The sequence below is a fragment of the Periplaneta americana genome, chromosome 9 (genome assembly GCF_040183065.1).
Source record: "Periplaneta americana isolate PAMFEO1 chromosome 9, P.americana_PAMFEO1_priV1, whole genome shotgun sequence".
Classification (NCBI taxonomy): domain Eukaryota; kingdom Metazoa; phylum Arthropoda; class Insecta; order Blattodea; family Blattidae; genus Periplaneta; species Periplaneta americana.
Genome location: NC_091125.1, coordinates 112,326,033 through 112,470,211, shown reverse-complemented (window position 1 = coordinate 112,470,211; position 144,179 = coordinate 112,326,033). Strand labels below are relative to the sequence as shown.

Here is a 144,179-nt window from a genome sequence, read left to right as displayed (position 1 = left end):
ACATTCGCATTACTCACAGGCAATGAATGTCTCAATAAACATCTACACAGGACTGGTATAGCAGAATTTCCTACATGCGATTTTTGGAGACTTAGTGGAGATGTGGATTAGAATAATCTTCTTCACTGTTTAACTTTAATAAATTTTAGAGTTTGCTGGATATTGGAGTGCAAAAATCATTGTAGTATATACCTTATATATTCGTATTATTATCGCTTTTCGATTGCAAAGAATATGACACAAAAATAAAAATAGTTGTCACAAAGCTACTCGTCAACTTAATAAAATATGTATAGTTTTTATGTTGTGTTATCTAGTACCGTAAACTGGGGTTAATTTGAACACAGAGAAAACTTTGAACATTTTTTTTCAGGAAATCATGTTTAGGTTTCTATATGCTGCACTTGTTATAGATGGAGGTAAATTTCATATGAGAATGATTTTTATGATAATTTACCTCCATCTATAACACGTGCAGCATGTAGAAACCTAAATATGACTTTCTGAAAAAATGTTCGAAGTTTTCTCTGTGTTCAAAGTAACCCCAGTTTACGGTACCCACATTTCAAGCCATTTTTCTTACATTTTTAACATTTCAGCTGATCATTGTAAATGAAACGCACTAGTAATTTACTTTACATAATAACAGTGCACTCTCGATGACTTCTTAATTTTTTAATCCAATACAATTTTTATCGACATGAATATTCCGTTACAACTGACATAGTTTTGTATTACTCCATTATGACGTCGACACAGCATACCGAAGATTCAAGTCTAAATCCTGGAATTTCTGGTGTTTAACAAAGAGCATTTTGGAAATGGTTCTTGTCGGTTGCAAGCGTTTTTCCTGTTGTCAGTTCACCAATTCCCCGTTAATCACATCATCATAGTTATCATCATGTTTGAATAAAAGAACACTTCGATGCGTTACTCTTGAAAGATAAATCATAATAAAACATATTGTCTTTTCACTTACAAATCACATGCAAAAATATGAAAAAAGAAAGTAATTATATTTTCCTCAGAACAGCAATTAAAAACAAAAAAAATGTCATTAAAATGAGGTATACAGCAGAACAGCTGAGTAATTAACCGAAGAATGAATATGTGTTTCTAATCTGACTAACCTAACCAGTGACTTAACTTTCTACCAATCTCTTCACAGGAGTTCACCACGATGCATACGGGTATCCTCATGATCCTCGAGGTAATGAAGGACAAACATTGCTCATGTAGTAATTTTTTGTTTGTAACACTGGCTGATTGATATGATATCATTAGCATTTGACATTATTTTTTATATAATTTTAGTATGGATTTCCACTCACATGAAGATCTATACTTGGAATAAAAGTAGAGTTTATTCCAGAAGCTTCAACGAGAGAAAAATTGTTTCAGAAGTGTTGTATAATTACAAACGTTGCAATATTACCATTTTGAAACAGAACTGTAGTAGCCTATATGTTACAGTGTAAGTTATTAATCTGTCTTTTATAAACTCGTCGGCGACGAAAAAAAAACTGGTGAATGTAATGAAACTGAAATTTAGTACGTTCAGTGGTGACTTTATAAAATTTAAGTTTTTAAATTGGGGAAGTAAACAACCGTAGGTCTTTATTTATTTCTGACACTTAACAGATTAAGGGAAGGTTCAGATAATAGCTTATTGACAGTTTCCTCGTTAGCTTTAGCTAATTTTATATCAGTATTCAGCATCGCATATTGAAATATAAACTTTATTAAACCTCTAGGTAGACACCAGACCATTTAAGTTTCTCTTTAAAGTGACTGTATTTTTTCAACAGTACATTGGTAAGCATTTACAGATGAAATAATTGCTATATATCCAGTAAATCAGAATCATCCCGATTTTTTAGCTTTAGAAAATATTTAGTGAGGAATTAAAAAATTGTAAAAATTCTAATTGTGAAGAAATTAATCAAAGTTAAGTTTTGTTGAGACAAATACAGTTTTTCTCTATTCACGAAATGAACAGTATGAATATACACGATGCGTTTGTTTTGATTTTTTATTATTATGTATTTAGAACGGATAAGTTATTAGATTTAATCACCAGTAATATGAAATATAATTAATATATACCACTCTGAATATTACGATATTATAAAAATATTTCAAGTTAAACTTAGCCTATATATTACCAAATATAAATTGCTTGGGGATTTTGAAATTTAAAATACTTTATATTTGAATGCAGCCAAGTTTAGGACGCTATCTACAGTAATCTCACTAGAGGTTTCGATTTATTTAGAGAAAATCAAAACTCGAATAGAATTTAATTGACTATTACACGATTAGAAGAAAGTATATAAAGATTAGAAGAAATAAAGTATTGTAATACAATAAAATATTAATTGACTTACTAAAATATCAAACTGTCTTGAAAATGTATTATTGTACCATCTCATCATTAAAAATATTCCCACACCGTATACTGTATATTCAAGATTTCCTTGGTGACAGTCATTCCTTATGTCATTATCTTCGTATATTTTTATTTGTCAAATCGCCACGATGTACGCAGACTTTTACGTTGGCGTGGAGAATATTGTTCTAGCTTCATAGATGTCTGTCCATTGTCTGCCATTGTGACGTCCTATGCTTAGATGTACAATAGGTGCTAACCCTACGTCTCAGACGTCCCACCATGTGTGTGAAATTGAAAGTGCGTTAAACTATAGAAAGGCTAAGAAGGGAGAAAGTGGCAAAATAATGTCATTAGGTCTACATGTGTCTTAAAAATTAAGTTATTGAATATAAGTTAAATGTACGGCATTAACTCCTTTCTATCAAATGATCGTTTAGTAACATTTTAATTTTTTTCGCCTTAAAATGTGTTCCTCTAATGGTTAGACTAACTTCTGAAGTGTGTTTTCCCATACTGAATTGAGACAAATGTTCATATAAACATGTTTCTACAAATGCTTCGTTTTAGAGCTAAAGCTTACTAAAGTTTTAGGTGTTTTTGAAATACGTCCATCAACTTAGAAAATGAAACTTTCATATGAATATAAGAAAAGTTTGCAAGTATATGTACGGAAATGGCAAATAGAGGAGGATCATCACATACATGGCCCCCACGGTTGCCCGACCTCTGTCATTTTTTTTTTATCTATGCCTATAGAACATTTAAATTCTTTAGTGTATTTCGTTCCAATTCACAAAAATAATATATGCTCTTCACCAATGTATTTTCATATTTTATGACACCGTCCCTGATTCTTTCATATTGTGCAAAAATCCTTCATGCATTCATTTATTCAGATGGAGGGAATTTTGAACATATACTACGAATGCAGGAATAAAAGTTTATTTAAATGAAAATGAATATTGATATAGTTTGTTAGCTGACTTTTTTGTTTGATCTGAAAAACTTAATGTAATTTGTAATTTATTAACTCAGAACTTTAATTTAATTTTTCAGGCTGTTTTTATTTGAAGGTCTCAGTCTTGAAGTCATCCGTATTTTAGAAACACCCAAATCTTCAGTAGACTCAAAAACTAAACGTTTTAAAACACGTGTTTATATTAACTCTTTTTTCCTTTATTGTTGTGGGGAACATACTCCTGAAGTTTATTCAGAAATTACGAAAATACTGAATTAATATGATTTAACGAGAATTTTTCGAATCAATATTTCTCTCCTTCAAGTTTCAAGAAATAAATCTGCAGATGCTCTCTGCGAACTGAAGTAGTGCATTATAATGTAGAGTTAGTTACGCAGAATAAAATGTTTTTAACTAGGTTAACTAGGATTAGTGAGTTACAAGGACCCATTCACTATAATGGCACAGATGCAAGGCAAAAGTATAGGATGATATAGTTTAAATTGTAAGAAAATTAAGAATATCTCATGTATTGTGAAAGTTGCGAATTTCCGTTAAGAGAGAGAATTAATGACAGATATAGTTCGTGCCTATCTTACATCTGACCGTCATCGTGAAAGGGCTCTTACGTCTACATTGTTTTGCACCACTGTTATAATAAAGATTAGCGTGTGATGGGAACCCATTTTAGCTGAAGTTATTATGCTCAACGTGGCACAAAACGCATTGCAGCTTGCATCGTGATTATTTCTTTTATTTACAGTTTGATTATAGCACATATACAACCATGGGCATCGCTAGAAACTTGAACGATAAAGATGGGGTGAATTCTAGTCACTCTGTTTCACACTGTTTGGTTTCTGTTTTGTTTATGTTTTCATGTGCAGAAGGAATTACTGATATTGATAATATTGAATAAATATCGTTACAAGCTAAGCTATCGTAACTGTTTCCGTTGCCTACGAGATCCACAAGGCTAGGAAATGAAATAATAATAATAATAATAATAATAATAATAATAATAATAATAATAATAATAATATAGGCTACTAATTTTAGTCGAAAATCGTCGTATCACTCCCGAATTTGTCATATCGTCACCAAAGCTATGATATGATAAAGTTGTAATGAGAATTAGCTTAACATAGCAAATAAAAGTTCTTTTATTGTATTTATGCAAATAATTGTTTTAAACAATGTTTACACAAATTGAAAACTGTGATGTATTGTGTGCCATATCGTAAATCAGATTCTACGAGAAAGAAACATAATGCTAGTTTATTAAGTATTATAATATGTACTAACCGCTGGAGCGATGTTTTGCTTTTCGGCGGCTGGACATGTCACAGCCGGCCGCACCCGTCCTTTAACCCCCTTACTTAAAACGTGTATAAAATCTTACCTTATAGAAGATGCTAGAAATTTCGTCCTCCCTCGGCTAAACAGGCGTTGTATCGGGAAAACACATTTCGATAGACACGATTAAGTTCGACTAATGTAATATTTCTGATTTAATTTGTTTTATCAGTATGTAATCTCACAATAATTAAAATGTTCAATTTAAGAACAATGAAGAATAGACGAAGTGTGTTGTTTTTTCATCAGCGACTGAAGGTTTATTCGACCCACAGCTCGTGTTTTTTTTTTTAAGATGAGGCGTAGTTCCACCTGACTGGTCGTGTAAATAATTAAAACACTCGCTATTGGTGTTCTGAAAACCAAATCGTTAACAAGAAATTCCTCTCATGATAGAAAGTTGGAGTTTGGTGTGCTGTTAGTGATTTTTTACGAGTAGAATATACTTTGTCTACTCTACATCGTTCTTAAATTGAGCACTTTAATTATTGTGTGGTTAAATATCGTCAGGCAGAACAAATGAAATCAGGAACATTACAATGGTCGAAAGAGCAATAACTGCTAAGAACAAGGAGAGCTAAGAGAGACGAGATCTGGGAGGAGTTTTATGTAACTGATGCCATGGTTAATCGAAACTGAACAGAGCCTAATCAGAAATTAAGAAGCGCGATCACTCGACTAGCAGCACATAGCTACTAGGCTACCATAGATTCTGCAAAAATAAATATTTCCACAATCCAAGTGAAAGTTGTGTGTGAACTATGTGGGAAACTATGTGCATGGTATCACTATGATAAGAGCTTAAAATGTAAAAAGACTTTTAAGTCAATACAGCAAGGAAAAGTGTTAAACTATTATACTATCTTCATGCACATTCGTTCGCTTTACCTCCTATATTACAATGGTCGAACTTAATCTTGTCAATCAGAATGTTTTTTCTCGATATAACACCTGTTTAGCTGAGAGAGGACATTTCCAGCATATTTTATAAGGTATGATTTCATACACGTTTTAAGTAGCGGGGTTAACGTACGAGTGCGGTCGGCTGCGACATGCCCAGCCGCCGAGAAGCAAAACACCGCGCCAGCGGTCAGTATTTATAATACAAGTCTTGTATTTTAAATGCATATTTACTGTTTGAAGCCAGATTGAGAAGTCAGGCTCTCTTCGCTTATCTAACAAACCATCTAGAGCTTGTTTTATACTTTAAATAGATGGATTTAATTACAATCACAACATAACTAGAACTCCTCCCAAACAGAGATCCTGATTAAGATGAAAGACCCGGAAGCACTATGTTACCTATTAATTTTCCCATCTTGGAGATATTTCAAATTTTAAGTACTATACGTTAAATTATATAGATAATAATTTATCCAGTTGTATATATTTCGAAGCTTTACGCGCTGTGACTTAATCAAAATGTGTTTGTACCCAAATTTATTAATGTTGCTGTTTTGATAAATTAATGGTAAAATATTTAAATAAACATATACATTTACTTACTAATAAATAATATGTAAATTACACTTACTTAACTATATCAATTAAAATGCTTATTGTTTTTTTTTTATATTTACTCCCTTCATTACAAAATATGGTATAGTAACAAACAAAACTAGTTTGATTATTGCAAATGCGCGCACGAAATGTTTCGAGGTGTGGTATTCTGTTCAGTAGTGAAGCGACTATCAGACAGTGCAGTTGTGAATGTTTGTGGTCTTCTGTAGTGCATCAAACCAAAATATTTAAATAGTTCATTATGGACAGAAATCAAATGGGCACCTATTTTGGTGTTCCTGTGCATAAAATGGAATACCAACCCAGTCAATTTTGAATAGAACATCTAAGACACAACAGTAGTAAAAAAACGAGTTGTAATTTATTGAAGTTTTTATGTTAATTTGCCTCTCTCAAAACAATGTTTGTTTTTTCTTTCATTAATTTGAAATCACACAGAATGAAATGTACTTCATTTATTTGTTTTTCTTACGTTAATTTATCGAATAAATAGATATCTTAGAAGATGTATTAAAGTTACATTATATTACTGAGAATTTTAACAAATGTATACCATATTTTGGAAAGGAATAAATGACATCTTTCTATATCATATTTTGGAACAGAGAGAGTAGTACTTATTTAAAAAGAATGAAGTTATTTTCATAATTATATTGGTCACGAATAGCATAGTGTTGAGGTCTCTTCAGGAATTGGACTCTTTCGACCAGCTACATAATTTCCATTTCCGACCATGTGTATCTCACCAGCAACGACGTTACTCAGAACTGCAATTACGATTCCATAAAATCATTTCCGATTTATGAAGTGTTTGATATGTTCTTACTGTTGACAAACATCACAAAATATTATGATGATACATAAACTTATAAAAGTTAGATTAGATTCCATAGGTATAAGGGTTATCTTTTATTCCAGTAAATTAATACGATATTTCCAATATTGTAACAAGAATACCATGCTTTGATAATGGAATGATAATTTAAACAATAAATGTTCATTTGTAATAAAAAATGGTACTGATTCAAATGAGTTCAAAGTAAAATGTTCTTTATTTTAAAAGTACAGTGGAAGCTCTTAAGTTCGACAGAAATCAAGTTCGACATCCTATAGTTCGACTGCTTAGGTAGGAGAATTAGACACGCCCCTATACGGGCACTAAGAAATGAGTTTGCCATTTGAATGGGAATTGTTCTGTGTCTTGTAGTGATACTTTTGTTAAAGAAAAACAGAATACTTTATTATTAGGACATCCATATTGATCACTGATTTTAAATTAATGAAATCTTCTCTTCCTATTTGAGAATTGTGCCGTTTGTGAGACGGAATTGTGGAAACCCACTGTGACACTAGAAGCGCATACACAAGTCTCGGGGCGGGCAGGAAATGAAAGTACAGTACTGTATTCGTTGATGGATAACCAATAAGAATTTGTATTCCTTTCATCTGCCACACCCACTACCCTTATTGGACTGAACTTTCAATTCTGTTTTGTCGAACTTAGGAAAGTCCACTATATGTACTACGAGTTGAGAAATTTTCTGATGAAAATCTAATCCAAATTATTGCTAACTTCAAGTTTTATAATGTTTTAAATGTTAGGGCATTCTATTGGCATTGATATAGCCTATGTAGAATTATTAGAAAATGTAGCATTTACTCAAATTTAAGATCGTAAAATTAAATTAGCTGCAGTCATATTTCACTTTCCTCATACGATCTCTGTTGTAAATGTGAAACAAATCTTTGTGTTACAGTTCTAACTAAATTAATTTTTATGTTGACCATGTGTTTCATGATTTTCGCATGTTTTCAGTTTCTGGAAGAAAGCCTACATTCATTTTAACACAAACTTAGATATCATGCAAATTAAATAATGAAAATAACGTTGTCATATCCAGTATGGAAGAGATAAATGTTGGTCTACAATAGAAGTCTGTACGAATATTTTACTATGATCAGTTACTCCTTCTGCACTCTATAATTATTACGTTCGTTTCAGCTATTCATTTAACCAGTTTCTTTGCAGGATGCAATTTATTAGCTATATGTTGCTTTATAATGTTAATATTTTGATTTACAAATGCTTAAGTTACAAGTTAAAATTTTAAAATGTTAATTTAATCTTTAAAATATAACATTTCGATTTTTTTGCAAGGGAAGTAAAATTATTTTCAATATAAGTGCATGACTGCTCAGAAAATAGCGCTTATTAGCTATATTCTTTAATTTCTTTGAGTTTCCTGTTAACCATTCTTGTCTCTTTTCACGTCTTCTCTTTGTTTTTGTTGCAATCTTATGTTCTTCTTCTCTTCTCGCGGCGTGCCCTTATGCACTGTAGAGTCCATAGTACCATCTACTGGCGTTGTGAGAGAGACTTCGACAGTAGAAATCATTTAAATACTGGCCACGTGCACCCTCCACAACCAAGCTGGCCTTTAAAAATCTGATTTGTTTGAATTCCGGAAGAGTTTAAGGGGTCGTATACGTTTGTCTGTAAGTATATTCTTTCAGAGATGGGCATGCAGAACAACCAATTCCCCTTTTCCTCACATTACTAAGAGTGATTATGACTTTTGTGGAATATCTGTTAATGGTATCCTATATGTTAAAAGGAATTTTTTACAACCTATGAAAACCGTTCGAAAACGGGAATTAGCACCAAGGTTGTCGAAATGTTACAAGCTTTTACTCCTTTTTTCCTCCATTTTCTGTGCTACTGATTAATATCCTACTGCTGAACTGCTTTTATCCTTGTGTTAACCAGTGAAGTTTAGATGATTCATTTTGCTTAGCATTTTGGTATTTACAGTTTTATTTTAGAATAATCAGCATTAATAGGGAGTTTAGAGTTACATGGTGCGAAATCGCCCGATGTTTGATCTTTGCTTAATATCCAATACAGTGATAGTAAATGAATAATTGTTAATGTATTTTTAAGAGTTAATTTGCATACTTTCTCTGCTTGAAGTCTTGTGTTTTGTCATGTATATCAATGGAGTATCATTGCGCTATGTCTGGGTTGATTATATGATCCAAAGATTTATATAAATTGTTTTACTTTGTCACAATGAGTTTTGTAATTTATCCATTTCCTGATCCAACGTTACTTCAGACACATTCCCTAATGCTCTCATTCAGTTAAATGTATTTCACTTTCCGCGTTTATGTACCAAAATACGATGGATCCAAAGAATCTCTCGTAAATTATTATTAATGATTTTTTTATGTTTAGTGACACAGGAATTTTTAATTAAGGTCTTTCGCGCATGCGCGCATGTATAGTTTAAAAATTGCTTCCACAGATGGCAGAAGCAGTGTGTGACTGATGAGAGGAGTGACATCTGTCGGACGTCGCTCACATAATCTGTTCACAAATAATGGCGCGAGGGAAGGTAACAATAAGCTCGAACGTTGCAAACATACTGTAAACAGAGCATCCGGCTTTTGTCGCAAAATTATATTTATATATTATCATTATTATATAACTCGCATTCACAATTTTTCTGCTTTCCTTTTTTCATTCTTTCTTTCTTATCTTCTTTTTGTTTATGTCTTCTTCATCATGACATTCACATACACACAAACACACTAAATTGGCGCTCTTTTCCAACGGCTTCTGTGTGCGGTTGGTTGTCACAAATTTTATTCTCAGATGTTCGCATGTCGTGAATACAGTCCAAGAAAATATTCACATCCCTTCGATGTAAACACATTTCAACTTTAACCCCTGTCCCTATGATTGGTTTGTGTTTCTTGTTAATTGTGCTTCAAGACTGTTTGTTTCTTTCCTTCAAGCGTAAAACTTCATGTTAGAAGACAGAAGCTTCATTTCCTCAACAGTACATTTTGTTCTGTGACGTCACAGCGGTGTTACATGTTGCTTTATATTACTCTGTGTATTTTTGTATGATCCACTTTTCTTGGTGTCTTATTTTTGTAGCATTTAGTTTGTGTGTCCAGTGTATCTCTGGTTAGTTTCTCCAGTTTTTTTTGTAGAAAATAATATCGATGTAGACGGAGACGCGTGTCATGTATTTAAATAACTAATCACTGCCACACGGCGTCGAAGTACGTCAGTTGAAAGTAGATTTGCAAAGATGCCAACGTGGCGGAGACCGTGGTGCAATTTAACTGTCAATTAAAAATAGTGAAATTAGTCCCAAGCTTGAAAATTTCACTGCCTTATTCCGTCCAGTCAGTTCACTTAGATGTAATACTTGCCTAGACCGTGCACTTTAACATGGCTGAATGTGTGTTGTTGGTTGCAGCCGGCCCTGTGTATCACCAGCACCCTCGAGGAAGGTCGAGACTCGAGCGCGATAGAGGAGAGTACGACGAATACAACGCGGGTCCAACGCGAGACGGCATGAGCATGTATCACCACCACCCCCACCTCCATCAGCAACAGCATACTCACCCATCCTCGCACCATTCATCCCACTATGCCGCGTCGCAACACCACCGCGGCATCCCCGGCGGCAGCGAAGAGAGGTACCATCATTCCCAGCATCGCAGCGCCATGCGAGAAACAGATGATTACCACTCTCCGCACAGAGCGTCATCGCGTCGCGCCCTCAACGCCATCTAGTATCGAACTCCCGAGTGAAATTCGACTTGGTACTGACCAATTAAAATAATCTGATCTATGAACCATCTGCTTCGATCTACGAACGTGTCTCGAACGGATCTACCTGTTTCACTATTGGTCAAATGGCAATGGAATTCATAGTAAATGTCAACGTGATAAATTTCAGGTGATAGTTACGACAGTAGATCTGTCAAAATCGTCGCTCAAATAACTTGGCGAAGTAGAGAACAGGGCAGGATAATCGCCGAGTTTTGGTTTTTTGCAGTTGTTAGTTGTGAAGATAAGGACTTCATGAGAACCTTTCGCTTCGTATATCGATATCTAACACCCAGAATCCACCCACTTAAAACACTCGTTCACAATATTGAAAGATATCGAAAAAATATATAAACATTGAAATCTGTAAATTGTTTCTCACGTATCACATCCTAAATAATGGGACAACCTATATGATGAATTAATTATTACAAATTTTCATAATAATTAAATATTGTTACAGTAATTAATGCTTATATTTCAGCAGTTTTGGGCCTTAGCTCATGACGATTGTGGCCACCGTCCTTTCAACTCCGCCATCTTCTTGCTGATATGCCGTTTGCCCTCCTTAAATAATTAATTCTTCTGAAGGTACCCATTCATAAACCACACATACTGAATCGTTGTCCTCTCTGCCCAAAGACTGAATTAGCTCTTGAGTTATCCTAGATCCGTCATATTCCAAAACATTTTAAAACTAAAGAAAAAGTTCCCATCTTTTTTTAGTAACTTATAACATTTTCTTGAAACGACAGTATTATAAAATACTTTGCACTATTAGATGAGTAACCCCGAATCATAAGCTGCATTCAGAGTAGGACATGCTTTCTTAAATTCTGAGATCAAATTCAGCGATTATAGCAGTTGATATGAAAATGCTACAGATTCTTTGATATCTACTGCAAATTCGAATCTTTCACAAGAGGGAGAGAGTATGCTGAAAGCTTATACCTTGATTAACTTTTAATCGTGATACCAGTTACCGGTTTAAACTCGATTACCATGAGCAAGAAATTATTTTATTTGGATACCTATAGAATGACGAACTGTAGAGATCTGCGTGCTCGTGGTAGTTCCCTTTTTTTCTCTCTCATACAGTTCAAAATAGACGTTAACATGTGCGGGAGGAATATGAAGATGTGTACGTCAAGATTGTTTGCCTTATTTAGTGAAAGTATAAGTAAAGGCTGCTGTTGATATTTACAAAAAGAATATAAAGAGTATTGTATATACACATTATATCACTATACTATTAAGTACAGTACTTCTTTGATACGGACAGTCGTCAAGAATACGAGCTGTACATAATACGTAAAACATTAAAATATATCTACTTTGTTTGCTTTTGAACGTCCAAACATTTTCACTTCAGAATATGCTGCATGCAGCTATTTGTTTACGTTTCTTTCTTATGTAAGTAAACAGTACCATTAGGTCCTTGATTGTTTTCTGCTGGCTGATACAGAGCTACACTTCCATTTCCTCCATCTCGGTGCTCTTTATTTGACACGTTTTTAGAGATAAGTCCCGGTGTAGTGTTCAAGATTGGCCACGAAAGTGTTACGGTAAGAGGAACGATGTGTGAGTGTGAAATGTACCGTTTGTTTAGTACATTGTTTCCATGCAAATTGAATTTCATGTCTAAATACATATTATACTATGAAGAGTTATTCTGATGTCATATCCTCTAATTCAAGTTGGATTCAATCATATTTTTAAAAGAAAGCTGCATCAGCGTTAAGATAAGAAAATTTTCATTATACCAAATAGTTATAAATATTCTATTGCGTCACTATTTTGAAAGGGACGAGGAAAGTTTTGAGCAGTGGGTTCACACTTGTGTGGTAATAGTTGAATGGGTATATCAACTACATAGTGTTATCACATACAGTACCTATATCGAAGTTCCAGATTCACAAAGCAAGTAGTTTGAAGTGCCGTTGACTCCAGTACAATATTTCTTGTTAGTTCGAGCATTTAACATTAATGCTTTCTTCTGTTGTATTGAAGCATAGTGGGAGCTTATTCTTAATTAGTTCCTGCCAAGAGTACCTACGTAGTTAAAATACAAAACAATAGCAGTATGAAAGACCAAGCTGACAAGTATATTAGACGTGGACCAAGATGCAAGCTTACCTACCTGGCATCTAAACGGAAACTTAAACTTCTGCAAGGCAAAATGAAAAGGATACCAGACACAAGGGGAATTATATTATATTTCCTTGTTTTAAAAAATTGTGTCGATAGTACGATGACTAACATTAGTGAGAGTTTTGAAATGTTTACGATTTTTTTACATAATTTTAGAAGCTCAATATTTATTACGGAAAGTACTTTTATTGTTCCACCTTTTAGTGCACTCTTCTTTAACAGAACAGACAAAAGCAGTTTTAATAATAAAATATGTACGAAAATATACCAACAATTTATTAAAAGTTTACAATAATCCTGTAGTACTCCCTTACTGCTGATAAATAAACGCACAGTGGAATTCGTTATTTTCTTTTCTAACAGTACGTTCATTTGTAACTAAATGATTAGTCACGTCATATGCTAATAACTATTCATAACATCGAATTCAATTAACACTCGTGAAGGCTATTACATTGAAAAGAAATTTTCGTAGTTAATTAACACGCTAAATTAGTGCACTGTTATTCCTATGGAGAAAGTTCGTAATTATTATTATTATTATTATTATTATTATTATTATTATTATTATTATTATTATTATATTCACCACGGGATTTAACCTATGAATGTAATTACAGATTAATCAAAAGTAAAAATATAATAATTTTGTGATAAGCTTGTTTTTTTTTAATATTTGAAATACTAATTGCATCGGAATATGTATTATAAATGTCTTTCTCGTGTTAAGTTTTACCGTACGTTGTTGACATGTTTCAGCCTGCTATTGGCCTTCTTCAGAACTGGTTGTTGCTGGTCTTGGCGCCTTTTGTTTTGTTTCCTGTCGACAACAAACACACATTCAAAGTCTACAGAAAACCCACAACAAAAACACACATACACAACACATCCAACCACCCAACACAACACAAACAAGCTGCATTCCGAACAGTGGTACACAGACTACTCAACATACCAATGAACCAACATGATTACAAAGAAGAGCTAAACACAATGAAATACATAGCACAAGAAAACGGATACAACCCCAACATAATACGAAAGACAAAACATAATCACAAAAAACATAAGAATACAACACAGACACAAAAACATAAAAAAATGCATCACACTAACATACGAAAAGAAAAACACACACAAAATTGCAACCTCATTCAAGAAATTAGATTACAACATCGCATACAGAACAAATAACACTCTACAAAAACGTCTCAACACACAAACAAACAAATACAACCACACAGGCGTATACAAGCTCAAATGCAACAACTTCTACATAGGACAGACAGGCAGATCATTTCAAACACGTTACAAAGAACACATCACAGCCATAACAAAATTACAAAACACTTCCACATATGCAGAACACATCACAAATACTAACCATACCTACAGAGACATCAACACAGACATGGAAATTCTACACATCCGACCAAAAAGCCAGAAACTAAACACACTAGAACAATACGAAATATACAGACACACAAAAACCCATCCAAATGAAATTCTCAACACACAACTCAATTTCAGAACACACACACATCTTTGACTCCACATTACACTACACAAACACACCCCTACAGGAAACAAAAGAAAAGGCGCCAAGACCAGCAACAACTAGTTCTGAAGAAGAGCAATAGCAGGTCGAAACATGTCAACCAGGTACGGTAAAATTTAACACGAAAAAGACATAATACATATTCCGAAGTGATATAGTGTTAAAAGTTGTCTAATCAAGATGCACTAATTGCATATCCTTGCAAGTTTATTTTGGAAATATCCCACTTCCATTAATTGCCATTTACCTCATTATTTACATGTGTAGAACTCAACAAGTAATTGCCATCTAACACGGTACTTTAAAGTATGTAAAGAAAGTGCACTGAAGGGATTTTGGAAATCGCGATTAAATTTTGGATGATGCTCATTTAAATCTTTGCATTAGTTTAGTTTTCCAGGTAACGAGATCTAGTTTTTGCTCTAGAAAAATTAAAAAATTGTTTGTTTTCTAGAAGGCAGTGACTATGTAGTTGCTAATCCCATTACCAGCCTTTTATACTAAAAAATACGATTTGGAAAGTTGTACCAAATGCAAGACTCTGCATGTTTGAGATACGCATTGAATGTGGTGTGGATAGTGTGTCACTGTTATTGTTGATGAGTGTTCATATAGTTTGTTCTGTTGTTGATAATGAAAGATGTAAACATGGGGCTATTTTTTCACTATGGAAATACAGTTTAGTTTACTGCAACGAAATAAAGTGAAATCATATAAGTTATATTATATAAAATATATAGACCAGAAGTCATGTAAAGTCCATGCACTTTCTAGCACCTCCATTCACCTTTCCCAGATGTTCAATAAGATATACGTAGAAGCTTTAGTAGAAAGAATTTTTTATATAGATGTACTTTTATTTTACGTACAGTTTTTAGGATCTTACAGTAAAGGGTAATAATTATTATAGCCCAGATTTATATAATGCATATATCGCTTGCGGTGCAGTGATGCATACAGAAGTTTATTTTTTTTTCTAATACACTTGATGTCTTAGTTTTAAGTAGACATTCCTTCTGTTGCGACAGGATAGTAGCAAAAGTGGAAAACTGAAATAATGTCATTTTTAATACTACAATTGAGCGTATTATTTTATCTACTCCATCGCTCTGAGAATTCTAGAATTTTTGTACTTATGTTGTAATTAAACTTAGTATTTATCTTTATGTATTGTAATATAAAAATAATTTGTAATTATCGCCTTTTTTCATAACACCATTAAATGTCCCAGTTAGTGTAGCTATTCTAAGTAGTTATAAGACACTTTCCTGATTGCGGTAGTTTTTCGTATATAGAATTTTCATAAAATTAACGCAATTACACATATCAATACAAAAGACTTTTTACATAAATCACTAATACAGCCTTTTATAAATTAGCTTAAGTCAAACTAATCTTGAGATAGTTTTGTAGATTTTCATAAGTGCTCATCTTAGTTTCCAAATTGTTTATAATAATAATTATTATTATTATATTACGTTTTCGCTATATTAGCATATTATGGGCAGGTTGCCAAATTACATACAAAAATATGTAAACAAGGCAAACTTTTAATTGAATATATTTAAATCTTTTATATTTAGACAAGATAAAGTTTTAAGCCATTCTATGGACACATGCCTTTCAGTAATCAATTAACAGAAAAGTTATTTATAAAAATTCAGTAAAGGATTTCCATAAAAATAGTTTAGATACAGAGCTATTATTATCATACGTCCCAGAAAAGAGCGCCCTGCGTGGTTTCCGCCGAGTGCATAACCCTTTCTCCGGCGCTTCTCCAATATATAACAGTACTAACAATAAATGTTCAATAATTTGGACTTACCATGCTCACAGTCGTTGCTGAAAATGGCCCCCGTTTGCCGCCATACACAACTGACATCTTCTGATAAACGAATGAACAACACTCTGAACTTCCACATCATTGATAGCTTGGATTTCTTCTCGTATATAGTATTTTAGTTCATCTACAGAATGAGAATTTTTCCTATAAACCCTACCTTTTAGCGTTTCCCATAAATAAAAGTCACAAGGTGTTATGTCTGGGCTTCTTGGAGGCCACAAATTATTACTGATTACTCTCATACCAAAAATACACCTCAATTCCCTCATTGATACGGCAGCTGTATGAGCAGTGGCGGAATCTTGTTGGAAATAAATTGACAATCGTTCCGCGTAAGAACACTACGTTTTCTGTTTGATTTTCGATTCTTCACTGAGCCTCTTTCTTTCAGTCTTTTAGCGAGTCGTCTAATTGTTTTGACAGAAGGCACAGGTCTCTTTGGAAACTTTATTCGAAATTTTCGTCTTGTTTTCGCACACGACCTGCCTTTTATGTACGTATTGTATATATACACACGTTCACACAGTGAGAATTTGTTGCAAGGCATTACCTAAATACACAATAATCACCAAACTTTATACATTAACGTTGTACACTTGAAGAATCGAGAGTTTCATTACACGACTTCTAAGCACATTGAATGCCATATGGCTACTCGAGCTCGATTGCGCGGGAGAAACGGTTAGCGCGCGGCGGAAACCACGCAGGGGGTGGCCGACCGGCCGGCCGCTCTTTTCTGGGACGTATGATAATAACAGCTCTGTATAATGTAAATAATATTAATTTAGTCAATCCCTGACAAACACAAAAGGGCACGTTTATTTTAAGTCATTTATGAAACAAAATCGTACTAACAGACATTGGTTTATTACATAGTGTGCAGTACTTTTTACATGTTTACTTTACCATTTATTATCCTTTTTTAACCATTGCAACTGTAGTCTAATAGTATAAAATGGTGGGTTGTTGGAAACTAGGAAAGACTTCAATTAGTTACTTTATCAGCATTTTTAAGAAAGTACTATATATTTTAAATGCATTCATATATTAAATTTAAAATGAACGGAGGTGACAAAAAATCTTCGTGTGGTTGAAATATCATATATTTCCTTGCAAAGAATTGCATTTTCATAGTGTAAAAGTGGTCTTAAAAATCAGCTAAATTACAGTTTGATTGGAGTATATGTTGCTATATGACTGGTAAAGGTTTGAGTGAAAATTCTGAGAGGTTTATGACTTTTTTCAAACATGAAAATATATTTGCTTTATGAAGCTTGTTGCATCCCAAAACCAAGAGCATTAACCGCTTTGATTTGTTTGTGCTCCCTCCTCCATATGTTTGCTGCGGGGTGGAGACTGGATTAATCTTTTATTGACGACCACACCGCATAAGGACGGGTCAGGGATGAGGGAGCAAAAGAGTGTTATTTGCAAGTTCTTCTTCGTCACCAGATCTCCAGAAATTGTTGGAACCATTTGTAAATAAAGAAAATACTTTTTATCAATCACTTAATCCATGGCTATGTTATTTCAAATCCTTATTCAGTTAATACTTTAGAATATAACATGAAGTGCGTACAGTTTAAGGAATAAGTTTATTGCTTCTTGGTGCAGATACTCCAAAAAAGACATCTCAGTAGTGAAAAGAGTTAGAAAATGTCGGCGAAATAGTGCTTGTCTAGTGTCAGATGCATATATTAGGTTGGTGCATAATTTCGTACCGATTTTTCATAAGTTTATTAAACACATCAGATACACATAAGAGAGAAGTTAATCATCAACAATATATTCTCCTATACTATTTACAACAGTCTGCCAACGCTGGAGTAGTTTTTAGATTCCACCCCTGTAGAAATCGCGTGGTTTTGAGTTAAGAAAGTCGTCAAATCATGTTAGGAGCACATGTTCATCCGGAAAGGAAGTTCCTTGAAGATTGTTCGATGGAGAGCGGAAAAGGTGAAATTCTGAGAGCGCAAGATCAGGTGAATAAAGTTGGTGCGGAATGACTTCCAACCCAACTCTTGGATAGTGTTTTGTGTCAGGTTAGCAGAATGCGTACGAGCGTTATCGAGGAGTATCATCACTTCGTTGGTCGTTTTTCTTGGCTTGCATGTGCAAGACGTCTCAGTTGGTGGCAATAATGTCGCACGATGGTGGAATGGTCACAGTTTATCACATTTGCCAGACAATAGAAAAACCTTTTTTATTTGAAAACCATTTTCTTGCCGTGCTTTCTCGATAGCATCGTCCCGATACACGGCGCAAATGTTTCTGACCGTCTCCGCTGGTTTCGCCCCTCTATTGAACTAAAAAAGTAGAATATGTTGGAAATGATCCACTTCCTCCACTTGACACTTCATTTTCTAGCGTCCACGGCTCCACACAATATCTGCAAAAATGAAAACTTCAATATTTAAACTCAAGCACAATAATTGAACTTCAAATAAAAAATGACAATCGATAAATAAACCCATAGCAACCGGAGTACCAACACGCGAAACAAAAATGCTACGAACTTATGCACCAACCCGCTATTATCAGGACACAATGTCAAATACGTTGGTAACTCTAGCTCTAATCCCCATGTGTCCAAATGGATTTTGTGATGGGAAAAACATTGCTTGATTGTTGGTTTTCGCGGGGCACTCCCATATCCCCCATAGGCATTCCCCGATTTTATTGCTTTATTAATAAGCATCATCATACCCGGTGATACGTGCTTTATCTCCCATTGTGTATCATGGGCAACGTTAGGGCGATTAAAATACAAAGCATACATTTTCTCTTTCCACGCTTGCATGTGTGCAGCTGCACTTTGAATTAACTCATCCGCTCTACATTCGCGAGCGGGGAAGGATAAAATGTATACTATATCTACAGTTACAACGCATTACTCGTAGAGGGGGACGCCTGTGTGAATAATGTAAAGCCAAATACCCGCCATCGAATTAAAATATTTATCACGACTGTGAAAAGACATTCTGGCCTTGCAGTTAAAGTAATTCACTCTAATAAAAATACAGTCCCAGTTAATAGAGAAGAAGGGGCGGATTTTGGTGGCATAAAAGTTAAAAGTGACACAGTGATAGCTGTGTCAAAGAATATGTAAGATAATCGTGTGGTTTACACTGCTTTGAAGTTTAAAGAATCTTTGCTAAAGACATGGTATTTTTTTAATTGGTTATTTAGCGTCGATTGGATTGGTGATAGCGAAATGGTAGGCCTATTTGGTGAGATGAGGCCGAGGAAAATTTTTAAATCATGGTTTATTTAACGACGCTCGCAACTGCAGAGGTTATATCAGCGTCGCCGGTGTACCGGAATTTTGTCCCGCAGGAGATCTTTTGCATACCAGTAAATCTACTAACATGAGCCTGTCGCATTTAAACACACTTAAATGCCATCGACCTGGGCCGGGATCGAACCCGCAACCTCGAGCATAGAAGGCCAGGAGGCCGAGGATTAGACATAGATTACCTGACATTCGCCTTACGGTTGGGGAAAACCTCAGAAAAAACACAATCAGGCAATCAGTCCAAGCGGGAATCGAATCCACGCCCGAGCGCAAGTCCGGATCGACAGGCAAGCGCCTAAGCCGACTGAGTTACGCCGATGACTCACATGGTATTTAAAATGGAGCGCCACAGGTTTTGTTACCTGCCTGAGATAGTAGAAATATTTGCTGATCTTGAATTATACTATGTTGCAATATTACGTTTTACGTCATCAAAATCCGCCCCTATGTAACATTGCTGTCTACACCTGTGGAGTAACGGTCAGCGCGTCTAGCCGCGAAACCAGGTCGGGGTTCGAATCCCGGTCGGGGCAAGTTATCTCATTGATTTTTTTTCCGGGGTTTTCCCTCAACCCAATACGAGCAAATGCTGGGTGACTTTCGGTGTTGGACCCCGGACTCATTTCACTGGCCTTATCACCTTCATATCATTCAGACACTAAATAACTAGATGTTGATATAGCGTCGTAAAATAACCCAATAAAATAAATAAAAAATATGTAACATTGCTAATGGGTGATAAAATCTACTGTGAATATGTTGGTTATAGTGATTAATTGGCACTTGAGCAGCTGGCTGTGGAGCTCTACAACCTCCATCGAGTTAACGTAGGTGAACCTGACCTGCGAGCACACTCCCCGGCTGCCTTCCAGGTGTGACACCGGCAGCGTCTCTGTCTTGCCGGCGATGTGCCTCAGGTACGAAGCGCCGGGTCCTCAGAAGTCTGGAGTAAGAGCTTTTGCTAAATTAAACCGATTACTTTCATGTTGTTCTGGTTAGTAAACAAAGCACCGTACCCAATAGCTATACAATAACAGATTATACACAATCACAAATGCACAGCTCCAAACAGTGAGTGCGACGGAGGCGACATATACCTTCACATGCGCATCACGCGTTTTGAAACAATTCAGTTCCTTCATCATACTGCTAGCGATATTACCGGTTATGGTTTGTCACTTACTATTCAACTCGTTTAATATGAACCCAAGTAAGAAGATGAACTTTCCTTTACTGGACTGCATTCTCAAAACTCATTCTCTTTATTCTCAAATTAAGACATATCATCTCTTTCTTAAATGTTAAAGTTTAAGTAGATACAAGGTGCAATGAATATATGCCTATTTGTATTTCCGAACTGCACTTGTATTTATTGTACCGTTAAACATACGTATATGTGGTGTCACTGATGATAATTGCTTCCATGTCTGTTGAGTCAGTCTTTTTTTTCCAGGCCAGAGGCCGTTTACCGAAGTTATCTTTGTTTTCCTGTTTTCTTTTCATTTGTTTCCTTTTACTTAAACTAATACAAACACAACACCCATGCCCGCGGCGGGACTCGAACCCACAGCCCTTCGGAGCAAGCGGTAGAGACAGTCCGTGCCTCTAGCGCTTTCGCCATCCAGGCCGGCATCTATCAAACAGCGTCAGATTGTCTTTACGAACTGAGCTTCTACACGTGATTTTGTGCAAAGATGTCACGGACCTATTGCGATTTTTCTTGGAATCTCTCGATAGACGCCTTATAGCTAGTCTTCTTCTTTGCCTTTCTAGTGATGCATTTAGTATAGATTCCAGGCGTTTCCCTACACACAAAATTGTCCCATTTTCTTCCAATACTTCGACATCCCCGTCTACCACGCGTATACTACTGTACTCATAGCGACAGTGTGTCTATGCTGCCCGCAACACACAGTAATGTAGTTACAAATTGGAACAAACAAGAATTTTTTGCACGATAGTGTTTTCTTTTTTCTTATCGCTATTTTTGATAGCCCTTGTAAGTTGAATTTACAACACGCGGAATTGCTTTTAAGGAAACGGATTACAATATTGTTACAACTCATAAGTGTACCAATTAATTACAGAATTTTTTCCATAACTCTTCAATATTTATGTCGACGGACATTTCAGAATCATTGCTTTCAATAATCTTAGCTAGTATGAAATATCGGATGTATTATAACTAGGACTTGATATTTTATGATGCAGCATATATTTTTGGTAAGACTGATATGCTCATATATATATATATATATATATATATATATATATATATATATATATATATATATATATTATATATATATAAATGCTTGTTATGAAAAACTCATTGATTCAAAGTACTTTGTTAAGTCATATTTATGCATATTTGACCATTTCTATGTAATAAAGCATATTTTTAGTAATTAAAGGTCATATTCGGTATATTTTCACTCTAGCAAGAAGTAAAGAACTTTTCTCATATAATTTCCTTCTTCCATGTTCATTTGAGAATTACATATCGCATTTCGTTTCCTGTAAAATGGTGAAATGTATCGTCTTCCCTGTTTCGTTTAAATTCACAATATGGACTTTACTGTTACGTACCAGTGAACAAATATTTGTGTAGGCCTATTGTTTCGCGACAAGCAGGTAGCTACTGGAGGCTGTCTTTATAATCTGGGTACCAGACTGCAGACAAGGGTCTCATTGAGTTATTGAATCTTGTTGAAGTCAGAAGTGTGTGTATTATAGTTCAGGAAAAATGCCAAAAGCGAAGCAAAGTATTCAAATAAAATTAAACCAGTTAGTGTCTCGATATGGTGAGAAAGTGTTTTCGAATGATGGGAATATACTGTATTGTAAACTGTACGACATAAGAGTAACCGCGGAGTAAACATTTAACGTTGAGCAGCATGTGAGAACAGAAAAACACAAACGTGGTGTGCAACGAATTGAAAATGGAATCCCACCATTATTATTCACCATTCTGTGAAGAACTTTATACAGCCTTCCTTTGTGCTGACATTTCCCTAAGTAATCTGGATCATCCAAAACTTCGTGAATTCTTATAAAAACACGCAGGCAAATCTCTTCCCGTTTCTTCCACGATAAGAAAGAACTACAGCAGCCGAAGCTACGAAAAAACTATGAAACAGATCAGACAACGGGTTGCAAATAAAAAAATAAGGGTTTCAATTGATGAAATCACAGACTCTATGGAAAGATACATTACAAATGTTATTGTGGAAACTTGGGAAGAAAATGGTCCACGTGAAAATTGTCTAATAAACTGTGAACATTTAGAAAAAAAACAATGTTTCCACCATTAGTAAACTGTTCGATAGGTCTATGGGTGTCATATGGCCCGAAGACGTTCAGCATGACAATGTGTAGCTTTATATGGTGAAAGCTGCAAATTCACTCAAAGCATTATATAGTAAAATGGTGCATGTGATTTGTTACACAGAGTTGCAGAAGAGATTCGTATTCAATTCAGTGAAGTTGATAAGTTAATTGGGTGTGTCAAAAAGGTCTTCTTGAAAGCCCCGTCACGTGTTATATCATTTAAGTTGGTAGCTCCAGACATTTCCTTGCCGCCTTCTCCTATTTTGACAAGATGGAGGTCTTGGATTGATGCCTGCAACTATTACTGCCAGAACTTCAAAGTTGTGAAAAACATCATTGATTCGTTTGACAGCAAGAAGCCGCTTCAATTAGACTATCCCAAGAATTAATGTCTAATTCCGACATTTTAGGCAACTTTCATATATCAAATCCAATTTTGGGTTTCTTCCTGCTGCTATAACTGCTTTTGAGCAATCAGAAGTGCCACTAATGAAGCAGATAAAACTAGTGAAAAAGAACTGTGAATAACTTTGATGTTGTTTGTGGTACAGTGGGGCAGGAAATGTCAAAGAAAATGGAAAAGGTGTTAGAAAAAGCTAAGGGTATCATACGTTGTGTTCAATTTCAGAGATTTTGACGGGTGAAAATTTTTCTCTTAATGACTCAGAATTAGATTCAAATAATATTGCCCATTTTAAATATGCTTCTCTTGCGTCAGCTGAAGTAGAAAGAAGTGTTTCGAAGTACTGTGTTATTTAATGTGAAGAGAATTTTACATGTTAACATAATCTGTTCGCGTCAACATTTCAAGTTTAGAATGGAAGCCATTTTGAGGTTTAATAAAAAAGAATTTATATTGTGATTTCAATTTAGCACATCTACCTTCTTTAATTTTAGACAAAAAATTTACCATACCACACCTATGAAATTAGTGTACGTACAATTGTGTTACTTCATCTCTTAAGTAGTAGATAAATACAATAATTCAGTACTCGTGGCTACTTCCGTCATTCACTTCTAGCAGAATGTGGTGCCCACAAGTGGCGTAGTAACACGTTAAAGTACGGAGTGTCCAACATGCCCGACTGTCCAACAGACCCTAGTTTACCCTAATGTATGATTGCGAATTTAGGAATATAAGTTAAATATAGTAAACATAACCTATAATTTTCATATGAATGGCAAGGCATTGGAGATCACTAAATTTAGACAGAAAGGGGCAACTGGTACAGTAAACATAACCTATAATTTCAACATATCTAAATATCCGTGCGGTGCAATTGAAAATTATTGAATCGTGCATAAATGAATGTACAAGAATTTCGCAATATTTAATCGAAATAAAGGCAGGTATTACACATATGAACAACGTAATTTTCACACCATAAATAATATTACATCTCAACTCGCAAGTAAATTATGTCTGAAGTGTGTCATAATCATTGTTTTAAATTTTATTAATGATTACACTACATTTTAGAGACACATTCCAACTAATTTATACGGTTCAAACGCCGCCCTTCGTGATCGGGTTAAGCGAGTTACATGGTCTGCCTTACGGCCTGTATTAGATCACGATGGCTGTAGCACAGTCTATTGTTCCTACAGAGTCCGTGGGTATCCAGAGTACCGTAATCGTTTGCGCCGGCAAATGCCGACAAATCCGCCATTGTTAGTCCAGCGCGCGCTATGCAGTATACAGTTGTATGGGGAAAGAATGTAATGTAAGTGCGAAAAAAAATGCAGTGCTGCTATGTTCAGAACTGTTCACAGAGAACTGAAATAAGCGCACATTTGTTTTCTCTGTGACAAGGTTAAAGAAATAAGGAAAAAGGAAAGAAGTGACTACAAATATATAAAGAAACGATCTACTACCTAAGCGAGCATACATTGTGAGATTAATGAATGACTGTATTTTGATATTTATTTTTTCAAAATTTGGGCCCCAAAATATTTTTCTAAAACTAATCTAGAATTTAAGTTGTTTCAGCAATGATATTTCTACATAAAAAAAAATGAAAATCCCTCCCAATTAGGATCAGTGTCAAATTTTTACCATCTTCTCCCTTTCAAACCAAGCATTTCTGAATTTAATCCTAATTGCTATTTGCAAGAATGACATAATATATTAAATTTGTGAAAGTTCTAAATTCATTCTTGAGACAAGATTGTAGTCTAATGTTTGGCTCGATTGGAAAATACAAAGACCGTAGAAACTAGAAACCGTATTAAGGTGAGACTGATGTGAAATTTCAATTTTCTAAACTATTCTAGGTAGATCTCTGAAATTTTGTACTTTTAATTTGTAATTTAGGTTTTCAAAAATTGCTACTATTTTGTCCAGAATTTTTGTCTACATACGTGTCAGACCTTCAGAAACAAAACTTACTATACAATTTTCCTTTTTATTTTACTAAAAAAATAATTTAAAATATTTGATCCACTAAGAGTGTAAAAACAGAAAAAAAATTCAACTCGAGCGTAAAAAAATTAGTATTAAAATACCTCTTATTCATATTCTGGCTGATATGTAAATATATTATCAGGCAGTATATCTCACTTGACGATATGTGACAGAGGAAGAACAATTGTTTGTATGCATCTGAAGTCCGATTAGTGGAATATGTAGCTAACCGGCGAAGTATGCATTGGAGGGGGGAAAGGAACTGGCCACCCTACCCCATTATCTCCTGGCCTAGTTGTTTCATGAGTGATGCCTTATTGGTGTTACTTATGAGGTTCAAACCTATCTTCGGACAGTTGACTAAGCAACAACAACAAAAAATATGAGTGTTAGGTATAATCCTGATAGTAAGTTTTGTTAAGAACATATTCAAAAACCTCTGCAAAAAATCAAGCATGTAGTACAAAACCTGTAGAAAGAGTAGCATTTTTAGCAATGCAAAATTTACAGAAAATTGAAGTGGAGAAAATTGACTTCAAAGTTTCAAAGTTTGGGATGATGATAATAATTAACCAGGTCTCTGTCTTTTTTATTTTCCAGGCAATTTGAAACATATAGACCTAGCATATAATATATGCAGAACTTACCTTTATATACACTACCACGTTGTGCACACCTAACCTACACTAGTAAATAAAGATGACTGAAAAAAACTATGTAAACTTGTGAAAACACTATATTATTTACAAATCACTATAGACTGTCGACAGTTTTGTAACAATAACAATAAAACTGTTAGAAACTTACAAATATTTCTTGTATCACAAAAAAAAAAACAAGCATGGAAAACACGTTGTTATGGCTACTAGCAACAAGTGGAATTTTCCTTTAGACAAGAGTTGTGCTCTCCTTTGTAACTGAATATATTTCAAAGGAAAGCAGCCTTTGAAGTAGGCCTAACATCTGTTGGATTCTATAAAGAAATATTTCGAGAAGTCGAGAAGCTACTCTGGCTCAATCGGAAATCTAATATAATAAAAAATGTATGAAATACAGCGTAATTTCCAAAATGGTCGCAGAATTCAGAGTGGAGGGCGTGGACGGAGCATTTAAATTAACAGTCAGAGTGCGCATCCTTTTAAGAATATGACCCTAAACAGCTGATGACCGGTCGTATGTCATGAAAATTGGCAGAGGGCATCTTTAGACCATAAACAAATTTTTAAAGATAAAAACAAAGAAACAGTTTTTTTTAACAAAAATGACAAAATCTCACATCAGTGTATCCTAGGGGACATTATACTGAAATTACTAATTTCCATAGTTTTAAAGCTAAATTCACAAAATGTTTATCACTAGTATATCTGGTTAATAATAACACATGTACAAAATGTTGTCCCTCTATGATAAGTGGTTTGCATTTTATTAATAACTTAATAAAATATTGTATTGCTTTATACAAAAAGTCCCTTGCGCCGCAATTTACATTATTTTTAATTGATATTCACTTATATGATTCTTTATATACATTGGAACAAACATTACTATTGGAATTTTCTGTAAAGTGAATGGGTAAATTACTAGGAATTTTTGTGACTATTAATTTCTTTATTTTTTATTTTATAATAAAAAATTCTAGTAATTTACTGATTAATTTTATAACAAAACCCTATAGTAGTAAGCTTTGATTCCACGTATGTATTGATCCATATAAGTGAATATCACTTAAGTATATTGTCAATTGTTGTGCAAACGACTTTTTATATAAAGCGGTTCAATATTTTAATAAATTATTAATAAAATGCAAATCACTTATCACAGGCGGATGAAATTTTATACATTTGTCACTATTAAGCAGATATGCCAGTGATCAAAATTTGGTGAATCTAGCTTCGTAATTGTGGTAGTTATTGATTTCGCTATTGTGAACTCTTAAAACTAATTTCAGTATAGTGTACCCTTATATGCGGAAGTCGGAGAGTTTGCACGAGGAATACAGTTGGAAATGTTTAGATTTATTGTTTTCTTTATTTGCGACATTATTATTTTCGTTTGTTACTTGTAATTTATTAAGTTCATGTTGCTGTAATACCTATAACTGTGACATTTATGAAGGAGTGTATTGAACATTTAATTGTGTATTTATGCTGTAATAATTATTAAATTAAGTTTTTATAGATTGGTAAGTCGACTGACAATAATGTTCTAAAATGTAAGACGATCCTTTAGAAGTTTTTGCCCTTCAAATTAAAAATATCTGAGTTTTCCTTTAAATATTCCTATTCCACGCGTGTTGAAAAGGAATAACAATGGCGGCCCATTCAGTGAATGCGCTACTCTGGTATATCCACGGACTCTGTGTTAGGCCATAGTCTTACTAAATAACCGCGGTGTTAGGCTAGCAACTATCGCGAGATTTGCAAAAAATCACCCCAAGCTTCGTGACTGTATATAGTAGACTGTGCTTATATCACATTAATTTCCTGTGGTGGTATGCTCCGGAAAATGAAAATTAGATCGAAAATAGGTTCTCACGTCTATGATTGGCATGTTCAGTTTCAATTTTAGGGGTTGGCGATACAATATACCGTATTTCATTTGTATAGATTGGCAGTGCGGCGTAAAATTTCACGTAAGACTGAACCAGTGATCTCAACATTATAAACTGGATACCCAACTTCTGTAGAGAATTGCTGAAAAAAAAAAAAAAAAACGTGACGTGTAATTTCCGTGCAATTGGCACACCTGAGGCGTATCTTTCTCTCTTTCTAACGCACATGGGAAATGGTTGTTTTGTTGAAAGAAGTACAGTATATATATATATTAATTATATTTCTTTAATTTTGCCGTTATGATGGTGAAATAATGTGCAACATACGGCTGTACCGTACGTAAGACAGAGTAAACAAAGAAATGACATATAGGACTGGTATAGAGCTCAATGGACTGAATTGAAGACTACTCGTTGCTGAAGACCAACGAGCATAGCCAGAGCTATCTAAACTTTTAGGCCTGACTTCTAGTGGTGAAACTGTGAACTATGTTCAGTTTGCCATTTTGAGGCCCGATCTGAAACATTGTCTTAATCTTTTCTATAATTCTGAATAATGAATTTTTCATATCACATATAACAAGGAACCAATGAATATCTAGTGAGTGTGACGTCAAGATTCATTTTCAGTCACTTATGGAAAAAATGAAAGCAAGTCAAATATGGGCAAATGTGATTTTCTTGCAGATTTTATAGATTCCATATTTAATTAATTAAATATACTACCGTTTTATGCAATATTGGAACTTTGCTTTGTTTTGATATATGTAAAATTGCCGGGATTGTATGTGATGTTGGTTGTACATGTATTGGGTATAGTTTTTGTTTGACAGGATGCCTTCAGGGTAGAGATGAACATGCTTTGATAACCTTGGCATTAACGAATTCCCGTAATTATATTAGCTTTAGATGCTTTGCGTACAGTGGTGTTAAAATTTTATAGGTATTTCCAAAAAGAGTGTGGGTCAGACCTGTGAGTGGTTGGGTTAAATAAACTTGCTGAACTTGTGTATTTTGTAATACAGTTCGTTTCATATTCCTATGTTTTATTTCAGATTATTCTTCTGACTGTTGCTATCTACAGACAATCTTCTCAAATCAGATATTGGAAATGCATTTAGAGTACAAGTGGAATTGGAGTGTAGAATCAATGTTTATACCAACTCAGTTATGTAGTTAAGTGGTAGAAATAAATTCTTGGCACAATGGGGCCAGGAGTAAGAAAGAAGTCAAAACCTGGACAGACATTTTACTTATTGGCATTGTCATGCATTTTATGGTTGTGTTTAGTTACTGAAATAAGTGGGACTCTCCAGCCAACAGTATGCACCAAGTCTCGCAAAGTGTTCAATAGCTCTTGGGGCATTATAACAGATGGACCATCAGGGTCAAATTATACTCAGGATTCCCACTGTGAATGGTTGATTAGAGGTAATGTTACTACATTTTTTCAGAATATCTATATTTGCATATAATACTGTGCCTTTATTCTGTGTGCAGTTCTTGTATTTTATTTTGCCTAGTCTATTAGTTGATAATATTTGTAATTATTTTTCCTAATGGAACAGTGGTACTGCAGTTTCTAAGATTTCATTAGCTGCCTTTTGTTTTGAATATGCATACACTCATAATGATTTGTCTAACAGTGACCTATTTTCGAAAGTAATTAGTGTATTATACTTCAATTAGGCTAGTGGAATTAATTCATATTTGGAATATTTTCCCAAAGAAAGCAAATTTCTCAATCTATAAAAACTGACATGCAATTGACGTTAGGTTAGTAACTTCGCTAAAACTCAATATCTGTTGCTGTTGCCAGCTCGTGTATTGTTGCTCACTAGTAATGTGCATTAGACAACTCTTAAAATGACATAAACAGCAGATATTAAGTTTTTCCTTAGTAACTTATTTTGATATACTAATGCACACGGACTTATCCACTTTTTTACGTTATTGTTCATTTGAGAGGGGAGTGAGGTCTTCCATATGGGCCGTGGGAATTGAACAGTGGTAGAATTAGATTAGCCACTGGCATAGCTCAGGCAGTAGCACGTTTGCCTGCTGCTCTGGAGTTGTGCTTGGATGTGGGTTCGATTTCCACTTGGGCTGATTACCTGGTTGGGTTTTTTCCGAAGTTTTCACCAACCTTAAGGCGAATGTCGAGTAATCTATGGAGAATCCTCGTCCTCATCTCGCTATCACCAATTCCATCGACGCTAAATAACCCAGTAGTTGATACAGCGTCGTTAAATAACCAAGAAAAAAATAATTATATTATGTATTTTTAAAACTTCTGGACCAAAAATACAACACAACTGGAGTAAATTTTAACGTCCTTGATAGAGCCTGCTGTGAAAGATCAAATGAGCACAGGAATGCCATTTCGTAGTACTTTGTAAAATGACTCGAATAACCTGGAAAATGAAAGAAAACAGCCTCAGTGAGCTCCGTTTTGTAATTTTTTTTCAAGTCCACGGAAAATGCTATTAAAAAAGATTGTTTTCGTAAATGTCAAATGAAAAACTATTATAAAAACATTGTTTTCGGAAATGTCAAATGAAGAGCATTTTCTCTAGACCAAAAATACAATACATAAGTTGTGGTAAAACGGTTTAAGTATACACATTACAGTGGCCCACTGGATCTGTTCTTTTTCATTTTCTATCATAGTGATTTTAGAAGATGCTACGAAATTGCGTTCCTGTGTTTGTCATATGAAAGTACAGTGCTTTTCTTATGGTTTTCTGTTGTTGGTAGGCCTATAATTCTCATATATTTACGTATCAGAAAATTCAGAAGTCCATTTGTGCTGCCTGTATCCTCATTTCCTTTTGCTAAAATGTATAAAATGGAATTAAAATAATGTTGTGTGTTGTATATTCAAGGCTAAAGAATATGGGCTTGCATAATAAATAGAATATAATTGTGATAATCAGTAGACCTAATTAAAAAAAATACTGTTTCTTGAATGTCACTGTCTTCTTCTCTTTGCTTATGAACATTACAGTACATTCTGTGGGGTGAAATAGGTCTATTTGAGTATACCCTAGAATGATGTCATTGTTGTTATCCATATGGCAAGTAAGCCTATGTAATAGTCATATAGGCCTATACTTCGATCAGGCATATGGGTCATTCCATTGTAACGGGTGTTACATCCACAAAGCTAAAAAGAGAACACTTTCAATGCAGCCTTAATAGAATCAAAATTTATTTATTAAAACTATTTCCCCTACATTTTCTGAACATTTTGATATAATATAATCCTAAGTTTATTTTAACGAAATTGAATAACAAGTAAAAAAGATGGTGTAACGGGTGTTACAGGATTTAGACATGAACTTTTACATAGTTATTGAAAGGTGTAAAATTCTGTGAGTTTAATGCATACAAATTAACATCCTTTTATAAGGATATATATTAAACATTGACAAAATCAAATATGTTCTCAGTTTTCCTTTCTGCTTAAAATATTTAATTTTTTTCAAGAAAAGCTTCTGTAACGGGTGTTACATGACTTGTAACGGGTGTTACACTGTGCAAATATTTCTACTTTACTGAAATGATTAATGACACTCTTCGTGTTTTCATTAAAACAATACTATTTAAATTTAATATAACGAAATTCCTGTGTAATAGCAATTCTATTTTATGTAAATAATTAAATTATCTTTTTTAAAATTCTCAGAGCACAATCTATTTATTAAATAGCCTAGATTGGAATAAATAGATTAATTATTGAGGAACATTCAAATTATGGTTGTTTTACAGATATTTCAGTGCATGTGTAATTAATTTTTAACATTTTTTTTTTCATTTACACTGTCACTGAATTCATAATACAGTCTGTTTTCTTAACACTTAACATCAGGTGACCAGTTGACTAAATTTTACAAAATAAATATCATTTTCATCAGCTTTGAAGATTTTTTGCTGTGCCCAGAAACTTTCAGGAACATAATTTTAACGTCCTCTTCATTGTCAGCTTGGTTCTGGTATATTCCAATGTATTGGAACTTTTATTCACCCTTTGATGATCCGGGTTTCTTGTTTTCACTTAAAAACCCTACCAAAACAAACATGCCAGACTTAATTTCAGATATATCAATACTGTACACTGACATGGGAATCACTTGTGTTTCACTTGTCAGTATCCCATCTTCAGAATCCCCAAAACTTGTGGAATCATCATCTTATGGTGCTAAAGAAAGTCCAGACTGGATACTTGTTCAGTGATAAATCACTACTTATTATGGCATAGGATTTCACTGTATCATTAGAACCCAAATGCAACCTGTTTTTTTCATGCGATTGTTTACAGGAGCCATTTCTGGAAATAAGCACATTCAAATGCATTAGATCGCGGTAGAGCAAACAAATATTTTATACAGAATGGACTCTAACTACTTAAACTACTTAAGAGAGAGTTAAAAGCTATTTTTTATTGTAATAGGTTACAGCACTCAAGTACAACATTTTGTAACTGGTATTACATGAATACTGTAACACCCGTTACTTAAAGAGTTGTAACACCCGTTACACCGTTTCTGGATAAAATAAATTAAATATTAATTTAAAAATGTTATGGTCTCAACAAGCAACCTTATAATCTCACTTTCACTACAGGATATTGTGAACAAATATTTCATAAGATCATAATTAAAACTTATTGCATATTTTGTGTAACGGGTGTTACATGCTACAGGAATTTTTATTGTGCTATAATTAATTACTGAATTTGATCTTACCTTGAATTGTAATATATGCTTGAACTTGGAAAGCTTCATACATTTCCCTCCAAAAGTGCAAGATCAACAACATGGTGTTTTATGACAACAGCAGGATCTTAAACTTAAGCGTGCGAAATAACATATTTACTATTCAAAGAACCTACCAACAAACATATTAAAAACTGCAAAAATATTCCATACAAGACAAATTTTCTTTAAGGGCAGTGTAATTCATACTTTTAACAGTTGATATATCAAAGCACCATACACTTTATTAATAAATGAAAAAATCACTCAGAGGCTCAGTTGGCATGGAATGACCCATATTATGTTATTCAAAGCATATTTCTTATTTACCACAAAATTAAACAAGACTTTGGGAATGAGTGCACAATACCAGAACTGTCAGCTTTTCACATAGTATGCCAATTGTGCATTGACTCAAGTGTTTTACGGGATTGTGGAACTGAAGGGATGGGAAATAAAAACTCTTGTCCATTTTCTTTTACTTACTCTTTTCCTCCTTCTTTTCTGACTTTCTACTACTGATACCTTCATTGCACTTTTACATCAACACATAAATATATTCATTTTATTTACTATATTGGAATTCCTAGGAATTGATTCAGAAACATTCATCGTAACCATTACACCACAAAATCGTTGAAATTTTTGACATTTAAATTCTTTACAAGACATACTTTCGATATTATAACTTATATTTCAACTGTCGATAAAAATTTATCAGTTCAAGTAATACAGAAATGATTTGAATTTAAATTTTACAAACTAACTTATCCTCTTGAGTCCTGAGACTATAGTGTACTATACCATAATTCATACATGATTATTCTCTTGAGTCCTGAGAGTATAGTATACTATACCATAATTCATACATGATTATGGTATAAGATGTATGTGCAGACCCCCGTTATAATAGGCCTATACCTGCATTTGTGCCCTAACTGTAATCTGCAGAATTTTTCCAGCATTTTTCTTCATGTTAGTGACTTTTTTTTTAAGTGTAGTATTATTATATTGAACTTTAAAAATAAAGCAACAAATGTCTTAGGATTCAGGAGAGTATATGCTTATGGGTTTGTTTTTTCAAAACTTCACATTGACAATTCAGCAATACGAATGATAAAAGGTTAGTACTAAAATGACATTATGTATATATTTGTGTATTAACCCTCTTAGTGCCAATACCGTTAGCATAGTATTATGTGAAAAATGCCAAGTAAATATACACAAAAATGTATCACTTGATAAAATGTGTTATAAAACGAGAACCAATGTTCATAGAGACTTGAGTTTAAGGAAGCATTATCACATTATTCAAAGGTATACGAACTAATGTTGCATAAAACCAACCAACCCATTTATTATTCAAAATAAACTGAATTTATTCTGTACTGTAAAATCTTGTTTTATTCACTTAAGAGGTTGCAAAAGTATAAAATCACAATGTAATCGTGATTGGCACTTAAAGGATTAATACTTTCTCTACTTGCAAAGACGACATCCATTACATACGTGGTACCTCCTATTATACCTTCACCATAATCGTTTATTGTGCCTAAATTGTCAAAAACCGACATAATGCATAACAAACATAGATACGAGTATCATTGTTAACAGTAATGCTTATGAGATGTAAGAGTAGTCCAAAAGTGGCATATGCAAACAGCTGACGACTTTACACAATTACCATACACCCACTCCAGTATTGTGCACTTAAGCCCAAGACTGTAATGAGAGGTTCAGATTTTTATTCTATTGTATGTTGATGTAAATATATAATAATCTTACTACACTCTTGTTTATCTTCATATTTTGATAATTGAGACTCTTGGTTAATTTAGTCGAAACTTTGTTAAAGAATAGGTTGTAGGTTTTCAGGTTCTTGCTACGTTGTCATTGTTTCTAGAAGCTGACATTTCGATCAACATACTGTGGTCATCTTATTTATTATTTTAGTATTTATTTATTTAACCTGGTAGAGATAAGGCCATCAGGCCTTCTCTTGCCCTCTACCAAGGGTTACAACTACAATACGAAGAAGTCCACACCTGTGGAGTAACGGTCAGTGCGTCTGGCCGCGAAACCAGGTGGCCCAGGTTCGAATCCCGGTCGGAGCAAGTTACCTGGTTGAGGTTTTTTCCGGGGTTTTCCCTCAACCCAATATGAGCAAATGCTGGGTAGCATTCGGTGCTGGACACCGGACTCATTTCACCGGCATTATCACCTTCATATCATTCAGATGCTAAATAACTTAGATGTTGATACAGCGTTGTAAAATAACCCAATAAAAATAAACAATACGAAGAATACAATTACAGTACTGCAATGACTTTTTGACCGCTGGTGTGATGTTTTATAGCTGCTTCTGTGTTCCTGTCGATCGCTGGTTGGTTGTTGGTTTTCCTCTGTTAATGATCTGATGGTCGTCCAATAATAGAGCATATTCCGCAGTGTTGTAGGAAATGGGAGGTGACATTGACTGCTGGTGTTCTGCTTTGGCTCTTCATAAGGGCCGTATGACCTTGACTGCTAATGTTCTGCTAAGGTTCAGATGTAGCAACGACCTCTAACCTCACATTCCTGTATCGCGTTAGAGGCGAATACGCCCCACATGAAAGACCACAGCAGAACATCAGCAGTCAAGGTCATACGGCTCTTATGAAGGGCCAGAGCAGAACATTAGCAGTCAATGTCACCTCCATTTCCTACAACATTGCAGAATATGCTCAATTATTGGACGATCATTGGATCAATAACAGGAGGAAAACCAACAACCAACCAGCGATTGACAAGAACACAGAAACAGCTATAAAACATCACGCCAGCGGTCAAAACGTCACTGCAGCTCTGAAGATGGGCACAATATGTTGGTCGAAACGTCAGCTTCTAGAAACAATGACAATGTGGCAAGAACCCAAAAACCTACAACGCATAAACAGCAGCCACGGAAGCCTAAGTCAACATTTGTTAAAGAATGTTTATCAACATTTATAGGACATTATTAGGTCTATTTCGTCGCATGGCCAGCATAAAATGGAAAAGGGAATAGATGTTCATAATAATTAAAGATTGAGAGAAAAATAAAAAGTTGGAGGAAGCATAATTTATTATTAGCCTACCAGTATATGTTTAATTTTTCATTCATAAATAAATCAGTTTTTTTTTTTAAATTTTGCTAGGCCTACTGTTTCTGGCATGTTCAGTTAGCTTTCTTCTTCTTCTTCTTCTTCTTCTTATTCTTCTTCTTACAAGATATTTATGTAAAACTCATTTCTGAGTAGAGCACACTATTAATTTATACCCCATTTCAAATTTATGATTACAAATTACAAAAAACGTTGTTAAAGCTGGGAATGTGTCTGAACTTAGCTGTCAAATTTGACTAGCGTGAATATATTTTTTTAGTACATCCATGGGTGATATTGTGTTTGAGTTGCTGGGATTATAAAGTCTTATTTCGTAACAATGTGTAGGTATAACATTAATTTATTATGTTTAATGTTCCGTCATTTTATTATTTCCAATTTCTCAAAAAAGTGGCCAAAATAATACTAAATCAGTGTTGATAATCACAATGCAAAAAATTTTGTATTCCATATATTACTTCTCTATCTTAGAAGTTTTTCATAAATATTAGACTGCTCTTCAAATTTAGGCCGGGAACAATTGAATCGGTCGGAGCTAAAAGGAATTAAGTCACTTTTGACAACCTTTCAGGAGAAGCAAAAAATATTCCTCTAATAACACGAATATTATATTTTTATGTTATAGAAGACAAAAGAATATTTAAAAGTCTTAGTTCCTTCTTCTACTGTTCGATGTGCATGACATCAGTTGTTCAAATTGTTGCAAAACCCAAAACATCATATTTTGACTTAATTCCTTTTAGCTCCAACCGATTCAATTGGATACATAGATGTCACAGTTATTTCATTATTCTACTTCTGGAAGTAAAAGTTAATGGAAAATACTTCATTCATGCATTACTTTATATGGTTTTAAGTAAATGACTAAAATCCTGACACCAGTATTATTTTTGGCTAATCATTGAAAGAAATATACAAGAAATTGTAATCAGATAGCTGCATGTTTAGTGACAGTATAGTTGTATTTTGATTCTGTAGATATTTATTATGAACTAATGATAATTGTTTGATTTGATTGCTGAATTTATGGATTTTTGCACTCTGTCGTAGATGCAAAAACATTCAATGTTTCGGCTCCTCTTGGGCTTACAAAGAAAGTCTGTTAATCTCCTTAAAACTTAGTTTTGAGATATTTTAATTTAAAGAATCTGTCAGTTATGAACTTAGAATATTTGACTATCTTCATAAGTAGGAACTGGTTAGAAATATCATTAAGCGAGTTCTCCCAGGTTATAGATATATTATGAACTATTTTTAAGTTGAGTTAACGGATATTCCTTGTAAGCCCACATTTTCATCATGTAATGCAAGGAGAAGAGAAATGTACTTGTAGGATCCGTTAGTCGTGAGTGAGATTTCAATAGAGTAGGACAGGTATGTTGTGCAGTTGTGAGTGAGATATCTTTAGAGGGTACAGTACTGTTCTGCAATGGTGAGATATTCACTGTTTTGTCGTGTGTCCATCTTGAAAATAAAGAAAAGCAAATACGTCATGACTGTAATCCTCAAAAATCTCCCTTCTGTGCTAGATGTACATCTTCAAGAAGAATATATGACGACTCAGTGAATATTTCACCATGTTGCACAACACTACTGCACTGAATAACTTATGATATCTTTACTGTGTTAACTTTTGCAATTTACCTGACTGACTAGTTTCGAAGTGGTATCCTTCATTGTCCGAAGCCTACTGTACTGCCTAATGAAATCTCACTCATGACTGCATACACAACTGTCCTACTCTGATGAAATCTCATTCATGATTGCACAACACAGCTGTCCTACTCTGATGAAATCTCACTCACAACTGCACAACACAACTGTCCTACTTTGATGAAATCTCACTCACAACTGCACAACACAACTGTCCTACTCTGGTGAAATCTCACTCACAACTGCACAACACAACTGTCCTACTCTGATGAAATCTCACTCACAACTGCACAACACAACTGTCCTACTCTGGTGAAATCTCACTCACAACTGCACTACACAACTGTCCTACTCTGATGAAATCTTACTCACAACTGCACAACAAAACTGTCCTACTCTGATGAAATATCACTCACAACTGCACAACACAACTGTCCTACTCTGATGAAATCTCACTCACAACTGCACAACACAGCTGTCCTAGTCTGATGAAATATCACTCACAACTACACAACACAACTGTCCTACTCTGATGAAATCTCACTCACAACTGCACAACACAACTGTCCTACTCTGATGAAATCTCACTCACAACTGCACAACACAACTGTCCTACTCTGATGAAATCTCACGTACGACTGACTGCAGGCAGGAAGTGGAAAAGCTCTTGATGCTTCAATGGTGGAGAACGCCAACATTTGCATACAGTTCAGGCTGCTGATTAACCAAGCAATGCTTCGGGACTTTTAAAGTGCCCACTCTGTATTACTGTATGTTCAAATGCACTTACAATTTTGATTATCTTTTTCGAAGTCGTTTGGACTATGGAATTAAAACAGACAAAATTCATGACACACATTAATTTCCTTTCATTTTTCATTCACACATTTTTGACACTTGTATATGATAATTGTTAAAACTTGTTAAATTAACAACTTTTTAATAATATACTGTGTTAACTATTGAAATTTTAAAAGCTATTATACTTTTGTGACATCACGTCAAAAGTAGCTACAAAGGTACAGTATAATAATTATTTTCATAAGTTTCAGCAGTTAACACAGTACATTATTAAAAGTTGTTAATTAACAAGTTTTAACGTGTTATCATTAGCAACTTTCTTTCTTTGCAATAAATAAATTTAATGTTGTTCCGTCAATGACTTAACATGTTATACATAAGGTATAAAACCTTTATACTTTTTGTATAACATGTTAAGTCATTGACAGAACAACATTAAATGTATTTATTGTATTTCAAATTCAAAGACTTATCTGAAAAACTTCTTCAAAATGAATTGCAAAATTTCTTTCTATGATTTTCAGTTTCTTGTATCGCTTTCACTTTTTCTTCAATACTAAATACCGTTTGTAACTTTGTTGTTTGTTTACAAGTCTGTTGTACTTTTGTAACTGAACTGTACAGGTACAGTATGTCACTGCAAAATTACGTTTAAAATTAAGAATTGCAATGATACTATATGCAAGGTAGATGCATTTGCGTGCTATGTTGTATTAAGCAAGATATAAAAGCAAGTGTCTTATGAGGAAGTAATTGATATCACAGAAATTTGATGCTTTTGACGAGATGTTTCATAAACCCATGTCATTATAACGAAGTTCAACTATAGTATCATCAGTTCACTGATGGCTTTATACCACAGGAGACTGGAATTCCATTGTGGGAGCCGAGATCATAATGAACAAAGAGGCTTTGAAGTAGGTTTTCTCTGAATAATTTCATTTTCTCGTTATTTTCATTTTATCATTTCTCAATAATAGTTATATAATCAGTTAACGGATTCTGAGGAGCCTCTTGAGTTGAAATGACTCTCTAAATAAAAACTGTCCTACTTATCATTGTTTCAATTTGTGCATTTCTGAATATTTTATTATAAGTAATGTTACAAAACTTTTTATTCAGTGACGAAAATTCAAGGAACAGGCTGTTTTAATTCTCAGATCTGCAATGTAATACAATGATTCTTGCATAATAATCAGTGCAGTTCGTAATTATTATATTTTCATATATTTATTGGATGAATACAGGAGTAACACCTATCCTAATTTAAAATAGACAGAGTTCTTACTGGTACTTATTAATCCTTGCAGAGTCCGCTTATTTATCAATTTATGTATATTTTTTATCTTTTATTCTTTCTTATTTAACTCTTCTTTCAACCACAGTTAATTTTCACCCTCTTTTTCATTCTTTTTAGCATTTTTGTATTCTATTTCTCTTTCTTTCTTGGTTTCTCTCTTTTTTTTTGTTTAATTTTTACCTATCCATTTCTTCCTTTTTTCCACAATTTTTACTTACATGTTTGCTTGTCTCTTTTTTATATTAATTTGATTACTCGTACATACAGAGACATTTGATTGTCTATAGGAACAGACAATGTGCCTGTGTTCACATGTACTTTTTTATTTCAGCTCAGAATAGCAGTCAAGTAATTACATTGAAATTCCATACAATGAGCACAGAGTGCTCTTATGACTATGTATTCGTGTATGATGGTGAATCATTTGAATCACCATTGATTGGCAGCTTTAGTGGCAAGTCGCAACCACAGCAAATTACTGCAACTTCTGGTGCTGTGAGTTACAATTTAATTTAAAATTCTTAATTAGTTAAGAAAGTTGGACACTTTACATTATTTCACTATCTTTGAAAGCATGTTCTAACCTTCACAGTCTGTCTGAAGAAGTGCTTTCTGAAAGAAACAGATTTCAAAAGTTGATTTATTGCTATAGAAGTCGGAGGAATCCGTTTCAAACAGCATTTATTCTGTGAATGGACTGAGCTCCTTTTGATTCAACGCTCATCATCTATGCTGTTGAGTAGTGTTTGGAGAATGTGTAGACAGAGTAATGAATGAATAATGCGGTAACAAAGAGATTTTTTTGTATTATGTGCGTTTGAGTTTCTGGCTGATATGTACTCTATTATCAGGCAGTACATCTCACTTGGTGATGTGTGTCAGAGGAAGAACAATTGTAGCCACCGGCGTAGCTCAGTCAATTAAGGCACTTGCCTGCCGATCCAGAGTTGCATTCGGGCACGGGTTCGATTTCCGCTTGGATTGATTACCTGGTTCGGTTTTTTTCTGAGGTTTTGTCCAACTATAAGGCAAATGTCAGGTAATCTATGGCGAATCCTCGGCCTCATCTCGCCAAATATCATCTCGCTATCAGTCCCATTGTAGTTGATACAGCGTCGTTAAATAACCAAGTAAAATAAAAAAAAAGAACATTTGTTTGTATGCATCTGAAGTCTGATTAGTGTAATATGTAGCTAATTGTCGATGTATGCAATGGAGGGGGAAAGAAACTGGTCACCCTACCCCATTATCTCCTGGCCTAGTTGCCATCTTGGTTTCACTTGTGAGGTTCAGACCTGTCTTCGGAGAGTTGACTAAACAACAAACAACATAACGAATTTTGTCGTTGTCTTTTCATCATTCTGATTTAAAATTAAATATTTCGCCTGTTGAACTGCAACAATAAAGTCTGACTATACTATGCTATAGTCGCGACGCTGTTATTCCCGGCGTGACTCTCCCTCTTTGCTTACGTCTTAGGAAGTGAAGGCTCTATAAATTCTAGGTAGGTAGTATCGTTCGCCATTTTTGTTCTTTCGTTTCCGAACTACCAGATGAGGGATCTATTTGCCACACCGTTAAACATTATCATGTCGTAGCTCCTATGATAATAAATCAAACGCACTGTAATTGAGCAAATAATTGAGCGGCAAATAACGTCCTCGTGTGCTTTCTGCGAACCCAACGAAAGAGCCAAAATGGCGGGCGATTATATTAAGTATTTATTGAGCCTTAGGAAATGCATCAGCGAATCACAAGACGTACACGTTTAAATGTAGCCGACCGGCAACATGATTGGCTGCCGGAAATTAGAGCGACGGGACTATAGTACCCTAAGTTTATCAAGGATGAAAGTGTAGAGGTAAACATTATGGAAAAAAGGGAGTGGCAAATTTTTTACTGCCAATGGGAGGTAGAATTCAAATTTACCACTGTGCACATAAATTAAGTCAAATTTTTGCAATTCGTATTTATAAAGAATACCTTTTGTCTTACTTGGATACATACAAAAGGATTTAATTTTTTTGCATATTTTTATAATAGTTTGAGCAAATAAATCATGAACTCAATTCGCATCATGATGGAATCTGTTGTTGTTGTTTTCTAATGCCAGGCGTTTGACAATAAAGTCATTTGACCTCTTGCACTCCAATATTTTTCAAAGATATTATCATAACCAACCAATGAAGCACAGATTTTAAGGTGTTCCGAATCCATTTCTTGGTTTGAGTTGCACAATGGGTAGATAGGGGACTGATATATTCCAATTCTATGCAGGTGTTTAGCCAAACAATCATGGCCTGTTGCCAATCTAAATGCAGCTACAGACGATTTTCGTGGTAAATCGGGAATTAACTGTGGATTTTGATGCAGAGAGTTCCATTTTTTCCCTTGGGATTGTGTTATCAAATTTTGTTTGTTGAAGTCTAAGTATGTAGATTTAATAAATCTCTTCACAGAGTAATACGTAGATTTAGTAACAGGTCTGTAAGTAGCAGTGCTGATGGAATCTAAGTTGACACAAAATGCATAAAATGTATAATTAGAAAGTATATGTGCAATGTTCGTGGTATTGATTTTTATAATACATTTCGAGTCTTTGTACATAATTTTACAAAGTGCACTGAAATTAGTAGAAATGTTGAGAGTGAAGATGAAATAAAATATTGCTATTTATGTAATTACTTTGATTTTTAGATGCTGATATTGTTGTATAGTGATACAAACTATGTGCTGGATGGTTTCCGAGCTGAGTTCTTTGTTACCAACTGCCCAAACAACTGCTCAGATCATGGGATGTGCTCACTTCATAAGTGTTACTGTCAAGGGACGTGGGGAGGTCGAGACTGTGGCCTAGAATTATGTCCTGAAGGCTGTGGTAAGGATTCTCATAGAGGAGAGTGCAAAATGAACAGATGTCATTGTGCAGCTGGTTACTCTGGTCAAGCCTGCAGTCTACACAGAGCTGATCAGACTGGAAATAAGTGAGTCACACTTTATTTTATGGAATAATATTGTTCACTCATACTTTGAAGTAAGTTAAAACTATGTTGGTTCTGATCAGTAGTCGATTGAAGTTACACAGTTAATCTCCTGTCCCTCCTTGAGTTTCTTTTCAATTAATCAACTTATAGAATATGTAGGCGCTTATCTTTTTTGGACAAAAATTCCGTCATTGTTTTTGGTTTTTGTGTTTGTAAATTACTGTATAATTTCAGTTCTGAAATGAAATTGTCAGTAATGATTTCTTAATAATTCTATAATACTGCTTCTTCATGAAAAAGAACAAATATTTTAGTTAAAGAAGCATGTATGGAGTAGGTTGTTGTATTTTTGCATTTGTAAAGAAGAATGATTCATATAACCAAACATAGCCACCGGTGTAGCTCGGTCAGTTGAGATGCCTGCCAATCCGGAGTTGCGCTCGGGCGTGGATTCGATTTCTGCTTGGGCTAATTACCTAGTTGGGTTTTTTCTGAGGTTTTCCCCAACTGTAAGACGAATGTCAAGTAATCATGGCGAATCCTCGACCTTATCTTGCCAAATACCATCTCGCTATCACTAATTCTATTGATGGTAAATAACCGAGTGGTTGATAAAACATCATTATATAACCAACTAAAAGAAATAACCAAATATTATGCCCCAAAGTCTGTTGTGCATCCCATTGAGTAGGTTAAATATACTGAAAGTAAAAGCCTTTGTATATCAATAGTGGAAGTAAATATACAGTAAAACCCCGATAAGACGCTGTTCAAGGGACCATGTGTAAACTGCGTATTAGGCAGGTATACTAATTTTGACCTATATACAGTATCTACACTCTATTAGCATTTTTTTTTTAATTTATACATGATTCATGAAAGGTAATACAATGCAGTATTATTCCATTATGTAGACTAATTACTGTACTGTATGTCAAAGACATTTACAATATGTACTGTACTTAATTATTTCGAAAAAATCATTTATAGTTGTTTACCATGTTTGTGTTCTCCAAGTCCTCATGTTTACCACACTTCACTTTCCTGCGTTTATATCCTCTCAATGTCGCAGCTGCAGTGATTGAATCGCGATTTTTTTTTATCGTCCTTAATGTCGATTATGAGATTCCTAATGAATCAGAGTTGTTAAGAGTACTGTTTTCATCGTACCTTCGTAAGATTTTCAATTTTTCCGACACAGAAAGCACTTTTCATGTAACACTCATCGTAACACACTCACAGACACTTCAATATACGAGGGGGATCCAGGAAATAACGACCGTTTTGTTGTAATAATTAAAAAAATATATATTTATTTGAAAAAACAAAGTCTGTTACATAACTGAAGCTTCCTTTACTTCTCTACATAATCACCACCTATATTTAAACATTTGTCGTATCTGTTCACTAGCTTTAGAATTCCCGTGTTATACTCCTCTGCCAGCAGTTCATTAAGCCAGGTGTTCACTGTCTTCTTCAACTCTTCATCACTTCCAAAACGCGTACCACCCAGAAAGTCTTTCAGCTTAGTGAAAAGGTGAAAATCGCTAGGAGCAAGATCTGGACTATAGGGCGGATGATCAAAGATTTCCCAACCGAATTGATCCAGCAATTCTCGAGTTGAAGCAGCAGTGTGCGGGCGGGCACAGATTTTGTGGTAGCCAAGATGTTGCGACACAGTTTCACCAAGCAAAGAACGAGAAATGTCAGGAAAGGCAATATGCAATTCGTCGAGTGATGTGCGCCTGTCTTGCAAGATTCTGTCTTCACTTTAGTCTTCAGGTCTTCTGTGATGAGTGATGGGCGTCCGGGTCGAGTTTCATCGTGGACATTTGTTCGCCCATTGTTGAACATTTCGCACCATTTTCTCACATTTCTCTCATTCATTACAGTATCACCATACACTTCTTTCAATTGCTGGTAAATTTCTGCAGGTTTCAAATGTCGGGCATTCAAAAATCGAATCACACTCCTCACCTCACAGTCGGCGGGATTATCAATCACATCGTTCATTTTGAAGTAACACAAAATGCACAATGGCGACTTGTTGCAACCAGTACTCACAACATTATGAGAACACATGTTAAGGAAGCCAGTTGACCTTCAAACAAGGAAGGGGAGTCAGCTGCACGGCGGGTATGCGCGAATGGTCGTTATTTCCTGCATCCCCCTCGTACTAATGGACAACAACCTGACCAGCAAAAATTTCCAAAATTTTATTGCAACTGAGTGAGGAATGTTGCTTGAGAGAGAGGGTTAGCAAGAGGGTGGGGTATTGTACAATATAAAGTGCGCAGGTAAAGGGTCGAATACGGATACTTTTCAGGTTAATGGCACCAGTGAGTTCAATGGCCAAAATGTTTCATTGCTGTTACAGGACATTGCTGAAAATTACATCGAAAATATTCCACAAAAATAGTGTATTATGCGGGACTGAGCGCAAAAACAGAGTATTTTATAAAGGCGTTATATATGAAATGTGCAGGGACCAGACAAAAAAAGCTTATTACACAGAATGGCATAATAAACGGGTGCATCTTATTGAGGTTTTACTGTAATCATATATTACTATATTGGAACCCCTATGGCTTATACAATTCTTGATACTTTTGAATATGGTACCTTGCACTCTGCTGCCAGTCATTGGTCAGTCAAGTGGGTTTAGCTGTTTTTAACTTCCCAACGAGCAGAGTGTCCTTCTCACCCCTCTTCTCGAAGATAAAGGTAAAACTGATCTTTGAAAAGTTAGGAAATCTTGTTCATTTCCAGCAGTGGAGAAGTCCAACCTATTCCTCTTTAGAATAATTCACCATTGCTTTCTCTCTTATTTAGAACGACCTTATGAATGACCAGTACAATAGTCTTATTGGTGGCATTTGTGTGAAAAAAAATATTATATTTTCTGTGACAAACAGTATATTATTTTTATTTTAAAATTTTACTTAATATCATAAGCTAGAGAAAAAGTCTCTTGTACCTTACTGAAATATAATTTATGTTACTGAATTCAGAACTTTTAATAAATACTTATAATGATGCATGAAGAATACAATACGTTTATTATGAATATCCTGCTGCATTGTGAAAAGTAGCTATTGAGTAATTAACGTGAAATAGCTGTCTAGCAGTACCCTCAATACTCTTAACTTACGGTGACTAATTACATACTGGCTACTCAACAAAAGTTTTTTAGGCAACATTGTGATTTCCTCATTATTGCTGGTAAGAAATTTTAAGAATATGTTCCGTGAACAAATTTTCAAACATAATTGTTCTATTAAAAAAAGAAACTGAATTTATCGGAAAACAGAAATAAAATTATTTGCGATGACTTTCAGAAATCCTTGAACATTGTTACATATTTTTTTCAAACACATATAAGAGCATAGTTTCCGTTTTCTATTTATTTAAAGAAATATTTTGAACTGTAGAAGAAAAGAGTTCAGTTCAGAGTTTTTGATGTGCCCTGATCTACCTGTTAAAATCATCCTTTCATTTCACATTCATATTGTTTTCATATGAGTTTTTTCTTCTACATTGTTGAATAATTGTATTGTTGTTGGCAGGTGGCACTGGTTATCTCACTCTGAAGGAGGCCTAACACCTCGTGCAGCTCATACAGCCATCTACCACAAAGAGACAGATTCCCTTTTCGTGTTTGGTGGCTATAATTTGAATACTGTTTTAAGTGAACTCGAAATATATCACTTTGCAACAAACAAGTGGGAAGATGAAAATGGAAATGAACTGGGTATGTTGACAAGTATGAGCAAATCCTGAGTAACTTTCGGTGCTGGACCCTGAACTCATTTCACCTACATTATCACCTTCATCTCATTCAGACGCTAAATAACCTAAGATGTTGGTAAAGCATTGCAAAATAACCTACTTAAAAAAATGTTCACAAGTATTCAATAGCAAGTTGAACTGAACTATATTTCTTTATTAAAATATTTTCATGATTAAGTCGTACATTGTGTTGCTTCTTTTAGTAAGACAAGACTAATTATTATAAGAGAATACTGAAATAAGAGTACAAAATACACTCTACTTAGAGTAATTTTGTCAGAGCAGTGGCAATAGTACAAGTGAAATGAGTTTTCATTTCTTTTTTCTTTGGTCAGTTCAGTTGTGTTTCAGTTATTTAACTTATGGTTTCTCACCGAGGAAGACCTGTGTTAGATTCCAAAGAAATTCTTTGAGATGTACTATAGTGAAAGTACATGTGAGTCTGGTCTTTACCAAGTACAGTACTTTGATTTTTGTTGCTGTTCTCATTCTACTATTGCCATGTCATTATCTCATTGTACCTGAATAATCTGTGTAGTTGAAAAGGGTGTTAAATAAAGAATTGCTGTTGCCTAGAGTTTAGTCTATGAAAAAAGGGTATATTTACTAGTACAAAAAGTTTAAAAGAAAAACTAGGACATTTTCAATAAAAAAAGATTCTTTAACAAAATCCAAAAATTGACAAAAATTTGAAAAAATAATAGTGAATATTTATCTTTGCATTGCGCATTCAAATTACTTTTTTTTTGTCCACTTATTTTGCAGAGTTAGATACTTCTGTTTTATGTGCAAAGGTATTTGGTTAAGAAGTTTAATTTAAAGAAGTTCAAATTTAGTCGTAAAATTGAACATGTGGATACCTCATTAAAGTGAGGTTTATATATATATATATATATATATATATATATATATATATATATATATATATATATATATAAGCAAGGTCTTCATAACTTCAGCTTCAATTATCTTAGGACATTTGTGGACCTTCCATCAAAATATTGGGAAGCAAGAAGGATGATGACTTCATTGTTAAATCCAGAGCATTAGATACACACACACACACACACACACACACCTTTTTTAAAATCAAGATTTTACTAAGGAAAAAAACGTTGCACAGTAGCATTTAGATTCAGATCGACAACTGTAAAATGTATCTGTGCTACCAACTATCAACAAATAACAGTAAAAGAAAAAGATTATGAACCAAACTGTTCTTTGTGGTTGTACAAGTGGTGCTTCCTAGCATAATTGCACAGAAAGCTACAAAGTAACATTACATAGTATAAAATACATTGGCAAAGTATAATTAAAAAAAGAGACATTTGAGCATCATCCAAAAAACTTTCGGGACAGTGAGACGTTTTGCCAAAAAAAAAATTCTCCCAGGAAGAATAGGATGAATGGGCACCCATTACTTCCAAACCTCAAAATTAGAACAAATGAGATGTGGAGCTACGACTGTCCTTAGTATTTTAGTGGTTTCTGTATTAGTCTCTGGACTCGAGTATCATTGGTTCAGATCTTGTTGATACTGATAACATTTTTTTTTGGGACAAAAATCCCGAAATATGGTTTTGTGTGGGTTTAAATCTGGGGATTCTATAACACATTAAGTTTATATTATATAAAATAATTTTGAATGGATGGTTTAAAAGAGGAGGGTGGAACAAATCTACGCTCATTTGGGCCACTTATGGATGCAGGTGCTACCTGCTACCATCAGAATTGAATTTTGATATGGGCAAGAAAATAACTGGTGAATTTTGCGTGGAGTCCTTTCATTCAGGGATGAGATTCTTTTACATGCCATAAATCTACCAACCATCTTTAATTCCCTTCTGAAGAAAGTCATGCTTGACAGTTTTATGACCTTTAAAAAGTCATTTCCCTAGTCAGGTTCGAACCCACAAGCTTCAGATCCAATAGATATAAAATAAACTTGCAACATTCGAGCAATTAATATCTGGTATCAGTTTTTATAACTACCACCTACGTTTTCTACCTTCAATTTCAGATGGCAATGCCATCTAAAACCTGATAGTATCATCTTGTATCTAAAAATAGAAACAATGTAAAAATTCCAGCAGATGTTGTGACATCTATGTTTCACAGCATTTTGTGTGACTATCATGTAAAGGTAAGTGTTCACTACATCGTATCTCACTCCTCGTACGAATCTCACGCAACAGATATTTTAAGTGCAGTGCGTTCACTGTAACGGCTTCACCTCATCGCCTCATTGGATTCCCCTATCAGCTGTTTAAAACATGACGTCATACGATATTGACATTGTTGAAAACAGAGGAGTTGAGGTTAGGTCTATTAATTACGTCTGTTAGCGAATAAGAATTTGTAAATGCTTCATACATCTTAATTGAAGAGGAAGAAACGAAAGAAATATTGGTTACATAATATATTTGCAAGAAACGACTTGATTACTGTAATGGGAACGCCTCAAATTATATAATTCTTCGCAATTTTCTACACGCGAAATAAGTTTTCTGTCTGCCATTTTGGCGCGACACTGAACATGGCACAACATAATAGTAACAGTTGACCAATTAAAATTGATTTATTAAAGAAGGCCATGATCACATGCATTGGAAAAGTTGCCCATCTGAGAAATGTGGATGGATTTGCCGAGAGGCGATGCTTCCGATACGATGTAGTGAACATGGTTACATAACAATTACAGCAAAGATAGTCTTTTTCCGATCCGTCCGATGCGTGCGATACGATGTAGTGAACGCTTACCTTAATAGATTACAGTATTAATAATTGAATGTACATACTAAGAAAACTAAAACTTATGTAAGTTATGTATCTTTTTCAGTTGGGGCAGATGGTTTGGAACACACAGATCATCAGATAATAGCTGCTGTATTAGGACAAGAAGAGCGCTGGGGTGTGCCAACAACAAGATCCTTTTTTAGGAACCTTTTATTTTCCATTGCGGATAATTCAACTTTAAGTATTCGTCATCGAGTACAGAATGAAGGTTCAGGGCATCTTCAGCGATTGGGAAGAGATGTAAAGATGGGAGAACGGGAAACAGAAGATCACTTACACAAAGATGTGGAAGAGAGTGAAGAACAAGGTCGGACTTGGGACTTGGAAGGTGATAATATTGCGGTTACTGAAGAACCGAGGCACTCAGAGGAAATGGAGGAGCTTGTTCATAAACCAAATTCTTTTGTGGAGGTTAATGATCAATTTGAATTTGTTGAAGAGAAGGCAAATACACCAGTAAGACCAGCAGCACGCTATGGTCATGCGGCCTGCATGTAAGAATCTTTTTGTTGCAGTTAGTGACTTCTGAATTATATATAGATAAACTTAATGTAATGTATTTAAGAGGCATATTGGTCCGACAAGTTAGCATATAAATGAAATAAGTATAATAATCCTTCAATAACTGTCTTATTCACCTAAGAATAATACAAAAATTACATTAGGTCATTGCACAATCAAACGTGACAAGCGCTTTCGCCAATTGATGGCAATATTTTACCCATTTTAACCATGTTATTTTTATGCATCCATGCTGCACACATGTTCTTCTAGTCTGCCATTTAATGTATGGTTTTTGCATTTTAATGTTTGGACTCTAAACTTATATGATGATTTATCATTACAACCGCTAAGCTTTTAAGTGATTATTATTCCATTGCTTTTGTGATTGTACAGTTATTCATGTAATACTGTTTTCAATTCATCTTTTCCACTTTCACATCATGCAACTTTTCGTATTTATTTTTGCCATTCTACTTATGTCTTTATGCTCATAGTATCACTATATGCTTCTAGACCTGAAGATGCTATCGATTGGCGAAAGCGCTCGTCACGTTTGATTGTGTAATGACCTAATGTAATTTTTGTATTATTTCTTAGGTTAATAAGACAGTTATTGAAGGATTATTATACTTATTTCATTTAATGTAATGCAATTTATGAACAAATTTATGGGTAAAGTTTTTCTTCCTTACAAAATGTAATTTACTATTAGGTATTTCTTTCGTGAAGGACTTTCATCTTGTAAAGTCAATCCATGCCCTTTTGATAGCTCACTTGGGAGAACAGACTTATGATGACTGCAAATGTAGGTTTGAATCCCGGCAAAGGTGTAGCCTTATTTGTGGTGGTTAAAACCCAAGATTCCTTACAGTTTTTCTTGGGGTTTTCCCATTTCCTAATATGCTTTTGGGGGATGGAGGAGACACTAGTGGAACTTCATCGGAACCTTAAGACATATAAATTGAATCAACCGATGGCACCTCACAGTTGAGTCATGCAGAGTCCATGGATATCCAGAGTACCACAATCCTTTGCGCTGGAAATGCCGACAAATCAGACATTGTTATTCCAGTGCGCGCTATTTGATGTATAGAGTTGTAAGGGAATGAATGTAGCTTATGTAGCCTAAATCAGAATAAGATATTTTTAATTTTAAGGGTCATGGACACTGGCCTAAATTGAGTTTTACTTTAAATGTTCCTATCCCAAGCAGTTGAACTGGAATAACAATGGCGGCCGATTGCGCTACTTTGGGTATTCATGGACTCTGGAGTCATGGTATTTGTAAAGTCATGACTGTTCAGACTTAAAAAATCATTCCCAGCATATAAGCAGTAAGGCACAAGAAGCCACTTGAGACTGTACTGCTAACCTTTGGACCTTCTCCACACCAAAAAAAGTATCTTCACACCCAACAATTGCAGTCTGATTCTTCATCATGAAGCCATCTGAGCTGTGGTCTGTTATTTTCACACTCACATACACAAAGACACGGGCACGAGAAAAATATCATATATGAATATTTTGATGTCCTCTCATTTACATTTTGAAGTTCGGTAATTTAAAATAAATGAAATTGTTGCAGATATTATGGTGGCTTTGTTATCTATGGAGGGAAGCTGGCTGATGGAAGTTTCTCAGATGAGTTGTGGTATTATAACGTGACTGGGAAGACATGGTCATTGCGAGCAGTCTCATCTCCTTTAAGACCTCCTAGACTCACCAGACACACACTTACACTGTCTGGTGGAGATGAGGGTTGGCTCTACTTGTTTGGTGGCAGCACTGTTGGAGGGGAATTCTCGTCTAAACTCTTTCGCATTAGACTCAGTCTTGGTAAGAAGAAAGATCAACTATTGTGATGATACACTCATTTTCAGCATTCTTGGTACTGAAAAAATGGTTTTTGGGCATACTGTATGTCTGTGTACAGCATAACTATTGGATTTATGGATTTTCTCAATATTTAGTATCTGTGAGTCAGTTTAGCTGAGAATGATCTACATCAAACATAATTTTTAGTCAAATACCAGTTGGTCTTTATTTAAAAAAACAATGACACTCCACTTCAAGAATCGGTGATTCTTCATCATTTTGTGTATTATTTAAAATAAACTGATAAATGAGATGGTGAAGCTTGCAAGGGAAATTAATGTATAATTACTTTTAATTGTCATTCCGAATTTTGTAAGTTCCAAAAATTCTTTTAGGCATGACCAGCAGTGATGTAACCAGGAATTTAAAATGGTGAGGAAGGGATACCAAGTTTTGGGAACAACACTTGGCAAATTTGCCCATAACATACATGTAACGTATTTGAAAGACAATATGTTTTAATACTGTGAAGTTTAAAATCAGTTCAGACTCACCAAAAAGTTGTTATAATGTAAAATATATTCCCTATCCCTATTCCCTATCATAAATTGAGGGAAAGAAGACAGAGGATGGACACTGGAAAGTTTTCTTTCCTGAATCTTTATATCAGGAACTGGAATGCTTTACCTGCAGACTTACTAAAGGCTTTACCAATAACCAAAAATGTATTTAAAATAGACTTAAAGACTTTACCAATAGACGGTAGTACATTATGCACACTATTTAAAGGATGTAATTGATGTTTTGTTACTTGAACTGTTGTATCAATGGAGAAGTGTGTTGTGTCAGTGAAGTGTGTATGTGTCAGTGGCGTTTTATAGTTTATAGTGGCAGTGCAAAGTATTTGAACAGTGAAATGTTTTTGAAGTGTTAGTGAAATCAGGATAGCATCAGTGAAATGTGTCGTAGTTCCAGTGCAGTGAGTGAGTTGACAGCGAAATGAGTTTAGTGCTGAAAGGTACTTGTGCATGTGTGAACATATCATACTCGTGGGTTTTAGTTCGAATTTATGGTTAAGATACAAATTAGATTTACTGTAAATGTTATTTTAAGTGATCATGCTTCATTTAATTTAGGATGCTTCTTATTAATATTGCCTTATTATATTATTATTATTATTATTATTATTATTATTATTATTAATTTATTATTAATTGTCATTATTGAGTTTAATGGGTATTTACCCATTTGCAGTGTGAATAAATACATACACATACATATTCTTTGTCATTAATGAATGAACAGACTCCAACCCTAAATAAATTACTTAATAATTCTAATATTGTGCTGAGAACAACAGCTTGATAGTTTCTTTGAGAAACATCAGTCAATTTAAAACAACTGTCAGCAATATAAAGGATTCGCTATTCTAAATATTGGTCATTTTCAGTAGAAATAGTGAACGATATTTTTTTTTCAGTGTCACACACTCAACGCCAATGCTTCATGCTTTATAACTAAATTTAAATTTGAAAATCTTTTTTGAAAATTGGTGGGTGGGGTCTTCTGTCAGGTGAGCCCCTCTCACATACACAACTCATCACCAGCCCAGGTTTTGAAGGTTAGGAAAGAGTGCCTTATTGTTTAAGAGTTAATATACCTTATCATAAACCTATTTATTATATATGAGAACCACTGTAACAAGGTTAGTTCTATTTTAACATTCATATCACTTTTGAATGCAGATTAGCATAAATGTTAGAAAGGATTACAGTATGTATAGCTATTTTATGTAAATTGTTTGTTTCAGTGGCAGCATTTGAGTTTTACATCATTTTCCTTCATGCTTTCCAGTACAAACTTGTTATATTCTTCGATAATATTTGTCCAAAGCAAATTACAGTACATACATATACCTTCATAAGTATTTCTTGGTTTTGTTGAGGTAGAATAATATTCGACAGTCCAGTTAAAAAAGGAAACAACTCAAAATTTAAAGTTTTGAGAAACATGCATTTTAAAACTTTGTTGCTGTGAAAAATTAAAGGATCGTTGAAATTATTCCAAATTCTTCGTGTGTATATATACTATATATATATATGTTTCGTATATACTATAAGTTTCAAATTAGTGTGTGTTATTGGATTTTTCACATCAACATTAAGCTTCAGAATTCAGGTTTCTCAAAACTTTAAATTTTGACTTGTTTCCTCTTTGAACTGGGCTGTCGATATCACATTGTTTTAAACATGTGTGGAGTATGTTTTAATTTCTTGTGAATGTAAATTATGAATAATTCAGAAAAAAAAATCATTTAGTTTGAGCACTTATCCATGAAGTGTATGAAAAAATTGTGTTGAATAATTATTGTGATGATGAAAGTAAGCGAAGCCTTCAATGTCTTTTTAGTAACAAATGAATTTTTTTTCTAGGTCCCAGTGGCAACATTCATGACGAAAAGTGGTCAGAGGTCCGACCTCGTGGAGGTAAAGAGTTAGATGTGCGGGTTGTGGCACACTCCACCGTATACCATGCCAGGACTAACTCGTTACTGGTTTATGGAGGCATTGTTGCTGGAGTAGCTCGTTTCTCTAAGCTTAGTGATCGAATGTTTTCATTTCAATTGGACAGCAGGCATTGGTCAGAGATACAGTATCCTCGTTCACATCTGCAAGATATGTATGTTCCACGGGAGAGAGCTTTTCATACCAGCACTATCATAGGTTTGTAGTACTTTTATTTGTGTTCATAATTTGAACATTTGAGAAAGTGTAGATTCATTATAAATACAGTGAAACCCAGATAAAACTATTCCGTTTATTATGCTATCACATGTAATACACACTTTTTTGCTCAGTCCCTGGGCATCTCCTATATAAAATCTTTATAAAATATCCCCTTTATTATGCTCAGATACCATATAAGACTGTCTTCTTTCCATGGGAGTACTTGGATAGCTAAAACATGATTTACCCCCAAATGGAGGACTATTACTCCTGAGTCTTTTGCTGTGGGAAGCATTTTTATGAACAGTTTGCAGTTGTTTTAATATGGATATGTCGTTTTATGATATGGCAGTTGCATCACTCATTTTCAATCCCAATTTGATTTTTTAAAACTGGTGAGTCAAAAAATGTGTCCACTCCTTAGTCTTGTTCTTTTGTTAGTATTATGTCTGCTTCTATCTTAATAAAATAGGTACTACACATAAATATTTTTCATTTTTATGTTGAAACATTAAGATTAATCCAGTGTTAAGGCTTAAATCTTTATTGTCATACTGATTACTTATTTCCCAGGATGGATATAAGTTAAAAACAAAATTATTACTTTAGAAAAAATGTATTTATTTCCATAATTTTTATAGATATATGTTTGAAGCATGAAACTTTGTGATCTATATTTTTATAATCTATGCATTTTGGAGACACGAAAAGCACTTTGAAATATACCAAGTCTTTCATAATTCTGTGAAATATTTTAGAAATTCACCATACATAAACTAAGCAACAGATACATTTTATTGTACAGAAATATAGGTAAAAACTACGATTTTTTTTACTTATCTTACAATTGCTCAATGTGTCCATCCTTGCTGATACAACAGACATCTAACCAATAATCTATTTCATCCCACATACATGTCAGCATATCACGATCAATCAGTTCCACAGCCACGGTGATAACGGTCGCGAAGTTCCTGAAGGTTAGCTGGGAGTGAGGTACCAGAACAATATCCTTCACAAATCCCCACAAGAAAAAAATCGCAAGGTGTTAAATCCGGTGATCTGTGTGGCCACTGCATTAAGGCTTCATCTTCTTTTCCACAGCATCCTATCCAACATTGTGATAAATTTGTGCTGAGATAGCCTTGTATGTCATTGTGGAAATGAGCCTGACAGCCATCTTGTTGAAAAATGTAATTATCACTGTCCTCATTCATGTGTGGCATCAGCCAATTTTCCAACATGTCTAAGTAAGTTCTCCCAGTGACAGTGGACTCCATAAGACTCCTCCCAGCGGCAAACCACGCCAACTATGTAATACAGCCTTTTTCCTAACAAAACTTGAAGAGTTTCTCGTTTTATCGGTATAAGAATTATAATTATCAGTTGCTTAGTTAATTTGTGGTGAATTTATAAAATGTTTCACGGACTTATGAAAGACGATATATTGTGATTTTTTGTATGTATAATGAACACAGATTTTCTATTTAAATTGTGTGATTTTTAAGAATGGAAAAGCAGCTACTTTTGTCATCAGTACTTTATGCTTATGGATAACTGTTTATTTAATAATAGGCAACTATCTGGTGGTATTTGGAGGATACTCACATCGTCACAACAAGGAGGAAATTTGTTATGACAATCAGCTTTATCTCTATCATTTGGGCTGCCATACCTGGGTTAGTCACGAAATTCTTGGAAATACTGACAAAGGTAATATTAAATTATACATTTAATGTGTGTGTGTGTTTTTTTTATAAAAATCTATTTATTTAAGGGGTTAGGTACAGCTTATAGCAGTAAAATTTTGGCAATATTCAACATTTTTTCCTCCATTACTGTATCTTGTACACTAATGAAAATTAGTATGTGTAAAACACTGTCCTTCTGCTATATAAAAAAATATTTTTACGATATAAAAAAAATTATTTATTTATTTATTTATTTATTTTTTTTTTTTCAAAATTCACATCACTGTGCAGTGATCAAGCATTTCCCACATAACTTAAAAACTATCCAACATTCTGTGATGACATTTTTTGTGTGTATTTATGCATGCCATATCTACAATATGATGCAAGATCACTTCTCTACCTTTGATAGATTGTCTGATAAAAAATAAATTCATTTAAAAAATGGTCAAATATCAGTATTTTCTTCTAACACAAAATAAAAAAAATATTATTTATTAAGGAATGTAGTTGAAAAAGCATGATATTGTAAACATGAGTTTGAGCAATAAAATAAAAGAGAGAACATGAAAAAGTTAACAAGTTTATGAGTTATGGGGCAAATGCTTCATCACTGCACAATGAACTGCCACCATTTTGAATTTTGAAAAAAAAATATATATAAGTAACTTTTTTAAATGTAAAAATATTTTTTTTCATGTAGCAGAAGGACAGTGTTTTACACATACCAATCTTCATTATTGTACAAGATACAGTAATGGAGGAAAAATATGTTGAATATTTCCAAAAATTTTACTGCTGTAAGCTGTACCAAACCCCTTAAGAGGATATCAAAATAGTGAGTTCAACATATATGAAGAATTTCTTTGACAGTCAAATGTTTTTTTGAAAACTGCTGCCATTATCCAAAATATCGTTAGTTAATGACTGATGTCCAGAATATATTTTATTGTTTTCGTCTTTAACATATATAATATTTCATCAATTATTTCTGTGATTTTGGAGTGATGTAGCCTCGCTTGGTAAAAAAATATTATTGACTGGAAGAGACAAAATATCTATCCACAGTGGGCTCCTATAAAACTGAATATCGAGTCTTTCCTGAGTGTAGAAGATGAGTGTGGTGCTGACCACTTCATGTACAATAAGGTTAAAAAAGAATGGGCCAGCGACAAATGTCTAAGTTCCAGAAACAGAATAGTGTGCATGCCCATCTCCTTGAAGCTTCAGTTCACAAGATGACACAATTAAACCATGTAAATGTGCTGTATTTTATTATAAAATATGTTATAAAATAAAATGAAGGGTTGATTCTAGCTGCATTAGGGCCTATGAAGAGTGAAATAGCAATAAAATTGATAAACACTAAATGTATTGAAATGAGATACAAAATTTATCGAAACGAAGATGAACAAGAAAGCTATGTAGTATACCGGATTGACGTATGACCTTTTGTAGCATAGGTGACTTAAGTGTGGATCGGAACCAGATAGCATTTGTTGTAGTAGGTTCGAATCTCCGTTAGTCTTAATTTTTTACATTATAAATTTACTATAATAAGTTTTTATAAACACTATTTACACAATACCAAGTGGCGACATCGCTTGGAAGTCAATTGAAGTTTAGTAAATAGCACAACCCTTTCCCCAGGCAACACTCCTGTCCGTTAATAAAACTGCATTTATATCTGATTTATAGCTTTTAAAAATATGTTTAAATACAACATTAAAACATGTTACTTTTGTAAACATACAGTTTAGTTCTATTTGTTTTAATAATGGCAATACTGGAGTGATACTGTTTACTATTCTTCATTTCATACTGGATTTTAGCTTTCTGTATTTTTTTTTTTTTTTTTACCTATATTCTTCACAGGGAGTGTTGACATTTCTCCAGTCGAAATCCTGCCGGATAGTAGCATAACGTCGTCGTTCCTGCAATAACTCTTATGTGACATACTTATCGATTTTCAGATTTTTGCTCTATTAAATAACTTAAATAATGATACAGCAAATAATAAAATTTCCTATATGTAATTATATTTCTTCCTTTCGAAAATTTAAGAATTCACAGTCTCCTATGTACTACTGCCATAGAATGAATAAATGTGTTTTTTCTTCCTAATGAACAATTTTATATTTTGCACATAGGAGTTATTGCAGGAACAACGACGATAAGCTAGACAGTCCATGACATGATCCATTTTCAAATGTTTTGTCGCAGTTCGGCGAGACCTTATGCCACTGTCTCTAAAATGTCTCCTCACAGTTAGTGGGGAGCTGGGAAAGTTGGACCTCATCTTCAATTCAAAGACACTTCGAAAAGGGTGATTTTCAACTTCTCTGATTAAGTTGGCGTCCTTTTCTCTTGTAGAGCTGCATGGCCGACCAGGTGGTTTGTGGACGAAATACTAGTCCCTACCACAAGCCTTTTTTTTTTTTTTTTTGTTTATATATATTTTGTATAATTTTTGTTTATTTATATTTGATGTGCTTCTGATTTTTGAGGAAGCAAATAAACTATTAATTTTGTATACAGGCCAGGTCATGCCTAATAATAGCCCACGAATGATGGGCTGTAATATGTTTGCAAAACTTGCATAACTAAGGTCATTAACAAATTCCACTCACACTTGTCATTAAGAATATAAAATAATACAATAAAAAATTAACCCTGCTGGGAAGCAAACTTACAATCTCTGGTTTCGAAATCAGAAACCTTACGCCTACGCTGCACCACCTCGTAGCACTTGTTGCATTGTAGGTAGATCACAATCAAAGAATTATTCGGAACAAACATTACAGCATTGTCTTTGAACACAATGAGTTTACTAGTGTGAACCTGACTTCAAAACTTTACATTTAAATTATCAAGTGTCGGCCCATTCTTTTTTAACCCAATTGTACTTGTAGTGCTGAGATTCATAAAGCATGAGAGCTCTATGCCCCTTCTGATATGGCATATGCAGTGACACTTCATCTTAATTCATTTGATTTTAGTGTCACGATATCCAAAGCAACAAGGAGTGTTCGCCCATGCTGCTGATGTGCGCAATGGAAACACGTTGATTATCGTGGGTGGTTATCATGGCAACGTTAATGCTGACCTTTTGGCCTATACCCTACCACCAATGTTGGCTAGCAGAGAAGGCGAGACATTTGAACCAGAACAAGTTTGCAGCAGGTCAGTATTAATTTTACATTTAAATATATTCTCTCGTGTTTTTCAATTACATTCTTATATGACTTGAAGAGAAAAGTTCAATAAAAGCTGTCAAATTTAATGAATATAGAATCACTTGATTTGATGGGACATTGTGTTTGTTTACTTTGACATTGTAATTAACGGGTGGTACACTCTTAAGATACCTACAAAACTAACCAGTTGGATGTGTAACTAGATGCTCGAGATTGTGCATATGTAAGTCATCCAGAAGAAATGTACCAGTACATGATCGGGAAAAACGATTAGTAGAATTTTGACAATAATTGAATTTAGTGGTGCAGTGACAGTAGGAACTGTGATAGTCTAAGGCAGTGGTATTCACTCTTTTTTGCTAGCATACCCCCAAAATATATTTGTACCCCGAAACTGCATTGCAATTATATAAGAATTAACAAAAGCCTATGATTGATATTATTATTATTATTATTATTATTATTATTATTATTATTATTATTATTATGATCAAAATACCCCTCATTTCTCGTGAAAAGCAACAACTGAATAGACTACAGTGGACTTTATGTTGTTAGTAAACACGGGATACATTAAGAAGATTGATAATTTGATTTGATAATAATAATAATAATATTATTATTATTATTATTATTATTATTATTATTATTATTATTATTATTATTATTATTATACAGTAGTTATTGATGCAATAATAATAGAAATGATTTATGTAAAATGGTATTCAAGCAAGGAAAAACAAGATATTGCAACGAAAACTATAATATTATGTATAATGCAATAATTATCAACAAGTATAATAAAATAAATATGTCAGCATGTTTACATACATAATCAACGGGATACGTACCCCTTGAGATAACCTGCGTACCCCTGGGGGTACACATACCATAGATTGAATACCACTGGTCTAAGGCAATTATAATGAAGTATTCACTGTAGCAATAATATTTATATTATAATAATTATAATTTAATTGAATTTTATATTATTGTTTTTATTGAAGGTTAGACATTGAATTCCCAAAGCTTGCTATTGTGGTTCATATTTTAGAATAGTGGTATAGCAGACTAGGATGATGTCTGCATTTAAAAGCATTGATTAATAAAGTTTATACCAAAATCAATTGAAATATTTTTCATCATCATCATCATCATCATTATCATCATCACTTCATGGATCAGAAGATTCTTCTATTCATATTTCATTCTATCCTGAAATTTATTAAAAAGGCACAATATAATGTTCTTGTGCACTTGAGGCCATTGCTGTGAACCAAAGAGAATTTTATTGCATTCTCTTATATAAAAGCAATGATTTTCTTTACAGATATCACAACAAGATAGAATGTACTTCGAATCCAGAATGTGGCTGGTGTTCTGCTGATGAGGTGTGTTATGGTCGGACTGTTGGAATTAACTGCACTACAAATCTGCAGACAACCAGGTGCCCTGGCATATGTCCAGCTCTTGGAGACTGTCACTCTTGTTTGATTCATGGGAATGCATCTGGTGGTTCCACGTCTTCAATAGCCGTTGGTGATAGTTTGTCTGGTCAGGCCTCATCTGTAGCACACAAATTGAGGCTGGATCAGTGCACGTGGTGTGTTCAGAATGCTCGTTGCCATCATAAAGATGGTGAGTGTCCCTGCACGGAATTAAAACTTTGTTATGATTCGTATTATTGAGAATTGTATTTTAAAATGTTGGACTAAATAGAGAATGCTATATTTTGACATTGTTGTTTCATAGAAATCAGATGGCGTTGGATTAAAGAAACGAATACAAGCACTTGAATTCAGGTTGAAAATGCATTTAAATGCTCATCTTGTGATTTAACTGAAGTTTGAGACATTGGCAGAATCTTCAGGGGATAGTTACATCACTGATAACCAAAAATAAATATTATAACATTTTAAACTACTGAAGTTAATACTGTATTATTATAATCAAAATTAAAACTACTGTAGTTGCTCCATAGATATGGAATTTTTCTTGTGAAAATGTCGTTATCTGCAGAATTTTCCGTTGTTTTCTGACTAAAAATAATTAAATAAATGTATAACCTCAAAATCGTTACATAGCGCGCCATTTAATTTACAAACCCTCTGAATGTTTCCTCATAATAAGCTGAGGCTGCACAGATATGAGTCAGAAACCGCATGTGGCCCATAGGTTGCAAGTTTGACACATCTGAATAAGAATATCGATTTTAAGATGCATACAGGCCTTCATGAACATGAAAAATGGTCATTTTGACCATCTCCTGTGAAGATAAGCTAGAAAACAGACTTGCTTATGAATTAGAAATAAAACGAAATTGGACATGAGTTTATATAAAGTATTGAATCCATCCGTGAAATGGATTCTACAGATTAAATTAAATTTGATATGGTCATAATGTACAGACATAATGGAATATGCAGCATTCTGTTCTATCTGTGTCATTTTTCTGGATATACGAAAAGAGCAAAATTAGTGTAAACATATTTTTATTCTTTTCAGATAATTTTGGAGTGTGTGGATTGCGAGAGGATACTCCATCACAGGTTCCTGGATGGTGGGGGTCAAAAGGCACAGAGGTTGTGAAGGTAGAAGCGTGTCGTGAGTTAGATCGCAGACCAGGGCTTACATTCCTCAAGTACAGAAATCCTGCCAACTGGTCGCATCCAGATTCGGTATGTTACATTGATGGATCACAGTTATTGAATACATCATATATGGAAAAATAAAACTCTATTTGTCATGCACTTGTTATGTAAGAATCTCGTGTAAAAAAACTTCACATTGGTCGAAAATTGTTCAAATTTCCGATATTTTGCAACTTTTTGGCATTGACATCTATAAAAATGTAGATAATGAAATGTCATTCTAAAATTGATAAAAAAATTATGGCTGTAAAATTACCAAAAACTTTATTCATAATATATCATTGTTGTGTTAACATTCATTAACACTCTGAGTTCTTGGAATTTAAATGTCTGCTGTTAGCCATATTGCTTGAGTGTGTTTCTTTTATAATGGTACATATTGCACATGACATTATACTTCCAACCTTGTCATTATGAACTCTATTTCATCATAAATATAAATTGTCTATTACGCAGCCTAACAACTGATGCATTACATTGCTACACAGTGATACTATATCACAAAATAACCATCACTAATCCTGTGCTGGAATGTTTATTGTCAGTGAACACTACTTTTCATTTGACAACCTTCATGTTGACGTGACTTGATTTTGTTGTTTACAGTCATTCTGCTTTGGAAAACGGTTATTAGATAAATTGTTTTTAGTATTAATTACCATCATAATCAAAATCATAATCAACAACAACAAGGTTTAAGCTATTAGGTCTTTTCCGTTTCTGTGAGGTCTTCTTTTTCTCTCCATCTTGTTCTAGATCTTGCTAATTTCTGGTTCCTTTTGATTGATATACATACAATAGTTTTGGCAGTCATGCATGCTCATTCTGAATTATATCTCCGCTTTTGTTTATATTGTGAAAGTTTTTTCATCAAGACAAAAGATATAAATTTCTTTCCTTATATCTGTGCTGTTTTTTTTTTCTTAGTGTTACATCTACAACTGATCTGATAAATTATCTCTAATGCCTCTTTTTTTGCTACTATCTTTGGCTGTTGTTCCTGTTTCAGAAATATACGTCATAACACAGTCTAGTATATACAGTCAGAAGCTCAGTACGTAGTAAATATGCATCCATAGATAGTTGTTAACCACTAAGATTGCTACTAGTGCCTCATTACAGACAATGCAAAATAGCATCTGCACAGTCTATTGTTCCTAGTACCCTCATAAACTCAAGCTCTGTGACTGTATATAGGCTACTAGACTGTGATCATAATGAGAACTGCTGTAATCTTATATGATTTATTTTTAGAAGTGGTACTAGTTATGCCACATAATTATATTCTGGAACTGTCTTAATTTAAAATCTAAATCTCTATTTCCAAAATATGTAACTCAAAATTCCAGGTATAATATTTTATTGTCTATTTTAGTTTGTGTTGTTAGATGGGGTACACCTTTAAATCCTCTAAATTTGAGTTTTTTTTTTATACATTAATGTTTTTGTTACTTTCTAAAGTTCATATTTTGCTTTTTGTAATTCATTCCCAGTCTTTGCTATAATTTTCTAATCGTCTGCAAATAAAAAATAATCCATAGTCTGTTATTAAGTTAAATTAAGATTTTTCTTCCATTTTTTTTATGACTTTCCCTCCTCCTTTTACAGTAGGTTAACTATTTTTAATGTGCTTGTACAAGCTTTGTGTAGCTTTAATTAAGTCTATGTAATAGTATATGTCGAGCATTGAGTACTCCAAAAAAGGGAAAAACCAAAGGAGAAGAGTTTGATCCGGTGCTGCGGATTGAGCCTTGGTGTAGTTCAGTGGTAGAGCACCCAGTGCATAGAACTGAAGGTCCTGGGTTGGAGCGAATTTTTCTTCGTTATTAATATTTAATATTCTCTATAGGCTTGTAACTAAATATATATATCAAATGCTTTTTCATAATCGATCGATGCTATACATGCCTCCAGTTCAGCTGTTATTTTGTATTCTTGTTTCACTAAATTCTTAATCATTGCTTTAAATTGTAGGTTACAATAATCAATGCAACCACTGTGGACTTCAATATGGTTAGCATGTCATCACGTACAGAGCAATCATTTGGAGGAGAGACCATTGCAAGACTGCTTGGCTTCTTGAGACCTCCTGAGAGCTGGGGGAATGATGAGATGCTTCGGGTGTGTGCCAGTTACTCTGATGCTGTCCTGAACATGTCATATGATACGGAGTACTGTAAATTGGTGTGTACCTTTCAGCTTTTTTGTTTTTATTTTTATTTAAGCCTAAAATATACGTATTATGTTATGTACCCTCATGTTTATGTGATGTGTTGCATGACTTTATGGTAATTGAAGTTTCTGACACACTTTTACTTTTTCAGTAAAAAGTATTATAGTGATGCAAATACTGATCTCCATACTTTCACGAAAATTATTTTCTTTTTAGGTTTGTTATACTGACAGAGTAGTTTTTGTCATGCCTGTTAAAGTAATTTTTCCTAATTTAATGGATGTATTTTGTTCCTATTTAATGTCTATAAGTTAATTTGCCAGGGAATAAGGCACATAATATCTTAAAGTGGCGAATGAAATGTTATAAATAGTATATCCCTAAAAGTCTTTGTGTTATAAATAATCTACTAATATATTATTGTTTACATAATAATAAAATTGTTGGTTGAAGTGAAAACGTCTTCAAACAAAAAATTTAGAGCTTTAGAATTAAAATATCAATTGCTCCATACTATTAACGTAACCCCAGCCATTATGAGATAGAAAAAAATAAGGAGAATTTCTTTTCCTGTAAAAAGATTTACTTTTCTGTGGACAAAATTGTATCATGCATATTTTGTTTCCTGATATACTGCAGTATGTATTTTAATCTTTTTATCAGCAAATGGTAGCCAACTTAACAGCAGAATTGTCACAGTGTGTGACAGCTCATTGGCCATCTGGGAAGCCAGTTGTTCTCACTCCTGGCCGTTACTTGGTGGATTTTGAATCACGTATTACTAGTACAAAGGTGCCATACACATCACATCACCAATCCAAGATGGAACTTCACCACAATAAGAGCTCCGAAAATGCTAAGGTAAGAAAGAAATTGCTTCTCAGAAAATTTTAATATTTTTTCACTGATTTCATAGTTCATAGACTATACAAAAAATGAAGTTTTAATAAAATCTGTAGTTGAGTCGTACTAGTACAATAATTATCAATTTTACTATTAATATCTTTCGTGGCCACCAGCATAGCCCAGACAGTAGGCGTATTTGCCTGCTGATCTGGAGCAAACTTGGGCATGGTTTCAATTCCTTCTTGAGCTTATTACTTGGTCGGGATTTTTTCCCAATGTTTTCCCCAAGTATAAGGAGAATGTCAGGTAATCCCATGACGAATCCTTGCTTCATCTCTCCAAATATCATTTTGCTGTCACCAATCCCCTGGATGCTAAATAACTTAGTAGTTGATACAGCATAGTTAATTAACCAACTAAAAAAATTTTTACATTTAATATTATTCTTCGAGCTTACTTACTTACTTACTTACAAATGACTTTTAAGGAATCCGCAGGTTCATTGCCTCCCTCACATAAGCCCGCCATTGGTCCCTATCCCTTGCAAGATTAATCCACTCTCTATCATCATATCCAACCTCCCTCAAATCCATTTTAATATTATCCTCCCATCTACGTCTTGGCCTCCCCAAAGGTCTTTTTCCCTCTGGTCTCCCAACTAACACTCAATATTCATTTCTGGATTCGCCCATACGTGTTATTGTATAGATTTGTAACAAGCTGTTTTTTACGGTGATGGGTTGTTAGCCCTTCGCCCAACCCCCAAGCTGGAGGACCACCCCTTATCAGCTGTTTACGACTGCATATTCAATGTATTCGCAGCTACCCTCCATATCTGGAGGCCTTCTCCTCTATCCGCAACCTGAGGACGCACCATGCCATGGTGATAGAGACCCACAATACATGGATTATTCTTCGAGCTATCTGCAATATATGAAATGATTAAGATACAGATTTTACCCAGTGTGGAAGTCACAGTCTTGAGTCCAAGTCTTACCTAGGACATGCGAGTTTGTGTTGAGACCTAGTCTGATGTTGTATGAGTCTGCAACATGTTTGTATAGTGCCTAGCGCTCCCTCCATACCTCTCTGAAAGAAAACCAAATATGGACAGTCAAAAACAATTCTTTCTTATATGCTTATTTGTAGTTACATTTTTTTGTCTTTGTGTCTGCTACATGTATTGCCTTTTAATTACAAAAATCCTCTGAGTACACATGGTTGATAAATCTCTTATGCAATGTCGATAGGTATTTACATTTGAATACTTGGAGCCGTATCAGAATGGATCATGCCACCAGTACAGCAATTGTTTGCATTGTTTGACTGATTCACTGTGTGGATGGTGTGATTTGAACCAACGCTGCTTCTCTCGTCTCCTCAATGAAATGGAGGTTTGCACATCAGGTAATATACATACACTAAAACCTCGTTGTAATGTACCTGTTCTAAAGAAATGCTTTCAGAAGTTCCAGCAGAACTACCGTAAAAACATTGTAATTGATTTATTGCTGTTAAAGAAGCCTGCTTTAAGGAAAATTCAACTTTTAAGGAATTCCTAGGTTCGAGTCTTCCAACTTTTTTACTTTCTTTTTTTATAATTTATAATGTGAAATTGAAAAGAAAAAACACAACTACATTTATATGTATGTTTTTGTGGAAATGCTAGGCTTATAACTGTCGTTATTTTTCTGCCCCCATCTTTAGTCCCCTATTGGGCAGCTCCCCAGATGGTGAAAGCTGACTAGATTTGGCTGAGTACTGGGGAAAATACCTGGGGCAGATCAAAACTAGACTGATCTTGCAGGTTGGCGATTGTAGCATCCTACACAAACGAATAAAAGTGCTGAAAAAAAATGTATATATATAAAATTTATTTATTTGTTTATTTATTTATTGATGTATTTATTTATTTACTTATTTACTTATCTATTTATTTATTTACTTATTTATTTATTCATTTATGAGGGAGAGAGAGAGAAAGTGGGAGATCTAACCTAGGACCTCATGCATACTATCTACATCATTATGCACGTGGATAGGCTGGTTCAAGGCATACAAGTGGTAAAGTGGCAAGAAACCTACAAAGTATATTCTTTTTTTTTGGAAATATAGCTGATCATTCTTACCTATAACCAACTAGTGTTTGCTTTACTCTTCAAATTATAAGAACTTGGTGTAGATTTAATTAAAATATCTCGTTTCCAGGTAGCGGTCTCACCTTGTCAGTTGTGATCACAGTTTAAGTGATGTGTGTTTGTAATAATGACAGTCAAATATATAAATACTGCTTTAATAATTACAACTAGTTACTGCATAATAATACCCACTACAAGAGTTTGGGCAGTTTCTGTTTCCCTTTTGTACTTATTCTGGCACATTGTTTAGAACTGTCCAAAGACAGGTCTGAACTTCATAAGTGATTGCAACAAAGCACCACTTATGAGGCTTAATTGCCAGGAAATACTGGAGTAGGTAGCCAGTTCCTTTCCTCCTCCATTGCAGACATCGCCAACTGGCTACATATTACACTAATCAGACTTCAGATGTATAGAAACAATTGTTCTTCCTCTGACATATCAAGTGAGATGTACTGCCTGGTAATAGATGTACATATCTCTGGCACATTAGGCCCAGCTGTAGCTCAGTCACGCTGACAGCTTCTCAAGAAAGGAAACTAGAGTTTGAATCTGTTCAGATGCTATAAGATTTGCTGTTGTTCACATTTACCTCAATCTACTTCTGTTTCACATAACTGCCTCACTTACCATTGCTCCGTTATTGCCCTCTCTTCTCATCATTTCAGATTGTCCTTTGTAGTAAAACTGGAATAGCAATTCTTATCGATATCTTAAAGATTTTGCTTAGTGAGATCTCTCTGTGGGTGTTTAAGATGTCTGTTTCATCTAAATTTTCCTTTATTTTTCTTCATTTTCGTGTTGAGTGGATTCTGGGTTCATGCATATTAGCAAATCTTTAATAAAGATGTATTAACAGTAACTTCTTTTTCGTAAGAATTCCTAATTTCAAACTACTCTTCCTTAATTTTTAGAAATTTATTGTTAGTTTTTCATAACTTGGAGAATCATACATATTCATTGTAACATGTTACATTCATGCACAGGGGCTGACACAGATGAATGGCATTACTTCACTTTGCTTCCATTCAGTTGTGCAAACTGTTCAAATTACATTACTTGCGAGAGCTGTGTTGGCAGTAATCTTTGTGAATGGTGGACTGAAGATGCTCGCTGTTCTAGACGAGGAAGGTGAGCTCTATGGACTTATGAATTTTATATTACTATTATTATTGTGTAATAATATTAGAAAAATAGTTTTAGTACGAATTATAATGACTGTTGTATTCTCTTGAATTCTCGTCCCTAATAAAAAGAGAAGAAGAAGAAAAAATATAATAACAGAAGTGAGGATTTCGAGAAACATTACAAGCTGTACACCTATGTATATAAAAGGAAATGAAAATTTCACAAAAAACTGAATGTTTCTAAATTTATTGACAAAAATTTTAGAATATGGAAGCAAATAGAAACAACACTTCGAAAGAATCCTTATTGAAGTTTTTGTGCATCTTTGTTTTTCTCTAGATATAGCTTAGATATATCTATCATTAACTTTTTGTGTTCTTTGCATGTATTATATCTGGGGCCTATTGTATAAAAGATACTAGTGAAAAGTGACAATTTACCGATATATGAATGACAAATGACAAGGCTTAGTAATTTCTGTTGCATAACACAATTTTACTAATTTGTCATGAGTAACATATTATACAAGTGAAAGGCAGCCATATTGACAAATTCTGTTTTAAAATATCACGAAAAAAGTGATGTTGTAGTACTAAAATCAGGTTTAAGTGTTATTTAATATTGCGTTACTTTAATTACGAAAGAAAAATGACAATCACAGTTCATAACGCGCACAAAATATTTAACATTTTGTGTGTTTCATTGTTGTAAAAATTGCGTGAATGGTCATCGCATCATATTTCTTGATAAATTAAGAGAAGAAAATAATATATCATTTAGACATTTTTCTTCCAACTTACCGAAGGAAGAGAAATTAAATAAATGGAGAGAACTCCACATGTGAGCTCGATGAATTTGGTCTGGTACCGCCAAATAAGGATTGAAAATATACATGAGACATAATTTTGCCGAACTTTAGAAGGAGAGCTATGGTATGTATTTACACATTATCTTTCAAATGGATATTGTAACTATTTTTAAACTATTACTTTAAAAATACAGTCTTTGATTACAATTTTGCACAGCAGAAATTTTGGACCCAAAATATATAATGAATTAATTAGAGCTTACCCTGAGCTAAGTACACTTAACACACATAGATTTAAGAAACAAATCAGATTAATTATTTAATTGTTTAAGCTAATTGAGTTAAAAATTGATACTCTAATATTTATGTACTTTTGTATTTTCTATTTGTATATAGACCCTATTATTACATGCTGTATTATTTTACCATTTATTAATGTTATTGTGCTCAATGAACTCTCTTAATTTTGTGATATGTTTTGTATAACTGATCTGAACTGCGCCCGAGCACAAGCTTCTGTTCTTTTGGGCTGCAGTGCCTAATGTAGCTCAAGTGTAAAGTATTAAATAAATAAATAAAAATAGCCTTCTCTTGGTTATAGGCAAAATTCTTTTGTCATGTAATATAAACAAGGCTTTGCTGTAGCAAGCAATGTCTTAGATTTAATTCTTAACATGCGAAATCTTGCTTTAAACTGGGATTCTTGGAAATCAATATTAATCTTTGGTCTAAATGTTCTCCACATATGTGTGAATTTTTTTTCACAGTTAGTACTTGAAGATGAAGTCATATTACATTAAAAATGTTATTTCTACACTGTCAATAAAGTTTACCAAGCACAAAATATTGGTAAAAAACGTGCTCACGATTCTAACTATTTTACAAATGGCAAGTTTTATGTAACAATTCGTCGGTAAAACATTAGTAATTACTAGTGCTTATCACTTGTCGTGACAAATTTACAATACAGATTTATGCAACGAAAATCAATTTTTTTTTTTTTTACTAGTAAAGATAGTAACTTTAGCTTTATGCTACATGCCTCTGGTGGTTTGTTAGCGTTTGGAGGTCTCCCCAAAGATCTTCCTCCCCTTGATAATTCAACTTGAATATCCAGCAGTCTTCTCAAAGCCACTAATATCAGGTTTTTTTATTACTTTTGTACAGATCAAAGGCAGCTGTAGTTTCACTTTCCCAATGTCCTGTTCCCTGTTATCAACGTGAAAACTGCTCTCAATGCCTTGATGAACGTGGCCGATGTGTTTGGTGTGAAGCAACACAGGTGAGTTCCATGCTGATACTTAATTTTGAATGCTTATAGACATATATGTGAAAGAAAATACAGCTTTGGCTTGTGTACTTTTGAAAATATTTTTATACGTAACTATGAGGTTTCATAATTTATTTCAACCAACTTAACATTGAATTTCTTATTTGGTGTATGTTATTCTTAATGTTACGCTGAATAGCTGAATCATTCACTTTCCATGCAGAGTTCAAATCCCAGTCAACCCAAGTGAATTTTTTTTTTTTATGAACAAGGATAGTATTGGCGTAGATTTTCACAAGGTACTTTTTTCTGTTGCAGTACAATGAAACCTCTCCTTACGGACACTCCTCATACACGGACAGATTTTTATGTCCCAGCTGAAATAATATAGAAATAATGATAAATGTAACTCTCGTTTACGGACACTCTCAGACGCAGACATGGACAGCTGTTTCACAGTCCTAAAGCTTGCTTTACCTCCTGACTGCGGACAGAACTTTGATTTCAAGACCTAATGTGTTACAAAAATGGAAAATTTAGTTTTGAGAATTGTACAGAAATTCCTTAACATGGAAAAAGATAATAAGGATCTTGTAGGCTCCACTAGCCCAGCTGGCTACCCCTTGTTAACTGAAAGTAGGTGGATAAACAAAGTCAAAATTTAACCTGTCTGATGGGTCCAAGATTTCCGCGATCGTGAAATTGTATTCGACACATGATAGGGTTAGTAGAATTATTCTCTTCACTTCAATCAGTTGTACTGTTTCGAGAGACATGGCATCTGAACGTAAAGGTTAAGTTGAAAGCAGTAAATTACAAAACTGCATAACTGTAGACCTAGAATAGAATTGCATGGCACAGTACTGCATTTTTCCTTTTTCGGTCTTATCTACTGTAGTTCAAAGTTGCAAAGGATTTACTGTTGTATACTGTATTTAGAATTGAACTACAGTAATACATTTAATTTAAAGTGTAAAGGGATACATTGCATATTATGTTGTTGTTTTCTAATGCCAGGCGTTTGACAATACAGTCATTTGACCTCTTGCACTCCAATATTTTTCAAAGATATTATCATGGCCAGCCACTGAAGCACAGATTTTGAGGTGTTCCGAATCCATTTCTTGGTTTGAGTTGCACAATGGGCAGTTAGGGGACTGATATATTCCAATTCTATGCAGGTGTTTGGCCAAACAATCATGGCCTGTTGCCAATCTAAATGCAGCTACAGATGATTTTCGTGGTAAATCGGGAATTAACACATTGCATATTATAAATTTACTGTTAGATTGGGGAGCCTCCCTCCCAATAAAGGACACCTCCCAGATGCAGACAGATTGTTATGCCCATTTGATCCCCTTAAATGAGAAGTTTCACTGTAATTCCCCTCTTTCGTCATTAAATAATATCACTTTATCAGTAATGGAAAATGTTCTAATCAAACCTCTTTTAAAGGAAAGTATTTGATGGAGTAAGGTGAGATTCTGTCATATGACTAGGGAATGGATTTCTAGTTCCACACCTATTTTGTTTGCTATGTCCTAGACATATGGTATTCAGATATCTCTATGTTTCATGTACAAAAGATCCTCCTGTTAAAATTCTGTAGGACCTAAAACTCCTAAATGTACCATAAACTCCTATAAATGCCTAAGAACTATGTTTGTGCCTGAAAAGCAACTGTGTAGTATTTCGCATATATTTAAAATAAAAATACTGATACTAAGAAAGCAAAAATGCTCCGAAAACTACAAAAATGCTATTTAAAATGTAAAAAAAAAAAAAACTTCTCTTACAAATACTGGTCTGGCAAGTTCGTTCCATATTGGTCTTAGAAGGAGAGGGACGAAGATTTTACCTAATTTCCTGAAATTGAAGTTCGTTTGGAAAAGTCCATCTTTGCATAAAAAGAGTGGTAAGGTGTTCAGGGTATGCGAGAGCTTACAAAATAGTTTTCGTGTCAATGTGCCCCCATTATGCCAAATGAAACTGACCAATCGACAATTAATCTCTTTGACTGATAAAATTAGAGTCTTCAGTCCAGTAGCACTCATTGTCAGCACCAGTTATTTGTACTTTTTTAATTGGGTTATTTTACGACACTTTATCAACTGCTATGGTTATCTAGCATCTGAGTGAGATGAAGGTCATAATGGCAGCAAAGTGAGTCCAGGGTCCAGCACCGAAAGTTACCCAGAATTTGCTCGTAATGGGTTGAGGGAAAACCCCCGGAAAAAAACCCAATCAGGTAACTTGTTCCAACCAGGATTTGAACCTGGGCTCTCTCGTTTCACAGTCAGATGTGCTAAATGTTACTGCACAGTGGTGGACTTCTTTCTACATGAATTCCACCTAAAACACTCGTAGAATATTTACCAAAATTTAAATTATTATTTGTTAATTTTATATAAACTCCTAATAGTCCTAAATTGGATTCTACTAAGTCCTAAATCTCTCATTTTTAGCACCTAGAAATCCGTTCCGTACATATGACACATGTTTTCAGATCTCATTTTGGGTACTCATTTTGCTTGGTAGTTGTTGGAAACAGTCACAGTTAAGTTTCGTTTGATTGATGTGTACTTCTGTTTGCTTTATTGACAGGAATGCTTTTCATTTTCTGTATATACATCTGAATACCAATTTGGATTGTGCCGTGAGTGGATGGACCAGGCAATTCCCCCTCCACAACAGCGTGGATTAAGTACTGCCACGAAACCAAGCCAGCAGTGTAAATCATGTAGTCAACATTCCAATTGCTCAAGTTGTTTGCAGAATCTGGGTTGTGGTTGGTGTTACAGTGTAGATAATCCTATTCATGGTCTTTGTGTGGAAGGGGACTTCAATCGACCACGCATTGGTAATCTTTCTTCAATTTTTATTTCCTTTATTTTTATCTGTTAACAGAAGGTAATCATAATCATACATACTTTAATTGATTTCTGTTGAAAGATTCTGAACATGCAAGTTTTTGTGACTTTATTCTTTCTAATCATATTATTATCAATATATAAATTTTTTCTCTCTCTCTCTCAGATGTATGATTGATAATTGAGAGATTGAATTTACATATTGCAGAGATGATTATGCTTATTCAATATCGTTTATGTTATATGAGATACACATAATTTATCAACAGAAATTCATATAAACACAGAAAGATGAACATTCTTATAAACAGGAAACAGTGGAATGAGTTCCACTTGTATATCAACAGTTCTCTCATTCTCTCAATATGTGTCTGTTTTTGAGTTTGATGTAAAACATATCTAATGTAACCAAAAGAAGTAGTATCAAACTACAAATTGAAGTAATGATTGGAGCAATACTACATGATGCTGGCACTATTTTCTTGGACCATGTCACGAAGTATCATTTCTACATTGTAAAAATTATACAGAATATTATTCAAGAAATGTTGGTTCAGAACGAAAGACACTAGAGATTAATAAGATTACAATTGAAGTTGATGCAAAATAATTAACTTTTTATTGTGAATGATTATCCTGAAGCATAAAACTTATCAAGTATATATTAAAAAATATCATTAATTAAAGTTCTCGTTAACACTTTGTTAAAAACATAAATTTTACTTAGTCATACACTAAAAAGTGTTAAAATTGTTAAAAAAAGGTACCTTCGACAGATGGCCTGTATCGACGCTATGTCACGTCATCCTCAATGTCTCTTGAACCACTGGTGATCTTGGCTTTGTGATGTGCATTTGTCGATGGTAGGGGTAGGGGTGTGTTGTTCCTATGGTGGGGGCTGGCTGTTTGTATGTTATGATGTATTATGATGTCGAATAATGTGTGCGTGTCGAACTGCAATTGTGTGTTGGGTATATATTGTGGGTATGCTATTGTATGCTATAATGAACATATTAAAGCTATAACCAAACCCTACATCAAATCAAATTATGCAGACCACATTATCAACAATAATCATGACTACAATAATATAGAAACATATGGAAATTTTACACATCACACCAAAAAGTTCACAGTTAAACATCCTAGAAAGTACGAAATATATAAGCATACAATAGTATACCCACAATATATACTCAACACACAATTGCAGTTCAACACGCACACATTATTCGACGTCATAATACATCATAACATACAAACAGCCAGCCCCCACCATAGGAACAACACACCCCCACCCCTACCATCGACAAATGCACATCACAGAGTCAAGATCACCAGTGGTTCAAGAGACACTGAGGATGACGTGACATAGCGTCGAAACGGGCCGTCTGTTGAAGGTATATACCTTTTTTAACAATTTTAACACTTTTTAATGTATGACTAAGTAAATTTTATGTTTTTAAAAAATATCACTTTTTTCGTCACTTCTTAAATGATTTTTATTTTTGTACTGTACAGCACTAGGACTAGCACATTCATCAGCCACTGTTTCGTAGTACTTGTCATATTACGTACGCTTTTACCATATTCCCTACCTGTAAGAAATGATTTGTCTTTACAAGTCATATAATTTGCTTGGATCTGCTTGATGCATTCATCAAAACAAATAAAGATAGCACTTCAGTTCTTATATAAAACACAGAGTTTTAATTAATATCTTATGTTTACACTGTGCTGCTGCAGGTTTCATTATGCCCATCAGTGACAGATTTTAAGACCTAATTTATACTTTCTCTTTTTTAACTTTTTCATATCAATATAGATTCTGTTTTGGAACATAAACATATTTTAATAAGGAAATTTATTCTTTTAAGGGACTGTATTTTTAAATCCCTGCTTTACTGTCATTCCAAGAACTCAATCTACTAATAATAAAGGAATGGAACAAGTTGAATTTGTTTACTTAGATACATTCTTATGTAAAACTGAACATTTCAAGATACTTCATACTTTTATTCCAAGATTATTTTAGAGCTTTGTTAACCTAACAGTTACCTCTTCATATTACACGTCATATTGATCTAGACACAAAATTTGTTGTTTGTAGATTCATGTAGTGCAGCTATAAATGAACACCGGAACATGTCACTGATGTCATCAGATGCAAGCTGGGCTTATGCACAGTGTCCTGATGTTGATGAATGTGATCTTGGACTTCATGATTGCCACGATGATGCAGTTTGTACCAACACCCATGGCTCCTACAATTGCCAGTGTAAACGTGGATTTATTGGTGATGGCAAATTGACTTGTACCAAGACGTAAGTAATAGGAATATTAATGCAGTGATGTTATGCATGTTGAAGTAATTCTGTTTTGTTTTGAGTGGATAACAATAGAAAGATTTATAATGAAAATAATGTTGTATTGCCCAAGGCGTATAACATCTGAAGGACTCACTTCAAGGCAGTGGTAAGCTACACATTTGTTGAACTTGAAATTTTGCCATAACTTAGTATGTGTAGAAATTGTGTCATAAGTGTCTCTGATTTTATATTTGGCTTCATAGTATATTGGCCCGAATCTAGTACAATCTCGAATTTAATGACTACAAGTTTTTACAGATTCTATATGAAAAAATAAAAATATCTCAGCATGATACAACCTACACTTTGAAAATACTACAGAATGAAAAACTTACAAATTTAAAGATGTTTTCAATATTTCCACTTCCAACTGTTAGATACATCCTCACTTGGTTATCATTCCTAGTCTTCATTATCATCTTCTCTTCTTTTTGTTGTGCCCAGGAATTATGATAAACAATCATAACTTTGTTATAACCATAAGCAATATATTTTCACTTTAATTTAAAGTAATGAAATCGTACTTATTAAAAGATTCAGACATCTTTTGACATACGATAGAGATCGCTTCCTGTTTCGACAGATTACAGAGCACAGTTTAGTTAACGTCATCAAAGTCATAGACCAGTCCTTGAACCAGGTAGAAATGCGTACGCTTGCATTTTACATTTTTATCACGAAGCAGTCTTAGCAACAGCTGACATATAATGTGCAGCGTCTCTCGCAAGACATCAATTTCTATTGGTTACTGGTAAATCTAAAAACAGAGATTCAATCGCGAGAGTTCCTTAAATCTGTATTGTTCTAAGTGACGACCGGAAACGCCGATCTAAAATAATGGTTAAGAATCAGAAGCGTGGTGTTTAGTGAATGCAATACTGTCTTTTTAAAAGATTCGCGGGTAAAATAGCGTCACTCTGTTACGTCACAAAGGACGCGGTTCGAGAATTTATAAAAGGACATGAAACGTCGAAAACGCGGTCATTAGTTATTGGTCAAGACAGCGATCATGGAGTAGCGCTCGTAACTTCCCGACGTCCAGAAAGAAGTTCTGAAAATGGCATCACCTGGAACAGCATCAGGGTTCGCCCTACTATTTATTGTAAGTAAAATCATCAGAGCTTTCTTTAGACTTTTCATGTAACTAGTTCATCTTGGTACTTTAGAATTAACAGAAAATTTCATATTTTCTAAATCATTCAATCTCAATATTTAATAATTTATTTGTAGTAACTTGATATTTTATTAATAAACTTAGTAGTAGTGAATTTCTACACTTGTGATTATTTCGAAAGCCTGCGATCACATTCTAAGTAGGAATCCTTCCTATCCATAAGCAAGTGCAGTTTATAAAGTATAACGTAGTGTCTGATTCGTTTGTGTTATCTTGATGAAGATTATAACTCGCGATTATCTCAAAGATAAGCCATCCGCTCTTGTCGTGGCAAGTAGCGCGACAAATTACTGATGTCAGATATGATAGAGCTCAACAATAACTTTTGGTGTCAGATATAGTATAACAATAAATTATGGTGTCAGAATTGGTACAATAAAATATTGGTGTCAGATATGGTATAATAAATACTGGTGTCATAATTAGTATAACAAAAAATTGGTGTCAGAAATGGGCACAACATTTTCTTATCACTTCACCTTCTGGATTGGATTCTTCTTCAGGCTGGTAATTCTTCCACAAAAGTCATCCTCTTCTTCTTTTTCTTCTTCCTCATTAAGGACTTGGACAACTGCTGAAGCACTTACACACAAATGGCCCATTGTGCGTCCTACAGACTAGAAATTGGCGCAGAAGACCACAGTGGGTAACCAACTTCACAATTCTGTTCAGTTTGTTTTAATAATTTTCCTAAGGAAACACCATGGTATTGTTGGCTTATGCAGCTTGAACCTGGACAGTCTAGCAGAATGTGAGGTGGTAACTCAACATCCATCTCACCTTTCTTACAGGTTGGGTCCTTTGTGAGACCCAATATATGTAGATGAAAATGTCCGATCAAAAGTCTGGTTTCCCATAAATATCATCCTCACTGTCATCCATGTTATTAGAAACACAAGCACATTTTGAAATTCTTCATAATTGAATCAGCTAGTACAGTGCACGCATCTTATAAAGTAGACTTCTTTTGAGACTTAAATGCTTTAAGTTGTGATTGTAATAAAAATGTAGTTTTCACACGGCTGGTTTTATGCAAAAAATATTGTACTAGAGTCGGACCAGTATGGTATATAAAACATTAGCTTCATTGCTTCAATGTTTTGTTATTGCCTTTGTATCAGCAACATTGTTGTTTAAAAAAATAAGTATTATTAAGTTTCAATTTCTGTCTTAGCTGTAAGTATATGATACAGACAACAACATAATAGTTTTGAAAGATGTAGATTAAAATTGACAAAAGAGAGATTTGACTGCTTCAAACTGCTCTACTATAAAATTATCAGCATGTGGCTTAACATTATGTTGCGCTAAATCCTTCAATAAATTCTTTCTCTTCCCTTCCTCCATTTCTTTTTTGTTACTCTTGTCTTTTTCTTCTTCTCATAGTCTATAAGAAAAAAAGTGTGTATTACTACTGTACTGTATTTTATAGTTATTTTAGATTTGATGTTGAGAAACAAATATTTGCAATTCATGAGTTGTTTGTTGAGAATTTCATACACCCATGTATAATTTTGCATGTATACTGTGTTAGGAAAGTCGTAGGCCCAGACAAAGAACTGTAGTTCATATCCCCTAAGAATGTTGGTACCACTAGTGACAAGTCAGAAGGCAAAGGACAAACAGTCAGAAAGTGCTACCAACCACTTCTTCATATTTAGCTGCCTCACTTGGTGAACCGACTGTACTGTAACTTTTCTAACACACTGTATGTTGCAATGTCAATATTTGAATCTCTCCTCGAAAGGAAGTTTATGAGAAAATAAATGCCATAGACCCTTCATGGTGTCCTCAAGTGCAAGAGCAAAGAAATGAGAATTAATATACAAATAAATGTGATTAACGGAATGGAAATGATATTTAATTAGGGGCTATAGAAAATAATTGGAGAGTTGACAGTAACCCAAAGCTCTGCTGTCAATAACTGTATTGATATCATTCTGAATACAGTGCAGAAGTGATCATTCTATTATGTTCGTATTAATTTTACATGCATAATTTCTTTTTCTATTTGGACAGGTGCTACAACAAGTGCCTTCATGGCTACTGTGTGGGTGCTCCAGATTTCGCATGCAAGTGTGATCTTGGTTGGACAGGAGTGGACTGTGGCACCAACTGTGGCTGTCACAACCACTCCACTTGCACTCAGGGTGTAGGCATCTGTGACGAATGTCAGAACTGGGCAACGGGAGAATTTTGTCAATATTGCAGGTAAGTTCAACATCATAAACATAAATATTAACACTTATGTATGTTCATACGGGAAAAGAGTCAGAGGACACTATTTCATTTCCAGTTAGAAAAAGTGATTCGTCTTTTTGTCAAAATTTTCAGACTGACACTGGGCCCACTTAGCTTCCAATATACTTAGTATATAGATATACAATAGAGTAATGTGGATGCACCATTCTCGATCATCTAGCCTGTTTATCAGCAATCACGGAAACGTGGTTAATTCTTGACAATGATCAAGTTACAGATGCGGTGCACTGACATTTTCCCTCGATCAACTCAGTACTGTCAGCTGACAGTACGCTCGCTTGAGAAGAATCATCTTAGCGCTAGGTTACCGCGTATAAAGTAGCGAACGAACGCACTCTGTCAATAATCGCTTCGTTTTTGTTTGTTGGACTGTTTCAAACATTCTCGTAGATTTCAAATAACAAGTTTTAATAATCATGGAAGAAAAAAAAGAAAAGAGCACCGAACTTTTCACAGTTCGAAGTGGGAATTCTTTTAGAGCTCGTCAGCAATTCTGCATCCATATTAGAGAATAAAAATACTGACGGAAGTTCTCTAAGAGAAAAGCAGGCTACCTGGTTGGATTTAACCTCACAATTCAACATAAGTTATACGTGTTTACATAATTCCACATAATTTGTAACGTAATTTACACAGTGGTTATTTCATATTATTGATAATAATTGGGAAAATTTCAGTAAATTAAAAGACTAATGATTATGCTACCTTTGCACGGCCAAAATACCGTGGCCCTTCAAAATTAATCAGTGGGCAGGTCATATTTCATATTAAATACAAGAAAAGATGTTTTTGATAAACATGCAAGAACAATAAATAGTTTGCCTCGAATACCTCACTGGATATTATCTTGAAATAGGCTACTAAAAAGAGCAGATTTGTATGTGTTTGTCGAATGCTCATCATCTTGCTTACGAAAAGACACATTTCAGTGCCAATAATTTATTTGGGAAAATTTCAGTATACGGATACCTCACTAACAATTATTTTAAAATGAAAAAAAAAAGCAATTCGTCTGTGTATGTTGAATACGCATCATCATGCATACGAAAAGGAAGTTTTTAGTGCCAATTTATTTTGTGTGCATAAGGTTGGAATTTTGGAGTAAGAGGGAAAGGAAAGTATCCTTGTTCTGAAATTTATCCATTTATTTTGTGTTCACAAGGTTGGAATTTTGGAGTAAGAGGGAAAGGAAGGTATCCGTGTAATTTCTCTTAATTCAAGCGTAAATAGCCTAATTGTCCAAAACGTCATGTAGTCCTAATAGTTTCAAATGGCAAATCTATAGCTAATAAACGATAATCTCGCATTCTACAAAATGGTCATTTAGTTTTACTATATTATTACTGGCATAGAATAACAATTTTATTATTACGTTAACAAAATTGGACAGTTAGGCCTAAATAATATTTTGTCCTCAAGTCCCGATCTTCCAAACCAGAAACATATATAAAACATTAGTCTATTTTGAGAAAAAAAAATTTTTATTATTCATCTACAAACTTACTCTTTCTACAATAACACCAGTTCTGTTATTTCCGCAGTGATTTGCGTGTTCAAGATACATCATTTCATCTTCAATTCCGTCAAGTACGTCAAATCGTGCCGCCATTTTGGTTTTCTCGACTTGACCATGTTCAATTCAAGATAATTGGTCCCACACCCGTGATCAAATTTGATCATCATCAACTCGCTTGTTTAACTTTGATCGAGATTGATACTCTGCAAATTGGCGTTGAAGATGGTCAAGTGCCTACTTAATCATGGCCAAATTTTAATCGAGAATGGTGCACACGGGCATTAGTGTAGCTTTTGGATATTTGAACCTTTTAGTGAATTTGAGAGTCTGAACTGATTGGATAGGGACATGTTTTTGCTATGGTTTCTGTCCCTTACATTTTACTGACGTACCTCTATTCAGTGTCGCTAATGTTACTTTCTCCCTTCCAGTTCTTCCAGAATCTTGACTTCTTATGTTAGTATCTTCTTCATCTCTTGATCACTTTTGTAATTGCTGATCCATATTTGTTCTTCCAGCTGGATTCACTGAACTCTTTTTGCTGTCATAACCCATATGTGTCATCACAGAATGGAAACACTGCATCAGTTTTTCTCAAGACCCATTATTCTGCATTTCGATGACATTGCATGACCTCTGATTGTAGTTAATCTTATTCAAGTGTCAAGTATGTACAAAGTCACTGGACATGACTAATTCGAGATGTAGTGCACAAGCTGTCTTTGAAATTGGGGTAATTGTTTGGGGTGAGGCATTCTATGCCACCACAGTTCATAACATGGAAGCCATTGATATGTGCAGTAGAGTTGGGATGGTATACTGTTTGCTATCACTACTGATGCTGCAGTTGCTGGGTTACGTGGATTTTCATTTGTCAAATATTTTAGTCATGTGAGATTGTTTCATCTCAGCCAACTGTATGCTCATACAGCACAAGAGTGCTAGTAGCCTCTTTTCAGATAATCACATACTAAATGTTTCTTAATTTTCAGTAATTACTTGAATTCCTGTCTTGTGATCTTTTCATTTATTCACAGTATATATTGACCTCTTATATTTCAGACCTGGTAGCTATGGAAATGCAACATCAGGGCGTGGTTGCCATGTTTGTAGTTGTAATGGACATGGGAGTGAAGCAAAAGGGATCTGTGACTTGCAGACAGGAGTGTGTTTTTGTCAAGATAATACAGAAGGTGATACCTGCAACAGGTGCAAGAAAGGCTATTATGGCGATCCCAGGTAAGTGTATTACTCGTATTGTACTATATACATATTTACATGACCACTCTTTTTTTTTTCTTCAAAGAATGATTAAAATTAAAAATTAAGTTTATATGTACAATTATTATATGGAACATTAAATATAAAAATCAACAAAACATATAATATAATACAGTATAAGCCATTATATTGTACCTTATTTTGTAGCATAAATTATTAATTAAATAATTCGAAATATAAACAGAATGTTCAAATTTTAAAATGTGCAATTCCCTTGTTGAAAAACAGGCTTTTGTATTAAATTGTTCCAGAATTATTAGGAAATTCACGTGTTATACACAATAGTGTTAACGAAAACATAGTTTCCTTAATTCCTACAAGCCCAGTTATATAAAAGTCGCTTACTATAGGTTATTTTTAACTGAACATTGATAAATAATTCAAGATTAATTTCTACATATTGTGTTGTATAAAATTGACTTAAAAACATGTAAACTAGACCTAGTACTAACTGATATTTGCAGTAAATATATAACATCGCGAAATATGAATGAAATTTGTCTGTAAAATCAGTTGATTCTCAGCTGTTTTTCTAATGTGAGAGATCATCACCACATTCTGAATATACATCTCAATACATGTGAGGAGGATCATGAACATTGGATTCAGAGCACGATTTCATTTTGTTTGTGGTTGTAAATGAGAACATAATCTTTGTTCAAGTTCTTACACTATAAATTTTTGTAACTGAGATTTCATTTTAAATTGTTTATCATAAAGTTCAATGAACAGATTTCTTCTCGTTTGTGAAAAAAAGGAGGAGCATGGCGAAATTCAATATCATCATCAGATCAGATCTCGGAATATGAGTAATCAGAAGCCTGGAAATAAAAATATATTAATTTGTAATTTAACTTAGCCTACGAAAATATTAAAAGTTTGTAATAACATCATTTCACCACAATCAGAACTTAAAAATTAGCAAAAGTCTGTCTAAATTCAATGAAGATATACTTCACTGACAATTTTACTTATAAGGAGAAATGTTTCTCTTCTTTTCTTTCGGAGATATTTTCTGTAAACTTCAGTTAACTTGAGAAGATTTGTCAGTTATATTTAACTTAAGACGAAATAACCTAAAGTTAATATTTATACCATAAAAAATTCTCAGTTCAGTGTAACTGAAGATGATGTCTTAATCTGAGGTTAATTGTTTATACAGCTGGCCCATAATGATCAAGAGAAAATAAATGACAATTGAACCTTATTATTATTATTATTATTATTATTATTATTATTATTATTATTATTATTATTATTATTATTATTATTATTATTATTATATTGTTATTGTTACTATTACTATTATTATTATTATTATTATTATTATTATTATTATTATTATTATTATTATTATTATTATTATTATTGCATATCTCGTCATTTGCATATCTTTACAATACTACTTATATGATTCCTGTCTTCATTTATATGATTTCATTAATTCATTTGTAATTCATTTTATTTAATTGCCATTATTTTAATTATCTCACTGTACTAATTTTAATAATTATTTGTGCTATTTATTTTGTTGCATTTGGTCAATGATTAATGTTGACTATTATATTGATTGTATTTCATCTCACTGCCATTTTCTATCATTCATTCTCATCATCATTTGTTGTTTTGTTTTGTAACTTGTGCTAAACTGTAATTGGCCTTGTGCTGTTGTTTTGCACGTTAATATTCTAAATAAATAAATAAAATATTATTATTATTATTATTATTATTATTATTATTATTATTATTATTATTATTATTATTATTATGTTGTACAGGTTTTTGCTTAGTATAAATTACCAAATGAATACAGATGTAAAGATTTTGTAATTTATTTTAAAAGAAATATACTTTCAAAATAAATTGCTTATGTTAAGTTGTCATATACTCCCTTCTGTTGTTGATCTGTATAATTGCAGACATGAATACAAAGATCTTATATTTTCTTTTTAGTACACCTCATACTAATTGAACTAAATCAATTTCTAGATATGGGATTGCTGATAATAAATTACGGTAATAATTTGGAATGATGTCTTTTAGCAGGAAGTGCATGCAGTCAATGGCTAGAATCTTATTTTAACCTGTTCGTGATCTCTTCTATAAATAGAAATGGTGGGACATGTTACTATCAGTGTGTGTCCCGAGGAATGCTGACTGGTCTTGAACCACAAGGTCTTGGTAGTCGGTTGGGTCAGCTCACACCTTGGGAATCTCGTCTAGGTGCTCCTCCAACAGGAGAGTGTTTGTGGATTGTAACACCATATGATTTACATAACAAGTCAATTCCACATGACAGGTAAACTTTTTCTTGTGCTTTGAATAACATAACTCGCATACTTACTTCCTTTGCAATAATAAACATTAACATTAGACACTAAGATAATAAAACCAGAAGATATATTGATAATAATATTACCTTATTTTGTAAAACTATTAATTTACCTTTTTATATCTGGCAGCACTGTTCAATTTACTATTCATGAAGACATTAACATTAGCTGCCAAGAGAATAGTGTGTATGTATATGATGGTCTACCAGATTTTGTATCAGCAACAAACAGTCATCAGAGTCATGTTTTGGGAGTATTTTGCAGTGTGGACACGAAATATCCAGTGACCGTGGAAGCAAAATCTGGTAAGAACTCGAAAAATTTATTTATTTTCATTAAATTATTTTCTTCATATTTATTTTAATAAATTACATGTGAAGTTTTGAAATCATGTTAGACTGACTAATCTACTTGTTTATAAATCTTTGTATGTGCGTGCACATTTTCAGATGGGTGCCTGCTGGCTACTATTTTCAAACCACACAGGAATTTTTGGAGGAGTTATACTCTATACCCTAGCTTTACTTTATGTTCAAGTCTTGTTTATATTTAGTTAAAATACTTCTTTTTCAGCCAGTTTGGTATTTAAGTAGGACATATAAAAGTATATAATTCTGGTATACATTCATTTAAATTTTAAACTTACTTGCGTACAAATGGCTTTTAAGGAACCCATAGGTTCATTGCCACCATCACATAAGCTCGCCATCAGTCCCTGTCCTTAGCAAGATTAATCCATACGATGAAAGAGTAATGGAACAGAGAAAAATTCTCTCCAGCGCCGGGATTTGAACCCACCCCTGCGTCAGACAGAATCGTCTCAGATTAAGTTCCAACTTTTGGGTTCCCTCTAGTGGCCGCCCTCTGCACTACGTCATAGATGTCTATGAATGTAGGACTGAAGTCCACACATGTGCTGAGGTGCACTCATTATGAGTGACTAGTTGGCCAGGATCCGATGGAATAAGCGCTGTCTTAAATCACGAAGTGATTTACGCATATCATATATATTATTTTAATGTACCGAAGTACATATCTGAGACGATTCTGTCTGACGCCGGGGTGGGTATTCGGTGTGGCTTAGTGGATAAAGCATCAGCACGTAGAGCTGAAAACCCGGGTTCAAATCCTGGTGCTGGAGAGAATTGTTCTCCGTTCCATTACTCTTTCATTGTATGATGATGCAGAATATCTGCATGGAAATATCATATGTACTTGGGTACATTAAAATAATATATAAGATTAATCCAGTATCTACAGTACCATCATATCCCACCTTTCTCAAATACATTTTAATATTATCTTCCCATCTACGCCTTGGCCTTCTCAAAGGTCTTTACCCCTCAGGTCTTCCAACTAACACACTATGCATTTCTAGATTCACCCATACGTGCTACATGCCCTCCCTCTCTCCCATCTACTAAGTCAAATTCAATGGTAGTATAATAATTTCCTTTTCCCAGATAGCAAGTACGTCTTATAATAATTCTTCTGTAATTGATCAATACCTGGAGACTTGTACTTTTTTTGCTTTTCTATCGCAATTTCTACTTCAGAAAGTGTGGGTTCGGATATAAATGGCTTAGCAGTTTGTATTTGAATAGTATCCCTATCACTTACGTTTGGCCTATGTACATTTAATAGTTGTCCAAAATAGTTTTTTCATCTGTTCAGGATGGAATGAGAGTCTGCTAGTAAATCACCATTCTCTTCTTTGATCACGTTTACCTTTGCCTGATATCCTTTCTTAAATTCTTTTGTACCATTATATAAATCTCTAATGTTTTTATTCTTACTAATTGTTTCTGCCTCATTCAGTTTTTTCTTCAAGTAATCTCTCTTTTTGTTCCTAAGTGTATGACTTGCTTCCCGTCTTTCATTGAAATAATTATCTCTATTCGCCTGGACTAGATCCTGTAAGAATTTCAATTTTGTCTGTTTCCTTCTTTCTACTACCATGCAACAATATTAATCAAACCACGGTTTCTATCAATTGCAGTATATTATTTTATTTATGTAAGTAGATATTAGAATATTAGGAAGAGGGGGAAAATTATTCCTATATAATTTCATTGAAGCACTAAAAACATGTGACCATTGAAAGGAGCTTGCCATTATTCTTTCAAATGCTACTTCATTCAATATCTGAAATTATTCTTTAATGACAAATATTTTTGATGTCATCAAAATTTGCCAAAACCCTAAAATTAGAAAACATTTCAAACTCCCTAGCAATTGCAGAAAGAAAAAAATGCGGATTCAGAAGTGTACTATTTTATTTCCCTATAGAAATGATTTCTCTACTTACCGTTTACAGGTGTGTAATGAAGTCACATGTGAATTATACTAAAGCTTAATAATATAGTTGCGTATGTTAAACTATAGATTGAATTGCTTATGTTTAATTTTTAGGAGTTCTGACAGTTTACTATAAACAAGGGGATTTATCAGAAGGTTTTAATGCCAGCTATAAAGTTTTGAGCTGTCCAGAAAATTGTGTTGGTAACCATACTTGTCGAAATGGACAATGTGCTTGCGCAGAGGGTTGGACTGGTACCAATTGTTCCATTGAGATGTGTCCCAGTAATTGCAGCAGTAATAAAAAACAAGGAGTATGTGACAAGGTATGTAGCATTTTTTACTTACTCTGATTATATATATATATATATATATATATATATATATATATATTTTTTTTTTCTTGAAGGTAACATGTTTAATTTAATTTACCAAACTTACCACCAGAGTGGCCTGCCTAATATGACAAAGTATACCTAAGAAAATGTAATAATTTAAAATAATAAAACAAGAATACGTATAAACATATATTTAGTGTACAAATAATTGAAATTATGTGCTGTTATATAAATTATACTTCATAATCAGAATAAATGATTTTAATTGCCATAAGGACATGCAGACTTCTTCTTCTTCTTCTTCTTCTTTTTTTTTTAATGTTCCACAAAAATTTAATATACAATTATTAGGGACCTGAATTTTTAGCATCTATTTTCATCAAAATTAGCATCTATTGTCCTGAAATTAGCATTACTTTTTTACTCTTTCAAGAGCAGATATTAGTTGTTTGCCCCATTTTACGAAGGAGCATATGTCTCACAAATTCAACCAACTCTGCCAATATAACTAGAAAAACTGTCAAACTCTGCTGCGATCTCAAAAGCAAATGGTCAAGTGAACTGACGCGACTCATTTTAGCCAAGCCCATATCGAATATAGAACTTGATAATCGTTATTACGATTTATATCAATTATTGGACCTTCATTATCGATATATAACATTTATTGAATCGAAAAGATGAAATTCAGAATGAATGCATGGAAATTTTGCACATAAACAAAAAAAGGAAAAATGTTAAACATTTTAGAATCCATTGAAATACACCAAGATAAATACCCAAACCCCCACAATCTTAATGAAAAAGCATTCTCTTTGATCAATATATCACTTCAGAATTAAACAGAAAAACAATAACTTAGTCACAGAGTCAACATAATTCCTGACACAATTCACGCAATAGTCAGCCCACATCATGTCACGCAGTGATAATTCAAACATATTACAAGATATCAATTCAATTTTTTATATCAGCAGTTACTACTTGTAAATTTAAAACATTCTCATTTTTTTAACATCCCCATCATCAGTGATGTTGAAGACTGTAATGGAAATATTTAAAATTACTAACTATAATAATTACATAATATCATTTGTTTGAATTTTAATAATGTTAAAAAATGAGAATATTTTGAATTTAAGCTGCAATAATTACACAATATCATTTGTTTGAATTTAAAAATGTTAAAAAATGAGAATGTTTTAAATTTGCAAGTAGTAACTGCTGATATAAAAATTGAATTGATATCTTGTGATATGTTTGAATTATCGTAAAAGTTAAAAACACATAAGATCATTTCACAAAAAAGAGACGAAGAATGAGCAAAAGTGCAACTTGGTTGGTTGACTCACCAGAGCGATTTTAGGTATGTATCCTCCTGCGTGACATGATGTGGACTGACTATTGTGTAAGTTGTGTCAGGAATTATGTTGACTCTGTGACTACGTTATTGTTTTTTTGAAGTGATATATTGAACACAGAGAATTTTTCTTTCACAAATGGTTTTTTCATTAAGATTGTGGGAGTTTGCATATTTAGCTTCGTGTATTTCAATGGATTCTAAAATATTTAATGTTTTTTGACCAGTGTATACACAATGCGCTTTTCGCTAGAAAAATAGAATTTTACTGATGAATCACTATTAAATAGTATTTTTCTCGTGCTTTCGCAATTTGATAGGAAATTCGCATTTTTTCGAACTTTCAATTCTGCTAGAAAATCATGCTAACTCACATTACAAATGAAGAAAAATACTTCCTACTGTACAATTTAAAAAGTCACAGATTTCGGAAATCGAAATTTCCAGGTCCCAAACCATTATGTAAAGAGACATTTATTAGAAAATTGTTAATGAAGAAAATGGGATCCCAGTTACTTCCGTAAGTGAAGGCAGACTATATAAAAATGAAGAACCTAGTCCAGTCCATGATAGATGTGAGATTTTTGTCACCATAATTCTCAAAATAACTCTGGAATCCAGTTATCATCCTATGAAATTGAACACTTGATCTTTCCTGGGGGTATAAGCCAAAATATTGTGTTGAGTCCTAGAAATATGGCACCTCTACCTCCTGTCCCCTGTGCCTCAACAGTATGTCCAGGAATCTTTATTTATTGCCTTTATCTGTTATTAAATGTTGTTAATTTTTATGACTTTGTAATATCTTTGAAAACATTTTCTCAAATTCTTATTTATGTTTTGAGTCTTGTACGAGAAACATTAATTTTACTTTAAGTTATTCCACAAAGTGTTGTAATTAAATCAATGTAAGAAAACACCTCACAAGATTGGATATAAATGGTTATATGAAATACTATTCTATTGTTTTTCGAGAGAGGATGATCTGCATTTTTACTACTGCCAAATAAGCAATATTGGTTTTATTAATTAATAGAAATGTGCGATGATTTAGATCTCCTGGACTATTCATATTTAATTTGTTTGATATTTAAATAAACATAATGAAAAGAAATCATTATTTATTTAGCTGGACAGTTTACTAACACATATTTATTACCTGTTATATAATGTTATTGTGATCAACAATATTCATATGCATGGTCCATTTAAATTAAATTCGTCGTCAATTTTTTTTTTTTTTTTTTTTTTTTTCCACATTTAACGAGTTTACATTACATTCACTCGGGTGTTAATTTTTAAGTTATCAAGGAAGTTAACGTAGTTCATTTGTTGTAAAAATTATCAGTTGTGTTTATATTTGTCTGTATGACCCTTTACAGAGATTATTAATTTCTCAGCATTTCTGAAGACTGACATATTTATAATGTATATCACATACATTTCAGAAATATGGACGCTGTCTCTGCTCACAAGGTTTTGGTGGAGAGGACTGTTCAGTCTCTCTGCATGGCTCACAACTTGTGTTCACACAGTTATTTGATGCTGCTCGTCTTTCAACTGACAGTCAAGTGGATCATCTACGGAAGCAACTCCCTCGTTTTGGCCACAGTCTTGTTGTTGATACTCGTGGATCTTTATGGATGTTCGGAGGTTTCTCTCTTACAAATGGTCCTCTGAATGATATCAGATTGTTTGATACAAAGAATAATTCTTGGATGCCGGTATGTATATGTTTAAGTTTTTTTCTTATTTGATATGAAGTACTTGAACTTACGATTATAGAAAAATGAGACATTTACTGCTTAGATCAGGAGTGGCAAAGATTCAAGCACAACGAGCGATCTCGTGAAGCATGCTACCTGTAAGAACAGTTAACATATCTCGTGATGAAGACGATGGAAGGATGAGGGTATTAACCAATGATTGAACAATTGTGACAGTGCGCCATGCGTGTCAGGGTTCAGGAGTAACTTTATTATTGAAAGAATCTCAATAAGTAAACAAATTGTGTCTCATCTGATTTATTTGCAGTATCGTTGTAGTAGAAATAAACCTATCTGTATGTGTACAAGGAATTTATTGTTAAAGATATATATTTTATTTCGAAAAATGTACACAAACTAAAGCATGTTACTTAATGAAAATTAATTGAATCTTTCTGGCAAACGAAATTAAGAAACTAAAAGAGCTTATATTTTTTTCTATACTAACAGAATATAACAGACCAATAATTCTTATTTGATCACAGTAAATAGATATTTAATTTGATTTGCACACTGCTTAAGTAGAAATGTATTATAACAGTAGGGTTAAAAATAACATATTCACTCAATTAAAACAATTCGTGAAATTTTTTCTGTTCGTTTTGATTTTGGCAGGTGTCATACTGACTTCTAATTTCATGAACACTTCAAACATACCATTAGAAGAGTAATCACAGTATATACAGTATGATGGAGCAGTACCACCTTCATCTGGCTTCATAAACCCCAAGTTCCCTATCTTAAAATGTCCTGCTTAATTTTTGCATGCTTTTACTGAATCATCTTGTAGATAAAATTGTATATTAAGGTCTGCAAATGTTTTAATAAACCCCTTGATAATCAAAAAACAAATTAATTACTTCAGATAAATAATTATACTTGCAATAGAACAGTAAATTTAAAAATTATGTGACAAATAGAGGTTTCTAAAAAATCTACTTTATCACCGTCACAGGATTTATTAATATTACATCTACCTGTTCAGAGTTTGGTGTGTCTTTTAACTTAATTTAGTAATGATTCTTACTAAACAGTGTTGTATATGGGTTAATTTTCTTACTAGGTGACTGTGGATTCAACTGGAAGTATGCCCCAAGTGCGTTATTTTCATGCAGCTGAAATAGTTCATTCACGTCGTGAGATTTATGTGTATGGAGGTCTTTCTCAAATCTGTCATGGAGATGATAAATGTATTTCACAGGTATGTTTTATGTCAGATACATAACGGTATATTTTGTATTCTCAGTTTATTTTCACAGTTTTCTTTGTTGTAGATTTATTTGATATTAATCAAATTCACTGACTTTGATCCAATTCAATTTATTTCTATAAGGAAGGAAATTGACTTGTGGATCATTATCTGTCTTTGTATAGTAACTTTTGAATTGATGTTATGAAAGTCACGTGAAATTTTGTTCAAGGTTTGTTTTCATTGTGCGAAATACATCTGTTTCGATCATAAGAGCTCATATTATTGTATAATGTAATCCACTCTACTATTTTGGCTTGTGTAGTATGAACTGCAACTTATGCATTACCGTTTTGAAAGTAATTAATAGAATACTGCGTATGTCTACAGTGTAGATATTTTGGAATCTACTCGAATCCTGCAACTTAGTGTGGATCTTATTGAAATATCTCCTTCTTATTCTTCTTTTTCTAATGGCCAATATTGAAGGATAGGTCTATTTGTTGCCTACCTGTCTAATGGAGTGCGTTAATGTTCCCTGCTTCTTGTAATTTTTTATATAGCTTTTTCCATTGTTACCTTATGGTAGGATTATAGATAAAGAACGTAAGTATTACAGATTTTTATAATGTTTATCATCCTTAAAAATCCGTTATCTTTGGCCTAGTTTGAACCTGTTGAACACAAATGTAAAGACGTGCACAGCAATTATTATTATTTTTTTATTGTCAACAGAGGGAAGAGATTGGCGGCCAGACAAATAACACTCTTGATGACTTCTGGAAATTTAATCATAAGAACCAGAGGTGGATTGAAATTAAGGTTTGTATTCCTATCACTGTCATACCTGTAATTTCCATTTATTTTTCCATCATAGGTATTATTACTATGAAGTGTGTAAGGATTCAGTCATTGTCAATTTACATTTCATTAAGAATTAAAAAATATATCTTTGATTATAGAAAAAGAAGCAACCACCCCCTCTGGCTGGACACACTTTAACTCTTCGTCGTGGCAGTGAGTCAGAGAGTTTGATTCTAATAGGAGGTTTCAGTCCACGTTATGGTTTTCTGGAGACTGTATGGGAATTCGATTTGGAGACAGAACTGTGGGACAACCTTAGCACCACAGGAAACGGTCCACTTGGTAAGTGAATGAGATAGCTTACATAGAACATGAGTGACTTTTCACATCTCTTATGAAGAAAGAAACTTCGTAGTCTAGTTAACATCTTCAGTTATGTTTGTTTATATCGTAAAACTTAATGTATGAAAACTAAAAAGTTCTCCACCTAATTAAGGGAGAAAATACTGTAGCTGATTGATTGAAGACCAGTGCCTGCATATTATAGTATTAGTATTTATTTATTTAACCTGGTAGAGATAAGGCCATCAGGCCTTCTCTGCCCCTCTACCAGGGGATTACAACTATAATATGAAGAATAAAATTACAATTAATATTAAATTTACAATTACAATTACAACAAGAATTAAAGTACGACAAGATTACCTGATTAATGAAAGCTAGACAATTTATCATAGAAGTTAAGAACAAAAAATATTTTTGTATGTACTGAATTACAAATTAAACCTAGAATAACAAAATTCTATAGTGATGAAATTAACATATACTGAGATATTTTGTGACAGATTAAGAGAACTATTTACAAGAAACTATGTCTGAATGAGTCTCAATTACTGACCAAGTGCCTAGTAAGTTTGCGTTTGAATTCAATTTTATTTCGACAGTCCCTGATGCTAGCAGGTAACAAATTCCAGAGTCTTGGCAGAGCTATTGTGAAAGAGGATGAGTATGAGGAGGTGCATTGGGATGGTATTGTTAGTATTGTTTCATGGCGAGAGTGTGTGTTCAGATTGTGGTGGGAAGAAAGGTAAGTGAAGCAAGACGACAGGTACAAAGGAATAGAAGAGTTCAAGATTTCGAAGAGGAGGAGAAGCGAATGTAAATTTCTTTTCTTATCTAGTTTAAGCCAACCTATTGTTTCCAGGGATGGAGTAATATGATCATATTTACGAACATTGCTTACAAAACGTACACACAAATTATGAGCACATTGAAGTTTCATTTTGTTGTCGCTGGAAAGGTTAGTCAGTAAAATGTCAGCATAGTCAAAATAGGGAAATACAAGCATCTGCACAAGGGACTTTTTTAAGCAAGAGGGAAGGTGAACATTTATCCTTTTTAGCACATGGATAATAGAATATACTTTCCTGCAGGTTTCTGTGATTTGCATGTCCCAGTTGTATTATATGGTCACCATCTAAAAGTTTTCTGAAATTCTGCTACTACCTTCAATAAGAGTAATACTACAAGATTACAAGTAGCAGAGGTGATTTTTTTTACATGAGCAGAAATGTCCCATAAAGCTTTCTCTCTCATTCAGGAACAAGAGTTTTTGTATTTCCCATAGATCAATGACTCAGGACTCCCATTTTAGGTACTGTACTTACTTTTAGAAGCAAACTATGGTTAGAATTAAAATGTTCCCTTAAATCTATCACTCTCAGTCAGATTTTATCCCAGGAATCTTGAACTTAATAATGTATATTTTAATCAATCAACCGTCAAGGACAACTGAAATATTATTTTTGGTTTTGTAGAAGTACGTCTTATTAAACTAGTCAGGTATTGACATTAGCATGAAGAAAGCATTGTTATTGAATATTCTACCTGTCTTGGCTACAGAATTTGCTCATAATTTGTGTGTAAGTTTTGTAAGCAATGTTCGTAAATATGATCATATTACTCCATCCCTGGAAACAATAGGTTGGCTTAAACTAGATAAGAAGAGAAATTTACGTTCACTTCTCCTTCTCTTCGAAATCTTGAACTCTTCTATTCCTTCATACCTGTCGTCTCACTTCACTTACCTTTCTTCCCACCACAATCTGAACACACGCTCTCGCCATGAAACAATACTAACAATACCATCCCATCGCACCTCCTCATACTCATCCTCTTTCACAATAGCCCTGCCAAGACTCTGGAATTCGTTACCTGCTAGCATCAGGGACTGTCGAAATAAAATTGAATTCAAACGCAAACTTACTAGGCACTTGGTCAGTAATTGAGACTCATTCAGACATGGTTTCTTGTAAATAGTTCTCTTAATCTATCACAAAATATCTCAATATATGGTAGTTTCATCACTATAGAATTTTGTTATACTAGGTTTAATTTGTAATTCAGTAAATACAAAAATATTTTTTGTTTTTAACTTCTATGATAAATTGTCTAGCTTTCATTAATCAGATAATCTTTTCGTACTTTAATTTTTATTGTAATTGTAATTGTAAATTTAATATTAATTGTAATTTTATTCTTCATATTATAGTTGTAATCCTCTGGTAGAGGGGCAGAGAAGGCCTGATGGCCTTATCTCTACCAGATTAAATAAATAAATACTAATACTAAAACCAACTTTTTCACAAATTAATTTGGTCTTTGCGACGATAATAAATAACTGAAATTGGCTACATGTTACATCGCAAAAAAAAAAAAAAATGTTGTCAATTGAATAGCCACCCAGAACTAGGTTGTAACCCTCACTTCTTATAAATTGACTTTTTCGTCAATAATGATGGTTAATGATGCACTATGTGTAATGCTTGTACTCGTATTAAAATCAGCACTCATGTCAACCTTGCTCTAAAAAATTAGAAGTATGTACAGTACATTTTTGAAGAATTTCGTATTTGCTGGTTACAACCTTGTTCTGGGCGGCTATTCAATTATTCTTGTATTCACTAAATTTGGATAAATCAGAAAGACAGCTTTGCAAAAGGAATGAAATGGTTGGTATTTAATGAGCAGTTGACAATGATGTAATTTGCTCTCTTTCACTCCAATTTTTAACAGGAAGACAGGAAAATTAAGTAAAAGTTGGACATTGAAAATGATGATCTTAATCCATTCCTTCATTATAAGATTATAGAAAAGGCATGTACGAGATTCTGCATTACCACTTCTGTGCAAATGTTTAATGAGGCAATCATAGCCTGTAAATAATCTGAATGTTGTCACTGCAGATTTTCGTATTCAGCTATTAAATTAATATTTGTATGACAATATTGTAGATATATTCATGATTCCAGAATGAAAATATGAAACCGTGGTGACTTTGGAATTGTATTGACATACAGCAAATTTTTGTTGAGAAGTAAGGAGTATGATAACTTAAAGATCAAACATCTGCCATCTGAGATAAAATTAAAAGAAATGTCTAATTATTGACCTTAATCATTCAATTGTCGTCGTCGTTGTCATCGCCGCCACCGCCGTTTCAATGCCTTGCATCTAGCATTCGTGCTCTCCAATACTTCTGGACTACAGTGTCTTCTCCAGATAGTACATTGCAGGTCTTCAAGTGGTCCTCTCAGTTGTAATGTTGCTAATCGCACTTTTTGTGTTTCAGGTGTTTATGGACACAGCACTGTATACCATGTTCCTACTCAAAGCTTCTACATTTTTGGTGGTTATATGTATGGAATTAATCGAACCTTCATCTCTAATAAACTGTATGCTTTCCATTATCCAACCCGTTTTTGGTCTATCTTGCCAACATTTGAAGACTTTAATCCATCAAGACTTAATCTGGTTTGTATTACAGAATATTATTTTAAATCATACTGATATTGTTAGGTTATTTTTGTATTACAGTTAGAGTCTTTGCTCCCAAAATTATAGTTTAGAATTTATAAGTGTACAGAACTTTGAGGTTAATTTCGTTCTGTTAGTAAAATGTTCAGTCTTAAATCATGATTTTTCATACATCAGCATTAGAAACAGTTTTTATTTAGGTAACATATGGAAAAGACAGATACCTTGTTGGGAGTTACCTGTAACAAAATGTCTTTGCAAAATGGTACTCAAGTAATATTACACCTTCATGAGTTATGTTGTAATGACTAAATATGACTTGAGTTAGCATTTTGTAGAATTCAAGCTCTATCTAGAATTGAAGTGCATGTATGAATATTTAGTCAAGCTCTATCTAGATTTTAAGTGCATGTATGAATATTGTATTAATTCCTAAAAACTATTTTCTATAGAGAGTTTTTATAGTAATGAATATTCTCAGCTAAAATGACTCAATGAACGAAACTTAACTACATGTTTGTTCTATGTTTACAGCCACAAGCTCGATATTTACATTCTGCTGTGACAACTGATGACTACATGCTCGTGTTTGGTGGAAGATCTCATTATAACACTTCAAATTCACTTATTGCATACAAGTATTCCTGCAACCAATGGTTGAGGCTTCTGACAAGTGGTTAGTGGTATACTATTCCTTGATTTGTGATATACTTTAAAGTAAATAATATATGCTTTTAGATGGTATATACACTTAAAATGGGTCGACGTGGTTGGCAAGTTGGTATAGTTGGCATAGAGCCCAAGGTTGCGGGTTCGATCCCGGGCCAGGCCGATGGCAGTTAAGTGTGCTTAAATTCGACAGGCTCATGTCAGTAGATTTACTGGCATGTAAAAGAACTCCTGCGGGACAAAATTCCGGCACTCCGGTGACGCTGATATAACCTCTGCAGTTGCGAGTTTCGTTAAATAAAACTTAACATTTAACACTTAAAATGAACTGATCCTGGCTGAGGTCGACGGCATTTAAGTGTGTTTAAATGCGACAAGCTCATGTGAGTAGATTTACTGGCATGTAAAAGAACTCCTGCAGGACAAAATTCTAGCACACCGGCAATGCTGATATAACCTCTGCATTTGCGAGCATTGTTAAATAAACCATAATTTATTTATAAAATGAACTATACACTTATCACCTTTGAAGTTGATTCTGAGATATGTACTGCTAATCCAAATGCCATTTAACAATGTTAAGAATTGAAATACCCACGCAGGAAGATAATGACATGCTCTACTACCTTAGGAATTGCGCAGGAGGAAAATTGGGCAGTGTTGCCAACTTCACTTCGAATAAGCCGCGCACCTGTATCTTTTACTTATATATTTCGGAAAACAAGTGTGCGGGGTATTCGAGAAAACACGGTATTTATGTGTCATATAATGTTGAAATGAAATATGTCCATAACATTTCATGACCAAGTTGTTAAAATCGGAGGGGATGCATTAATAAGTGAAGGAAGAGAGAGTCAGTTTTCAATGTCAGAAAACTGGGTTCAAATCCGTGCGAGGTCATGTGAAATTTGTGGTGTGCAAAGATGTTGTTGAGCTGATTTTTTCCAGACTTTCAATTATTCTGATATTCTGTAAATTCTCCAAAACTGCTATTTTCATATCTCTCACCATCACCATAATTTATGTTAATCACTAGCACCATAATCACTACTATCACAACAACGGTAACAATAATAATATCATTATCTCTATTACTGACACAGAAAGCAATGCAGCATATCATGTGTCTTGAGGATACTGTCATCATACTTTCCTGGAATAAAATATGGCTTACAGCACATGTATTAGGGTCACCGGCATGATCAAGGAACAGTGAGCAGGGCTTGTGCTCTGAGACTTATCATGCATGAGTTCAAATCCCCCAAGGTTACTTGGTTCCCCCTCCCCCCTCGAGGTTTTTCTAACTGCAAACGTCAGGTAATTTTATGGGAAATTTTTTAACCCAACTCGTCAAAATACACCATCTCACTATAACCATTTGCATTGATGTTAAATAACTACACAGTTGATAAAGAAAAGTTAAATAACAGACAAAAAGAAGAAAAGAAATGAGTACGCATTTGGAATCCATGGATTTAGCAGCAATATCTGAATCAGACAGAATACTTGCCAGAATATATTGCTCACAGTGGCAACTAGTCTTTCGGAAAGTGTGTTTAGTTTATAATTAATTAAATGTTCTTTATGTTACGGAGTTGGCACCATCTATTGTTTTTTTTTATAAATTATATATAAAATTGTTTTCTGTAATGATTTTGCAGATGTGGAAATTGTTGGCTCACCTCCTCCTCCTACATATGCTCATGCTATGACGTTGGATATGGAATCTGGTGCTGCATTTGTAATTGGAGGTTTTGATGGTGGAATTCAAAGTCATGTGACCCGAATCTTATTACCAAAAGATTTGTGTCGCCTGTGGAAGGGCAAGAATAAGTGTCTTAAGTTCTTGGGATGTAATCATTGTGACATTGTAACAGACCATGGCGACAATGTTACCATGTGCTATTTTAACACAAGGTCGCATGAAGAGAGGTTGGTAAAATTTAACATTTGTAATTTTGCAGGCTGGGTATTTATTGAATGCAAAGCTCAAACATTAGCTGAAAATATTCACTCTCTATTCTATTCATTATATACGAGGTTTTACCCAAAAGTTCCCGAAATGCCTCAATAAATGGAATTACCTTGATCTTATGCACCACCATCACCTTCGAAATAGTCCCCTTATGAGTGTATACATCGCTCTCAGCACTTCTTCCAAGTATTGAATGCCAACTGGAAGTCCTTTTTTGAGAGCTTGTTCAGTACGTCCTGCGATTTTGCTTGAATTTTCTTAACTATCTGAAATCTTCGACCTTTCATCTTGGGGGAACAAAAAGAAGTCACACAAGGCTAAAAATCTGGTGAATATGGTGGGTGAAAAACGGTTGTCATTTTGTTTTTCCCCAAGAAGTCTTGCATGATGAAAGCTGTATGAGGTCTTGCATTGTCGTGCTGGAGAAGCCAATTGCCTGTGCACCACATTTCTGGATGATGTCTCTTTAAGTTCTCCCTCAGCTGCCTTAAGACGTCACAATAGAACACTGCATTCACTGTCATAGCAGGAGGAACAAACTCTTTGTGGATAATCCCTTCAATGTCGAAAAAACACATGAGCATGGACTTCACATTGCTCTTCACTTGATGGGCTTTTTAGGGTGGGGCAAAAATGGCCTTTTCCATTGAGAAGACTGCTGTTTGGTTTCAGGGTCATACCCATAAACCCAACTTTCATCACATGTGACAATCTTGGGAAGGAAGTCTGGTTCATCATGAAGCTGATTCTGAAGATCCCTGCAGACTTTCAGGCGATGCTGTCTCTGCTCAGCAATCAGTAGTTGCGGAATGAATTTTGCTGCAATCCTTTTCATGTTGAGTTCATCGGACAAAATCCTCTGGCACTTGTCATACAATAGTCCAACAATGTCACAGACATCGTGGATGGTCTGCCTATGATCTTGCACGATCACAGCCTGAACAGCAGTGACATTTTCAGGTGTAATACCAGTTGATGGCCATCCAGAACGATCATCGTCATCAACCAATGTTCGGCCATTTTTAAAATGCTTGAACCACTCGTAGGTTTGGGTCTGGCCTAGAGCATCATATCCAAATATTTGCTTCAACATTTGATGTGTTTCTGCAGAAATTTTCTCTAGTTTGAAACAAAACTTTACACAAACGTGCTGCTCCCTCAAATCTGTCATTGTGAAATCACAATGTAAGCAACATGTTACAGTGGAAAAACGCTCACAAATACTAAATGCGTCCACTCAGAATGAAGCCACTTGGCACGCTGACACAAGAGATGTATGAAGTGTCACCTAGCGGCATTTTGTCATATTGGCACTCGGTCACATGCCACTTACAGATTTCGGGAACTTTTGGGTAGCACCTGTGATGGGCAATTGAGTAGTGTAGACAAGTTACAAGGGAGAGAGTCTGTATGTGACGGTTTTCAGCTATATCATCACATTACTTGTTAATGTAGATTTGACATGCAACATGTAACTTACTAAAAAAATTGAAAGAATTTGAAAAAAAAACATTATTGTACATTTCAAATGATTACATTATGCTATATAAAGACCTATCTTTATACACAGTGATTCATGATGAAAGGTCGTTATTTTAAGATATTATTTTTTAAATTGCTTTCAATAAAAAAGTTCAAATGGACATGTGTTTGATATCGAATGTTATTACAGCTGCTTGTTAAAAAAATAACTATGTTTTTATCACTCTGTATCACATTTAGGGACTAATAGTGTTCATATTTACAAATATGTATATACCTAACATTCTTGAATCTAAATCAATGTTCATAGAACATTTTCGAAAGTGCCAACTTCTGTTTCAATACACTTTTTCGCTCACTTGTGACATACATATTTTGCTCGAGTAAATGCTTTGTAACTGTTCTTATGTGTAATTTATATAGTTTAAAATAAACACAACATTTTCATTGTATAAATAAATGTCTTTTATAAATAATACTTAAAGATTTTGTATATCTTATCAACATCTTCAATGTCGCACTTTTGCTGTAATGTGAAAAATGCTTTGGAGTAATATTTATTTTGTTTCCACTTTTGTGTAGTAGATCAAGTAACTATTGTTTTGATTAAGGCCATAACATAGTAGTTTTATGGTAATGAATCATTCAGAGTGTGCATTTATTTGTACAAAACTGTTAGAAATTGGACCATGTTCATATGAACTTTTTACTCAAAACAGGCTGAGAAATCATATCCTGAAATTACGAGCTTTCTTTGGGAGTCAGTCTGTGTAATGGTTAGATTAGATCAGAAATTAGGTATGCTTATTTGCATCTGCATTCTAATAATTTTTTGTCTATAATTTCTCCTTTATTTTAGTTGTGGAGCAAAGGATCTTAATGTAACCCAAGTTAGCATAAGCAATGGTCAAGTATGTGATGGAGAATGGTTATCCAAAAGAAACTGTGCACAGTATACAACATGCACAGAGTGTTTGGCAAAATGGCCCAGTCACATTAATGAACCACAGGTAAAAACATTGCTCATCCTGGAAATTAGTACTATAAGAAATATCAGAGTGAAATTCGTGATTTTATATTGACAAATTTAGGACACACTATTAGCCAAACGGCTAGAGCGTGGGTTTTCCATGCTGGTAAACAGAGTTCGAGTAGGTCCAATTGAAATTTGTGGTGGACAAACCTGGTGTTTGTATTAGGTTTTCACGGGATACTCCCATCTCCTCTACCAACATTTTACAATTACTCCATTAATTATCATAATCATCACATGGTGTTACGTAGTTTGCCTCCTGTGGTGCATCAAGGACATCATCTTCGTGGTTAGTCCACTGCTGTGGAATAATGGTAAGCCTTCTTGGCCATGAAATGAGCAGTCCAGGGTTCAAATCCTGGTCGGGACAAGTTACCTGGTTGGGGTTTTTCTGAGGTTTTTCCTCAACCACTCGAAGCAGAATTGCTGGGTAACTTTCAACATTGGACCTCGGACTCATTTCGCCTTCATTAGTATCATTTCTATTAATCATGTCGATAGTTTACAGGTCGACCAGGAGAACGTGGCGGATGTGGTTCCAGGTCTGTATATAGGCAGCATCTGTCTGTGGGAGCTGCACATATCCAGCGAAGCAGCAGGGGCTTTAATAAGCGGACTGCTGGTGACCAGGAAATGTAGCTTCCTCGGATAGAAGGTGCCTTGGTGAGTCGTGGAATCGATGGCGACATGTTCTTCTGATTGAGGATGCAGCAGATTCAGGCACTTGAATTGCGAACAGATGCCATCGAACTGAGGAGGCTGTAGAATAACATCACAGGCAGGCGGAGGATCAGTCTCCAGTCACAACTGGATGCTGTGGCTGAATCGATACAATGACACCATACAGTGAATCTTGTGCTTGAAAGAATCGATCCTAAGGACTTCAACAATCATTCCAACATAAAGAGGTTGCACAATAAGCCAAAGACTGTGGTGCTTGCCTGCAGGCCCTCCTCCAAAGAAAAAAAAGAAACGTCTTCGTGGCAACTGAAGGAAGTACAAGCTTTGGCATGTCATCCAGTACATTTACTTGATTTTATCGTTCTTTAACTTAGACCATGTTTTATGTTTATGTCACCACATATTTAATTGTTGTTCCTTAAGCCTCAAGCACATTTACTTGATTTAATCTGGCTTTAATACCTGTTGTTTTGTCATCATTCTTAGTTAAAATACATTATGCTATTCCTAAGTATTCATATTCATTTACACTTTGATTTATTTTCTTCTGTTTCTATAGTAGTACCCTCACTTCATCTACCAACACAATCATGTATTTACTTTTACCACTAAACTGAGCCTAATGACTTCCATACTGAACTCTACATATGCTTACGAGATCACTGATATTTGTGCCAACTACACTATCATCTCTATAGATACAGTATCCTCTGTTTTTATATCTTTGTTTTCAAAGCCTAGAGTATAGAATATTTAAAATATTAATTTTAATGTGTTTGATCAGGTCTGCAAATGGTGTTCAAACTGTGCACGAGGTCGCTGCATTCCTGAGGGAAGTGAATGTGAGCGTGAGAACAAGTGTAGTGTGCGCCAGAGAACAGTAACAGATGTGAGCCAGTGTGCTGAGAGGCAGTGTCCTGCATCAGACTGTGATAAATGTGTAGGACTGGGATCCTGTGTGTGGACACGCCAGGTTCTTGTTAGTCGTAAGTGTTTCTTAAACCTGTTGTTAAAAGTAGCATAGGACAACACAATCCTTATTTAGCTGCAAAGAAACATTGTCATTTTATGTTCTCACACTTGTTCAGTCTCAGAAGTTGCTAGTAATCAAATGTTAGATGTTTTGTGATTAGTTACGTAAATGTTCCCATATTCCTTGGATATTAATTAGTTTAGTAAGGAACTGATCGTCCACCTCTGCTTCGGCTGGTTGGTCATGGTCCTTTTTGGGCTGTTGTGCCTCGGAAAAAAGAAACTGAGGTATTCTAGGACACATCTGTTTCAGTGTTACATTCTTTACTCTACTTTTATGATATTTATAAGTTTAATATTTTCAAGTCCACACATGTGGAGTAACGGTCAGCACGTCTGGCCGCGAAACCAGGTGGCCCGGGTTCGAATCCCAGTCGGGGCAAGTTACCTGGTTGAGGTTTTTTTTTTTCCAGGGTTTTCCCTCAACCCAATACGAGCAAATGCTGGGTAACTTTCGGTGCTGGACCCCGGACTCATTTCATCGGCATTATCACCTTCATTTCATTCAGACGCTAAATAACCTAGATGTTGATACAGCGTCGTAAAATAACCCAATAAAAAATATATATATTTTCAAAAAAAAACTTGTTGTTGTTGTTGTCTAATGACGAGTAATATTACAATTTTTTAAATAATTTTTAAATACAGCCTAACTCTATTTTTACATTACCACAATTTATGTTTTCTCGTCATTTACACTGTCTTTTTGAGCTTTTCAATGGGATGGTTCAGAGCAATATTATCGTAACTAACAGCATCAATAATGAAGTTACGATAGTATGTTCTGAACTGTCGAATTATCTGTGTTCACTGTATTCCATTAGTTTATACAATTTTGCCCAGTCTTTAGAAGTGTAAAAGGGGAATTTCAATTTCTGTCGAAAAAGTGGTAAAGTCAACATGGAGATGGAAAGCTGCAGCTAGACTGCAGCTGCAAAAGTAGCACCTTGTTTGTGAACAGACTTTCAACCTCCAGTTGCAACTTTTGCAGTGTTCAGGTTATGCAGCACAAAAAGTAGTGTATAGCATGTTACTTTTTGCTTAAGTGTGAACACGACATGCAACTTTTGCAGCTGCAGTACAAAAGTTGTGCAGCAAAAGTAACGACGTGTGACTGTACCTTAATGCACCCTATCCTCCATATTTATGTAAGTAAAATTATTGAACATGTTTTCACACAGAAATATCATGTACCTAATTATAAATTGAGCCAGGATTCATGTTGCATTAAATTATGCTTGCAGCTGAGTTTGGGAAGACAGTAAATGGTGAGCCCATCTATGATTGGAACTGTGTGAGCAATGCAATATCTGAGAGGTCCAGCATTGAGATAAAGTCAGTTGATGTGTGTCCACCTCGCTGCAGCATGCACCTAGACTGTCAAAGCTGTTTACAGGCTGCAGGCGCAGAAGGTGGATGGCATGAGTGTCGGTGGTCCATTCAGCTTGGAGAGGTTCGTTTGTTACTTTCTTGTTCCTATCATTGATGATGATAATTTAATATCGGTATTTCGAAATAATAATTATTTACGTTCATTAAATCAATATTTGGGTTTCATTTGAAAGGTACTGAATATTCATTATTCCTTAAGTAGCAGTCGGTCGTACATGTGAGGTAATCCATTTCATATGTAAGATGTGAATAGGGATGAGTGTTAAAATTCTCATATTTGAGAGTGCACTTAGATAAAAAAAACAATCTCACTTTATCAGACACTAAATAATGCACACTGCAGTAAGTTGTAAAAAAATAGATATTTCTGTTTTCAAGTTATAGGAAAGAAGCTTAGAAAAGTTATTAAAACAAGTATTCAAAAGTAATACCGGCCTATATTTACTCGCTAATTTCCCCCACAAGATTTTCAAGACATATTTGTCAGAATTTTATTTTCGTCACTTAATTTCCCCTGCTTAGTGTCAGGAAAAAATGAATCAGAATCATTTTCAAGGATGTCAAGCCCTTTCCTCTAAACGCGCTATGTGTGAGAAATATTGGAGAGCAAGAGAGTTAATGGCTTTATTGCCAAAAACTCAGCAATAGTTAATAACAATATCAAACAAAATTTGACACTTGTTTTTCTTTCAAGAAGATTTAAGTATCGAAAAAATAAGCATGGAAATTCCAAGGTCATTATTTATCCCTTCTGTAATGAAAAATGTCTGTGATTCCTCTTACGACAAGAAAGATGATTTGGATCTGTTGAAGGAAGTAGTGCAGTGTAAAATACATGTACGTTTATTTTCTTTACATAATTAAGAAATTAATTTTGGTACGAATATATTACACGTGAAGTAAATGATATGAGATTAGTCAAGGTCAGGCTATTGGCATTGGAACTGACACTTAGTGGTACAAAGAAAAGCCATAAAATTGTTCATAATTATTCAGCTTATATTTGTACAGTAGCTGTTTAGTATTAAGCAATGATTTGATTAGTACTGTACATAAATTGTTTGATGTTATTCATGACCAGATTATTCTCGATATTTTGTAAACCTCTTGTAGTTTCCCCCTCCTGAATTTTTCGCCTCCAAATTTTTAGAAAAAGGGAGGAAATTACAGAAGTAAAGCTGCATCTACACAGTTCAGTTTTCCGTGCATGTACGCATGCAATCTGGAAAGAATATTGAAAGAATCAAGTATAAAACGCACGTTCAATTTAGATGCATGAAGATATTGTGTCTACATGGTGCGCCATTTTGAATGTCATCTTCACTACGTAAATATTGTAAGTTTATTTCAACTCAACAATGTAATTTTATTGTTAACAATGATAACTCTTCACACAGTAACACAGTATTCGTTAGTGCACTCCACTGACGATAATGACAATTTACTTGGACTATTACGAACAACAATGAACTGTTAATCTTAACTAATATTCACAAAGCACTATTTACAACACAGAACTGTCAGTTCTCAGTTCACAGCTCGTTTGTCTTGGCTAGTTCTTCTAGCTCAGTCACTCGCCACAGAATCTCGAACCCCAGACCTTCAGAGACGATCCGCTGCACTTCGAACTCAGGTCCCCCAACTGCGGTCCACTGCACTCGAACTCCGGGCTTCAGGCTCCACAGATACGGACACAACTCAAGTCGCGCTCTGGTCTCGAAGCTGGCTTCACTGCTACACAAGACTAATTCGCTTACTGTCTAAATCTGCCTGTAACAACACTGGCTTACTGACTGATTGACTCACTCGCGTTCACTTGCGCGTTGTATTTATAAATAAGCCATAGTTTCTCGAGAGTTCGCGGTCGGCCGACAGATGCCTAGAAGATAACGGATATCCAGACTTCTCTGGATCTTTCTCCTCAGTCACCAGCTGCTTTACTTTCCCCTCTCTGCTGCAGAACAGCGTGTCGCAACCTCCTCTCTCCTCTCCCCGCCGCGTGCCGTCCCCCAATGCTCTGTGGAGCCTGTGTCGACTCACGCGCGACCTGCTCTCTTGCGGGACGCTGGTCGTGAGTTCGAAACTCACGTCGCTGTCACAATATATTAATTAATATTAAATATTATCAAGTCTTGCATTCATTGCTTGACTGTGTAAAGTTGAAAGAGAATGTTGAACCTTATAGATGCACCTTAAATATGGCAACTGTATCTCTTTCAGTGACATTTGATCACTTTTTTTTCATGAATATCAAATTATTTTGTACAGTTATCAGTTGTACTGCAAGCCAGTGAATGTATTTTCTGAGAAGCTGCTGTAACAGTAATTAACTACACTAATTTATAAATGGAAGCAGTATTGTACTTTTCTATCACACATTAATTAATTAATTAATTAATTAATTTTTTTTATCCAATGCCACCAGGTTGTCTTTTCGACATTTCTGGTCTTCTCTCCTGGCTGTGGCTTAGCTGTAACCCACTTCTGAGGTTGGGATGCCTGGAAGGCGGAGTTACGTTACCCCGATGATGTGATAGGATGATTATGATAATGTGGTGCCAGGAGAGGTCTTAAATCTAAATTTAACCTAAATTCCAGACCATGGACGAACACAGGAATAATCCCCTTTAAGGAAAAATTCCTGGGACCTCATGAACTATAGCCAGAAGCTCTGACCACTAGACCATGAGGCTGGTCACACACATAATTTATATGAAATCATTTGCAATGCAAAGACAACTAACAAACCACCAATACTGAAATGTGTCTTAAATGCAGTGCATATTCATTTTCTTCATTTTAGATATATATTATTTAGATATATATTATTGTTTTCAGTGCATATCACCAAGTTACCAACCACTCTACTGCACTGGTGGAGTCTGTGGGTTAGTACTACGAGGTGGTAACATTGACCGTTGTCCTGAACGCTGTTCTACATATAAACAGTGCTCCACTTGCCTTCGACATGCTCATTGTGGGTATGTACAAATCTGTTCCTTCTTAATTCAAATTTTTGGTTTACTGTAACACATTTCCATTGCAGCATTCCCATTTGTATGAAATATATGTTTGCTTATTTTTGTCTGATTTCTCTTTTAGCTGGTGTTCCCTGGATGGCACAAACAGTACAGGCCAAGGTGTATGTACAGAAGGGTCCCTTGATAGTCCATCCAATGGTCCAGCCCATTCCACCTGTGATGTCCTTTACTTCCAAGAATTGGCTGCAACAGGTTAGTTGAAACGTATTTTCAGTGCTTTCCATGTAATTAAATTATAATTTAACTTTGCATTAAGTTTTCATTGGTTTTGTTTATTTGTTTAATTTACAAACTTTGTAAAATAAGCCTAGCTTAAATCTTAGTTCTCTTACATATCACAGTTTAATTTGGTTATAGAACATTAAAGAACTAAAGAAATTATGCCACAATAAATTAGTGCTGCTATAAGAAAAAATAAATACAGTAAATGAAATTGAAAAAAATATGTTGTTGTTGTTTTCTAATGCCAGACATTTGACAATAAAGTCATTTGACCTCTTGCACTCCAATATTTTTCAAAGATATTGTCATGGTTAGCCACTGATGCACAGATTTTGAGGTGTTCCGAATCCATTTCTTGATTTGAGTTGCACAATGGACAATTAGGAGACTGATATATTCCAATTCTATGCAGATGCTTGGCCAAACAATGAAAATGGCAAGTTGTAGCCGATTTAAGTGAACACCATATTTTAACGTTTTGGTGGCTACTTCATTCACACACAACTCCCAGAATGTCTGGAGGACCACACCTGCTGTTGGTCGACGGGTCCACTGGACCTAGTTGGGAGATCTTGCTGATCACCAGCTTTCCCTCCTTAAGCCACTGGAGGACGATTTTAGTGCCATAGCAGGTCAGCACTAGGAACAGAAAAGTAGAAAGAGGAGGAAGGAAAGTGAAATGAATCCCTAGGCCTCAAATGCTCTAATGCCGTCGGGGTCGAAGAAAGTAAGAGTTCAGTCAGAGGACTGGATAGGAAAGGGTAAAGAGAGAATTAGGTATTGAATAGAGAAAAATTATACCAAATTCGGCCAATAACTCATCAAGCTGAGCAGTGCTAATTGATGAGTAGCCCCTCTCTTTAGTTCAGCTTGTAAATTATGCTTACTAACAGCTGCACCACGGGAAGGTAGAGATGGGACATTGGGTATTTGTCCAGGTTGGTTCCTTAAAGCCTTCAATGGTAAGGATTAATGGCTCTCCCCCCTGTATTCAACAAATACCGTTTTGCAGCCATATAAAAAATATGTGTACATTCGAAATACTATGTATTTTGTACACTATTATAAATTAATTTGTAATTTTAAATAGGCATACAGTATTACTACTTTTTAAAATACTTTACACCATTCTTGTTTTTCTTTATTATTTTGAAAAATAGAAATACTGTATTGGATTGTAGAAAATAGAGAAATACAGAGTAAACTACTTTAATGTACAAGAATTAAAATGTATACAGTACTTAAAAATAAGAACATGGCTTGAAGAAATCTGTAATTTTTTACTGCTTTCATTTTGCAAAACATTGCATTGGTAAATCATTCTCAGTTCTTCCTTAATCAAACCAAATTCATGGCACACATCAAAGTCATTTGTAAGTAACTGCATGTGTTTAAAATGTTGGTTGTTCATGGTGGACACTCTGTACTCTGTATTTTTCTTTATTGTGTGCTGTATTTTAATATTTCATTCCGTCCATTTTATTGATATCATTGTGATCTTTGTAATATTTGGATTTAATTTGTAATGACGAATTTGTCGCATTTTCAGGAAATTCTTCAGTCAGTAACTCAAGCTGGAATGCATCAAGTCGAAAAGATCCTGCAGGTGGATTTCCCACATTTACATGGCATTATGTTCGGTGTCCACCTGAAAATGAGTGCATCAACAACCATCATACCTGTGATAACAAATCAGAGGAATGTGTAGATTTGCTTGAGGGATTTAAGTGTGTCTGTGGCCAAGGTTATAAACCAGAAAAGTAAGGGAAATTTTATAACATTGTTTGTTAATATAATATTTAGTGTAATTATCTAATGCAGTGAAAATTGTATAAAGTAAAGAGATTATGATTGAATTCTTTGGTAGTAACTGCAAATAAAACAACATACACTTTTACTGTCCATACGAGTGGTGTTGTCACAGTGTCGTCGGAGTGGGGAAAATCACGTGACATATATTTACTTAATGGGGCCCTTTTCTTTAAATTGTTTTAAACAGTTGTGTAATATTATGTAGACTTCCAATTCCATACAGCAAATATTTTCAGGAAAGAGTCCAACAGCCCAGCCATTAGTCTTTACACAAGGGCCATGAGAAACGAGTGGGGGGAAACTGAGATGCGACATAACCTCTTGGACAGACAGTAGTTACATCTACAAATAAAGACACATGATCTTGACCATTATTTAAAGTGTATAATTTCACACACACCAATTTTAAGCAAAATGGAATCACTTGTACATTTATGCTCGACCATGCCGAAATGTAGTAATTATACACCTGGTAGCAGCCCTTTAATGGACCTCATTAAAGTACACCTATTCATTAGAGTTCAGGTGTTCCACAATCAGAAAACACCATTGTAGCAATATGAAAGCGCAAGTATTGATTATTCTCGGATGTGCAATTGAAAGACAACTAGCGAAACGTCACAGAGGCTGGAAATCCAATACTGTCACAGAAGGTTATGTTCTGTTACTATAATAATTAGCGTTAATTGTAAATAATATTCAAATAAATTCAATTTGTCATCTCGTTTTTCAATGTCTAAATCAATTTCAAGGTTATATCAGACTGCCTCCGTGGTCTTTTGGTCAGCATGCTGGCTTGCAGATCCGGAGGTCCCGGGTTCGATTCCCGGGCTTTGCTCCCGGTGAATTTTTCTTGAAGAAGAAAAATTACCTGGGTGTCTAGAGTCTGGAAATTTGTATGAATGTGAGTGTGATTGTGAGTGTGCCGGTTTAATATTAATTAACCAATCATCAAAATATAAAATACATCAGGACTGTCGCTGGGCAGTAACCTGAACACACGTTTCAGCGTCACATTGGTGACAACTCAATCTGTTAGCACAACCATAAAGCATCTAATAGATGCTATAGAGTTACCAACAACGAAAAAAAAAAAAAAAAAGAAACGTTATATCAAGATTAATGTTTATTTTACTCTCTAGATTATATCAAGGTCAATGACATTTGTGTCTCGGAAAAAAATCAATACTTTCGCGTCTGCGCACATCTCACAGTTTACGAGATATTGCACAAGGTCAGTTCCGCTCCCCATTCAGATAAGAATAACATGAATACTTATGAATAATTTCAAGTTAGAAATATGGTCGAGCATAAAAAGTCGTATGAAACTTGTCTATAATGGTAATTAAGACGCTCGTATGAAAATTATGAAACTCGCGCTCGTTTCATAAACATACTCGTGTCTTAATTACTACCATTATAGGCTCGTTGCATAATGTACTATTATAAGAACTAGGTATGTTTTTCCTTAGTACCATATGTAATTGTTGCAAAACAAGAAAGAGACCAGGTATTTCTTCATCAGTGCTATGTTATGTCTATTAACAACAGTTTGTAACTTCATTCTAACACACTAAATGAAATTGTAGGGAGAGTAGTTTTATAAGAGCACTTCAGGTTATTCTGTGATTTTAATTCTTTGAATACCCCAATATTATTGCAACACATACCTGTTAGTTCTAGAAAGATCCTTAAAATAAAGTTTTAATAATTCAGTAATAACATTGATCTTTAAACCAAGAATGAGTATTTACCCTGGGAAACTTGATAAGAAATATGTAATTATTGTACAGTAATCTACAAAAAGGAATGAATAAAATAAAATAAAATAAAACTCACACACCACACAAAATTTGAGCTTTCACATAGTTTCTTTAATTTTCTTTCTTCTGTGAATATAATGATAACAATAATACTTAAATAAGGTTTCTATAGTTAACACAGTAAAAACAATCTTTCTTTCGATATTTTGTCACTATTGATGAATGAATTTTTTTTTGCTATTATTGACATTGCAAGTTCATGGATAATACATAAAATGTGTATTACCTTCATCATACTTAGAAGAAACTAATATTAATATATTGAAAATCTTTTTAACTATATGTGTGGTAACTTTAGAAAAAGTTTGGCATTTGAGTAGAAAGAAATAAAAAATGAAATCACATAGACCTATGGTGATGATGTGCACCTTGTATGACAAGAGGGTTATGAAGAAAAAAGAACATTAGTAGATTACAGGTAGCTTAGTTGTGTGCTTTAAGGTCTGTGGTGGAAGTAAAAAGAAAAGCTAAATTGAGGAATGATATAAGATACAAAATATACATCTAGAGTTTAGAGGGGAAATCGTAATGAATGTAATAGTCATCCTGTGTAGAGAATGGATCTAACAAGAATATCAAATTGAAATTTAGAATAACAACCAGTGAAAAGAAGAAATAGTTACAGGCTGAGAAAATGCTGGTTATAGCAAATAATTTAGCAACTACAACTGATCATTAGATGTCTGATTCTTTAATGCTGAAGAAGCAGGAATTGACTCCTGAACATGTTGTAATAATGTATGTTGCATTTGCCTACAGGTCAGTGTGCATGCCAGTCTGCAAGCAGGGCTGTGTTCGTGGAGTCTGTGTGGAGCCTGATGTATGTCACTGTGACTTCAGTTATGTGGGTGCCAATTGCAGCATCCAGTGCCAGTGTAACAATCATGCCAATTGTGCCGGCCCAGACAAGTTGGATCAGTGTCTGGAGTGTCATAACAACACTATGGTTTGACTTTTTTTTTTTAATGTTTTAAATAGAGATGAAACATTAGTAATATTTCTCAATAACTGTTATAGTTGATACATTAAAACCACTTTTTTAACGAATCTCTATGGGACTGTTTATTTTATCTTAAATTTGTTTTTTTTTTTTTTTTTTAAAGAGTTTTCACTCTTTATAAGCAAAGAAGGGCTGAGAGTAGAAATTAAAACACTCTTGAGCCATTTAACTATATTGTATTTATATATTTATAATACCTATTTAATTCATTATTAGCAAATACACATTAACAAACTTTCTCGAACACATAATATGATATTTATATGAAGTCACATAACATATTTTTTATAACAATATCGTTTTTTTTTTTCTCGTTGTTACACAAATGCGCATTATTTCACAATTCATTAATGTTTTTTTGTGTTATGGAAAGAAATATAAAGAAATGGTACAAAAAATTGTGAAATTGAGAACAATTTCACCGATCTCTACCCAATAATAATTTTACATTCAAACCACTGTTAGCTATCACTATCATCATGAATGCATCATCATCACCACCACCACCACCACCACCACCACTGCTGCCGCCGCTCAGTACTGCGATAAACATTATTATTATCTTTATAATGGGCTTTAATCTAATGGCTAGTGCCTACATTCCAGTCCTCTGACTGAACTCTTACTTTCTTCGACCCCTACAGTATTAGAGCATTCGAGGCCTAGGGGTTCATTTCACTTTCCTTCCTACCCTTCCTACTTTTCTGTTCCTAGTGCTGACCTGCTATGGCACTAAAATCGTTCTCCAGTGGCTTAAGGAGGGAAAGTTGGTGATCAACAAGATCTTCCAACTAGGTCCAGTGGACCCGTCGACCAACAGCAGGTGTGGTCCTCCAGACATTCTGGGGGTTGTGTGTGAATGAAGTAGCCACCAAAACATTAAAATATGGTGTTCACTTAAATCGGCTACAACTTGCCATTTTCACTCCAATATATCTTTGAAAAATATTGGAATGCAAGAGGTCAAATGACTTTATTGTCAAATGTCTGGCATTAGAAAACAACAACAACATTCCATGCAATATGTACAGTTCAAATTTTCGCTTGCAAGTAGAATAATGTATAGACAAAGATTGTATTTGGGGAGGTTTTCTGTTGGTTACTCAATTTCCCGACAGATATCTACTATTTGTCCATTAATTATCATAATCAATTTTCAAATCTAATGTGTAATATTACTGATTAACTTTACAATTTCTTTACTGTGTTAACAAAAAGTTGTATAGAAGTTGTAAAGTTAATCAATGATTACAAAAGTGTTAAAAGTTCATTCATTCATTCATTTAGTGTTCTGCCCAAGGGCAGGTCTTTCACTGCAAATCCAGCATTCTCCGTCTTTCCTGTTTCTGCCTTCATCATTGTCTCCTCATATGATCCATATATCTTAATGTCATCTATCATCTGATATCTTCTTCTGCCCCAAACTCTTCTTCCGTTCACCATTCCTTCCAGTGCATCCTTCAGTAGACAGTTTAGACAACTGTCCGAAGACAGGTCTGAACCTCACAAGTGATACTTAGGCCAGGAGATAGTGGGTTAGGGTGGCCAGTTCCTTTCCCCCTCCATTGCATACATCGTCGACTAGTTATATATTACACTAGTCAGACTTCAGATGCATACAAACAATTGTTCTTCCTCTTACACATCGTCAACTGAAATGTACTCTGTGTGTGTATCAATACGAAGAATATTAAAACATAAAAAAATTTAAGAAAATAGCAAAAGAAACTTTTGCTTGTGTTTATTTATGCAGGAAAGAAAGGAAAGGAAGATTGAATGAAAAGTGGAGTCAGTAAAGATGATGTGATCAGTGGTGGGCCGAAAAAAACCAGTTTAAATATATAAATAGAGCTGGATATATTCAGTTTAATTCATTCATTTATTCATTTAGTGTTCTGCCCAAGGGCAGGTCTTTCACTGTAAACTCAGCTTTCTCCAATCTTTCCTATTTTCTGTCTTTCTCTTTGTCTCTTCGTATGATCCATATATTATCTTTATTCGGAACACCTCAAAATCTGTGCTTCGGTGGCTGGTCATGATAATATCTTTGAAAAATATTGGAGTGCAAGAGGTCAAATGACTTTATTGTCAAATGCCTGGCATTAGAAAACAACAACAACATATATTATCTTTATGTCGTCTATCATCTAATATCTTCTACTACCCCAAACTCTTCTCCCGTTAACCATTCCTCCCATTGCATCCTTCACTAGGCAGTTTCTTCTCAGCCAGTGATCCAACGAATTCCTTTTCCTCTTCCTGATCAGTTTCAGCATCATTCTTTTTTTCACCCACTCTTTCCAACACAGCTTCATTTCTTATTCTGTCTATACACTTCACACATTCTATTCTTCTCCATATCCACATTTCAAATGCTTCTATTTGCTTCTCTTCACTTGGTCATAATGTCCATGTTTCTGCCCCATACAATGCCACACTTCGTGCAAAGCACTTCACTTGTCTCTTCCTTAGTTATTTTTCCAGAGGTCTGCACAAGATGCTCCTTTGTCTATTAAAAGCTTCCTTTGCCATTACTATTTTCCTTTTGACTTCCTGGCAGCAGCTCATGTTACTGCTTATAGTACATCCCAAGTATTTGAAGTTGTCCACTTGCCCTACTACCTCGTTTAGAATTCGCAAGTTTAATGATGAAAATCAAATAGTTACTCTTAGGAAGGAAAACATTACTTATCTCGTCTTTCTGTCCACTAGAAATGTCCAGTTTGAACACAATTGAGTAGTGTTTAGAATTCAAATATTATTTTTTCTCAAACACTATGAAAAATAACAATTTTTATATTTAATATTTCGTATGTGAAACATTGTTGGTACAGGTTACTTCTGTTGTTTTAATTCTTTACAGTATTGCGATATTTTGTCTTAAATAAGTTGTACTTAATGTATGTTTATAATTCAAATTTGCAATAATGAAATTTAATTGATGAAGACTACTGTTTTACTTTTATAAATCTCTCTTTATGTTCAGGGTCCTCAGTGTGAAAAGTGTAAGCCGTTGTTTGTTGGAGATCCCAGTAATAACGGCCAGTGTGTACCTTGTATTGAGTACTGCAATGGGCATACTCACATTTGCATCAACAGCAGCGTGGCAGCCTTACCAGTAAGCAAATATTTTCTTCAATATGATAGAAAATAGGGTTATTTTGTATACCAGTAAAAAGATTACTGTCACTTGACACTTACACGTGTAATAATCAATTATTTTATCCAAATAAGTATGAATGTTGGTGGCTGTGTAACTCCACTGGTACAGCAACTGCTTGCAGACTGGAAGATCCTTGGTTCAATTCTGGGTGGTGGTGCAGGGCTTATCTCGTTGCCAAAATTTCCAGAACTACCCCAGGGTCCACAGATTGCGTATATATTTTTCTAAATTATAGACATCAGCTCAAAGAATTTGAGTGACCACAAGGGTCCTGAATACAATAAACATGTACAATATAATGTGATGTGATACATTAAAGAAAAAAGAAATATAAGTGGATTAATTGAAATAGAGATGATGATGTAATATTTGAAGGGAATCCATGATAATATTTATAAGGACAGACATTACATAATCAAAAGGAATGTGAAGTTCCTTAAGATAATTCCATGTGAATTTTGTAATCGAACCGCTACTGCCAAACAGCAAACTAATGACAGACCATTGTTTAAGAGGGACGTTGTACTTTTGAGAAAGATACGGCAGACAAGGTTCATATATAGACTTCTTCTCAATATCAACTTTGGTGGCCTGATTTAGGTTTCTTTGGAAACTGATAGTAGGGTAAAGAACAAGAGCCCGTTTTAAGCATCCGTTAATAGCAATAATGTCTGCCCATCTAAAAGAACCATCTGATGATACACAATGTACTTCCTCATGAATCTCCCAATGTAAAGTTTTTAACGATGTCGCCAAAGCATGTCATACATGATGATGTCTAGCATTGATTAACAGCTCGCCTTTAGGGCATTATCCAAGCACATGTCCAAGTGTTTCAAACTCACTACAGTCTGGATGATGGCAACAGGTTGTGCTTAGAGTTCTGCCCAGTATTGCACGAACCGCCGAAATATTGCTTGACATTTTTTAGGTATATTTCCATGTCCCCCTGCCCTGATGCGCCTTCATGGCATATAAAGGAGATATCAAATATGACTATTATATAGAACATTAAAAATATTAACAAACATGTTAGTTGAATATATAATGCTTATAAATTACTTAAAGGTATTTACCGGTCAGCATTGAAGAAATGGAACAATACAAATTTAATGCTACACAGACAGTATAGTTAACTACTAATGTACAGTAACTTGAAGTACTAATACTGAAAGTGTTATATATATATATATATATATATATATATATATATATATATATATATATATAATAATATTGCTTTCCCATGTACATTTTAAAATACAGGTTGTACACAAAATAATATCGGAATTTTAAGTAGTTTGTATGGCTATGTAAGCAACAATAGGCGTTTGTATCCCACATGTAACAAAAGACCAGCTGTGGAGTTTTTTAATTCTACACACGAAAGTTGTTACATCAGCCTGTCGCATGGCAGTGCCACTATTAAAGATAGTGATGACTCCTGAGTTTATCACCTTATTGGTAAAGTAAATACACATAAATTTGTATCTGGGAGTCGGAGAAACCACATAATGCACTGGAATACAAAAGGGACTCTACAAAAATTAATACTTTCTGCACAATTTCCGCGCAACAAATTTATGCACCTTTCTATTTCCCAGAAAAAACTGTTACAGGAATTAATTTATGTACACTTGGTATTACGTGCATTTTTATTAATTGAAAATATGCATGAAATTGTAACAGGCAGATTGCTTTATGAAATTTAAAAGAGACTTTTCTGTGCACGAACACAAAGGTTAGAAGATTAGAATTGACGCAGGAACAACAATTGGGAAAGAAAAATAATAATTTAGAAATTCAAGGATTCCTCTTGCCTTCAACTTAAGTAACATTTATATTGTTGAACTCAGTAAACATTCTCAAGCCTTCTGGTTAAAAATTTTTAAATAAGTAATACAATTTTAAATATTGTTTTATTCTCTGATATCAGGCTATGTTTTGTGACTAAAGACGAATTCGTAGGAGCAGCTAATCAAATGATTCCATTTTAGTATGAAAATTTTATTTTCTAAAACAAAAAGAATGGTATTTCAAGCTGGAAAAGAGAAATGCGTATGTTAAAAGACTTTGAGCAGTACTATTGTTGTTGTTTAGACAACTGTTCGAAGACAGGTCTGAATCTCACAAGTGATACCTAGGCCAGGAGATAGTGGGTTAGGGTGGCCAGTTCCTTTCTCCCTCCATAGCATACATCGCCGACTAGTTACATATTACACTAGTCAGTCTTCAGCTGTATACAAACAATTGTTCTTCCTCTGACACATTGTCAAGTGAGATGTACTGCCCGATAATAGATGTACATATCAGCCAGAACCTCAATCAGAGGAATATTATTATCATAGTTTAATTATCAAGGTTTTAATATATTATAGGTCTACTATCTGAAAAAGAATATCATTAAAAAATTAAACAAGCTTCAAACCGTGTGTGTATCAATACGAAGAATATTAAAACATAAAAAAATTTAAGAAAATAGCAAAAGAAACTTTTGCTTGTGCTTATTTATGCAGGAAAGAAAGGAAAGGAACATTGAATGAAAAGTGGAGTCAGTAGAGATGATGTGATCAGTGGTGGGCCGAAAAAAACCAGTTTAAATATATAAATAGAGCTGGATATATTCAGTTTAATTCATTCATTCATTCATTCATTTAGTGTTCTGCCCAAGGGCAGGTCTTCCACTGCAAACTCAGCTTTCTCCAATCTTTCTTATTTTCTGCCTTCCTCTTTGTCTCCTCATATAATCCATATATCTTAATGTCGTCTATCATCTGATATCTTCTATTACCTCGAACTCTTCACCATTCCTTCCAGGGCTTCCTTCAGTAGGCAGTTTCTTCTCAGCCAGTGATCCAACCAATTCCTTTTCCTCTTCCTGATCAGTTTCAGCATAATTCTTTCTTCACCCACTTTTTCCAATACAGCTTCATTTCTTATTCTGTCTGTCCACTTCACACGTTCCATTCTTCTCCATATCCACATTTCAAATGCTTCTATTCACTTCTCTTCACTTCGTCGTAATGTCCATGTTTCTGCCTCATACAAAGCCACACTCCATAGAAAGCACTTCACTAGTCTCTTCCTTAGTTCTTTTTCCAGAGGTCCGCAGAAGATGCTCCCATTTCTATTAAAAGCTTCCTTGGCCATTGCTAATCCTCGTTTTGACTTCCTGGCAGCAGCTCATGTTACTGCTTATAGTACACCCCAAGTATTTGAAACTGTCCACTTGCTCTACTGCCTCATTTAGAATTCTTAAGTTTATCTGCGTATTTTTCTTCCTATGGCCATGCTTTTCGTCTTATTTACATTTACCTTCATCCCATACTGCTCACAGCTGTCATTTAGCTCCAGTAGCATATTCTTTAGTATCATTTCCTCTTCTGCTAGCAGTGCCATAACATCAGCAAATCTTATGTACCTTAGTCTTCTTCCTCCTGTTATCACTCCTTCCATGTTCTGAAAACAGTTCTTTACTAAATCCTCCAAGTAGATGTTGAACAAGGTAAGTGATAAAGGATATCCTTGATGTACTCCTCTCTCAATTTTGCTTCCTTCTGACATTTCTTCTCCTATCCTGACTTCGAATTTTCTTTAGGATCCCCATCAGTTTATTCCAATCCACTCTGTCAAAAGCCTTTCCTAGGTCCACAAATACTACATACACTTCTTTATTCTTCTCTAGGTATCTAAAATCTTCTGATTGAAGTTCTAACTGATACATCTATTATCAGGCAGTACATCTCACATGACGATATGTGTCAGAGGAAGAGTAATTTTTTTTGTCTACATCTCAAGTCTGATTATGTGAAATAATAATATGTTACTAGTCAGAGATGTATGCAATGGAGGGGGAAAGGAACTGGCCACCCTACCTCATTATCTTATGGCTTAGTTGCCTTATGAGTCGCTTATGAAACACTGATTAAGCATAGATAAAACGAAACTTTTGTTGATGTTATATGAGGGGTTCACAACCAGAGTGGACCAAGTCCTTCTGGAATAATTTCGAGAAATTGAGTCTTAAAGTTCCTGGCTCATGCTTAGCAACCTCCAACTTCCATAGGAAATGCAGCCCTCATGGAGTAACAAATGAGTTATGGACTTGGTTTGTTATCGCAATGAATAAATCTAAGTTTTCTTTATCCGAGATTGTATTAATCCACAAATTGATCACTGGTTGACTTGGTCCACTCTGGTTGTGAGTCCCTCATATATTAATTGTAAATTAAAATCAAGAGAACATCAACTAATACATGTATTTTGTAGTTCTTATCAACAGGATCTGAAAACTCACTGGCTGATCTTCCATTAGCTGAACTAGAGAAATTACTACAGGAGGGACCAACAAGAGATGCTCGCTGTATTGGATGTGGCAACCGTACAACTGGTGATAAATGTGAAGAATGCATTTCAGGAAACTTTCGTGGTTCTGAGGATCATCGCTCTCCTTGTCGGCAGTATGTTTTCATTTCATAAATATAAGCGTAACGTGTTTGAACCACTTAATTCTTATATGGTCGTAATTTCAGTAATTTTGTTGTATGCCAGATCTACGTGAAACTACACACTGTTCCCTTTGGACTTCTTTCGAATGATGATTCAGTATCATTCAATTTCTTTTTTGTTAAAGCAGTCCTCCTCCTGTTTTCTTCTTGTCCAACACCGAACCAGTAGTGTAAAACTTCTTATAAAGTTTCCTGGGACACTTACATCAAAAAATTTTCTCACAAGTTTAAATCTACACTCATGGTACAATCTATACTTAGCAAGTGTGTGACAGAAAGACGTGATAGCTGTGCATTCAGTGATAGTAGAAACAAGTTGGGAAGGAGCAAATGCACAGCCACCAATGTCCCTCTGTGATGTGTTAGGTTATTGAATATTTCATGCTGTTACGTATGTACATAATTTCACGACTCAACTGCTAATGTTATGTGAACACGTGTTATAGTGTTACCACTTGCTTTTATTTGTATGAATATCTAAAAAAAAAAAAAAAAAGACCTATTACATACGACCACAATATTAGACTTTTATGTTTAACTCTCCTTCCAGATTCATCTCCCCTTCCACCTGGTATAATCTTAGTGATGTGAAAAACTTAATTTTAATAGGAAATTCTTAATGATATAGAGACAGTGCCGTAATTTAGTCACATGACAACTTCTCACTAAAGGGAGCAGAGTTCAGGTCTTGTCAGACAGTGTGAGATTTGAATTGACTAGATAGCAGTGTGTGCCTATTCTTATTCAACCATTCATTTCTGAATGGGCTATTCCATATGAAATCAATCAGTGAAAAATCTCGCATTTTTTTAATACTCTAATTTTTTCCCTATTTATAGAAGGTGCTGAGGAGAGTGCATTTTCAAAAATATACTATCGAAAATCAAACGGTTTTCATACTATTGAGTGACAAATTTAGCGTATTTTATAAAAACAAGCCTCTTTCAGTGCTCAGAACTCTGGAACCGTTTACTGCAGAACATTAACGGGAGCTCATTTTGAAGCTGACATTTGGTAGGTAATCCTTATTTTTATTGTGTACAGACAGACAGATAATCTGATTTTACTTACTTTTAGGCTTTTTGTCCATTTGTAAAAATGTAAAAAATATTGAGAAAAAACCTTGCTTTATTAAGAGGGATTTGGCATTGTCTGCTTAGTGGCTCGGCAATAAATTTCGAGGGTATTAAATAAATTATATTCACACTCCTAGACTTGAACGGCACAGTACCGCACAAACTGGCCGAGAGATGAAGATAAGCGAGCATTGGGCGTCATTTTACTCCTGTGTTTATGAAAACCTGTGATAAAGCTAGCTAAATTTCTCCTCCATTTCCATAAAAAGTAAGAAAAACTGTTTACATATCAATATAAACTTTAACTTCTCAGCATCAAAATAAACCATGATTTTGATCACTGGGTGAAAGGGTTTCGGAGCCACAACAGTTTAAAGTTGATAATTTTATGAAAATACGATAAATTTAAATATTTTTAATTTAAACACTATGAAGTTCTGATGCCTCAAACTTTGCACAAAGCATTGTATCACAGTTGTCAACGGACAGAAAAAGTTTCATTCTATTTAAAAATTGCAAGGTCAATTTTCTCTATATTTCGGATGGAATAGCCTGAATAATCTCTGTGGCATAATAAGGACTTCAAATAAAGAATTTTAGTTAATAATATACCGTACTGTATTTGAATAGTGCTGTGATAGGTGTTTACAACTTGTTTGATTTTCTTAATAACGGATATTTCTTATTCCTGAAAGATGTCCGTTATTGGCAAGTTTCACATTCATATTGATTGAGTAGCTTTCTATTCTAATGTGTGATAATATTTATGTAACAGGTGTGAATGCCACGGACATGGAGATCAATGTGATCCTGTGACAGGAGAAAAATGTAACTGCCAGAACAACACAGAAAGCGATGCCACTTGTAGCAATAGCAAAAATTCTAATCAGTGTTGGAAATCACAATGTTCCAAGTGTCGTGATTCTTACATGGGAAATCCAACTGATGGTCACCAATGCTACCGTCAAATGATTGTTGACTACAAGTTCTGCTTTGATGCCAAACAACTAGGTAAGGTTATGTATGCATATGTGTGAATGTGCAAAATCTCATAATCGATATGTGATTCGGCGTCCTTCCCCCTCCCCCCCCCACAAACATTTATCGTGGTCATTTCTCCTCGCCAATATTTTAATGAATGTAGAAATTCTATAATTTAACCACAGTACTAAGACGAACTAGGAAATTACATTACATTGTCCCCACAAAGAAGGAAATAACCTTTCAACCATAGCCTACTTCTTAAAACTTGTTGAAAACATAATTTATTACTATTTCAGTAATATGTAATTTAACAGGATTTTTTTTTTTTCCGTGTAAAAAAAGCTTTGTGAATATTTTGTGTCTTCCTCTCCTTAAAAAGAAATCACAAAATCAGGCCGGGTCCTTTTGGTGCTTGAGCCTCCCCCCTCCCCCCCCCCCACTTAGTGGTGTCCATCTTCCCCCTTGGGCCAACCCTGTGTGATTGTTATTGTTCATTTATTGTACCTTATATATCTATTTATTTATTTTTCATCATCATCTTCACTGCACATATTACTTGGGCTGATTACCTTATTGGTCCCTCTCCCCCGAGGATTTTCCAACTATAAGACAAATGTCAGGTAATCCCATGACGAATCCTCGGACTCATCTCACTGTCACAATTTCATTACATAGTCATTCTTTGTGTTTAATACATCTATCTTTATTTATTGGCAACTTTCCTCTAAATGCCATAATTTGGGTTTTTTTCCTTGTTATTTTGATGTGTGTGTGCATGTGCGCGCGCGCGTGTCTATGTTGCGTCATTATTGTATTTTTGTTTTTCATTTTTTTTCTTATATTTGTGTGAATAACATTGATATTTCAGTAATCTTAAAACAATCATAGCTATTTTCGAAGCTCATTATTCACCTTCCTTCCTATGTCTTCTCATTTATCATCATTTCATGGCATGTAGATGGGTACTACATATATATAGGACAGCCAGAGTAGTGTGCCAAGAATATTTCCTTTCTCCAGCATTCCTTAACATATACATGAACGAAATAATAACAAAGTGGCAAAACGAAGAAATATCAGATATTCTGTTCTCTAGAAATATTCAACTTCGTACTGTATTACTTTCAGATGACCAATAATAGCGTCAGATACAGAAGATAACTTACAGAAAGCTACATTTAGATCAAACAAAATTATAAGAGAATATGAATTAATTTTCATTGATGAAAACAAAATCAGTGGCATTTAAAGGACTGAATACCACAGTCTAGTATATACAGTCATGAAGCTAGAGTTGTTCAGGGTACTAGGAACAATAGATTGTGCCAGTACTATTTCGCATTGTGATGAGACAATAGTAGCGATCCTAGTGGTTAGCAACTATCTATGAATGCATATTCCCTACATATTGAGCTTCGTGACTGTATATACTAGACTGTGTGAATACATTAAGAAGTAAAAGTCATCTGTAAACAAGCAGAACAAGTGAATACTTTCAACTGTTTAGAAAATTTGATTTTATATGAGGGAGGAAAAACATATCAGCTATAACTTAAACAATTATATGAAAGTAAAAGGCGTAGTAACATGTTTAAACCCCAGAAAACCCTAAATAAAACTAGATTAAAATTATATAATACACTAGCTCTCCATATATAGTAGCAAAAACAGGACAATCAGATAAGAACAACAGAAATGAAATACCTGTGAAGAACGACAGGTTGCTCTTGAATGAATCAGGAAACAAATACAGAGATATTTTTAGAAAAATTGAAAGTAGTTGCAGTATTAAAAAAAATCGAAACATAAAAAGAATGGTTTGAGCATGTTGACAGAATGGCACGAAAAAAAACTACCAAAAGTTTTAAGAAGCTATGTACCAAAAAGAAGAAGACAGGAAAGACCTGTGAATCAACTTTTGGAAATGCGAGGTCGATTTAAACTATAGAGTGACTTATCAAATTAAGCTATAGGATAAGAGGAAACTGTAAAATGATAGTAAATTTGCTGACATTAATGCACACCTTTTTGAAAGATTGTCAGTTACCACCATCACCACCACCATGATCATCATCATCATCATCATCATCATCATCATCACCATCATGATCATCATCATCATCATCATTATCATCATCATCATCACCATAAGCTTTAGGCACTCTTGGACCTGTTCCATCTTCAACATTTGACTTCAAATCTGTTCTCTCTATCTTTTAAGTGGTCTTCCAATAGTTCTTCTCCCTTGTGGTCTATAGTAATATACTTTTTGTGGTATTCTGCTATTATTTATTCTTGTCGTGTGTGAATGTATAATTTCTATAATATGAAAATCTTCTCAAAATAGTGTTATTAATCATGTGTCTTTCAGTCAGTAATTTATCATTTGAAAGACTTTTCTCCATGATGAACTCAATTTGGACTGATGAAAAGTCAAGAATGAAAATTGAAACAGTTAAAGCTTTGTTGTAAGTGAAAACAAACTTTCATATCTCATGTGAAGAACTTAGTGTGAAGCTGTATGGGACTGATCAGATCCTTAAAAAGATACATTCTTCAGACAAGTACTTGTAAAATGTGTGTGTTAGAGTTCAGTGTGTACATATTATGTGAAAGACTTCCATGCATGTGTCAGTACTGAAATTGAATTCTTAGTGGCTATATTTATGTGTAGGAGTTACGTGTGTTTATGCATGTAATTAAAACAGTTAAGATACTCTACAAATTTAGTGTGCGAAGTTCTATCATTATATTTGCTGTTACGTGTATTTTATGCAACATTTCAATGGAGAGTGTCTAGATAAGCGTTTGTGATTTTTCTTGAAATTGTCGACCATAAAAATCTGGTCAGCCTACATACCAACAATAACAAACAACAATCCGAGGCATGACAGCCCATGAAGGACCATAACCGACCAGCCGGCTACGGGCCTCACATCCACATGCCGAAGCAGAGGTGGACGATCATCCAACCAGAATGGAGGTATTGTGTGGTTAGCATGATGATCCCTCCAGCCGTTACAGCTGGTTTTCGTAACTGGATTTCGCTACCTATCGCAGCTCCCCAAGTACATCACGATGCTGGGTGGGTACCAGTCCCATACACTGGCCGAAATGTCGTGAGAAAATTTCTTCCCCCATGAGGACTCGAACCAGTACGCATTCCGTAACACAAGACCTAGGCAGGATCTTTAGACCACGACGCCACGGTGTGGGACCTATACTGTTAATATGGTATTAGATTAACAATGATCAATATTTTAAATTATCCTCCAGCCTAGGGAATTAAATCTCTTATACAAAGAAATTAATAAATAAATATAAACAACTTGTTCAAATTGAAAGCTTTCAGTCTGTGCAATGTTACTTGTAAGTTGATGCAATTTATTTTTCGCAGAGGATTGTAAAATGAAACCAAGACCACTGCATCCTGGACAGACAGTCTTTTTTGTTGTCCAGCCTCGATTCATGAATGTTGATATCCGTGTGATTGTGGACGTGACTCAAGGAGCTCTGGACTTATACATGAGCCCTTCTGATGACACCTTTGTTGTTAATGTTAACACCACCACAGGAGCTCATACGGTTAGTAATGTTACATCACAGAATTTTGCTTATTTCTGAGGTCTTGCTGAGACTGTACACGTAAATTATTGTATTACAGGTCGAGATAGATCCAAAGTTCCATTGGAGGGATGAGGAGTATAATGAATTATCAGGTGGTATACTTACAAGACTCAATGTCGTGGAAATTAATACTGGAAATGATGAAGTTGCACCGAACGGTTCCACCACCCGAACTACTAATACCGATCACTTGAGTCCTAACGTGTACAAGGTGATGGATCGAGAAGCGCGCGGCCTCACAACTTTCGTGACTGTTACTCAGAAGAATACTTTCCTAATGGTTCGGAACCTGAAGGACCGCCTAGTGTTGACTCTTCCTCATGACCGCCATGATTTGGGTTCAACAAGATTCTACATTGCACTGACAGCAGTGGGACCAAATCTGCAGGACGGAGATTCTTCACCGCCTCGTTCTAGTTACGGAATGGTATTTTTTCGCCAAGACCAACTTCATATTGACCTTTTTGTATTTTTTTCTGTCTTTTTCTCCTGCTTTTTTTTGTTCCTGGCTGCGTGTGTTGTGGCATGGAAGGCCAAGCAGGCTGCAGATGTGCGCCGTGCAAGACGTCGTCACGTTGTGGAAATGCTACATATGGCCAAACGTCCATTTGCAACAGTGACGCTACTGTTGGATTTTTCTCGCGATAATGACGACGTGTCCGTTTCCTTATCTAACACAGCCGGCACCTCTCAGTCTCCGCACAGGAAGAAGCAACGTAAGCAGCATTCCCCATCTGTGGGTGACGTTCGGCCCGTTGCTGTGGAACCCACAGATGATGGAGTGGCTGCAGTTGGAACAGTGTTTGTGCGACTTCCTGGTGGCAGAGAAGCCCCGGTCCGTCTGGCACTAGCGTCCTCCCTCATCCTGCTAGCCAGGGTATATCCTATGAACGGAAGGGCTTTCCTGAGGCGTAGGAGCAGTCATGCTCCATCATAGTGTGTCGGTATCTGACTTTGCTCCTTTTTTAATCCCACTCTATAATGATTGGAGAATTCAGTATTCCCACTGCAGACAGAGGTCATTCATTGAATTTAGTCATTCTCGCACAATAGGGAATATGATATTACATAAACAGTCCATTAGCATAAAAGGTAAGATTTGCAATATGATGCAGATCTATGAACCAAATAAAATAATTAAGGAAAAGTGTAGTTGGTAAGAATTGTCCTACTGAACTTTAAAAAATACTCTATTCTATTGGAATCTAATAATGTCTCTGATATTTTTTTACCCCTGCTATTTTTTATATTGTCAGAACTCTCTTTTAGTTGTTACCTCCGTGTATTTCCTACGCTTGTAAATTTTACCCGTGGACTACATTGAGAATAAGTTATTATATTACATGTAGGAAAGGAGTGACTTCTGTGAGTCTCACTATCTTATGTGTGTATCTTGCCCAACGAGAATGTGTTTGCATTTTGCATGGATGGGGAGCCAGCAATAGTTTCCACTGTCTCTGTTTCATATCTTGATGTGCTGGTTTGTTTGTACCAAAGAATTTTAATTGCTGGAAATGCTCACATTTATGCTCTGATGACATATTTGTTATTGAGAGTGTACAACATCAGAAGACTGGTTTTAACACAGAAACCTCTGAGTACTTCAGTGTAATATAAATATAGATAAAATATTTGAAGGTGTAAGGAACACTTCTGGGGAATTGTGTTTCACACCCTGTTGACTAGAATCTACTCCGACGACTTTAACTCAAAGAAATATAAAAAGAGTTTATTTTATTTTTAGACACTTATTTTATCTGTGTAAGTTGCAGCTATTTACTATTGAAAGGTCTAATGCCCTCCAAAGTGATAGATGAAAATATATTTTTACATCCTATGTTATAATATATCCAACATAATGCATAATGTTTAAAAATAGAAGAGTACTTTTGGTTTTCTTAGTATCATTTAATATATGTACAGGCATAAAAGGTCCATTTATTCTATAAACTTGATGTTTTGTGCATTCATATTTATGTTTTTGAATTAGACTGAGTATTACAAGGCAATATGCAATATTACTGATCTCTCTGATAGTTTGTTTTAAACAATTTGTAACATTATGACTAGGGTTGTTTCATTTGAATGTAGGTATATGTAAATTACATTAAGTAATAGTGTGGAAGAAGATGACCATCATATCAAAATAAGAGCTTCGATTCTTAAGTGACATTGAGATAAATGTAAAAAAATTTTTTATAAAAAAATTCGATATGTCATAATATCTATTGCCATTGCGTATAATCACTTTTTGATTTTTTCCCCCTGTCTTCATACATTTGCATTTTTTTTACTGAGTATGCAATTTTGTCAGTTTCGTAATGAGAAAATGTATTTATTTGTTTAATCTTCCTACAACTTTATAGTTTTAATACTGCCAACATGTTTATTTCCTGGTATTTTGGTGCTTCAAAGGTTGTGAATAACTGTGCAATAATATGTGACAAGCAAGTATGTCGATTGTTCTGAAACTATCGTGGAATATGCAGATGATAATGTCACATTTCATTGCCAGTAAGTAATATTCCAGGAAGAGGAGAAAGTAATATTTTCAGAATTTAGGTTAAATTTTATTTCACCATCACATTGTGATGAAATGTATAATTTGTAGTAGGAAGACTTAATTTTAATAAGACTCCTTGGTGTGTAATAAAATTTCCTCCCTGTCACAGTTGAGCATACCTGGAGACATTGAAAAGTAAGTACAACATTATGGATGTTAAGAAGGCGAGAAATACCTTTGTCATAGTTAAGCTTTTATTTGTTTGATCACCATCTTCCTTTATCAATCCAAATAATCAGACATATTGAAAACTTTGCATACTAAAAATGAGAGTATTCTAATTTTTAGACATTGTTTAAAGAGTGTTTTATATAGCAATTATACTCGTATTATGACATTGAATATTGTAGGACCTCTGAATTTTCAGTTATGCAAAGGTCATATTATTTAGAAGTCTGCTGCATAGAAAGTTTGATAAATTAGTTAACTCTTGAACAATCCTAGTCACATAAATGACACCACAAATTGTTTAGCTCGTAGTAAAGTTTTTTATATATATTTGAAGGAAGCTAGTTTCCTAGAGCTCTGAATAAATCATCCATGGAATTGCAACACATTCATGTTGTATATATATGAAATCTGTGCAATATTTTCTGGAACTATAAAATCAATAGTTGTACTGTTAATCATAGTGCTGTTACAGATTACAGTTTGCAAGAATATTTTATTTTAATTACGCTGAAGTTACTTCTTTATGAATTCTTATTTTTGTCATCGATTACATAAGAATTACGGTAATATCTTTGATTTGTTTTGTATTATAGCCTGCTTTATCTTTTGATTCCATTGACATAGCAACTAAGTGTGGGTAGAAATTCATTAAGAATTTGAAGAATTTCCTTAAAGAGCTTTTGCAAATTGATATTGATTTTCGGACTTGGATCATGTCATGAAATCTTGTGAAAATGCAAGAGAGACTCCACTGGGATGCTTTCATTATTTTTTTTTCCCCCACAAGATTATATTTCGTCACTTCTGGTCTTCTCTTCTGGCAATGACTTACATAACTCATTTCTGAGATTGGAGAGCATCTGGAAAGTTGAGTTACGTAACCCTGATTATATGATAGAATGACTATGTATTATTACATGACTATTTTGTCATGTTTCGTTTATTATTTGTAATATAAAAGGGACATGCATTTGTTGCTGGTTTGTTTGATAGTGATGACAACAGTAAGTTGTGTAATATAGGAAATTACGCTTGTTCCAAATAATCCAACCCTACCTAGTCTTACATAGAAATTGAATTGCATTGTTCCCCATCTTTAACGGCATTCATTCTGATATATTATTTCAGTTTCACAGTTTTGCGTTATTGCTTGTTTATTTTTCATTACTTAATTGCAGTTCTCACAGATTTCTACATATCTTTAATTAAATATACAGCAAATCTCAGTTTAGAAACCATTCTCTAGTAATTCAGCATTGAACTTTATAGATACAAATTTCTTTGGTGGACAATTAAATCTTATTTCATTACTAGAAAAATAAATAAAATTCCATAAAATTTATTTAGTCTTACGTTAAAAAAGTGTAAAATTGTTAAAAAAGGCATATACCTTCGACAGACGGCCCGTTTCAATGCTATGTCACGTCATCTTCAGTGTCTCTTGAACCACAGTGGTTCAAGAGACACTGAAGATGACGTGACATAGCATTGAAACGGGCCGTCTGTCGAAGGTATATGCCTTTTTTAACAATTTTACACTTTTTTAATGTAAGACTAAGTAAATTTTATGGTTTTAACAAATTGTTAACGAGAACTTTAATCAATCAATAAATAAAATTCCATTCTGCTTTTGTTTATAATAGGGACATGTTGATCATTTTCCACGTCTCTCCCTCTTTAAGAAAAAGAACGTGAAATATGAAAATAGTGGTAGCATTTCTAGCTATATGTTGGGAAGAATTGAAGTTCATTTTCAGCAGAGGATAGATTTATCTTCCTCATCTACAGATATTCCTTGACTTGTGTTTGCCCACTGTTTTGTTAAAGCATAGTCTTGTGCCAAGTAGACTATATGACCAAGGAATTTTGTTGTCTGTGAATTTCAAGTGTTGATTTATATTTCTTATAAGAGTTGAGATAAAATGGAACGAGATGTTAAATACATAAAGTTGATGAGGGGAAGGAGGGGGGAGAGTGAGAACAACGATGATGATGATATATCCATGAAAATTTTTAGATAGAGGATATATTTTTTCACTAATTGAATCGGAATAGTTCCATTTTATTATATAAACGGAAAATGTGTGTTATAAAATCATTGGGGAGTTTGAATTTGTTTTAATAAAATGATATTATATCTGTCTTTATGGCAGAAGAATCTCGTGGAAAGCAGGAAACAAAGTACCTAGATAGAAAAAATGAAGTTTTTAAAAAGACTGATTCATGCTACATGTACTCATCAAAAGAAAAGTAAGCTATATTACTTACAAATCTTATAATGTTACTTTTGGATTATTAAATATAACTAGCAGCTTTGAAATAAAGAATTTCGCGAGCTAATAAAAATTGCGGATTAATTATAATTGGAAAATGGCATTAATTCACAGTATGAAGACGTATCTGAAGTGCTACCATCTTTGCTTGTTGTAACATTGGCAGACCTTACGTCGTAAGCTTTGATTCTGTTTTCACTCACTTATACTAAATGTTCCTTCATATTCGTAGTGTTTCCAACATGTAGTGATTCTGATGTGTATGAGACAATTGTGCTCGATGTGTTGCTTAAGTAATGAAGTTTCTGCTATCAGGCCTAAGTGCTGGTTTGCTCTTTTTTCATGCTTATGCCCGTATTTTGTTTTGTCTAGCGTCATTTCATATCGATTGTATGCATTCTTTGAAATCAATATTTTTGTAGTCTTCAGTTTCCTTTTCCGTCAAGAGAATATTTTAGTTCTTAGTATTATATCATTGATGAAGATTTGTGTTTCTGAAGGCTGTGATAATTTTACACACTTTTCTTATGAACAGTTTTACATTTTATAATCATATAATGATAATTAGCTCAATAATGAATTGCTCAATTTTGAAAACAGGATTAAAAATTTTCTTACTTATAAAATTTGTTTCTAAAGAAAGTTGCTTGAGATAAAGCGTTTAAAGTTTCATGTGTTACCGACTGACAAACTAAGATAATTTCATGCAGTATTACAAAATTTTGTATTACTACATTCTTGTGTTTAGGTTTAAATATTTCATCTTTAGAAGAAATAACACTAAATGCTTTGAGAGATTCATTGCATGTAGTAAATTATCATTTGTACAATCATATAAATGACCCCGTTAGAGATATCTGCTCTTTTAATTTATAGCCACCTCGATTAAATAAATAAATAAATAAATAAATAAATAATAAGAAATTAAATTATCTTTTTATTGATTGGTCAGTAGGCTGAACCTTTTAATGGTTACCCTTTAAAAAAGGGGGCAGCTACCCAACATTTGAGGTTTCTCTTTTATATTTCGTTTTGGTAAACATTTAATTTTATTTTGCAATTAATATAGTAGGAATAAGCTTGCTTTGGTTACATGTTTTATTTTCCCATGTCAAATATGTGGCTATTTTCTTGATTCTATAAATGTAAATTTCGAAATGTGTCAGAAAAATTTCAACATTCCTTAAATGGAAAGTGTTTTCTTGATATACCGTCTGTCTATCTGTCTGTCTGCCTATCTGCTGCCTGCCCATTGGTCTGTCTGTCTGTCTGTCTGCCATTCAATCAACAGCATTTTTTTCGTAAACTAGTAAAAAAAAATTGCTTACGAATCAGATTAATCAGGAAGTATACACGTGAAATATCAGAATTTTTACTTGGAAAAATCTCAGATCTATTTGCAGCTCTTAGGCCAAAATCGCACAAATTAGGAATTTACTTAACATTTTCTGTAGTGACTTTCTTTCTTGAGTTTCATTATGCACATACACAAACACAATTAGTCTGGAGCATTTTCTCACATAATTTTTAATATAAAAGAATTTTGTACTAAAGTTTAACGAGTATCAGTAACTATTATTTGATTGAAGTAATCTCAAGACTGTGTCAGTTTAAAAAATCATTTTATATAATTTATATGATGAAGACCTTAATGTGAAATTAATATTTATTTTGATTCGTATTCCAACTTGTATTGAATAATCAAAACGAATAATTAACATCTTAATAAAAGAATTCCAAAATTGATTAATGTATGTAAATTATTTTAACACAATCTATTCAGGCAATTCTCCGCATTAAAGAAGTGGAATTTAAGATATGCTATGGGTTGTATTAATTATGAGTTCATATTTATATCGGGCCATTGTAAAATATGGAATTAAATATTTGGAGTAATTGCTGTAGTATTTGAGAGAATTAGATAAATATTTGTTTCGATGTAATGCATATATAGACACGCACACACACACAGGAAGTGTACATAAGTAACTTATAAAACAATTAATATGATAATGTATCTTGTCACGAAATACAGATGAACTAAGAATAATGTTAAACAGTTCTTTGCGTTCCAAATTTGTCTGATTTTCCTTTATTTGTTATTTTAAAGTGATGTGAGAATATTTTCACTGTAAGAGACTTCAGTGTTATTACATAATGTGAATTATAACCATTTTCTACTAATTCTTTCTGATGATATTTGACAAATTATTGTAGATGGTTGTTAGTATTTATATATATATATAAATAATTCTTGATTGATCTGAGTTTTGGACATTAATGCGTTTATCAGTGAATTTAAACAGTGTTGACAGGCTTGTGGAATATTTATGATCTGGTAAAGGGTGAATCTGCTTTCCTTCCTTTGATAGTTGTTGGTAGAATTCTTGTTTGTTACTCAAAGGAGGAGCATCTGTTTAGCAAACTGATTATAAGAGTTTGAATCCCGTCTGGAAGAAGAAACTCAGTTTTTATCATTGTACAAAACAAAAAGATTTTGAATGCATGCATGCACGCACTGGTTCTCTTCAAAAATAGAGAGTTCAGGGCAACCAGTTGAACCATCCAACACGATAGTGGAATGAATTTTATGATATTTTTAAGTGAGTAAGACAAAATGGTTGTGAAAAAAAGTGTATATATATATATATATATATTATGTAATATTCTCAGTGAATGTATTTTATAGTAGATATTTAGATAAAGATGAGCGTAATATTATTGTTCCCCATTACAAGGCAATTTGTTATCATAATGGTTTGTGGTGGTCAATGTTACCTTCAGCTGACAACCGTGTTATGTTAGCATGATGTAAATTGTTGTTATATAGCAGAGATTCTCCAACTGTTGTTGTAATTCATGGAAACCTGCTAAGTGTTCACTGTGGTTGGATGTTTCTGTTGTTAAATGGAGAAGTTGCCTTGTAATAGATGAACTTCACAATTAAATGAAATTGTATAAAAAAGATAAAATGAAAAAATATTCCCCTCTATTTTTTTTAATTGAATCTTCAGTTTTGAGTTGATGCTTGAATATTTTTATTGTATCAATATTTTCTACCTCTAATACAACCTTGTTCGATGAGGAGTCAATATTGTATATGTTACAATTTTAACGAAGCATAATAATTCGTCCTACATGAACTTGGCTCCAAGGCTGCAGTTCGTTGCAGTGTCTAGGACAGTCCAGTGGAATGATGTGTGAATTACTTAATTATTTTTAATATGAACTGTACATTGGCAGCTGGTGTTTGATATTAATATTGCAGTAGTTGTACATAATTGAAACTGCAACTTCACATTAGTTTATTAATATAGTTTGGAGCTCTGAGAGATAATACAGCAAGTTCATTAGGTGCAAGATTCTTGAGTTAAAATGTTCTTAATATTGTTGCTAGAACAGGAATCTAATATAATCCCCATTTCAGTTTGGTTGATAGGCTTTCCCCTCTACTCACACTCTTTACCATCCGTGAATGGGAAGATGCTACTGTCTATCTTACTAATGTTCGACTAATTGACTTTGAATATAGTGAAAATTCTTATTATTGAAAATGTTTACTGGTAGTCTATATTTCGAAAATCTATACTAAGCGTTTATATTTCATTTTATTGCTGTTTATATATCAACTGGCACATTAAAAAGCTACTGACAGCAGAAGATAAATGTTTTCTCCACCGCTAGTTGCTACTCAAGCATACACAACGGGACAATCTGCACTGTGTCACTCCCCCCTTACTTCATAATACAAACTAACATCCCTTAATTTAATTAATTATTAGTTGAAAATATTGTAAGAACGACATTAAAATATACTCAAACATGTAATTATCAAACATCTGTGTCACTGAATTTTATATCCATTTACGTACTTTATTTAATTTTCCTGTGTGGACAACTTGGGGGTGCAGGTATAAAAGGTAACAGCTACCAGTCTGTTACTGACGGATTCAGGGCAAGTAGAAAGGGAAAGAAATGCCTTCGCATCCTCTCAACTTGCATGAAATGTCGTTTAAGTAAAATGTAGGCTATGCAGGAATAATTAAAAAAAAAGTTTCAGAAGCTGGGCTTTTCTTTGGAAACGTTAATATGATGTGTTATAGTCTCGTTTGAATCTATGACAATTGGTTATAGTGTCATTGAACCTTTACCATTAACTCTTCCGGAAATTTATCCTTTCGTAGTATTCTTTCACGACTCTCTTTTTTATTTCCAAATAGACTTGTAGTTGAACTAATTTTGTCGGTTTGTTACACTGCATTGCTCCCAACATGTTCTTTCAGTTTTCCTGCAAGTTTAATTTTCTCCTATGATGCTCCATATATTTAATTTTTTTTTTAATAGTTTGGGATTGCGCACACTGTGCATAGATACAGTTATACTATCTCCTGTATTGTTTCCCTGATAGATTTCATACGCTTTCTACACTCGAGAATGTGATATCTCCCGCATTGGACCCCGCACAGTTCACAGATACACATTTTGCTTGCGGAGTGCCCTGCTGAACAAATGCCTGGAAGAAGGAGAAATCCCGGAAGAATGAAGAAAATCCAAGCTGAAACTTTTATATAAGGGGAAAGGGGATACCAATAATCCTGATTCATACAGAGGGATTGCACTTGAGTCCGCAGGACTTAAAGTTCTTACCAGAGCCATTGCCAACAGAGTAATCAGACGGATAGAACCACTTCTCCCAGAAGAACAATTCGGCTATAGACCGAAAGGATCGACCCTGATGGCTGTGAGCAATCTCCTGCAGGAAATACAGAATGCAATTACAGAAAAGCAGATGGAGTTATATGTTCTGTTTATCGATTATCAGAAGGCGTTCGACTCAGTGAATCAACAACTACTTGTGACAAAACTAGAGGATATGCTTGGACGATCAACCCTAACAAGACTCATTGGAAATATAATGGCAGAAAATTACATTCAGATAAACGATAGTGTGGGCAAATCAAACTGGATAAGTCAAAAAAACGGCGTATTACCAGGCGATCCTATGAGTCCAATACTGTTTAATATACTAACGCACGACGTGGGAATGGCAATATTTAATTTTTTATAATCCCTCTGTGTTCCCATCTCCATAAAATAGAGTATAGGTCCTGAAATCTTATAAGGACTGCTTTCAAACACAGCTTCTATCTAAAAACATATTTTTGTGATCATTCTCCAAAAGATATTTAAATGACTAAAAACATTTTGAGAATTTTGTAACAATTTAATTTAAAATAATATAAACACTTCTGAGCTTCCTTTATACTTAAGTAATAAAATTGCTGTAAAAAATGAAAAAAACAACAATTATAGAGCTACATAATTTATTCTGCCAGTGTAAGATGTTAAGTTCTAGAGATAGATTACCAGTAGCATATCACATGGGTCCATCTACTTTAAATTCTAATAATAAATAGGACTATACACCTTGATTACATAACTTTTAACACTATATCACTTAGCAATGTAAAGTATATACATATATATATATATATATATATATATATATATATATATATATATATATATATTGCTTATACGTATTAATTAACTAAGTTTAAAGTTACTTTGTTGACTAGTTTTGGTCTAGCGGCCATCTTCAGAACTGGTTGCTCTTCGTGTCTTCTGTTTTCATTTCCTGTTTCCACATTACACTACACAAATGCACCCCTACAGGAAACAAAAACAGAAGACACGAAGACCAACCAGTTCTGAAGATGTCCCCCAGGCCGAAACTAGTCAACAAGGTAACTTTAATCCTAGTTAATTAGCACGTGTAAATAATAATAATAAATTTGTATCAACAAAAGCCGCCCTAAATAAGGGTTCATAGATCGGCCTTCTAATCCATTCACAATGAACAATGATTAAAAACAGTTATGTACCGGTATGTGACAATTTGAAAGAAAAAAACATTAAGATAATGATGAGAAAACATAGGAAATCATTTACAATAAAAGTTTCTTGAGTACAAATAATTACTAATTATAGCTAAGGATGATTTTAACACATGAGATCCTATGGTATCAATTGTTACATCAGAAATTTTAAATTGTTTAAGTTGATTTAAAGTTTCTCATGGGATCGTGCCATGAGCCCAAAAACTGTCCAATGTGTGATGTGGTATTGTGCTCCGAGATGCTGACAACAAGGCTCATATATGACTGTTTTTCACGACACACCTCTTGTGGCTGTTGCTCATGCATCTCAAAACGGACTGTGGGATCAAGAATGACACCCTTATCCTTCTGCCGATCAATTATGACGATATATGATATACTTTATATTCCTAAATAAATAGGAGTAATGAACTGTGTGATCCACCAAAGTGAACCACTTTTTTTTTTTTTGCAGGTGGCTAAATTTTTTCTCAGAAAATGTGAAATTTGCAAAGAATACCATTTTTCACGATCCTTGGTTGTCTTCACCATCATGGTTGACAATTCAGCAAACCTTTGTAAGACATTGCTCTTTAATAAATATTGTCCTGCAAAGCATATTTCTGGTCCCTTGAGTCTCTCTTAAAAAAAAAAAAAAAACTAATGTTTTTCTACGTTACTTTTCCACCAGACATCATTACACTACTTTCATGGTTCGTTCTACATCTTGTATAAGACACTTTACTGAATGACTCCATGCAGAATTTGGTTCCGTCTGAAGGTTAGGCTAAGGTGTTTCCATATTGGATTTAATCTTTGATAGGAATGGGTACGTGAATGTTCTCAGAGGAAAGATCATTGATCCAACTAGTCAGGAAACAAATGAAGGTATCAAGTCATCAGAATTAAGTTCTTTGGCAGACGTAATCAATTTGAGAATGGGATGTGACTATGCACCTACAGTGTTACTGCCTGTCATATATTTTATCTAATTTCCTTTTCTTCGTGTTCTACCTTCTTGTAGTAAATCAACTTATTTGGTTGCCAAATTGTAGAATTTGGAGCACCATTAGTCAGACGGCTAAATCCGCTTTCTATCCTTGTAACCTGGGTTCGAATCTTTGTAGGTCCATGAGGCATTTGTGGTAAAGATAATGTTGAGTGGTAGGTTTTCTTGGGATATTCCTATTTACCTTACTGGTCCATCATTGCTTCATGATGCTCCCAAGAGCAACATCTGTGGCGCGTTCTTCTAGAGAGGGACACTTTGGTGAAAATGAAGTCGGTGCCTACTTTATCGTGTAGAATTTCAAACTTGTGTAGTAAATCCTATTTTTTAAATAGTTCATTCATATTAAAATCCTCACATTTATTCGTAGGAAGTGATAATATTAGATGCTTTTTTTGTAAGTTATTCTAATGTGTTACAGTATATTCAGTTCTTTGAAGGATAGTTTGTTGAAATTTTGCTTTAGTTATTTATAAATTTATGACTAGATATGAATACAGTCATTGAAAAGTAGGAGTAATTTGATCATAGCTATTAAACTTCCAGCTGTAGATGGAATAATGTTAATGCTTCAGTAGCTCAAAATTTTATGTGTGCCTTTCAAGTACAGTATAAATTTAAAACTGCATAGTTTCCATTCACATTTCTAATATGAACTGTCTTTTCTTGTCGATCAGACATTTATGTTTGACATTTTATTTACCTAAATGTATGTCAGATTGAAATAATATTTGCTTTGCCTATTATTTGTGCCTAGTTTACATACACATTTGAAATGAAATACACTATACTAATGTAATTATATTCGTTAAGAAAAGTTACTAGTTGGCATTGACATTTGTAATGAACTAATTATGTAATCAAAATTAAATACTGATTACTGTAACCGGTCTGACACTTGCACCATATGTCGAATAATTATTGATAAGGAATAAAAGAAGGGGAGCAAGGATCGTTTACATGGAAAAAAATAGAAGGGGGGGAGGGAGGGAGAGAGAGTTTTTTTTTTTTTTTCCGTTAATCCACATCCATAACTTTAACCTGAAATAATTTTAACTTTAAGGTTTTTAGTGAGAAGAATCTACAGTTGTCTTGCTCAGAGTTTCAAATATAATTTTAAGCCTAAAAGCTGTTCTGTTCTAATGCATTTAGAAAGATTTATCTGTCAAAATTAGGGTATTTCATATATTTGAACTTGCTCTTTATCTCTCATTTTCTCATAAAGTCTTTTTTATTTAATTGTATTGAAAGAGTGCATTTGTGTAGATATGTACAAATGAAAAAGTATGAGGTCTGTGAATGATATGTACCACTTTGTACTGTTGAGAACAACAGTTCTCATGTAGCTCACTGTGAAAGACAAACAGTACTCATTCCAAACATAATTTGACAGGAAAATGTTAATATATGGTTAATATGGAAGTCCTACATCAAAATAGGACATGTATGGGAATGACACGATATGACTGCATAGCTATTTGAATCTGTCTCCATTTATATATTTATTTAAAGTTGAAAAGATCAGCTAGCCAGACAATGTGTCTGACAGTTTCATGAAGCCAGAAGGAATGTATCTTTCTTCCATTATAACTGAGTGAATGGGAGAAGAATCGCTCGTTTCTGTAGCAATTCCTGAAGTACATCAGTTTACATTGCCAAGACACTCCCAACAATGTGACAACTCTTAGACACATACAGTACTCTGGCTGGTTGAGGCTTAAATTTGTGTTTGGTAAAGTCATCAAAAGTGATCATAGAGGGAAAAACAAAAGAACGTAAGATCACTATGATAGCAATGTCATGTTGAAGAGAAATACAATTATAATATATTTTATATAGAGTGATAGGGTGATTAATGAAGTATGTATGACACGCACTTTGGTAATCAGTCATTTTCAACAAAAAGTGTTACATGAACATAGGTTCAATGATCAACATGTTTTGGACTAAAGCTGTTCGAACCCTAAGGAAGCAGAAGCAGCTGTGAGCAGGATTAAAGGGAGTCGATTAAAAATTAACAGAAGGATTATTAAAAAATACTTTATTAAACAGAAAGTAAGCATACCTCAGTTGGCAGCATATTTTCAAATATTCATTCTTTCACTTCAGCACATCTGGCCGCACGGATATGAATTGTGATGTAACAATTTGTAACTCAGCAGGGCTGATGAGCACAGCAGGATTCACAATATGGGCAAGTCATTATTCTCTAATTTGTTCTTTCGTCTGGTATGCAAATGCAAAATTCTGAAGGGGTTAGATTTGGTGACCTGGCAGCCAATTTCATGGACCACCAGTGCTGATCCTTTTTGTCAGTAAGCTGCTACTTCACGAGGAAAGTGTGGAGGTGCACCATCATGATAATATGTATGTTGCTTGGTATTAAAGGGACATCTTCCGTTGTAAGATTGTGAAATGTGGATGTTAGACCTACTCGTCGACAGTTGATATTACCAGAACTGACCAGTCCTACCCCCTCTCCCCATATTTCACACCACAGTGGAAACCCCCCCCCTCCCCACTCCTTTTGGTGCAGGTCCCACTGTTTATATTAAAATGCAAACAAGATACAAGCTTGGTTCACAGTACTACTTACGGATTTTTACAAATAATTAAAAAACTAATGATAATTGGACCCATGTTCATATGATAATGTGTGCTCAAAATGACATAGAATTGATTTCTAAAGTGCGAGTCATATTTCATAAATCATTCTGTATAAGACAGCTACGAGTACTAACCAGTATTCCTCCACTCCACGATATTCCCACATTAAATTAAAAAATTAATCATTCAAAACCTGAAGTGAACATACCAACATCTTAGATTGTATCTAAGCAGTTGGCCTGCCCAAGAGCTGTGATAACTCGAGAGGTGATGCCAGTGGCTGTGAATTGGGCAGTTTTACTTTAATTTCAATTTTTAAAAGTTTAAAAAAAGATTTGCATTCTCTCGTTTGCATAGGCATTTCCCCTTTATTAACACGAAGAAACTTTGTCAGTGTTTTAATTGTCATGACTAGAGAACAATATATCTGCTGTGTGGCTTTGTGGATGATAACGTATGTGCTTCCCATCCAAGTGATCTGTGGTTCGAGTCCCAGCATTGGCAATAGAAGAGATTTATCTTCTGTCCACAGGACTGGGTGGTTGTCCCTTGTCATGTGCTGTCCTGTCTTGTTCTGTCCCATCTGACAACATGGTCAGGGAGACTTGCATTGTGGATGTTCAAGGATATACCGTCCTCTACACTATATTGACTTGTAAATCAGTACGAAAGGAGGAAGCAAGACAAGACGAAAGAAAGAAAAAAAGGATAATATGGCCAGATCTGGAGGCTGTACTTCTGTTCTCTTGAATGATTTGTTCTTTTTCATGAAACCAGGCATTATTGTAACAAGTAATGTTATTCCTCATTTATATGATAATGATTATGATGATTATACCAACACATAATAATGAACGTGAATACTTATTTTGTTATTAACTTTAAAATTTCACAAATTTAAGACATACCGTATTTATCTGTGTAATGGATGCCCCCGCATAATGGACGCACCCCAATTTTTCGCGTTAAAATTTAAAAAAACCAAATCCCGCATATTAGACACATGGAGGAATGTGAATCTGTGACAGTGATAGAAGTAATGCTGAACCTGACAGAGAATGAGGTAGGGCTAGTGTTAATAATAACAATAAAGTGTCTTGTCTTATTGTCGCTGTATTCATTGTTTCAAGTTATCATCTGTTTATACAACTGCTGCTAACTATTGATCATCTAAAGTGCGATGCAATCAATATATAAATTAGTGGCGACCCATATATAATTACATATTATTCTATCGATTATTTCAGCATTCGAACTGGCGTACCTTTAATACGGTATTGGCTTCCCCCCCCCACCCCCCACAAAACTGTGTTTTCCTCACTGAAAGGACGCACCCTTGTTTTTTTGTTACAAAAATCGGAAAAGAAAGTGCGTCTATTACACGGTAAATATAGTATGTGTAAAAACCTATTATGAATAGGGTTCCCAATCATCCCATAAAATACAGGAACATCTCTTTTTTCGCTAATGTGTCACATTGTCCCGAAAGAGGTCTTCGTGACATGTTTTCTCGTATTTAAAAATTAGTAATTGAAAAAAACAAAGCTGGAAATTTCAACTGCTATTTTACTATAAATATCAGTATCCATTACTGTCGATAACGGTGGAATTTGCTACATTGGGAACATTGGAGGTGATACTGAATGTATACATTATTCTTAAAACAGTTCATACTATGAAGCAAATTGCTACCAGATGAAACATTGTTAATTTTTATTTGTTTAATAAGAACGTAATTTTATTGTGAAAAATATTCTGAATTCCAAAGAGGACAGTGAATTGAAGGAAATTCTTAAATCAAAACATTTAGATGAACTGAGGTGGATTTGTTCAGAAGTGTTGATGAAAAGTTTCCAAATTAAAAAAAAAAAGATAGAATTCATTAAGTGTACAAATGCAAATTTTGAAATATTGTTCTCCTGTATGAATTCAATGTGGACTGATGAGAAAAACAAGTTGCGTATAAAGACAGTAGAATCAGTTATTATTGTGAAGTTATTTTTTCTGTGAGGATTGTGTTGTGTTCATGACATAATGCTTCAAAAGAAACAATTGTTACAAGAAGTTCATTCTTCAGAACAGTATTGTACAAGTGATTATGATTTATAACAGTGTATTCTCAGGTGAAACTGTTTTGTTTGGAGGACATTTTGAATAGGTACATTCTGTTTAATTAATGTTTTAAATACTTTATTTTCAAGAGTATTAATTTGATTTAATTATATTGTTTTAATCAGTTCAAAGTTAATATGGATAAATGCAATTGAAAATATACATGGAAGCTTAATTTCTAAAATAAGTGTTGAGTGTCCTGTATTTTTTTCTGATGTTTCTGGGAACCCTAATTATGAACTTACCTCGATTACATAAGCAGGATAATGTGCACACCCAACCTTACTTAATTATGTTCCTACGTATATTTTATACTTCAACTAATATGCAAAATCACATTGCATTGTAAAAAATGTAATTTAAGTAAACATTTAAATACAAACATTTATTAACAATATTTGATTATTTACGATTATTATTCAAGAAATAAATTTTACATTAATTTAAAAATGTAAACACGCATATTGGTATTAAATTTTTGTCTTTAATGTTTGTTATAGATATTTGAAAATAATTTTACTTAATTTTTTATACATTCGATCATCAGACTGCAACCATATAACTTACAACTGTCCTCATTTTAACCCTTTGCAGCACAAATTAATTTTTTATGTTTTTAATTTCATGGATCATAACAAAGCTTCGATCAATTTTTTTCAACATTTTGACCTTACATACAATTTCAAAACATAGATGGCACCTTTATGTATACTCAAGAGGTGGTTCCTTGGTGGAATATCTGTGCCATAAAATTTAGAAAGAAAGAAAACGGTGGTTCTTCTGAACAACCACTATGCTGCAAAGTCAACAGTTAATTGATCAAATGACCTATTTTAAAAGATTATTTCTGTAAAATTCTATGGTTTAAAATATAACATTTGATTAAAAATTAAATTTCATCTATTCAAAAATTTGATTATTTAACGCTGTGAGCTATAAAATTTGTGTATGCTTTAATGTTAATAGAAGTGCATTTTACGTTGATCACTATTGTAATAGTTGAATCAGGAATTATGAGATACATCATATATTACGAAGATTTATAAGACGTTTGAAAAATCATACTATAATTGTCCTTGACGCTATAAATTAAGAAAACTGTGCGTATAATTTTGATAGGAATCACTAGGGACACCTGATCTCTGCGAATGATTTTTATTTTCAGAAATTTCTGCTAATTGAGTCAATAGAGTTACAATTGTTATAGGTATGAACGAAACTCTGTCTACATAATTGTAACTCTCGTGATTCAACAGATATACGTGAAAAAAACTATTCGCCAAAATCGAGTGTCCATACTATTACTATAAGAGATGAAGTATAAAAATATCAATAATAACAATTCAGTGTAAAATATTTGATCCTCTTGCTGTCACATCTACATTGCAGGTAGTGCTAGACTTACACTTTCTGTATTCGTGTTCAAGTGCCAAATTAACTACACTAAAAAGTCTGAGGAGAATAAAATCTTGTACTAATGATACATATTTTAAAAACAGTATATGAAAATGTAAATTGCACTATTCTGATATCTGTTCATGAGCAAAAATTACAATCAAAACTTTATACAGATTGGCTGCAAGAGGGTTGAACTGATATTCACATAATTTTGGGATGGACTTGTAGCTATGCATTTGAAACTCTGAATATGCAGTTAGTATTATGTTATGTGATATAAGAGAGGGGTGGGAGGAAATGGATGATATGTTGTGGATCTTACATTTGCATATCCCCGCATTTTTTATGTGAATGTATGTATGTAAAAAAAATATATATATATATGGTAGAAAAAGTCATTTGGTTGTGGTAGAATCTCTTTTTTTGTAATCTCCTATTGTAAAAGAAAGAAACTGTACCTATTATTATTTTTTTTGTACATTCACTTTATCTGCAAATATGAGAAACAGTCCATTGGAAATGCATAATATTTTTTATTGAAATGTGAAATATTTTTATTTATAACTTCTGTGCTTGTCTGTCTACCCTTGTTGTTATAATAATTTAGTAAAACAATTTTTCTTGGAGGTTTCTGCAATTCCTAAACAACATGACAAAGTATTGTCACTCAAAAAACAGCCATAAGAAATGTTAAAAGAATAAAAATATATGAAACGTTATAAATAACATTTTGCTCTTATTTACCTAATGCAATCCCTTTTTCTTAAAAATAGTCCCATTCTATCCTTGTCAGAATTTGAGCTTTCAGACAATTTTAACCCCTCAAACTATGTCGACATACCCATATGTGATTCCAGCACAGCTCCATTGTGTTCGGACGTACATCAGTAGTGAATATTCATAGCATGCTACACATGTACTGCATGCCCTGTTATTTTAAAAAACACACTCTCTGATTCTATGAGATTCCTCACTAATATTAACAGCATCAAAATGACAATAGAAGAAAAAGCACTGATTCAATATGAAAAACTTATCAGATTACCAGGAAACAATTGGCATTCATACAGTCCTCTCTGTAGATTGAAAACTCAAAAAATTTTCATATCCATTGT

The 144,179-nt window shown here is 34.1% G+C and overlaps 2 protein-coding genes across 13 annotated transcripts in view; both read left to right on the top strand.

Moving 5' to 3' along the window:
• Nucleotides 1–17,919, top strand: part of Ca-beta (Calcium channel protein beta subunit) — an 828,959-nt gene extending 811,040 nt beyond the window's left edge. For 6 of the 10 annotated variants that reach the window (XM_069835638.1, XM_069835640.1, XM_069835639.1 and 3 more), the window contains 2 exons: nt 1,169–1,210; nt 10,499–17,919. In XM_069835638.1, the coding sequence (XP_069691739.1) occupies nt 1,169–1,210; nt 10,499–10,818 (362 nt within the window). In that variant the 3' untranslated portion in view covers nt 10,819–17,919. Of the gene's footprint in view, nt 1–1,168; nt 1,211–8,568; nt 8,724–9,532; nt 9,623–10,498 lie in introns of all 10 variants that reach the window. The other 4 variants (XR_011333980.1, XR_011333981.1, XM_069835636.1 and 1 more) reach the window with 4 other exon arrangements.
• Nucleotides 17,920–28,467: 10,548 nt separating this feature from the next.
• Megf8 (multiple EGF like domains 8) lies at nt 28,468–129,237 on the top strand. 3 transcript variants are annotated; one of them, XM_069835632.1, is made up of 43 exons: nt 28,468–28,587; nt 29,042–29,417; nt 39,972–40,135; nt 42,338–42,624; nt 46,191–46,375; nt 49,253–49,703; nt 51,299–51,549; nt 53,961–54,251; nt 55,830–55,967; nt 58,945–59,128; nt 60,473–60,780; nt 61,648–61,820; nt 63,768–63,977; nt 64,630–64,827; nt 66,063–66,219; nt 67,937–68,081; nt 70,054–70,168; nt 72,761–73,016; nt 75,137–75,350; nt 78,589–78,780; nt 81,410–81,586; nt 83,739–83,927; nt 84,091–84,266; nt 86,374–86,585; nt 89,406–89,681; nt 90,787–90,924; nt 91,648–91,734; nt 91,875–92,058; nt 95,348–95,529; nt 96,067–96,208; nt 97,863–98,133; nt 100,518–100,668; nt 102,157–102,358; nt 103,649–103,857; nt 106,635–106,777; nt 106,899–107,029; nt 108,609–108,819; nt 111,454–111,640; nt 114,681–114,812; nt 119,127–119,317; nt 121,217–121,452; nt 124,823–125,010; nt 125,090–129,237. In XM_069835632.1, exons 2-43 carry the CDS (start codon nt 29,192–29,194, stop codon nt 125,987–125,989), a joined length of 9,060 nt encoding a protein of 3,019 aa, XP_069691733.1. In that variant the 5' UTR covers nt 28,468–28,587; nt 29,042–29,191; the 3' UTR covers nt 125,990–129,237. The 3 variants fall into 3 exon arrangements, with proteins under 3 accessions (XP_069691733.1, XP_069691734.1, XP_069691735.1); XM_069835633.1 differs by lacking the exon at nt 28,468–28,587 and adding an exon at nt 28,598–28,658; XM_069835634.1 differs by lacking the exon at nt 28,468–28,587 and adding an exon at nt 28,710–28,959.
• The last annotated feature ends 14,942 nt before the right edge of the window (nt 129,238–144,179 follow it).

Coding starts and splice junctions, on each gene's coding strand:
- Megf8 (XM_069835632.1), top strand. CDS start 29,192: ATGGGGCCAGGAGTAAGAAAGAAGTCAAAACCTGGACAGACATTTTAC. Junction 70,169..72,760: donor TTTGGTGTGAAGCAACACAG/GTGAGTTCCATG, acceptor CTTTATTGACAG/GAATGCTTTTCATTTTCTGT. Junction 92,059..95,347: donor CACAGGAAACGGTCCACTTG/GTAAGTGAATGA, acceptor TTTGTGTTTCAG/GTGTTTATGGACACAGCACT.